The sequence below is a fragment of the Rhodamnia argentea genome, chromosome 7, assembly GCF_020921035.1.
Source record: "Rhodamnia argentea isolate NSW1041297 chromosome 7, ASM2092103v1, whole genome shotgun sequence".
Lineage (NCBI taxonomy): Eukaryota > Viridiplantae > Streptophyta > Magnoliopsida > Myrtales > Myrtaceae > Rhodamnia > Rhodamnia argentea.
Window position 1 is genome coordinate 21,998,425 of NC_063156.1, and position 101,031 is coordinate 22,099,455.

The 101,031-nt window shown below is 39.5% G+C and overlaps 9 protein-coding genes and 1 long non-coding RNA gene across 19 annotated transcripts; 5 read left to right on the top strand and 5 right to left on the bottom strand.

Moving 5' to 3' along the window:
- The first annotated feature begins 13,400 nt into the window (after nt 1-13,400).
- On the top strand, nt 13,401-16,291 carry LOC115734712 (serine carboxypeptidase-like 28). Its single transcript, XM_030665610.2, has 9 exons — nt 13,401-13,828; nt 13,930-14,019; nt 14,114-14,206; nt 14,283-14,368; nt 14,512-14,745; nt 14,845-14,945; nt 15,046-15,147; nt 15,935-16,040; nt 16,142-16,291. The coding sequence occupies exons 1-9, from the start codon at nt 13,486-13,488 to the stop codon at nt 16,289-16,291; spliced, it is 1,305 nt and encodes a 434-aa protein (XP_030521470.1). The 5' UTR covers nt 13,401-13,485.
- Nucleotides 16,292-29,732: 13,441 nt separating this feature from the next.
- Nucleotides 29,733-32,219, top strand: LOC115734675 (protein NUCLEAR FUSION DEFECTIVE 4-like). Its single transcript, XM_030665561.2, has 2 exons — nt 29,733-30,317; nt 31,003-32,219. Exons 1-2 carry the CDS (start codon nt 29,844-29,846, stop codon nt 32,119-32,121), a joined length of 1,593 nt encoding a protein of 530 aa, XP_030521421.1. The 5' UTR covers nt 29,733-29,843; the 3' UTR covers nt 32,122-32,219.
- A 383-nt stretch (nt 32,220-32,602) lies between these two features.
- Nucleotides 32,603-35,608, top strand: LOC115734674 (protein NUCLEAR FUSION DEFECTIVE 4-like). The gene is made up of 2 exons (XM_030665559.2): nt 32,603-33,240; nt 33,713-35,608. The coding sequence occupies exons 1-2, from the start codon at nt 32,767-32,769 to the stop codon at nt 34,919-34,921; spliced, it is 1,683 nt and encodes a 560-aa protein (XP_030521419.1). The 5' UTR covers nt 32,603-32,766; the 3' UTR covers nt 34,922-35,608.
- Nucleotides 35,609-35,663: 55 nt separating this feature from the next.
- Nucleotides 35,664-37,671, bottom strand: LOC115734672 (AAA-ATPase At3g28580-like). 3 transcript variants are annotated; one of them, XM_030665557.2, is made up of 2 exons: nt 36,078-37,671; nt 35,664-36,044 (listed from the first exon to the last, which is right to left on the bottom strand). In XM_030665557.2, the coding sequence occupies exons 1-2, from the start codon at nt 37,640-37,642 to the stop codon at nt 35,912-35,914; spliced, it is 1,698 nt and encodes a 565-aa protein (XP_030521417.1). In that variant the 5' UTR covers nt 37,643-37,671; the 3' UTR covers nt 35,664-35,911. The 3 variants fall into 3 exon arrangements, with proteins under 3 accessions (XP_030521417.1, XP_030521416.1, XP_030521415.1); XM_030665556.2 differs by having other exon boundaries at nt 35,664-36,037; nt 36,068-37,671; XM_030665555.2 differs by having other exon boundaries at nt 35,664-36,032; nt 36,063-37,671.
- A 10,486-nt stretch (nt 37,672-48,157) lies between these two features.
- On the bottom strand, nt 48,158-52,460 carry LOC115734717 (hydroxyproline O-galactosyltransferase GALT6-like). The gene is made up of 7 exons (XM_030665614.2): nt 51,438-52,460; nt 50,642-50,874; nt 50,265-50,555; nt 50,052-50,180; nt 49,785-49,958; nt 48,836-48,943; nt 48,158-48,748 (listed from the first exon to the last, which is right to left on the bottom strand). The coding sequence occupies exons 1-7, from the start codon at nt 52,279-52,281 to the stop codon at nt 48,539-48,541; spliced, it is 1,989 nt and encodes a 662-aa protein (XP_030521474.1). The 5' UTR covers nt 52,282-52,460; the 3' UTR covers nt 48,158-48,538.
- A 6,473-nt stretch (nt 52,461-58,933) lies between these two features.
- Nucleotides 58,934-61,074, top strand: LOC115734869 (transcription factor MYB35-like). The gene is made up of 3 exons (XM_030665843.2): nt 58,934-59,688; nt 59,818-59,947; nt 60,149-61,074. Exons 1-3 carry the CDS (start codon nt 59,571-59,573, stop codon nt 60,858-60,860), a joined length of 960 nt encoding a protein of 319 aa, XP_030521703.1. The 5' UTR covers nt 58,934-59,570; the 3' UTR covers nt 60,861-61,074.
- Nucleotides 61,075-65,653: 4,579 nt separating this feature from the next.
- Nucleotides 65,654-69,510, top strand: LOC115734909 (transcription factor bHLH79). 5 transcript variants are annotated; one of them, XM_048283108.1, is made up of 6 exons: nt 65,654-66,204; nt 66,913-67,116; nt 67,308-67,373; nt 67,501-67,569; nt 67,666-67,728; nt 69,003-69,510. In XM_048283108.1, the coding sequence occupies exons 1-6, from the start codon at nt 65,917-65,919 to the stop codon at nt 69,117-69,119; spliced, it is 807 nt and encodes a 268-aa protein (XP_048139065.1). In that variant the 5' UTR covers nt 65,654-65,916; the 3' UTR covers nt 69,120-69,510. The 5 variants fall into 5 exon arrangements, with proteins under 5 accessions (XP_048139065.1, XP_048139064.1, XP_030521768.1 ...); XM_048283107.1 differs by having other exon boundaries at nt 65,656-66,204; nt 68,991-69,510; XM_030665908.2 differs by having other exon boundaries at nt 65,657-66,204; nt 67,651-67,728.
- A 3,780-nt stretch (nt 69,511-73,290) lies between these two features.
- On the bottom strand, nt 73,291-74,135 carry LOC125316076. The gene is made up of 3 exons (XR_007199391.1): nt 73,986-74,135; nt 73,858-73,871; nt 73,291-73,794 (listed from the first exon to the last, which is right to left on the bottom strand). It is a non-coding gene; the product is annotated as an uncharacterized LOC125316076 (long non-coding RNA).
- A 4,851-nt stretch (nt 74,136-78,986) lies between these two features.
- LOC115734714 (cytochrome P450 CYP82D47-like) lies at nt 78,987-83,355 on the bottom strand. The gene is made up of 3 exons (XM_030665611.2): nt 82,812-83,355; nt 80,782-81,197; nt 78,987-79,616 (listed from the first exon to the last, which is right to left on the bottom strand). The coding sequence occupies exons 1-3, from the start codon at nt 83,353-83,355 to the stop codon at nt 78,987-78,989; spliced, it is 1,590 nt and encodes a 529-aa protein (XP_030521471.1).
- A 5,553-nt stretch (nt 83,356-88,908) lies between these two features.
- On the bottom strand, nt 88,909-93,491 carry LOC115734680 (pentatricopeptide repeat-containing protein At1g74750-like). 4 transcript variants are annotated; one of them, XM_030665570.2, is made up of 2 exons: nt 93,266-93,491; nt 88,909-91,751 (listed from the first exon to the last, which is right to left on the bottom strand). In XM_030665570.2, exon 2 carries the CDS (start codon nt 91,730-91,732, stop codon nt 89,099-89,101), a length of 2,634 nt encoding a protein of 877 aa, XP_030521430.1. In that variant the 5' UTR covers nt 91,733-91,751; nt 93,266-93,491; the 3' UTR covers nt 88,909-89,098. The 4 variants fall into 4 exon arrangements, with proteins under 4 accessions (XP_030521430.1, XP_030521427.1, XP_030521428.1 ...); XM_030665567.2 differs by having other exon boundaries at nt 88,909-91,869; XM_030665568.2 differs by lacking the exon at nt 93,266-93,491 and adding an exon at nt 92,379-92,446 and having other exon boundaries at nt 88,909-91,869.
- Nucleotides 93,492-101,031: the final 7,540 nt, after the last annotated feature.

A 101,031-nucleotide genomic window follows, 5' to 3' on the forward strand; every position in this document is an offset into this window, starting at 1 on the left:
GGTAATCAAAATAAGTGAAAGTAGAATGGGTGTTTAAAACTTCAGTCAATTTTGAAGAGAGTTTGACTGGAGTCCTGGGAGAGATGTCCCAATCTGATGGGTGCAAGACCCTCAAAATTTTGGTAGTGGAATAGTTAATTCCAGGATGCCGAGTATCTTGAAAATGTTTAAATTTGATAGATTTAGTTTGTACTAGAATTCGCTCATAATACTCGATTGTTTTCAAAAGGTCATGTGGGGGTACAAAATTGATTTTCCCCGAACATTTTTTGAGCAAAAACATAAGGGTTTTCATGATAAAAACCTTTTTCAACTGTAAATATTTTCTCAAAATTTTTTGGGAAAAGTTAAGATTTTGTTTTAGAAAGTTTGGAGGAGGTTGGCTAGGCCGCAAGAACCACCTCACTAGAAATATTTTTAGGAAGAGGAGATGAAACCGCTTCAGGGATCACAAGTGCTTGACCTAAAGATTTTTGTAGGTCTTTTAAAAGATGTTTTGGTATCATAGAAAGTGGTATTGAAGAAGGAGTTGGTGTTGGTGACTTACAAATATGAGGCTGTATAGTGATGCCTTTCGGAGTCTGGGTTGCCTCGAGCCAGCTTCAAATAGGTGACATAGTTCCAGGGACTATGGCTTTTTCTGGTTGGGCAACAATTTTGCCCTTGCCTTTGTCTTTATCCTTTTTTGGGGGCATGGTGGCGATGAAGGATGTTTTCCCTGTAAAAATTCTTGTGTGAGAAAATCTGGAAGAGAATTTTTATCACCATGTATAAATTCATTATCAAAATCAAAAACAGACAATATAGCTTGCCATCGTTCAAAAATTTATTTTGATGCAATGTTTAAAACATCTTTTTGCAAATTATTCTTAGCAGATTTGCAATCAATTCTGAGTAAGAATTTTTTATTAAGTAAACCGCCTTGGGATTTAGAAATAGAAAGAACTATTGCAAGAATCTCTTTTTTGACAGTAGAATAATTTGGTTGCGTATCATTCCAATATTTGGAGATGAACTGCACAATTTGTTCTTTACTGTCATTCTTTTGTTTTAAAATACCTCCATACCCTATTTCTGAAGCATCGGTTTCTACAATCTTGAAAGCAGATGGGTCAACAAGGTATAAGCAGGGTATTTCGTTAACAAGAGATTTTATCTTGCGAACAGTTTGAGTATGTAAAATAGTCCAAGGGACTGGATTTTTCCTCAACCTTTGATGTAAAGGTTTGCAGATGATATTCATATTTGGCATGAAATTAATCACATAATTGAGGCTTCCAAGCAATCTTTGCAATTGATTTTTGTCTTTCAATCCGTCTGGAAATTTATCAACAAATTGAATAGATCTTTCAATTGGAATAATTGTTCCTTGGTATATATGATGCCCCAAAAATCTGATTTTTGTTTGAAACAACAAAATCTTGGTTGGTGATAAGACCAATCCATTTTTCTTAGCAATATTGAAACAATGATTCACGTGTTTAAAATGAGAATGTATATTGGAAGAAAAAAACGAGAACATCATCAATGTACACAATTATAAAATCGGAATATGGATTAAAAATGTCATTCATAATTCTTTGGTACTCCGAGGGAGCATTTTTCAAACCAAAAGGCATAACGTTCCATTTGTATTGTTCGAAGGGAACTGTAAAAGCAGTTTTGTATCTGTCTTCTTAGGCAATTTGTATTTGCCAGAATCCAGATTTCATGTCAAACTTTGAAAATATTTTTGAATTATACAATCTATTCAAAAGGCCTTTTTTGTTTCGAATTGGATATCTTATCCACTTTAAAGCTTTATTTAAAGGTTCATAATTTACGACAAGTCTAGGACCTCCTCTTTCAATCTCAGCATTTTTATTTACATAAAAAGCTTAACAGCTCCATGGAGACTAACTTTTTCGTATTAAACCTTTGTCACAAAGATATTTGATTTCCTTTTTACAAAGGATCAAAAGTTCAGAATTCATCTGAGTAGGTCTGGCTTTTGTTGGAATATCTTTTTCTGAAAAGTCAGATTCATAAGGTAAATTCACAATATGTTTTTTCCTTGACCAGAAAGCATTTGGAAGTGAAGAGCAAATATTTTCTTTTATTTTGTCTTCTAAAAGAGAAATTTTCTTCTGAATATCCGGATGAACAAGATGTCGATTAATCCGTTTATATTCTAATTCCTCTTTTAAAAATAAAAGTTGAGATTCTTTATCTCTTATGAGACAGTTAATCTCTTTAATAGATTGCTCTTGAAGTAAGTGTATATTCTTGGTTCGGGTTTTGGTTATAAAATGGAAAATGATTTTGTTGCCAAAAATTTCTGTTCGAATTCCTTCCTGTGAAACAGTGAAGGGTTGAATCTGATTTATAAAAGGTGTTCCCAAAATGGCATTTTGTTTTAAATCTTTAACCAAAAGAAATGGAGTTTTTAATGAAATATTATCTTTTGTTATGAAAACTTCAGGTAATTTGTATTTAATTTTCAAACAGTCTAGAAGCTGATTTTAAAGCTTCGGTGGTTTTGTCAAAATATTTGGTAGGGACAAGACCTTCTCGAATGCAATTCAAGTCGGCACCTGTATCAAAAAGGGCCGTTGTATTCAAAATGTACTCATTATTGATTTTTAAAGAAATATTAATGACCCATTTTCTAGAAGTGACTTCAGAAAGTAAATAGAGAAAAGAAGAAGGAGAAGGATCTGGAGGATCGTCTGTATCTTCTTCATCTTTCTTTTTTCCTTTTAAAATTTGTTTCTTAAATTCCAAAAATTCTTTATGCTGGTGAATTTGATTTATTTTGAGAGGACGAATTTCTTTCTTCAACTCATTGATTTCAAATTGAATGTCATTAGAATTTGTTGGCCTCAAAACCTTTTTGTTTCTATTCAAAATTTCAGTTAAGTTGCATGCCTTATCAAAATGTGAGGGAACTTTTAAACTTGGTTTCTGAAAACTTTCAATGATTTTCTCAGAATCAGAAATTTCATCAATTTTATTCAAAAGATCTTTTTTTTCTTTTGTCAAAACGTTAACTTCTTTTTCAGGAAAAATTTCTTGTGAAATCTTGTCCTATTCTGATTTAGAAGAGTTTTCAATATCATTGATTTGAAGACCTTGGTTTTCTTGTTCTTCTTCATCAGAAAAATCAGAAGTTTCACTTTCAGAATCAATCATGAGTTGATTTAATTGATTGAGGGTATCTTCATCAATATCAAGCTCATTAATCTTTTTATTTATTTTGAAAAATTTTCGAGTGTGACCTTTTTTCCCACAATTATAACAAGTGAATTTACTGAAACCCTTTTTTGTTATTTGTTTGGAGGAATCAGGTCTTTTCTGAGAATTTTTTTGGAAATGCTTTTGAAAAGTTTTTTTCTTTTTCTTTTCAATTTTTTCAGGAGGGCATTTTCCAGAACATTTTTTGGAATTTGTTGAAAAAGAGTAAGAAGGATCATATTGGCGACAAAAATCTCCTAGACCTTTGTTGGTAAGAGATTTTTCTTTGTTAAGCTGTTTTTGCAGCTTAATATTGTTGCACAATTGAGTCCCTGTTTTATAAACATAAGCAATAATTTCTCCATAAGAGAGTGAATCAAAAGGAATATTTTCTCCGAATTGTTCTCGGATTTTATCACGAACTTGGTTTCCAATCAAAATAAGAAGTCCCGCAAGGAACCTCTCTTTCCAAAATGGTTGATTGCAGTTTTATCTGAGAAAGACCCGTTGGAGAAAAATGTCTTTGTATTGTCGGAATTCTCCAAGAGAACAGCATTTTAAATTTGGAAGGAGATCTTGATTTTGATCTCGAACAACAGAAGGGTCACCAATAAAATGTTGAGAAATGGAATATATAAGAGTACTGACAGCATCTTGGACCATTTGGCCATAATCATCAAATACGATTTGTCCATTTTCATCGACTTTGACCGCATTAATGATTTGGTCTCTTTGGTCTTGTGTGAGATAATTATCCCGCCAACCTTTCAGTCCACCAGAAAATCCGATGATTATCATAAAGGCTATCTGCTGGTCAGTTGTATCCGGAATGGTTTTGTAAGTCGTAGCTAATATCACCATTTGATTCAAAACTTGTATAAGATTTGTTCAGAAATACCATCAATATTCCATTCATATATGGCATCAATAGAATATTTGTTTTGAGCCCTTTGGAAGAATTCTTCAGAAAGGATATCAGGAGGAGTGGCACGAGTATAATGTAATTTTTGTGGTTCCTTCCAGGATATCCTATTTACTTCAGAAGTTTCTTCTTTTTCCAAAACATTAAGTTTATTGTCTGGAGGAGGAACTTGATCAAAATTTGGACTATTTATTCTTAAAGGTTTTTCGACCTTAGGGGTATTCAAAACAAGAGTAGGCTTCTTTTGGAGTTTTTCTCGTTGGAGTCTCTCTTTCTTTTCTTGAAGTGCTTCATAAAATTCTTTGCTGAATTGCTTTGACATTTCAAAAGTTTTAAATAAAGGAGTTTTTAAAGAAGGAGTAGAAATTGGTTGAATATGAGAAATGGAATGAGAAATCGAAGACAAACTTATGGAGGATTCTATCCTGTCCAGTTGAGCGCCTATCGTATGAATATGTTGATTAGCAAAATTATTTTGCTCAATGATTTTTTAAATTCCTTTAAAAGGAGAAGCAGGAATTACTTTTTCTCTGGAGCTATTGTTATTTTCTCAAAGGTGGATGATTAGACTCAATGATTTGTCCATCATCTCATTTCCATTTAAAAACTTATCTAAAACAGAAATCTCTTTTGGCTCTAGAAAATATTGTTCAAACCATTCAAAGAAAAACATATGAGTTCCAATTTGGTCTAGGAATTCATAAAACTGTTCTTTAATTTGTTTGGCTTGAGACTGGAAATTTTCAAAAAACCAATATCTGATTTCAGTATCCTCAAAAGAATTGAATTCTTTGTTTAAACAGATGCGATTTAGTACAAATTCTCTTTCGAGAGCATCGCACTCTGGATCATCATCTTCCATTTGGGATTGAGTGGGTTCAGGAGATTTTGGATCCAGTTGTTGATAAACAGGTCTAGAAATCCCAGAACTAGTGTCGAGACCACTCATATTTGAAAAGGGAGCACTAGGAGTTGTGTGTCCTTGTGCCGGAATATTGATACTACCTAAACTGCTTACTGGCAAAGTAATCACAGGAGGTAGATTTGGATGAAGATATACTGACCTTCGGGAAGAAGATCCATGAAAGGATGATCTTGTAGAAATAGAAGATATGTCAAAAGATCGCCTAGGGAATTGTATGGTTACTCTTCCTTCGGAATGTTGTGTTATGCTGGATGGTTGGTTATTTTGAACAACAGGTTGAGGAGTAGGGTTTTCTATTTCCCATTGTTCAGGGAGGACAATATCATTCCAACACACAGATTGAGGAACTATAGCATTCGATCTTTTAATATCAGTTTGCAAAAGAAGAGTTTCTCCTTTTGGAGCAGAATTTAAAGAATGAAGATCAAAAGCAGAAGACATCGCTTTATAATGAACTTTGTTGATGAGAGAAAGGGGTATTGATCCTTCATCTACACTATAATTATGAGTTTTTATTTACAAAACAAGAGATTTAAGGATATTTCTATCCTTTAGAGATATTGAAAATTTTGGATAGCAATAAAAATGGATAGGGCCATTACAGAGACTCGTCTCTACTATGGTTAAAACAGAATCTTCATAACGTAAAAGTCTGGCGTCTCTTAAAACCAAAAGAATAGAAGTATTTAAAACTTCTTTAAGGAGTGGTTTTATTCCAATTTGGACCATTCCAAAATGAAGATAATTATACTTCTGGCTGTGTTTCTTTACAGAGCTTTATTCAAAAGTGGTATTAAAGAATATGAAGAAGTGAGAGGAATGTCTCTTTCCTCTGTAGAAATAATATAATCACTTGATTTAAAAAAATTTCAGAACTTTGATTCCACATAAATTTGGTCATATTTAACTTTTGGAATTTTCCAGTTCTTGATTGACTTATTAAAATCCTCAATAATAATTTCTTCTCTATGCAAAATATCAGGAACCTGAGAAAACTCAAATACTGAGCTATTGGAAGAAGAATCAGTCCTACTTAAAAGATTCATAATGTATAAAATCCTTTTACTTGCACAATCGGTTCCTCTGGTTACCAGCCCCGCTGACCAACGGACTTACGCACCTCTGCCGGGACCACAGCGGTTAAAATGAGGTTACCCCTTTTGGGCAAGAAAAATAGAGTTTATACAAAATGTTTAAAACAAGAAAAACCAATCCTTTTCCCCATGGCTCTGATACCATAAGCCCAAGTGTATAGGCAGACTCGTGTATGTGAAATTGAATGATTAGCAACGGAAGAACAAACAAGAAAGTATGCATATTATTTATTTCATGTGCTTATATCAGAGTTATAAGCCTCGGGTTTCTTTAATTAGGATTGTCTAGACAAAGATCCACGATTCCGGATTGAACCAATTGTCAGCGCAATAGGCATTACAGGAGTCATAACACATCTTGTCATAATTTCGACTTTGCTTGCTTTCGTTACCACACTTGCTTAGATCATCACATGGATCTCGGCATTCACGTAGGTCATGACATAAATCTCGGCATTCACGTTTTAGTTCCTCAGCAATCGCCCTGAACTCACGCTTGAGACGACTAGAAATTGGAGTTACCCCCATAGTGAACTCAAACATCATGATGGCCACAGGAATTCCCGTAATCACTTGCTTCGTGGACATGGTTTTTTTTTTTTTTTCCTGTGGACTACCTGCAATCACAACCTAAATGTTTTTGAAATCACAGTTTTTGATTGATTTACTACAAGAAAGTTGCTAACAATGAGTTTTTATAGGAGTTAACGTCTGTGTTTATTGAGGAGTTATCATATTTTCTTTTAACCATCCTACGTGATATCAGTTTTCAATCCGATTGAATGTTGGTTAAGCCTCATTAAATATCATGTGCATGCAATTTTTATTTTTTTTACTATTTGAACTTTCTCATTTTTCTTTTAGTAATTTTTGCATTTATTCTATTTATGACTATATTTTCTGATAAGTTTATTATTTGGAGAAAAGAAGAGAAAATAACTAATCCCACATTGTTAAATGGAGGCCTCAGTAGCACTCCTTACATCCTCACTGTACGAAACACTAATCACTTTCCCTTCTCGACCTCCTCCATCTGGTTCTTCTTTTATCTTCCAATCCAAGCTCCCTCGACAAAGAAATAACTGTGAGCCGAGGGAGGGGTTCCATCTTCTCAACTCAAGTTGAGATCATTTCTCCCGATTTGATAAGAGATATTTATTTTTATGTATTTTTTTCTTCGGCTTAAGTATACTAAAAGTTCCAAAACTTGTGTACGATGCTTACTTCAGTATCAAAACTTTCAAAACGATCACTTAAGTACCAAATTTTTTGAAAAACGCTCACTTCAGCCATGTCAGCTCAAATATTAATAAAAACTAGGTCACATCGAATTTCTGGCGAGCCATGTCAACTCAAGTCAGAGTTGGCACTGAAGTGAGCGTTTTTTTTTTTATAAAAAAGGCAATTAAGTGATCTTTTTAAAAATTTTGGCACTAAAGTGACCGCTGTACACAAGTTTCGACACTTGTAGTGTACTTTAGCCTTTTTTCTTTGCTTCGTTCTGATACTCTTCTTCACTCGAGTTGAATGCATATTCGATACCCATGAGTATCTTTTTCAATCGAACGTGTTTCTTCATACTACAAGCTATTCATTGCTTCAGATTCATCTTCATTTACCATTCCTGTTTGTGTGGTTTCTTTGTATTTATTTATTTTTGTCGAATTTCTTTGTAGTTTTAGTCAATGGAAAAAAATGCTTTTTAATAAGCTTGTTACATGTCAGCGAAACGAAAGCGAAAATGCTTGTTGCGGGGTTCAGTTAGTAGCAGTAGCTCATTTCTAACTATGGCTGGGAAAAAATTTGTAGCTATATTGCCTGTGCCAACTCTGCTATTAGGTATAGGTTGCAAATTAATGTTTCGGCAAACATTCAACTTCTATTGCTTGTTAGCAGAAGAGTCTCTTTGTTATCTTTGCTGCTGTTGCTGCTCCTGCTTAATATGAACTTAGAAACAGCATCAGAGCCTCTTACGGGACGTACCACACAAAAGCAGTAGTACGTGATTAATCTTTTAACGTTTCGATTAAGCAAGGTAAAGCATTAAGCTTGGGTTATCCTGTTCTATGGTGTTTCAAGAAGATTTTCGTGAACACTCGGCGTCTTGTGAACTAATGTATTCAAAAGTCGTCGGTTTTTAATGTGAAGGGATATGCCGGCAAGGAGCGTGAGAACTGTTTGGATTAACTAGTTCAAGCAATATTAATTCTTTTCTAGAAAGAATCGATTTCAAAAGACTAAAGGCTCCTACTGAAGATTCAAAAGGCGAGCACCGAAATGAGAAAGGCTTGTAGATTCGTGAGGCTGGACGACATATTCTCAAAAAATGTTAGCACATGCTAAATTGGGAACTCCCTTTTTTTGGACGTAGCTAAATTGGAATTTAAAAGCGAGGCAAAACCCACTTTCCACCTAAAAGGGAAATTGTTCAAAAACTCTTGAATCTATTGGAACTTTGCCAATTCAATTATAAACATTTTTAATTGCACCAGTTGAATCCTAAAACATTTCTTGTTTCCTCATTTGAGTCCATCGGATCAATTTTAATAGGAAATCGCTGACATGGACATCGATCGTCCTACATGGCATGGCCACCGCCGACGTAGACAATTTTTAACACTATTCTATTTGTTTTATTTTTTGTTCTATTCTTCTCTTTTCTTTTCTTTATTATTTTCTCTTGTTGTGGCCGGTGAGGGTCCGGTGACCCTCGCTAGCCCCATTAAGAAAAAAAAAAGACAAAGAAAAGAGATGAAAAGAAAAAGAGCAAAAAAAAGAAATACTCATAAAAAATTTAATTTTTTTTTAAAAAAATTATCTATGCTAGCGCCGGTCGTGTCAAGTACAACAGAAGATGTCCATGTCAATGATTGTTTGCCAAAATTAGCATGATAAACTCAGTTGACAAAACGTGAAAAGGCTATGATTTAATTGGTAAAAGTAAAATGTTTAAGACTGAATTGGCAAAAATACAATAGGTTTAAGACTTATTTTACAATTTGCACTACAAATAGATAGATAGATAGATAGATAGATAGATAGTACACTTTATTTAGGCATTCACAATGAATTTTTGTAGATTAGTTTATGTCATCTTTTGCTAGAAATTTATACTCTATGAGTATGATGAGTTCTAGCTAGCTAGACACCATTTGTTTTACATCATTGAAACAATATGTATAGTTTGGTGACCATTGAAGACACCCCAAGGAATAATTATCCATTTCTCTAATTGAACCTACTAGCACACCCAGGGCGTTGTATGAGAATAAATTTTTCAGTCCATTGTATTCTATTTCACATGAATATCTCTGAACAAAATAAGGGTGGAATTCTTTGTTTATATTATATATTAACCTAACATATAAGGACTCAATAACAGTTACAAAGTTCCTAATGGTCGTTAGGGATATTTTATATATAATCAACAATAATATCTTCCAAGGAAATGCTTAATAGATAGGATTACAAAAGTCTTGGCATTTAGATAATTGTTCATTTGTAACATCAAAACTCACTGAAATTATTTTAATTTGTTGATTGAACAAAAGTCATGGTATTTAATGAAGTAAGTATATATCTAAGCAAAATAAGTGGTGACCACAAAAAAGCACTCATTGTAAGGAAAATGCTCAATTCCTCACAAGTTAGCACCTATGTCACTCGTAGGCTCTGTTTGTCCCACGAAAAATAAATGATTTGAAAAATATTTCTTAAAAACGATAGCTCAGGTGATAGAGCAGAAGACTGAAAATCCTCGTGTCACTAGTTCAAATCTGATTCCTGGCTCATTATTAATTTGTATAAGTAATACCAAGAAGTACTGTATTCTCTTTCAAATAGGCTCTGAAAGGATAAGGAAGGCTAGAATGCCAACGGTCGTCTAGTATTAAAAACATTTTTCATTGGCTAATATTTTAAGCAATACAAGCGATCTTTTTTGAATTTTTTTTTCCAAATTATTCAATTTTCACAAAACAAACAGAGCTAGAGGCATCCTTTAAAGAAGATTTGGTTACAAAATAAGTAGACAATATATGGTGACCATTTAAGCCGCCTCATGGAATAATTATTCATTTCACCAAATTCATCTCACTCTTGGAGGCATCCTTGAAGTTTCCTGCATCGCCCGAATAAGAAAAGTGACTTAAATTTACATGACAATATTGTCATCAACTGAAGCACAAGCATAAGTAATGTTGATTATTACTTTACGGAGCAACTTATTGCAAAATAAGTCTTATTTATTTGAATATTGTTAGCATAATTATTCACGAACATGCACACTAAATATTCACAATTGAGGTTATTTATTACCTAAACAACAAACATTAAGTAATGTTGCCTATCTCTTTACTAAGTATTCTTCATTAGTCGAAATGAATAAGATAGAGCAAATTATTAGATCAACGAGGATCTGTTTTTTCAGAATCGGTTTACGTAATTCATTCTAATTTTCAATTTGGTCCCTTCATGATATGGAATCACTATTTAGCTAACCTGCTCATTCTTTGCCTCATTAAATGTCATTTTGACATCTGACCAAAAACAAAATGCCATTTTGATATAACTATAGATGTATAAGCGGCACATGACCAACCATCCTCTTCTTCTGTTTTGGTGATCAATGCTGCCATCAGCATGTGCATTAAATAGCCCAATTTTAGGGAAAACGACACATAGTCTTTGAACTATTGGCCCAATATTTTATATGGTCTTTGAGCTTTTAATTTGTTTAATGCGATCCTTTAACGTTTGACTTGTTCAATGTAAACCCTTAACTTCTAGTATATGTTTAATTTAGTCCCTGGACCATATGAAAATATTCATTGTTGTCCCTCATTTTAAATTAGTGGAATGATTACCCAAGACATTTTTATATAGGTCGAGACTATATTGAACATATACGAAAGATCTAAGGATCGCATTGAACAAATTAAAAGTTCGTAGACCATAATGAACATCAGTTTAAAGTTCACGGACCACATTAGGGATCACAATGAATATTGAGCCAAAATTCAAAGACTATTTGTGTCATTATCCTCCAATTTTGTGGTAGCTCTAGTTTCATTAACTTAAACTTATGGTTTGTTAATGGTTGCTTTCAAGCATTGAATTTCTTCTCGAAAACTCTCTCACCGCAGCTTCTACTTTCCGAGGAGACTAGTAAAGTAACAAGGGGGAGGGAGAGAAAGCGAGGGTTTAATTCGACGCGTTAATATGCAAATATAGAAAGAAGCAATTGACAAGAGGACAAGAACTTGGACAAACTCGTCATCCACCGTTCGATTAGAGAGGGACTTCCATAAATCCTCCTTATCTATGCTTGTACACAACCAGCGTTCATTAACCACGTTCCAAATCACCCACAGCTTTAGCAAGATCTATAGACCTAACCCATTCCTAGGTTTTGACGTGCAATCATCCTATTAATTAAAGGACGTCGTTTTTGCACCTAATCAATTCCAACGTTGTTTAATGCCTCGTAGCCTAGGAAAAAGATGGACCCCCTATTCAACAAATCAGAATTTTAATGCCCTGAAGTAGTGAGTCCCTATGGTTGGTTGCCTCTATCTACTGCACCAATCTAGTTTTACAACGCCAATCCACCAAAATCAAACCCCAACCTCATGGAATCGAAAAAATTATCAAAGAAGTCATAAACCTGTTGCACTTTTACTAATTCAATCTTATTTCATAAAAAATGGTTGTCAACAAAATATCTTTTATCGAACATTATTTTTCAATTTTTCATTAAGAAGAGATGGGTTTTGTGGCAATTGCAGATAGGAAGCTCAATGGATCACAAGGAATGGATGTGCTTTGTCTAAATTAGTCGACAATGAAGTACAAAACACTTTGCTGGAATTTTTTTTTTTTTTTTGGTCCAAACTTTGCTGGAATTTAATCAACAAAAAAGTGAGATGATAGATAGATAGATAGATTGATTGATTGATTGATAGATAGATACAACGTCTGAATTTAATCGATGATGAAGTATCCAAAACTATGACTAAAGTACGAGAATTAAAAGATACGGGAATGTAAAGTTGCGGAAAGTAAAGATAAATGTAAAGAACATTGAGTTCTGCCATTCACAAAGATTACATTTGGTTTATCTATAATCCTTACAAACGGTGGTTATACATAGCGGTTATCAAATTATAAAGAACAAACAATTCCATTTCGGTGGTTACCAGAAGTTACTATACAAACAGATAAGACATAAGCAATCAACGAGTATCTTCAAACAACTCCCTTTCGGTGGTTACCGGAGTTACTTTACGAACTAATAAAACATAACCGACCAATGGTTATCTTTGTGCCGGTCGCTCATTGTCGATACCGATAACTTTACGAGAAATTTCAAGACTCTCATCGATAACTTCACGCTGCGTTGTCGAGGACTTCATTGGCGAGTTACCAATTCCCTTCAAGTTGTCGGTAACTCTGTTCATTATTGTTATCGTTTAAGTCCGATAATTGCCGATAACAACCAAAAGTTGGTCATTTTTTGGTGTCAACAAGTCCTAAACCTTTTTACTTTTTGTCAATTCAGTTCTTTGGCTGCAAATCGCTAATGTGGATGTCGGCCTTCCTACGTGGCACAATCGGCACCGATATGAATAATTTTTAATAATTATTTTCATTTTTTCTAATTTTGTTGATTTTTTTAGTTTTTATTTTGTTTTTCTTATTTTTCTTCTAGTTTTCTTCTTCAACAGCCAGCAAGGGCCACAACGCCCGGCCTATCGCTGTCGAGGCTTGCCTCGGTCGGATATGGACGACCGGCGAGGGCCACGACCCTCACTTGTGGTCGGCGAGGTGTCGGCCTCTAAAGAAGAAAACCAAACAAATAAAAATATTAAACAATGAATTCAAAAAATGTATTAAGATATAATAAAAAATTATCCGTGTCGCACCATGTCATGTCACGTAGGACAGCCATCATTCACGTTAGCGATTTTCAGCTAATAAGACTGAATTGGAAAAAAGTGAAAATGTTTATGACTCAATTAGCAAACTTAAAAGGTTTAGGACTGAATTAACAAAAAGCCAATAAATTTAGGCCTTTTTTGACAATTTTTGACCATGGAATCAATTAGTGAAATGTAAACCCATTTGCATCATAGAGAAGCAATGACGCTTATAAAATAGATGGTGCACTAAAAGACCTGCCCACACCATCTTTCCAGTCCAAAACCGCTCTAAGCCTCCCAGTTCAGTCGTTCTTTCCTTTCATCCCTTCCACCGCTCTCATCTCTCGGTCCCTTCGTGTCTCTTCAACTCTCATCTCCCTCAATCCCTCTCTCCGGGGTTCCTCTCTAGCCATGCATCGTCTTTTTTTCCTCTCGGTACTCGTCCTCGCGCTTTCAGCCACGGTGATAGCAATTGATGAGGAGGCTGCGAATGACCGGATCACCGAATTACCAGGCCAGCAGGAGTTGCACGTGGCCCAGTTCTCTGGCTACGTCTCCGTCAACTGGGAGGCCTCCCTCTTCTACTGGCTAGTAGAAGCTGCTGACCACCACGAGAATAAGCCACTCGTGCTGTGGCTTAATGGAGGACCTGGGTGCTCCTCCGTAGGCTATGGTGCGTTGCAGGAGCTTGGTCCGTTCCGAGTCTCGCCCAACGGAGAAACTCTGGTCACCAACCCCTATTCATGGAACCGAGGTATTCAATCAATCTAGTTCACAAATATTAACATAAACTTCCACATTCAAAATGCATGTAGCATTTTTGTTTTCATTCAAATTTCTGGTTTTTTCGTGCAGAAGCAAACTTCTTGTTCTTGGACTCACCTGCCGGAGTTGGTTTTTCTTTTTCAACTGTCAACTTCACTCGATACGGAGACCACTCCTCTGGTGTGGACTGAGATTTTCTTGTTTTACGAGTCTTTTTTTCACCAAAATATAAGAAGCTAAAGTTTTTCCTCGTCTACTATGAATGAAATTCTAGCCCTTGAAGCTTATACATTCCTGAAAAGATGGTTCAAGAGATTCCCAAGGTATAAAGGCCGAGCCTTCTACATCGCCGGACAAAGCTATGCTGGTAAGAATCATTCAATCGTCTTCTTTCCAAACCCCAGATTGAGTTGTTATACTCATGTTTTGATCTTCAATCTCAGGTCATTATATCCCATCATTAGCGGAGATCATTCTAAAGAAGAACTCCAGGAAAATGAACCCGGTGATGAATCTCCAAGGCATTTTGGTAAGAGATTAAAGATATATTCAAGAAATGAAAAAGAGGAGCGGATTAGAACTCAAAACAATTGTCTTTATGTAATTTTTCCGAAGGTGCATGTTTAGTGACCAGTAGCCCCACTAACTATGCTTCTTGAAAATGTCCTTCAGATAGGTAACCCTAACTTGGACCGGGAGTCCGAACTGAAAGGCAGAGCTCTATACTGGTGGAGCCACGGTCTCATCTCGGACGACACTTACCGAGGGATGTCGAGTACACTGTGCAGCTCTCCAAAGACATATAGAGCGGAGGCATGTGAGCCCTACTTCCACGCATATTTGCAAGAGGAAGCTGGAAATGTGAATCCATTTGATGTACTTCTAACGTACTGTGAACCTGAGGAGGTAATTTTTCACTATTTCCTCGTGTGTGAAAACCTAACAAATGATTAATATTCACCGTACTATGTCGAGTTTTCTAAGACTATGATTTATCCTCAACAGGTCTCTAAGTATTGTCTCGAACGGATTACCTCCAAGTACATGAACAGGAAGGATGTGCAGCAAGCCTTCCATGCAATCCCCACCGCATGGACACTTTGCAGGTTCATTCCGTTTATCGTCCATTATGTCCTTTTCATTTTCGATCAGTTTTAACTTTGAGTAGCCACTCAAGATTATCGAACTATTTCTTCTGCCTTGCAGTAAACCTATACAAAACAATTACAGCCTTCCTGCTAAAGACCAGTCGATGTTGCCCACTCTGAAGCTACTCATTCAGTCGGGCTTGCAAATTTGGATTTACAGGTAAGTAACTGATGGGATTATTAAATCAAGGGGAAGTGGATTCGACATTGTGCTAAAACGTACGACGAAAATCGAGTTGTGAGAAATTTAGTAATGTTTGAGTGTCTATTCAATAAATTTTTTTTGATGTGTGATATCCTGAATCCTTATTATACTAATGAAATCGAAATGATCTCATCAGAAGATCCTTTCAATTGGCTAGAATCCGTTACTCGAACGAAACTAGATCTTGTAAAATCATATTGAATATTTGACAATGTATTTTGTACCTTGCTAAAAGACCGAATTGGTTAGCAACCACACATCATCTAACCAAATCCAATTCTCTCTCGATATGTTCCTCAAAAAATTCGATTCAGGGGATTCTTCTCCCCAACTAATGAAGAGATCTTGGCGGAATTGCCACATATGCTAGGGTGAAATAGCCCACTTTTTTCTCGAGGAGAAAAAGCAAATATGTTGGTTGTACACGAAAACAAATGTGGCTGGGGCAATAACCCATGAAGCCCCATGCTTCAATGCGATCCTGGCCATCAACTTTTTCTTTTCATTTTTATGGCCGAGTCGTTTCCTTCTCTTCTCAGTCACTTATGAAGCAGCTGGAGCCTCCAGGGAAGTTGTGCTTTATGGCTTTGTTTCTATTTAAGACAGCGAATTATCTGGAAGCCTAGAAGGGAGTAAAAAAAAAAAAAAATTGAAAATCATGTTTTGCTACACAATGTTTTTGCAGTTAAAGCAGTTATTTATTCGACTTGAATATCTTTTTCTCTGTTTCTTTTTTAATCAGTGGAGATGCAGATTCAACAATTCCCTTCATAGCCACTCGGATCGCTATATCCAAGCTGCATCTCAAGAGGATTGCAAAATGGTATCCTTGGGGCCATAATAACAAGGTAATTTATTCACTGCTTTAATGTTCTCACTTATTAAATAAATCAGCTAGATTAACTATTTCCTTTGCTAACGATCTCGATGTGGATTGATATGATGTTAGATTAGTGGCTGGTCCGAGATATACGAAGAGATGACCTTCGCAACAATCAGAGGCTGTGGTCACGAAGTCCCTATGTACGCGCCAGCTCAAGCACTCGACATGTTCGAACACTTTTTAGCTCACAAGCCGTTGCCTAAGTATACAATGTGATACGAAATCTGTAGCATCGTGGGATTTTCGTTAACGTTGATCTAATATAGCTACCGTCGAATACCATGTGATATAAAGTGGTACCTCGTGTTGTTTCTAGTTACGCAATTCTGGAAGCATGTTCACTATTCAAATATGATGGATGTTTTCTTCGTTTATTGGTGTCATATCTTGAATGGTACCTCAAGAACATGCAATTTAATTAGGAAAGTATTTTGCTTTGGCTGGATTTTAGAAAAAATTCGTTTCAACTTGTCTTTTGATTGATGTGGACTAACTAGATGGATATAGCCCACATTTGAAACAGTAAAAGACGGCCATGTGATTTGTCTAAATTCATAGTGGATTAATGTGTTGTGTAGATGAGCTCAAAAGATCTGATGGGCATGTATCTTGCATAACAACACATTTGTGTAAATAAATTGAATATAACAAATGCATTGTTCAATTCTTTGGATCCGTTGTTTTTTCGCGATAGATCTTGATGATAGTCAACTGTAAAATTTTTGAAGCCATAGACATATTAAACAAGAAATCCCAGTTCAATAGTATTTGTCAAAAAGAGATCACGAGTTTTATAGGTGAATTCAATAGACCAAGTGTCTTTGCACCTTATGTGACGTTGCACCATGGATAGATTATACTCGGGTATACGTGTACCATATATCCTAGAAAATGTCGCAAAAGTTCAATTGAGTTATAAATCTTCATAAGATGTAATCGAATTATAAAACTTGTCAAATTCCAGAGAAGCGGCAGTGGTGAGATATTCAAGAAATTGGTCGCAAGCTGATGATGGGTCGAACTGTTTTGCTTGATGGTTGACACCTCCTTCCTCCGCCTCTCTCTCTCTCTCTCTCTCTCTCTCTCTCTCTCTCTCTCTCTCTCTCTCTCTCTCTCTCTGAAGGAGGAGAAAGCACAGCAAGGTAGAGGAAAATGCCGACCGAAGAGATAGAAAATAGCAAGTCTGCGAGTCGCTTTTTGTTGCTTTGTATGTGGATATTATGAGACATTGGATTAGTTTACCGGTTTCATTGGACCATCCGAAAACTGGACCGGACCGGTCGGTCCGATCCCCGATTCAAAAATTGGAGACCGGAAACCGATCACCCTTAATTATTATTATTTATGATGAGAGAGCCCACGTGTATAGGACATACAGCCCTAAATTCGTGGATCACTTAATGAGTGCATTTGGTTCAACTATTTCAAGGGGCTTTGGGCCTCTTTGGAAAAATGCTGGGATGTTTGGCAAGTCTTTTCAATGGCATTGGACTAAATGTCAACTTTGGGGAGGCTGAAAGTCCAATGTTTTCAACATTTTCGAAATGTTGAAGACCCCATTAAGAAAAAATAACTAGTTGCCTATTTTGCCCTCAAAATCTTACTAAAAATTTAATTTTACCCCTCTTAGAAAGTGAAACCCTAGATCTACTATTCATCTTCTTTCTTGAGCGAGGTCGGCGAGGGGAGGCAGGTAGGGACCAGCATTGTATTTATTTTTTGTTTTTTTTTGGCTAAATACTACTTATCCCAAAGTTGCATTTAAAGTATTTTTTATCAAATGCCATTAGCATTTCTCCAAAGCCACTTTGGCTAAAGACATTTGCATTTTCTCGAATCTCATTTCCAAAGCCAAACCAAACGTAGCCATAAGATGGAAGCCAAACCTTGATCGATAACTCAAACATGGAGTTTGTTCCCCCTTATTGGTATATGAAATTGGGTACGTGCATGCACTCGATACAAAACGATATTGTTATTTGGTTCGATTAACAACAGAAGAACAAACAAAAGAAAGTTTCCACAATGAAAAAGTATATAAGTGGACTGTATATATTGCATGTGTAACAGGTGGAACTGAGGTACAATAATTTCAAAGTTATGAGCCGCAGGTTTCTTTAATCAAGAATGTCTACAAAAGTATCAACCACGATTCCGGATTGTACCAATATAGAGCGCAAAAGGCATCACAAGTGTTGTAACACATCTTCCCATAATTTCTACTTCGCTTGTTTTTGTCACCGCACTTGCGTATGTCATGACATAAATCTAGGCAATCACGTTTTAGTTTATCAGCAAACGCCCTGAGCTCGCGCTTGAGAGGACTTGAATCTGGGGTTATCGCCATTGCGAACTCGAACAGCATGATGGCCACAAGCATTCGCATGACCACTTGCTTCATGGCCATATTTCTCTAGTGGGGTACCTGCAATCGCAACTCGAGATTTTCAAATTTTTCGTTAATTAAGGCTCCATTTGTTTCGCGAAAAATAAGCAATTTGAAAAATATTTTTCTAAAAATGATTACATATATCACTTGAAATAATTAATCAATGAAAAGTAATTTCATTACTAACAACAAATTGTGTCTAAAAATTTGCGAAAACGATGAGGATATTCTACGTTCATCCATTTTTGTAAGTGCATAAGCGATCATTAATTACAAAATATTTCCAAATCACTTTCGTTTTCGCAAAACAAACGAGCCTAAATTCGAAAAAGTTGCTTCGACGAGGGAAAGAATTAAGAGCCCTGAGGATAAGAAAAGAGAGTAGTCATTGATCCATTGCAATTGTGGCTCACCCACCGATACGATCTTGACCGAAAAGTGATTCTCTATCATTTTATCCGAAACAACCATTTCTATACGAGTAGAGCGACGAAAGTTTAACTTGTGTATTTATTGAGGAGTTATTAGATTGTCTTTCAACTGTCCAACATAACATCAGTTTTCAATCCGCACCGAACAATATTCTAGCAATTGAATGTTAACGCCCCTCATGCCATTGGTTAAGCCTCATTAAATATCACGTGCATCCAATTTTCACTATTTGAATTTAATTTTTTTCAGAATATTTCATGCATTCATTCTATTTATGACTGTATTTTCTAATAAGATTATTATTTTGGAGGAAAGAAGAGAAAATAACAACTACACTTTGTTAAATGGAGGCCTGAGTGGCACTCCTTACTTCCTTACTATGAGAAACCCTAGCCATTTTCTCTCCTCAACCTCCTCTCTCTGGTTAATTGCATTACTAGGCAGCTACGAATGGTTACTCACTAAAAAGATAGTTCCGTTGTCTAGCATGGACTCTCCTTAGCCCACACCAATTGCAATTTGGGGTTTTAATTAAATACCTTCAAACATGCAATTCATTCTATTTTGGAGCTGCCACTAATCTATTATGGGTTAATTAGATACCCAAGTAAAATGTGGGATAATATTTTACTTCTGCGAACAAGAGATGTAGAATTGGAGAACTAACGCCGATATTAACTTATCAACTACCTTTCAGTGTAAGCATGTTACTTAGAAATAGAACCAAGGAAAAGAACATTTCTCCCAATCACACATTCACCAACTAGACAAATGAGCAAAAGTTTGGGGTATTACACTCTTAATAGGATTCTAATGTTGGAAAATTTGTTGTTAAAAGAGCATGGAAAATAAGAGTAAGGCCCTGTTTGGTTCAGCATTTAACCAAGGGACTTTGAGAAAATGTAAATACCTTTAGGCTTAAAGCCTTTTTAAAATGCAAGTAGTGTTTAGTAAAGTGTATTTTAAAAACACATTTAGAAATCAACTTCGACGTAAATGTTGTTTGGTGAAAAATGAACTTTGTAAAATATTTTTTCTTTTTGAAAAAAAGGCGGCGGCGATGGTGGGAGGCGGCGGCAGCGACCGGTGGCTGGCGGCAAAGGGCGCACTGCGGCCGGCGGCGATTACCGGCGGCCAATGGGCGATGGCAGTGGGCAGCGGCGGCAACCGGCCGCCAATGGGCGATGGCGGCAGGCGTAGGCGGCGGCGGCGGCAAGAGAAGGTGATAAAATTAAAATAATAAAAAAATTAATTACATTTTGCAAAAGTGCTTTAGCCCAAAGTATCTCGGGTACTTTGAGCTAAATGACTTTAGAGAGCATTTAAGATGCAATTGCATCTCTCCAAAGTGAGCCAAAAAATGAACCAAACACCATTTAAATTTAGCCAAGGCAATTTAGAGCTTCAATGCTCATTTGGAATGCTGAACCAAACAGGGCATAAGTATATGAGGCGTGAAGTGTGAAACTTGACAAAATGACACTTTTGGTGCCAAAAGTGGTGTACGTAGATTATTTTGATGCCAAAAGTTTTATTCGGATTACTGAAGTGCCTCTTTTTTTGAAAAGCGATCGTTTTAGTGCCAACTCCGATTTGCTCCGCTAGAAATCTGATGTGGCATTATTTTACTAATATTTCAAGTTGACATAGCTCCGGCGAGGTCCAGTCAGCAATTAAAAAATGTAAAAATTTAAAAAGAATATTAAAAATAAAAATACAAGCTTAATTAGTTTACAAAAATCAATAAAAATCTAAAATTTGGAAAAAAAATACAAATTTTATTTAAAATAAACACAAAAATTCGGTAAAAAAAATTAACAAAATAATGTAAAAACCCAAAAAAAAAAAAGGTTGCAGAATAGGCGAGAAGGCTTGCACAGCCCTTGCCACCCGGTAACCAATCCTTCCTTTTTTTTAATTTTAATTTTTTTTGTTAAATTTTAAACTTATTTTAAATTTTATTTTAAATGCAATTTGTATTTTAAACAAATTTATTTTTAGGTAATTTTTAAATTTGAATTTGATTTATTTTAAAGTGTAGAAGTGCACGTAGCTACCCACGTGGGTTTATTATTCTTTTTAAATGTCATTTTACATTGAAAAATTAATTATTAATGACACGTGGCAGTTTTGGCTGAAAAATTTTACCGGAGGCACCAAAGCGATCATTTTGTCTCCGACTTGATATTGAAGTGATCCGACGGAAACCTTTAACACCAAAGTGACCTCCGTACACAACTTTTGACACCAAAAGCGTCCTTTTCCCTGTGAAACTTAGTGCGACTGGCTTTAGCGGCTATCCTCACAGGATATGATAAATCTTCCTCTTCACTCCACACAAAATAAATAGAGAAAATAAGAACAACAACTTTATATGTAAAACTCAGCTAATAAATGAAAGAAAAGAAAATTTCTTATTTTTGGTATGTTGCTATTGTGATTTGTAGATTTACTTTATAAGAAAATAAATGAGAGGGATTATAACAAAATAAATCATATCAAAGGCTACGGATCGGTTACAATTTGATTGTGGTCATAATTTCCATGAAATCCATTGCAAAACAATGGCTTTGGATATTTTAAAACCATTGAAATATTTAACAACCCCCCCCCCCTCCCATTTTAAGGTATTGAAAACAAGGAAAAATAAATGATGGGTTAAACTCAATTGAATGTAATGCAAGGAGAATGGTGTTTATCAGACTATGGACCAGATCTTGAAATAGTGATATAATTTACAAAATCATTGGTCAAGTTTGAAATTTCTATGAACCAAGAATTTCTTTTATGAGTTATAATTTTCGCCAATCACATTATACCCCCACAATTTATGTTATTCAAGGAGGTTTTGCGCTAATAAGCCATGCACGTGCCTTGTTTACACACAAGTACTCTAGAGATTTTCTCAAAAATTCTCATATGGGCGGCTTCACTGCACACTTATATTGGTAATTCCATCGAGTGTATTTTGTAATTTAATACACTAACAAAAATTAGCTTAATCTCTTTTTCATTGCACTCTTGCAATATTCTCATTTTAGCAAGGCCAACAATTTTTAATGGGTTAATACTACGAAAAACCTCTTAGTAGTACACATGTGATAAATTTACCCAAAATTAATTTTTTTTACCACAAAAAAATCCAAATTGGTACACGTGAAAAACTTACCCCAAATTAATTTTTGGACCACCAAAAACCTAAACTGATACACCTTAGATAATTTACCTCGTGTTAGTTTTTGTTTGGAGTTATACCACGAACAATTCCAAATTAGTACACATGTAACAAACGGAAGATAAAAACCCCAAACTAGTACATCCGTTAACCGTTACATGTTATCTAACTCAGTAATTCGATAGTAAAATTTAGCATGAAACTAACGGGGGGTTAAATTTGTTACAAGTACACCAGTTTGGATTTTTTGTAGTAAAAAAATTAGTTTGGGATAAATTTGTTACAAGTGTACCGGTTTGAAATTTTTTGTGGTATTAACCCATTTTTATTAGTGCATTACTAGATTTCGCCCAAAAAAAAATAGTGCATTACTAGATCAACAAATGACCTTTATTATCCATATGAACCTAATTCATGGGGTTGCCAATCACATAGGTTGGGTTACCATCATCGTTAATTTTCCTTAGCTAGCTTACGTCTCATTCCCCTCGATGTATCGTAAATTCTTCCCACAAGTTTAGTTAGAGGATTGGATAAATTCACTTCTAACTTTACATGTCGATGGACATAATTCCATCTTTAAGCATCCGTTTTACCACTTCATGCCTCAATTGGATGTGTCTATTTTTAGCATTGGAAGTTTTATTATTTGCAATGGCTATTGCCGCTCGGCAATCACAATGCATAGGCATGACATGTATCTATTTCATTTCCAAAGGAATATCTGCTAAGAAGTTTCTTAGGACTCGCATGAAAACACTTCTCCAACTGAAAATGGCTTCTAGTAAGAAGTTGGTATTTCTGCTTTTGCTTTTGAGCAGAAGTTGATTTTTTAATTTCTGCTTCAGAAGTTGATTTCTGATTGAGAAATGCATTTGATAACTGAAATAAATTTCAACCTCACGACAGAAGCCATTCTGGACCGAGAGAAATGAAAATTTTTTACTTCTCGGATGAGACTCAAAATCTGATCGGGCAAGATTTTTCACTACAAAATTGAAAAACACAACCAGAAGTCAAATTTTTTTATCAAACGGCTTTATACTTCAATTAGGTTTTTATCAAACGCATTTCTTTGCCGGATGGGTTTCTGGTAGAGAAATGAAAATTTTGAAGTGTTTTCATGCGGGCCCTTAATCGCTCAACCTCATTCCTAGCTAGTTCTAGAGCTTCAAGCTCTAACTCCATGTGAATTTGGCAAATATTTGCTTGGCTCATTTCCAAGCTATAGCACTTTCACGGGAAAAGTACACTAAAAGTGTCATAACTTATATACGGCGTTCACTTGAGTGCCATAACTTTCAAAACGTTAACTTAAGTACCATAACTTTAAAAAAGCGTTCACTTGAGTGCTACGTTGGAAAAAAAAAATCGTTCATTTGAGTGCTACAGTAACTTTTCCGGCGTGTCACCTCGGCTTTCCGGCGAGCTACGGTAACTTTCCACACGTGTCACGTCAACTTTCCGGCGAACTATAGTAACTTTTTAGCGTGTCACGTCAACTTTCCGGCTGCCACGTCAGTTTTTCCGGCTGCCACGTCAACTTGGCACTCAAGTGAACGATTTTTAAAAATTATGGCACTTGAGTAAACGTTTTGAAAGTTATGGCACTTAAATGAACGCCGTACAAAAGTTATGACATTTTTAGTGTACTTTTCCCCACTTTCACAGAGGGTGAACACATATCCACTAGTGGATTTAGTCTCATTCGAATCTAAAATCCAACTAGCATCATTGTATCCTTCTAGAACAGTTGAAAATCCACCATATAAAATGACATAGTTTATGGTGCATCTAAGATATTTCGTTACTCTGCTCAAGGCAATCCAATGATCACGGTAAAATGATACTTTTAGTGCCAAAAGTTGTGTACGGAGATCACTTTGGTACCAAAAGTTTCAATCGGATCATTTTAGTGCCAAATTGGAGACAAAATGATCATTTTGATGCCCCAGGCGAAATTTTTCGGCCAAAACTGCCGCATGTTATTAATAATTAATTTTTAATGTAAAATCTAATGTGGATTAAACGCACGAAACTTATAATAATCTAAGCATAATCAGACTGAGGCCACACTATCTCTTGTTTTCACTAATTGAGTATTGACATCAAGAGGAGTATTCATAGATGTGACGTCAAAGTGTCCACCACATAATGCTTGGGAGTGAGCATTAAGCCACTATCACTTATAATTTTAAGAGCCAAAATAACATTAGCATCTGTCGAGTCCTTCAAATAAATTTAGAAGTCAAGAAACATTTTCTTTCATTCACGACATCACTGCACGCATGCCATCAGCATATGAGCTAATAATTGTAGATTCACTACTAACGGTTTTTGTGTATACAGGTTTATCTACTCCAATAGAGGAAAATCCACCATTGACCAGAACTTGATCAAATTTCTCATGCTATTATTTTGCTAAATCAACATAGGTTAATTACAGCACGTACTTGCTCTGCTATATAATCACGAATGACTGAAATGACGTCTAAAGGATGCCAAACGAAGTCCTAAGTTACGACTCCTGCCTTACTCAAGGCTGGCATGTTCTGACCAGCAAAGAGCTGAGACCAAACGAGAGATTATTGGTGTGAAACGAATATCTAAACCACGTCATACAAAAGGAAAACATCGAGGACCATTCCTAGCATTAATTGGCACAATGACACCTCTCTTTCGCTAATTTTTTTTTTTTATTATTGTTTTGCCCTTATTTGCTCTCTCGCTTCATTGCTTTCGCCGGTTCCTTACGATTGGCAAGGGAACAAAACAGAGTAAGGAGCAAATGACAAATTCAGAACGAATCAAAATCAGTTCTGAAATTTTGTTGGAAGGGAAAGGCCCGGTAGGTGTGGCTCTTGGTTGACGGATCTCATTGGATGCCGCTTGACGGCGATTCTTATCCGGTCAAGCTTTACGATCTTCTTCTTCTCGGCCGCGACTTGTGCAGATCTCTCAGTGAGGAACTCCAAAAGGAGTTGCGCAGAGCAAGCGATCAGAAGTAACACTTCCGAGTTCACCTTGTTGATGTCCCTATCGAGCTTCACAATCCTCACTACGGCACTCACAATGAAAACGGCGCTTCCAATATTTTTTGTTTAATAGTCGAGACCAACAAAAAATGTACGTGATTCGATCTGAGCACATTGAATCTTTTAAAACAACTAAAAAATACTTTCAAAGTACGATCTTTTTGTAGCACGAGATAAAGTTATGAGATTGAGATCATTTTTCAAATTAAATTCAAACACGAGAAAACGTCTTCGATCACATGTCACCAAATATTGGAAAATTAACAATTTCTCCGGAATTTTTTTTTTCCTGAAAAGCATTTTCCTTTTTCATGAAGTTTCCTCCTGACCAAAGGCAACCTATGTCTGGGTCCCAACACAAACTATTTATGGGACTTTAGTGAGATTCTCGATTTTTTTTTTCAGATTTGAGAATAAATTTAAAAGATGAGAAAATAATAAATATCATAGTAGAGGTTGGTTATGTGGATGATTCACTCAAAGTAACATTTTCACATAAACTCAAGAAAGGAACAAAGGAATCTAACTGCAAATCAAGATAAATCCCAGACAACTTCAAAACAAAACAAACTCCATACAACAACATGGATAGTTAAAACAAGGTTAGGGATCATGTGCTCAAAAAGCAGATTTGTGACTTTTTCAAATCAAAGCGGGAGGCCTATCATCAAATCCATCTTCAATAACGAACACGCATTGATGTCTCCAATTGTTATTACAACGTTGTTTTTCGACGTTGCGCACCTAGATTCGGTGTCCTCAACACTATCATCCTTTAAAGTAACAAGTTTTTTTTTTTTTTTTGGGGGGGGGTCGAATGTAGAGTAACAAGGTTGAACGAACACAAATCTGATATTTGTGAGAGCGAAACCTTCAAGAAGCTTATCCGATCTACTTGAAAATTGACTGTACGTGATTCGATCGTAGAAACCTACATCCACGGGAAGAGCAGCAACGAATTCCACTATAGATCAAGTGATACACGGAGATTACAGATTAAACTCAAGTAACTCAAATACTCTCGGTGTTTCTCAGCCCCAATTACATCTAATAACACACAGTGTTTAGCTATCAATTTCTAGCGAAATAATCTCTCAATCTTATAAAAGAATAAAAACAAAACCTTAAATAGGATTTTCTATCAGCTATAAAGCACTTGTGATTCTTCCTTGGATGCAACTTCACGGACAATCCGAAGACCCACCGCCAAGCACCCAGCACCTATAGGTAAATACTCGCAAATTGAGCACTACGGCACTCACAATGAAAATGGCGCTTCCAATATATATATAGTCGGGACCAACTATATATATATATATGCAAGTATATCGCACAGAGGGACGAGCAGACCGACTTTCTCTTGGATCATGTGATTTGGTCAAACCTGCACGGAACTTCAAAAGAAATAGAAAAGCAAATCTTCTCTTATCTTTTCCTCTTGATTTCTTTCTTGTTGTTATCTTTTGTCCACCGTAAATAAATATCACATGGTCCAACTCAAATTCAAAGTCCCAGGTGGACTTTCCAATTCAGCCAATGACTCTGATGCATGTTCATATATATATATATGGATAATTCGAACGTCCGCAGAAATTCGGACTTTAAATATTTATTTCTGAAACTTATATTTTCGTTTCGGGCTCAAACTCGAGACATATTTTCAACATACTGTCCTGTAATACAATTTCGCTCTTCGAAATACGAAGCCGATAGCAACATGTTGTTGCAATTATCCTTTCAGGATACAATAGATTTTCTTATTTACTCCGCACAAAATAAATAGAAAGAACATGAACCATATTACTATATGTAAAACTCAGCTAATAAATGGAAATACAAAAGAGAATTTCTTTTTTTTTTATGTTTTTATTGTGATTTTGAGATGCTCTTTATAGGCATATAAATGAGAGGGTTAATAAAGAAATAAATCATGTCAAAAGGTTACAAAACCATAGACAAATTGATTGTGGTCATAATTTCCATTAAAGCCGTTAAAAAAAAAAAGACTTTCGATATTTTAAAACCGTTGAAATATCCATCGTCTAGTACTTAGAAAAGCAATAGATATTTGTACTCAAAGTGAGAAACTTCGTACTTGTGTTTAAACAAGCTCTTTGAGATATTTTTACAGGTTTAAAATATCGAACATTCGCCTGTAAGATCGACACGCCAATATGTGACCGTAAAAGTGAAAAATGAAGGTGGCCAGGCTCTTCCTAGTATACTTGGTCCTACACGGTAAAACAAAATGGCTTGTGCTTGTTATATATGCCTCGCCACCTACGGGACTAGAACTGGAGAAATGGATCCTGACAGATTAATTTGTTGATTCTCTGTTTCGACCTCGTGATCTGGAAATCAATTTCTTCTTGTAAATTCCTCGTGGATCACTTTTAGCAAGCAGCATTCACAGAGAGAGAGAGAGAGAGTGAGTGAGAGTGTGAATGAGAGTCATCTGAATTAAATATAGAGGTCTCAATTATGCGCCTACCATCGCTGACTCCCACGTGATTGGAGATTGGAAGACCCATTTCGTAATATACTCCAATCAACAAATGCGGAATAGACAACTTAGGCTGTTTTTGATCGTCACGAAGAAATTCAAGATATAATTTATCTTATTCTATTTTGTATTTAATAGTTATCCAGGACAAAATAAAAGAGATATAAATGAGATATATGGGGAAAAAATAATCCTAAGGATGAGGGATGGGATAAAGCCAGATATGATTTTTCTTATCCATCGCTCAAGCCACCTGTTCTCTCCGCCATGTCCTATGCACCTCTCTGTCAAGTCCAGCTCCAAATTCATGAAAAATGATAATCGTAGTTGTGGCAATGCAAATTTATCGAGGAGCAACCTTTTAAGAATAGTGCCAACTTATATAGGTGTTTTATCAAACGAGGGTCTAAAGTGAATATTGTCTCAAACACGCTCCGAAATGACAAATTCAATTTCAAATAAGGGCTTAAAGTGGTAAATTTAATTTCAAATAAGATCTCAAGATCACTAATGACGAGGGGCATTTTCTTCCAATAGCCTTTTTTTTTTTGTAATTTTTGTTTTTTGTAATTTCTTCTTCTTCTTCTCCTCTCTCTCTCTATCTCTCTCTCTCTCTTCCCTTTTCTTTTACCTTCTTGTTCAGTGTTGCGACATCAAGGCCAAAGCTGCTGATCACCATCATCTCGACAATGGGCAAGGCCTCGTTGAGGCGGACAAGACGACAAAAGCAAGTAATCGGTGCGTCGAACGCGCTCTTGTGGGGGGAAGCTACAGTCGAGGTTGGAGAGGGCGTAGAGGATGTCGTCCATGGCGAAGAGGGAGGTCTCCGAGGTGAGGATGTGGAAGGAAAAAGAAAATGAAAATGAAAATGAAAGAAAAGAAAACATTAATAAAAAGAGAGAGAAAAAAAGAAAAGAAGTGAAAGAGAAAAAAGAAAAAGAAAAGAAAAGGTTCTTGACAAAAATGCCCCTAATCAATCGAAGATTTTTTTTTATGACCAAAAAAAAAAAAAAAATCGAAGATTTTTTTGATCGGTGAGTTTAACCCTTATTTGAGACTAATTTGCCATTCCATGCCTTTCCTCTTTTGAGAAAACACCTTCACTTGTCCTTATTTAAAATTTTCTCACGTATGTTGCGAATTGGGAAGTCTAGAGGCTAGACTTTTTTGCCTTCGCTGCAGATTTAATCTCGTTTCATTTTCAAATTTCGTTTGCTCTCGTTAGACTCGAAAATATCTTCAGAACCCACCTTTGAACACTCGTTGCTTACCCAGTAGGTCTTGTCACTGCCATGAGCCTACTCCGAATAAATTTAAGTGCGCAACAAGAGAGATGACGACAAATTCTTCAGGGCTTGTAGCCAAACAGAAGGAATTCCCCATACTTTAGAGATGAACAAAATGCCTTGGAATTTGAATAGGGACAATGGTAATCCAAGCGGATAAAGACATGAACGACACCGACAGCTTCAATGGCGTTCTCCCTTTAATGGTCTTGTTTGGTTTATCATTTCGTCATGGGATTTTGAAAAAAATGCAAATACCTTTGGGTTAAAGGCTTTTTTCAAAATATAAGTAGTGTTTAGTAAAATGTATTTTTAAAACATATTTAGAAAGCAACTTTGACGTAAATGTTATTTGATGAAAAATTAATTTTGTAAAGTATTTTTACTTTTTGAAAAAAAAAAAAAAAAAAAAAAAAAAGCGGCGGCGGTGGCCAACGGCAGAGGGCGAGCGGCGGTCAGCCGGCAACCGAGGAGGGGGGGAGAGGGGGAGGCGGGGTCTAGCGGGCTGGCGACGGCGAGGAGGGAGGGTCGGCGGGTGGCGGTATCGGTGTTGGCGGGTACCTCTAGAGGTACTTTGATTTAAAAGATTTTGGAGAGCATCTCTTCAAAGTGAGTAAAAACATGAACCAAACACCATTTGTATTTGGCTAAGACACTTTAAAGCTTCAATGCTCATTTTCGATGCTAAATCAAACGGGCCAATAAATGGATGAACCAACACTTGCAAGAAGGTTGGTTACCGAGTCGAGTTAGGTTCACTGCACAACCGTCCCTCCCTCTCTCTCTCTCTCTCTCTCTCTCTCTCTCGCTTTTCTTCTTTCCCAGATTGTGGCCAGAACAAGACAACAACAAGAACGTCACTGCCGACCGCGACACATGAAACTTCCTAAGCGAAACCTTAACGAGAATTGATAAACACCCCGCACACCCACCCAGAGAGCGCCAAACATGGCGAGGAGGGTGGACAACAAGTGGGTGTCGACCATCGCGAGCATATGGATCCAGGCCAGCTGCGGCGCCTCCTACACCTTCGGCATCTACTCCTCCACCCTCAAGTCCTCCCAGTCCTACTCCCAATCCACCCTCGACACCGTCTCCGTCTTCAAGGACATCGGCGCTAACGCCGGCGTCATCTCCGGCCTCCTCTACTCCGCCGTCACCGAGAAGCGCGGCCGCTCCGGGCGGTCGGTGCTCTCTCCCGGGCCGTGGCTCGTCCTCCTCGCCGGGGCCGTGCAGTTCTTCGCCGGGTACTTCTTGATTTGGGCCTCCGTCGTCGGAGTGATAAACCGGCCGCCGGTCGCGGTGATGTGCCTGTTCATGTGGATGGCGGCTCACGCGCAGACTTTCTTTAACACCACCGATGTGGTCAGTGGCGTGCACAACTTCTCCGATTACAGTGGGACAATCGTCGGCATCATGAAGGTATGTGTGCGTGTGATTGTTGTGGACTGTTTTCAGAATTTCAATTTGTAGCTGGTGTTATTTGAAGAGAGAGAGAGAGAGAGAGAGAGCGTGTCCAAATCAGCCTTAAGAATTTTTCCATGTTGCCCGCTGATTGGTCTTCTTTTAGTGCTGGTTAGAATCCATAAACACCGCCCTGCCTTCTGAATCAACGTGGTGTAATTAGTCCATATGTATATTGGAGTGCCTCCACACGACATTGGAAGGATTGTTCCTGTGATATCTTGGTGAATCTGGGAAAGCATGTCTGAAGCGCCACGCATGTTCTTGGCAATGACATGCTTCATTCCCTCGCCTCCACAGACATGTCAAGATGAAGATAGGGTCCTGAATTGAAGTTTAAACTAAAGGAATCGGAGATTCTATTTCCAAGTTGATTTAGTGGTCGCAGTTGATCTGTTCTTGTATGTGACGACTGTTAATCTCTGTGCAAATCGTAGTGTGCTTATCATGAGGGAAGACAAATAAGCCTTGCTCTTTGATCCACTTAAGAATAGTCCTGAAAGGTGAAGTTCTGGGGAAGGTAGGGAAAATGCTTAAGAATCAATCTGATCATTAGGTCAATAGCGGGATTTCCTGTGCGAGTCTGCATAGTTTGTGCATAAAAATGTGTTCTTGAGTGCTAATCTACCTTGTTCTGGTGCAGGGCTTTCTTGGTCTAAGTGGAGCTATACTGATCCAAGTGTACTACACAATGCTTAAGGACCAGCCGAGTGCCTTCATTCTGATGCTAGCAATTTTGCCGACAACCGTGTCGCTCGTGCTCATGCTTTTGGTACGAATCTACGACACGAACGCGATGGGAGACAAGAAGCATTTGAATAGCTTCTCTGCAGTGGCTTTGATCATTGCCGGTTATCTCATGATCTTAATAGTACTGGAGAACATATTTACCATGCCATTATGGTCACGTATCCTGACGTTCATAGTTCTGCTATTTCTGCTTTTTTGGCCTCTCAAAACGGTACTCGTGGCAATGAGGGAGGAAAGGGAGGGATCGTCAGAGCCATCATCTTCTGAGCAGAGTCCATTGTTGGAAAATCCGCCGCAAGTAGTGCCCGAGAAAGTTTCTAAAGACATGAATCTTATCCAGGCGATGCGTACTGGGGACTTCTGGCTGTTGTTCATAGCCATGGTGTGCGGGCTTGGCTCTGGATTAGCCACCATAAACAACATCAGCCAAATCGGAGAATCCCTTGGATACTCCACCGTCGAGATCAATACTTTGGTCTCTCTACTGAGCATATGGAACTTTCTAGGTCGCTTCGGAGCCGGATATGTTTCCGATGTCTTGCTCTACAAGAGAGGTTTCACGAGGCCATTCTTGATGGCTTTTACCCTGCTCGTCATGACAGCCGGTCACATAATCATTGCTTCCGGCTTCTCTGGAAATCTTTACGTGGGCTCAGTCCTTGTGGGCGTCTGCTACGGTTGCCAGTGGTCGTTGATGCCCACGATCACCTCGGAGATATTCGGCATCGGACACATGGGCACCATATTCAACACCATAGCCATAGGTAGCCCTGTCGGATCATACATCCTGTCGGTGAGAGTGATTGGGTATATCTACGACGAGGAAGCGACGGGGGAGGACAACTCCTGTTACGGCACTCGTTGCTTCATGCTGTCGTTCTTCATACTGGCGTCCGTGGCCTTCTTCGGTTTCCTGGTCGATCTGGTGTTGTTCTTCCGCACGAGGAGTTTCTACAAGCTGGTTCTTCACAGGAGATCGCAGCACTCGCAGCTCACAGCAGCTGATGAGTGAATTCCCCTGAATTAGTTTCTTCCTTTCCATGCCATTCCCTTGTTGTATTTTCATTCCGGACCAAGTAAATGTCTGTGCGCTACAGTATACCCTCATTTTTCTCGCGTTTTTCTTAGCGGGTGAGAGAGAGATCTGATCATATTGCTTTCTACCTCGGCAAATTGTCAGCTTGAAATGCACCAATACAGAAGCAAAAGACAGTGAAATCTCCTGTGAGAGCAGAGTGTTTATCTAATTTTGAGCAGATGAATGTAAGATGCATAACCTGTTGGTTGGAATTTTGCCAAAGTACGAGTCTTTTTGAGTCGATCATCAATAGATGCGATCCAAATCGAGCTTTCAATTTGACGAAGCGCTGGTACTAGACATGTGCCATATTACTTGGTTTTAGTGTTCTTTGTCGTGTTGGAAATCATACCTCTCTGCTCTGTGCGGAGGTGGGAACTAGCCAGGTACGACCGAGGCCACGTTAAGGCCCAGGTGTCTCATAGCCGCCACGATCGTCATCAACGTCCCGCGAAGACGACGAGACAACATCAATCACCGCCCAGAGTCGAATCCCACCCGACAACCCGTTACGACATCGCCAAACCTCGAGAAGACGGCGGCGAGGACCATCCCCGCCACCGCCAAAGCCCGGGAAAGATGGAGACCCGCCAACGGCACGAGAAGAAGAAGCTGAGCAACAAGTGGGCGTCGACCGTGGCGAGCATCCTGATCCAGAGCACCAGCGGTAACCTTTACACCTTCTCCGTCTACTCCCCCGCCCTCAAGTCCACCCAGGGCTACTCTCAGTCCACCCTCGACACCATCTCCGTCTTCAAGGACTTCGGCGCCAACTGCGGCGTCCTCTCCGGCCTCCTCTACTCCTACGCCAACGATCCCCGCCGCCGTGGCGGGCCGTGGGTGGTCCACCTCGCCGGGGCGGCCCAGAACCTGCTGGGCTACTCCTTGATGTGGGCATGCGTCGCCGGGATCTTGCCCCGGCCTCCCGTGGCGGCAGTGTGCCTGTTCATGCTGGTTGCGGCGCATGCGCAGAGCTTCTTCAACACCGCCAATGTCGTCACGGCAGTCCGGAACTTCCCTGATTATAGCGGCACTGCTGTTGGGATCATGAAGGTTATTGGTTGAGTGTGAACATTTAACTTTGTGGATTGGTCATTGTTGTTTTGAATTTTACTTTCTTTTCACTTGTTTGAATGAAAGATTTTTACCTTGACCGATGTTCAAAGTTTGCTCTTTCGTTATGATTAATGATATACGAGGATTGGGGTTCTTGATGTTTTTCTTTTGGATGTCATCCCATAAATTGCATCATGTCGTCAGCTGGAACTGCAGTTTCTATTGATTCTTGATAAGCAAAAGTGGTGTTTGATCTTGATACGTGCGCAGCAGAAAGTTGACAAGCAGTTCTATTGAGTGCTTAAGAGGTATCTTATGTAAGTAACCTGTGGAAATTGGACAAATCATCGAGAACAAGGTCGTCTATAATTTTGAGAGGTGCTCTGCTCTAATGTTTCTTCCTTTGCTCTGCCGCATTTTATAGTTAATCACTTTGGTCGGATGGTTGTTGATTCCTTTCTTTTGTTAGGGTTTTATCGGTTTAAGTGGAGCTATACTGATCCAAATATATCAGACAGTATTCAACAAGAACCCTGCTGCGTTTCTCCTGATGCTTGCCCTATTACCCACGATTAATGCTCTGCTCCTCATGTGGTTTGTAAGAATATACAATGCGAGCGCAGCGGAAGAGAAGAAACGCCTGAATGCTTTGTCCTTGGTTGCTCTCGTCATTGCAGCTTATCTCATGGTCGTTATAATATTGGAAAACATCTTCAAGTGGACGTTCTTGTTGCATCTTTCGGCGTTAGTTTTGCTGCTTCTGTTGCTCTTTTCGCCTGTTTATGTTGCTGCAAGAGCCCTGCAAGGAGAATTCAGGAATGCTGAACAGACGCAATCGACTGAAGGCGTGGATCAGAATAGCGATCTCGACCGGCTAGAGTGCTACGAGAAGACATACTATGGAGAAGAAGATCCGACTGGTTCTGATTATCAGATTTTGCCTGGTGACATTAATGAAGAAATCAGTAAACATGAAGACAACGACCAGCAGCTCGAACGAGACCTACATTTGTCGCAAGCTATGTGCACTGTGGACTTCTGGATATTATTTCTTGCCATGGCATGTGGCATGGGCTCGGGACTAGCCACGGTTAACAACATTGGCCAGATAGGAGGATCTCTGGGTTACACCAGCGAAGAAGTGAACAGTATGATCTCCTTGTGGAGCATATGGAACTTCCTTGGTCGTTTCGGGGCCGGATTTGTATCAGACTTCTTCTTACACACCAAAGGGTCGGGTCGGCCATTGTTCATGGCCATAACTCTAGCTGCTCTCAGCGTTGGTCATGCAGTCATTGGTTCTGGCCTGCCTGGTGCTTTGTATGTGGGTTCGGTTTTGGTGGGCGTGTGCTACGGCTCACAGTGGTCGCTGATGCCAACAATCGCATCCGAGATATTCGGCGTGAATCATATGGGCACCATATTCAATACCATCACCATGGCGAACCCTGTTGGATCGTATATCTTGTCCATTAGAGTGATTGGGTATATCTACGACAAAGAAGCATCAGGGAAAGGGCACAAATGTGAAGGAACAAAATGCTTCATGTTGTCTTTCTTCATTATGGCAGGCGCTACTCTTTTGGGTTCTCTTGCAGCATTGCTATTATTCTTCAGGACGAGATACTTTTACAGTCAGGTTATACTCCGACGCATACAGCATTCCTCGAGGTTGTAAAATAGTAAGTTTATTGATGGGGTAGATTTCCTCCTGAAGGGATTTGCTCGAGTTTGATTGTGGCAGGTCTTTAAGGTGAGGGAGGCACCATATGTGGGATTAGTGAGAATAGTGACTTACTATCTTTCTGATGGAAGTTCGATTCTGGGTTCTTCAAGTGCATCAATTCCCCGAATTGACAAGATGCATGAATGTATTCAGATAAGCCATAAATACCAGAGAAGCTGATTCAAGCAATGGGCGAAGAAGAGTCTGGTCGATCAGCCTAGTGAAAATTGCCCAGCCTCTGGACCTTGATGGTTGTCTTGAGTCCATAAACACAGACAACTGAGGCACACTTCGGATGCCGGTGCACTTTTTCAAGGGAATTAGAGTGGGTATTGTTATCCTAGCAATGGAGTCCGACTTAGTACATGAGGAGTTTGGTTAGTGCGAGTGCCGGCCGACCGGCCATGCAAGTATCACATAAATACTGCTTGAGCCTAATCTTTCATTATGGCCTTGTTTCCTTTGTCATCTTTGGTGATCCTAATAATGGTAGTCTCCCTCTGGCATTTTGGGTTTTGGTTGGATGTTGTATAGAAACTCTTCTCTAGCTATTTTGGCTTGTTGTCTGTCATTTGTAGCTCTGTTTTTCAGTTTTGACTGGTCAAAAACCTGTTTGAAGTACTTGAATTCTCTTTCCAAGCGAAGCCATCTTGTTCCATATTCACTGGATAACATGATGGGGCCAAGTTCATAATGCCATAAAAAGGGTTTCTAGTAAACAGCATAAGCTTTCTAGAAAAAAAAAACCATAGACAAAAGGAAAAACATTTTATCTTCGATCCTCCTAAACATGTCGCCTGGACAAAAACTTGTTTTCTCAAGAACATAGAAAAAGTCATTTGATCAATTACTACACAAGACCACAAATGACCATGGCTTTTTGCTGCTGGGTAATCAGTATTACCAGAAAGACATGCTGCAAATGCTGGAGCTCGTTCCCGATCAGTCTTTGGTCCGAACAGCGTCTTCCTCGGCAGCCCCATCTTTTGATTCAGCAGCTCTTTTCACGCCTTCCTTGGCAGCCTCGTCTCTGGATTCGTTGCTTCTCTTTGCGGCGGCGGCGGCGGCAGTGGCTGCGGTGGCTGCGGTGGCTGCGGCGGCGGCAGCAGCTTCCTTTGCTTCCTCGAGGGCCTGAATCAACCTCGAAAGACATATCTCGGCATCATCAGTTGGGGATTTGGGCATGAGGTTCTCAGCAACATCAGCAGGAGTGACGTTCACTTCGCTCATCAAGCGGCGGACCATGTCGAACATCGGATGCGTTTCGAGACTGAGGTAATTCTTAGCCAGCACTTTGAACCCCTCGAAGCAGCAATACGAAAGCTCGATGTGCTTGTCCATCCTACCCCTCCTTATGAGCGCAGGATCCAACTTCTCCACATAATTGGTGGTGAAGACAATGAGCCTCTCTCCTCCACAAGCAGACCACAACCCATCAATGAAGTTCAAGAGCCCTGAAAGAGTGACCTTACTGGTGGTATCTTCATACGGGTCTCTCCTGGGAATATCCTTGTTGAGCTTGTCCATGCTCTCGTCCTCCAACGGCAGCTTCTCACCCTTCTTCTTCCTCTGCCCCGTGAGGTCCAGAGAGCAGTCGATGTCCTCGATCACGATGATCGATTTGCTTGTCGTCTCGATCAACAGCTTCCGGAGGTCGGTGTTGTCCTTGACCGCCGTGAGCTCGAGGTCGTACACGTCGTAGTGGAGGAAATTGGCCATGGCGGCGATCATGGTGGACTTGCCCGTGCCGGGAGGTCCATAGAGGAGGTAACCCCTCTTCCAAGCCTTCCCAATCCTGGCATAAAAATCCTTGCTTTTGCTGAAAGTCACCAAGTCCTCCATGATCTCCCTCTTCTTCTCGGGCTCCATGGCCATGGTGTCGAACGTGGCCGGGTGCTCGAAAGCGATGTGGCTCCACATTGTGGACTTCATGGACAGCCATTTGAAACCCGGCGAGTTCGTGAACAGCTTCCTCTGCCTGTTTCTTGATCTTATCTCCTTCCCTTCTTTGATCACATGCTTCAGGTAGGACTCGGCGATGACCTCCCTATGCTTCTTATGGAATGTCAGCCGGTAAAACCTCTTCTCCTGCTCCGGATAGTAAGTCATGGACCGCGGCGGCGGCGGCGACGTCATCTTGCTGGAGGCCCACCAGACCTTGATCCCCATGTACTTGTCGGTGACCCTCTCGGACTCCTCCATGGTCAGGACCAGGTTGTTGCTGTCCTTGCCCATCTCGGCCTTGAGCCGCTTGGCGCTCTTGGAGGTGTTCTTGCTCAGGTAGGCCTCCACGGCGGCGTAGGCCTCGCTCCGCCGGAGCCGGTCGCTGCTGTACTCGTGGATGGAGATCTTGATGTACGGGTAGAAGCAGGAGGTGAGCCGGCCGGTGTACTTCTCGAAGTAGCGGCGGAGCTCGTAGGGGCAGTACTGCCGGATCATGGCCCAGATGAACATGAAGCTGGCGAGGGCCGAGCCCATGGTCGCCCACATTTCCATCATCATCGGCGGCATCATCATCGCCATCAACATCCTCATGGTCGTCGTCGTCGGCCTCGGTAGCCTCCCTCTGTGCCAGCTGCTCCTTCCGAGAGACGATGGGTCTTGTGGGTCGGTCTGGTTCTCGTTCTCGTTCTCGTTCTCTAGGGTGAGGTTGGGCATGGGAGCAGTGGTCATGGACTTCTTTTCTCTTTTGGGTTTTCTCTCTCTAGGGAGTAGGAAGCAGCAGGGGAAGAAGAAGAAGGTGGCTTTTCATGGTGTGTCTCACTTTCCCCTGTGTAAAGTTAGGGAAAGGAAAAAGAAAGGAGACTAGATTGGAGACTAGATTAGAGACTAGAGAGAGTAGGTGGACAATGAGGAAAAGGCCCCGTATTTATCACCATTGCATCAACTGAGAAGACATGGAATTTTGCAATAATTACAGATATTGTGATTACTACCCCTTTTTTTTTTTTTTTTTTTTGGCCTTTTTGCTTTTGCTGATGTTATATACTACATGTAAATTTTACAGAAGGCAACTTCATAGCCATTTCTTTCTTTTTTTCGCATAATTTTCTCCGCTGCGGTTACGGACTTCAAAAGCGACATCGTAATTTCCCCGGAGTATTTCGCTACGCTACTCGTACGTATAAATTGAACCATGATTCGTAATAATATTCGGATACGCGCGGGCACAAAAAAAATAATTTTACATTATTATATGGGGATTAGTGGGATACTTGGTTTTTTTTTTTTTTTAATTCACTTGGGATGGAGATCCACATCATCAAAAGAATAATTCAACATTGTTAATCTAAAATTTTATAGTAATGAGTTGGCACTGACAAAGATACGTGCGGATATCCTTGTGTGCTTTCCTTTCTCTTCCGGTAAAGAAACAAACTTTGTGGGAATCAGCAACATCAATTTAATAAATAAATAAATAAAGAGAAAGGAAACAATTTGGGGATTTGTCATGTTACATTTTTTTTTTGTTCTTGTTAGAATTTGGGTCTATTCCAAATGTAACATTCATTACCTTTGCTTTTTTTCCTCCCTTGGTATCATGAGCAAAGCCCTCCCAATGTTGGGTGCTTAGTATGATTTTTTTTAGTAATTTGTGAAATGAAGTTGTTACAAACTTCTTTTTAATCTGTTACCCGCCTCGGGCGAAGATTCCTTGAAAATTGTTCGTCTTTCATCTCCGACTTGTTTTTACATCCATTATTAGCACGGAATATCGGCCGGACAAAAAAGGGGCAAAAAAAAAAGTAAATTTGACTGAGGGAAGTTGCAACCCGACACGAGCAATTCGCCGGAGAAGTTGCATTTCATTTCGAGAGTTACTTGTGGATTCTCATCGGTAGTTAAATAATGGCAAAAAAGATTTGATTATCATACGAAAGCGTATTATAAGAGATCATTATAAAATCAATTATGAGCTAAAATTAACTTTTTTGTGCACATTATTTAGAAAGCATTACGCGTTGATGCAAATATGGATTTTGGTTATTCACGGTCTGTACGTGTATAAGTCCCTCATACAATACTTTCTACACTAATTGGACGGAGATCATGGAAAAATAGTATCGGAAGCAAAGTTTCTCGAAAAGGTGGCACTTTAATGACTTGTGGTGCATTAACGTGATATCATTAATCATAATTGGATTTTTGTCACTCGTAATATTTCATATCATGCTCTACCTTTGCTATGATAATCATCCCATCGTCGCCCAATTTTATTGATTTGGCGGAAAATTTTAAATAAGGGCATAAAGTACTCTCATTTTTTTAAATAAGAGACTCGACGAGATATTATTTCAAATGAGGGCATGAAGTGATTATATCGGTCTCAAAGACAGGCTTGACCTTCAAGCTAGACAAAAACATTTTTTTTATTTTTTCTTTCCTTTTTGTCGAAGGCCAACCACTAGTGATGCCTGGGGAGAGCAGGGTTAGGGTTGTTGTAATGACTTAGGAACTATATCTCGTTATTCTACCTCTGTTAATTCATTTATTATTTTATGCCAATCTTTATTCTCTATTTGCAGAAACATTAATAGCCAACCTAATTTAACGGACATAGTAACTTTTAAGATATTTATGAACATACTTAGTTTTACACATTTGCCTCAAGTATATTTTACAATATACACTAATCTCCCTTGCTATGTACAATCAAAATTTGAAAGGTTATCATTGACTATGGCTACTCTGCTCCTCCATACTCTTATTAAACTATTAGGACCTCTTCCCCATCTTGACTTGGGTACTCTCCAAAGGCGTCACTCCATCTTGAAAATTTGACGGTCCATTGAAATTGCGCAGAGGACCCATGAGCATTCTTCCACCTACTTTTCGATACCAGTTTCTATATTCATGACTTCTTAGTGGGAATATTCCATGTGAGTCAGCAATCCAAATAGCGGGGATGCGGCGACGCCAACTCAATTCCCTAAAAAATAAAGGATAAGTGAACAGTCCAAGAAATGAAATTACTAGGCCTAAAACAGAAATGTCGACTTAAGACTCAACAAAGTCATCCTGTGATGCAATGTAAAAATGAGCGTGAATTCTTCATTTGCAAGTCATCAAATGCATGGAGTCCACCACGTAACTTTTGTTCAAATGCCATGAATCACATCAATTCATTCAATTCACGTCAAACGGCTACTCCTGGTTTGTCAATTTGTGCCTATCCGGACCATAAACATTTGCCAATCCATACCATAAGTATTTGCCAATCCATGCCATAAACATTTGCCAATCCGGGCCATAGTTAGTAGGTCAAATCCTGGGAACGCTCGCTCGTGGGTTCAATGTTACATAACGATATACGTTTCCCATAATCACCTTTATGAAAATGACGGCTTAATATATCCACAAAACAAACCCTTGAGGCTTTAAGGGAACAATTGCATATCCAAGCCATCAATAATTGCTATCCGGGCTATGCGCCGATCTTTGGATGATTTGCCCAAATACATTCTTGCAGGCACGTGATTCAAATCATTTTAATACAAGAAAATATCGTCATGGCTTAATGCAATAACACATGTATTGTACACAAAATGCACATAATTCATGTCAATCTAATGTAATACTTCCTTTAAGTAACAAACGAACGTTACCGCGTTAGATCTAGTAGTCTCATTTACCTGTTATCCTAGTAAAGGTGTTCTATCTTACGACATGCAAGATAACAAGGTGAGAAGACAGCACCGTATGGTGCGTCGGTGAGGCGGCGTGAGGCAATAGCGGTGGCTTGAGGCAACAGCGGCATGAGGTGGCGGGAGGAGAGAGAGAGAGAGAGAGAGAGAGAGATGGCATGAGAGAGAGTGAGAGAGAGATTGGTGTGAGAGAGAGTGAGGGAGTCGATGGATGTCGGAAATAAGGAAACCGTACCCCTATTTATAGTAGTTTTTTAGCTTCTCTCACGAGTTACTTCACATGTGAACTTATTTATATCATCTTGACTTTGTCAATCTTATTAATGTGAACTCATTTATGTTTATGTTTTATTAACTTTGTCAATCCTATTGGTGTGAACTCATTTATGTTTTCTTGACTTTCTTGATCCTATAGTGTGAACTCATTTATAGTTTGACTTTGATAGTGTGAACTCATTTATGTTTTCTTGACTTTGTTAATAAAAGCGATGTTGATCTCATCTTATTTATGAAAATGACTTTATTCGTATCCTTACCATATGCTTGAAAATGGTATTTCTATTTATCATTTACCTCTTGACTTTGTATTGACTTATTGAAAATGATATTTTTACACTTGCTGATTTCAGAACAAGAGAAGTAGAGTATCACAGTAATGGGACCGGGCGACGGTGGCAGTGATGTGGGAGCGGTTGCCCCGCACCTCGCAAGCCGGCAGGTACACCTCGGTCCATTTGTGAGCTGGCCTGACACGAGCCGACCAAGCATTGTCCATGTTGGTTGCCGGTCGGGCGCACCTCGCTCCCGATTCTTCACCGTTCATTGTCCGTCATTCGTCGATTAATCCGTCATCTTGCTCGTTCTGTATTTCTTGTTATTTGTTTTTAATATTTTCGTTCATTTTATTAAAGAAGGCTTTTAAGTCAATGGAAACTATTATAAAGACTTTCTAAGTCAACTCATTAATAAACCTCATTTCCAAGCTCTGAAAACGACATTGATTTCATCTTATCAATAATTACTTCAAAGTGACATTAATCATATCCTTGTTAATAACTTGAAAGCCACGGTGATCTTATCTTAACATTAATTACTTGAAAATGATATTGATCTTATCCGTTAGCAAATTGGCTTGCATTTGACTTATATGTTCTTAATTGACTTGACATTAACTTATATATTAATTCAAGAAATATTCTTGGGTCATATTTTTTAATATGAAATTTTCGGGAAAACTTCTTAAATAAGTCAAATAATAGTTTCCTTGAGAAGCTTCAAAATAGCTTCCTAGATAATTTACTAGATGACTTTCTCGAGAAGCTACGAGATAGCTTCCTCCGGAAGTTTTTTAAAGAACGAGTCAAGAAAAATTCTTTTATTTTCTAATTATTTCTAATGTGAAAAATTTCGGGATGTCACAATCGTCCTCACTCGATCTAGTGAGGAGCACCCTCACCGGCCACAGCCCAACCTTGGGCGAGGCCGACCTCGCATGGGCAAATGGTCGCCTCGCTTTATCCCATGACCGACAACGGTCACCATCCCCCAATTTGGCGAGGGCCGTCCTCGAAAACCACAGGTGGGGGTTGGCCTCTCTAAATTTGGACGAGGGTCGCCTGGCCCTAGTTGGTAACATAAAAAAGAAAAAATAAATAAAAAAATAAAATAAAAAGAGAAAATAATTCAGAATTAAAATTGTTTTTGGATAAAAATGCTCTTGATCCGTTAAAACGTTTAGCCAACTGGTGTCAAGTATTTATTTAAAGTAAAATCTAATTTAAAATTTTATTTGAAAATTAAGGATATTTTAAATTTTTATTTGAAATAATGCCTATTTCAAATTTTTATTCAAGAAATCGAGGTTACGTCATTATTTGATATTTTTTTCCCAAAAAGTCGGTCAAAGATACGTTGAACATTACGGTATTGGTAATAATGAACAGCCTCGGATGGTATCGCCTCGAATCGGGTGTGAGGCACTGTAATGATTATGCACAGGGGAACTAATGGTGATCGAGCACGTGGCGGAGCGTGAATGGCCGGAAGGGAGTCGAGGACAGAGTTCGGGTCGGACATTGGTCACTTTCAATCTGACAAAAGACGACAAACTCCGGACAATTCAGAAGTCACGTCGCTCGCGTGGCATCGATTGTCCTCAAGTCTCCTCACCCGATTCTCCCCCTGCAACCCCCCTCTCTTTGCAACCCCTCCACTCCCCAACTTTTAACCCCCCAAAAAACAAAAGCAAAAACAGACACAAGACATGACTAAATGAAATCGGAGATCCGAAATCGGTCAATTGATCGGACTCACGATTCTGACTAGAAACTGGTCTAGAATCGCCGATTCCGATCAGTTTTTTTTTTTTAAATAAAAGGGGGGCCAGGGGGGAAAAACCGTTGGGTTCGAGAACCGACGGTTCCGAACAGGAACCGGAACTTGCCTGAAACCGGCGATTTCACCTTTTGTAGGAATCGGAACCACCGGTTCCTAAATCGAAATCGGCGGTTCGGACAAACCGGCCACGTCTAGACACAACCTTAGTTAAAAGTGGCAAAATAGATATTGTGAAATATACTTTTAATGTCTCTAAAATGCTTTAATACCTTAAAAAAGAAAAAACGACGAGAATGCTTAATGCGAAGGTTAGACTTAATTTAGGGAAGAAGATTCGTGGTCGTCACTAATTATCTCCGAAACGGAGTGAACGGCTCCAATCTAATCTTCGAAAGATTTGCGACAGCAACAGCTTGGTCCGCCTGAGCTTGGCGACGGACGGTAAACCCTCGCTGGAGGCCCAACTCCCTTTCAGAGATGCCCCCACCCAGCAATCCTCGAAAACGTGCACGGGGACTAGCACGTGCAATCTTTTCGCCACGCGACGAACTTTGGGGGGGGCTACCGACACGATGGCCGTCGAAGTTGTTTTTAATCCGTTACACGCCTCGAGCCAAGATTCTGCAAAATTGTTTTTGTCTTTATCTGCCACGTGTTTTTACGTCCATTATCACCACGGAACACCGGCCGCAGGAAAAGGGGAAAAGAAGCAAATTTTTGCCGGGGGAAGTTTGGGTCCGGCGGCACAAGCGTTCGCGGAAGGCAATTTCTTCGAAGTTGCATTACGAGAGTATACCCGTAGATTCTCATCGCTAGTTAAATAAAGGCAAAATAAGATCGGATTATCGTAGAAAGAAGTGTTATAAGATGTCGTTACATAATCAATTATGAGCCAAAATGGACCTCTTGTTCGCATTATTTAGAATGTATTGTACGATCAACTCATGATGTTGGAAATATGAATTTTGGTTATCCACGGTATGTTCTCGTATAAGTCCCTCGTACAATACTTTCTACGCTAATTGGATGGAGATCGTGCAAGAACAAGATCGTAATCAAAGTTTCGAAAAGGCAACACTTCGATGTCTTGTGGTGCATTAACGTGATATCATCCAATGCTAATCGGATTTTCATTACTCGTAATATTTCATTTTATGTTCTACCCTAATTATGATAATCATCCTATCATCATCCGGTTTTATTAATTCGATGAAAGATATATTCTAATAAACATTTTCCGGATAGTATCGCGATGAATCGGGTGTGAGTAGGAGCGAGCATGGTTTGGGTTGGTTCGGTTCCCTCAAGAACCGTAGATTGGACCGGTGGTACCGGTTCTCAATTTTAGAAATCGTGGACCGGATCGAATGTCCCTAAAACCGTTGACCAACCGAACCACCGGTCCGGTCCGGTTCTCGGGACAGCCCAATGGAACCTTTAAAATTAAAATAAAAAGTAAAAGGAAACAAAAATAAGAAACCCAATTTGACAGGGCAATTCGGGCGTCCGAGGACACCACATACACCAAAATTGAAGGTCATCTACACACCAATTGCCCCCATAAAGCACTAAAATAGGCTCCCACAAACACCCCAACTAAAAAGTCATCATCTTTGTCATATGAAATCATCTTTTGGAATATTAGATTTTTTTTTTTTTAGAACTTCATAATTAAGTTATGTGTTTAAAACATAAAAAATATTTGGTTCCATCAATCCGATTCCCTTCTAGAATCAAGAAACGGACCACCAGGACACCGATTCCACTTTAAGGAGCTGGGAAACGGACTGATGACCTTAAGAATCGGACCAAACCTATCGGTCCAGGCAATTCCCGATCTGAGATGTCTATCTTGCTCACCCTCATGTGTGAGGCACATAAATGATTGTGCACAGTAGAACTAATGGCAATCGGGCTCGTGGCGGTGCGTGAGTGGTGGGAAGGAGTTGGAGCACAGCACAACGAAGGACGAATTCGGGACGGACTTCGCTCAATGGGAAAGTTAGGCTTAAGTTTCTTGTTCTTGGATAATTCACGATGATGTGATGGGAAGTTGGCAGGAACAGAACCCACCCCAACATTACACAATCAACAGGGAGTCCACTTTCAAATGGGCCACAAGTAGCCCTATGTACTAGTGGGTCAGGCCAAGTTTTGATCGAGTAAAAAATGATCCAACTCAAATTGACTCATTAACCTATTTATTCCTAATGCAATTTTTTTGACCGACACCCGATCCGATGCATACCCAACACATATCTGACCTGACTCATATTGCTAATATACTTTCATATTTATCTCAATTTAAGAAAAATCGTTTTATATGATTTGTTAAAATATTATTAGAACAATTCAATGCATGCCCTGTTTGATTCTACATTGGAAATGAGCATTGTGGCTCTAAAGTCCCTTTGCCAAATGCAAATGATGTTTGGCTATTTTTTTTAACTCACTTTGGGAAGATGCAATTGTATCTTAAATGCTATCCAAAGTCCTTTAATCCAAATTACCTTTAGAGGTACTTTTGGTTAAAAGACTTTTATGAAATGTAACTAATTTTTTTTTTTTTTAACTTTGTCATCTTCCCTTGTCGCCACCGGCTCGTCGGTAGCCGCTCTTGCTCGCCTTCCTCCGCCTTTGCCCGCCCACTACCACCCCCCAGGCCCTGTCGCTAGCTAGCCGGTCAGAGCCCCCTGCCGCTAGCTGCCGCCGCCACCAATCGCCGTTTTTTTTTTTTTTTCAAAAAGTAAAAATACTTTAGAAAGTTCATTTTTCACCAAACAACATTTATGTCAAAGTTGCTTTCCAAATGTGTTTTTAAAATACACTTTACCAAATACTACTTGCATTTTGAAAAAGGCCTTTAGTCCAAAGGTATTTGCATTTTCTCAAAGTCTTTTGGCCAAATGCTGAACCAAAAATGGACGCAATACAAATCTAGTGGACAACTTTATTTTTGTCCAATCTCATTCTTTCCTTTTCCTTTTTTATTTTTTTCTTTTTTCGAAGCTCGGTGAGAATTGCGAAGCCCTCTCCGATTGAGGGTGAGGGTCGCGACCCTTGCTCAGACTTGGTGAGGGCCACAACGCTCGTCCGCGACCAGCGAGAGCTTCAAGGGTCGATTGTCCCTTGCTTGTGCCCAACGATCCTCGCTGGACTTCGTCGAAAAAAAATAAAAATAAAAATTCATAAAGAAATTTAGAAACTTAATTTTTTTTATATAAAAATCATGTTAATTGTTGGGTCTCTTAAAAGAGTTAAGTCCACCAGATAGTGAAAGAGTAAAGATCTCTTAAATAGGTTAAGTCCACCTCATAGTGAAAGAATAGGGATCTCTATTTTTACTAGTTATCTCCAAAATAGAGCAGAAAGTTCGGATTCAATGTTAGAAAGGTTACGATGGCAACAACTTGGTTCGCATGAGCTTGGCGAGGGACACTAAACCCTCACTAGTGCCCAGCTCCCCCTCAAAGATGCTCCTAGTAATCCTGAGAAACATGCACGTCACTAGTACGTGCAAAGTAGAGTGAAAGGGCAATTATTAATTATTGCGGTTGTGTCAATTCGGTTATAAATATCTTTGTTTTGTTAATTGAATCATAAACCTTTTTCTTTTGTGCCAATTCGGTCTATCAAGCCATTTTTCGATGGAAAATGCTTACATGGACAATTTTAGTAATATTTTTTTTTTTTGAATTGGCTATTTGTTTATTTATTCTTTCGTCTCTGTCCTTATTTTCTTGTGTTTCTTTTTTTCCCTTAACTTCTTCCTCTACCGGTCATCGAACCTCAAAGATCGGCCAAAGCAAGGGCCAGTGAGTTCAAACGACGCGGTTTTTGGCGAGGTCGACCTCGCCGGTAGGGGCCGAGTGAGTACTAGGCTCAACCTTGCCCGGCGATGGCTTGGTCAAACTCGTCGCCCCTCGCCTTTGGCAGGTCGCCGAGGTCCGGCAAAAGGGATGGGAAAATAGAAGAAGAGAAATAAAATAAAAAATGGAAAAATAAAAAATTATTCACAACGGCATTTTATAGCCAAAATTTGTCGGATGGATTGGAATTGGTACAAAAGCTTAAAAGGTTTAATATTCAATTGATACTAAAAAAAAGATTTAAAATTGAATTGGTATAGTTGTAATAAATTTAGAATTTTTTTAAGTAATTATCTCACTCGAAGGGCTATTGACACGGATTTCTTAAAACTCATGGGGTACTTTGAGATCCGGCAATCATGTTTGGGAGCTTTCAGAAAATGCACTTTGAGACACTCTGGCCCCTCGACAAGCACATTTTTGTCATTTTCTCCATACTGTTACAATGCTAAACTATTTTCATGGGTTTTGCCAAGACAGATGGAATCCACCAGTCCAGAAAAGGAAAGAAAGTAACATGGACGCAACCCCGACAGAATTTGCTACTTACCTACTAGCCTGCTGCGACTGCTGCTGCTGCTGGGATAAGTGCGATAGAACTAGAAGTACTAAAAATTGTTGCGAAAATGGTGAAATCAAATCCTTTCGTTTATTACACTTTATGAAAGTTTCGGGACTCGATTGCATTTTCATGACAATTTTAAAGATTTGATCGCATCTTTTGAAAATTTCAGGACTCGATTAACTTTCATAATAAGTTTTAAAACTGGATTGCACTTTTTGAAATGGTTAAGATTTAATTGTACCGTAGTGATAAATTTTAAGACTTTGAGTAAACTTATTATTATTATTATTGTCATCCTTATTATTATTATTATGTTACGGCGGCCGAAGAATCGCCAGTTCATTACCAAGAAATAAACCATACGGCCATCACACATAGGGGGCTAAGTCAAAACAGGGTATTCAGTCCTCCGATAACAAAAGTCAACGACTCAAATATTTTGCAGACATCGTATGAGAATCGAGGCCCGAACAGAAGCTGCTCCGAAGAGGATGCGTGTCGGTGATCGGTGGTCTGGTTGGAAGGCGCTGAACAAGAACTATAATTGCTCATCCCATCCCCACTCCCACCCACCAGTTTTTTTGAATTGTACGTCTAACGACCATCTAAATCCCAACACCCCCGCGTTTCGCGACTTTTCAACGACTCCTCGACAAGGGCGGTTCTTGCTCGAGCGCTCGACGACGCAGTCAATTGAAAATTGACGCATGAAGGGATCTCCAGAACACTCCTAAACAGGAAGAAGATAAAAGCAAAAGGAAAGGGGATAATCTTTTCACCAAGGATCCGATACCATGTAACATTTCCAGCGACTAAAGCAAATTCCCGTCCTAACGAAGAAACTAGAGGAGCGGTCGGCACGACAAATGCACCAACCGATCCCCTTGATCATGCGCCGGCTCTAACCCGACCAATGCACCGTGGGACAAAAAAATGCTCCCAAATCGCAGAACCTATGTAGATAGGCTGAAGAGGAAACTGGATGGGTGAAATAATGAATGAATTTAAAGATTAATCCTCGAGCATCCTAGAACCTAGATACACCCGACTCTCACTGTACCATGGTCCGGAGTATATACAATGCGTCATGGCTATGCCTGCAAAACTTGTCTGCCTCTCTTCTATGGTTTCTCCTCCTCCGCGACGGAGCCTGTCATCTCATATTACAGCACAAAGGCCAGCCTAGTTCTTGCAACTTGTCCCACATGCAGATCATCTGCCTCGGAGACTGATAGTGCGCAGTGTAGTAATCCTTTATGCACCCGAATTGGCAGAACTTGTAGCTGTGCACGTACTCGACGGGTCTCGAGCTGTTGAACTGCTCCACCCACATCCCCACGCTCACGTCCTCCATCTTGAAAAGCTGCATGAGGATCATTCAGCCACCATAAGTCAATCGAATAAATGCAAACATAACAACTAAATCATAATTGTCTATTCGTATGTATACCCTTAATCTAAGCCTCTCAAACTCGGACACAATGAAGTGCGCAATGTCGGAGGACAAAACGTAGCCTGGTCCGTTTGCATAGGGCGGATACTCTTCCTCAGGCCATTCCTGGAATGAAATGTAAAGAGGTGTAAGAACACTGAGGCATGGAAAATGGAAGTATGTCTCATCGATCTGGAAAATCACTTCCATCCAATCAGGCAAGTATGGAACAAGAAAAACAGCAAAAGGAAAAAGATAAAACTTGTTAAAGATCCAGAGAGGTTATTCTCTCTTTCTTTTGGTTCTTTCTCAAGGTATTGATCTCTTCTAAAAATTAGATATACTCCTCAACAGCATCATTAATTGCTTAGATGTAACTTGTCATGTGCTTTTCAATGATGCCTCTACAACGACCACACGATACAGAGGGCTGGATATATATAAAAAAATTCTAGTAAGCAAGAAAGGTTACAAAAAGGTGGGATGATAAGGGCACAGTGCTTTGCAGGAAACTAAGGCATTAATCTGGGTGTAGGAAAAAGTAAATAGTGGAAGGTAGAAACAACAAATTGGAAGGGGTCTAGTCAATCTGGATGCTTAAAAGGGTTGAGTTGCAAAGTAACCACATCTTACACCTATGCAATATTGTGCAGCAATACAACCGAAAGCTCATAGAGTTTTCAAGCCAAACCACCCAATCACCAGACAACCAAAGAAGGGGAAATTATTATTATTTTTTATTTTTGGAGTCGAAAAAGAGAAGGGGAATTGAAGAGTAACAAAGAGAGAAGATTCCGCCTTTCCTTGAATATTTAAGGAGATAAAATCCTAGAATCAAACTGCTTTCACTTTTAAAGGACCTCTTCACAAGTTTTTGAGAGACAATCAGGTTTGTAGAAAGGCATCGGAAGAAGATCAACCCAAACAGCCTAATGACGACATAACCGAACCATGGCGCACTCCGTACCTCAAATGTGACTGCCCATTTGCCGTATCGAAGGGGCTTATGGTAGTAGTTGATGTTCCCAATATACAAGCTCTTTCCTTCCGGTACCTTCTTGACTTCATCCATAACTGCATCCAACCTCACAAATGTATCGTCATCACATTTCATCACGTACTTGGCCGACATTTTGCGAACCTGAAAACAGCCAATTCAAGAAAGACTCGCAAGTAAGTCACCTCTGAGAAAAAGAATATTGATTTTTCTGTTGTAGAAAAATCCTCAGCTCACCCCATATTCGCAGATGGCCACTGTTTTGAGTACAACGAGGTCATAATTATCCATGTAAGGGACAATAACAATGTCACCGAAAAACTCTGCCTCTTTCTTCAATTCCGCATTCACTTCCTTCCGAGGATGCTGCCCATATATGAAGTGAAAACATTACTATGACCTCTCGGGAATAAACAACAATTATGACCAACTCTAGGCATCTCCTCTTACCAATGCTACAAAAAAGCGAGCTACCACATTTGAAGATTTGATAAGCTTATGCTGCATCCAGGACTTCCTCACAGCCATTCGCTCTGCGAAATGGTTACCTGCTGAAAGGATGCCGACGAACATTTCTACAGGAGTTTTGGGAAAAGCCGGGGCTTGCCATTTTCTTGACATCTCAAGATGTCTCTGTGGAGCATAATTAGGATGTAAAGTTGGTAGAGAAGCGGCGAATAGGGAATGCACATCGATATCACCATTTAAAGTTAGGCCAGTCGCATCTTCAAGAGCAAAACCCTGTTGAAATTATAGGAAACATAAACCAACAGCGCAAGATAAGGAACCTTCACAATGAGGTGGTGATGACGGATATCGTTACTCACAGTGCGATAAGGAAAGGATGTGATGTGCCTTCCATCGACACTAAGATGATAACCCTCCAATCCAGCACTAAGAGTTAGAACAAAGAGCTTGCCTTCAGCAAATGGATATGGCCAATCAACCGACACCTTCTTTGTCCGTCCTATGAGTCGGTTCAACCACCATGACGTCTTGGACTCCTCAGAGCGATCATCATCATCACGGATCCACTTCTCACACTTCAGCTGGCCGTCAACTGCAATGAAGCGCACAACAAACCAATCAAACATCTCTTGAAGTGTGCCAATGCAACCCAGGCAATTCTTTTTTTTTTGTGAAATCATAATCAGCACAATCTGAAGCTCACGCAGGAAAAATTCAGGTGTTAAACATATTTTCTACCATTAATAAGTTCTCTAAACTACACCCTAACTAAACTAAACAGAACTCGCACAGTCCACAATGACACCCATACCAAGATCCATGAAGTCCCTATTTTCGCAGATTACCGTTTCATGTATACCTCAATATCGTGAACAACTGAAGAAAGCTAAGCACAAACGTGGGTAAAAATCACTCTTTTACTGTGATCACCCACACAAATGAGAAACTGAGAGAAAAAACTCTCCATTCTCTTCATCAACGATTGGAGTTCATATTTTTTCTCGTAATAAGAACACTTGATATTGAAGCCCCTATTTCTTTCCAGAATAACCTTTATTCTTGTTATGTCTCATCAGCAATTATAGAAACACGGGTAACAAATCATTCTTTTCACAATGATCACCCATATAAGAGGAACCAAATCAGAAAACTCACCAGTCTCTTCATCAGCCTTAGATTTCCACCCTTCGCACCGCTGCGCCGTCCCCCATTGCATCCTATAGCAAGTGTTCTGCTCGATCACCGGCTTCCCGCTCCAATCACCCTTCAACCTGGGATTCAAATGCAAAATCCGGGGCGGGTCCTCGCCCTCCACAATCCTCAACCCCTGCAACTCCATGTGAAACTGCGAGACCATCACCGGCTCGTCCCCTTCCTTCAAAAGAGCTATCTTCGGATCGTTCTCCGCATGCGCCGACCTAGGTTTCCCGACAACCGTTATGTGCGACCCCAGCGTGAGCCCGCACGGCAACACCATCAACCTCTTCCGGTTCAAGAAATCCGACCCAGATAGAGACACCGAATGCGGGCACGATTCCGACCCATCCTGGGGCTTTTGGATGATGATATTCACCTTCCCAGATTGCAATTCATCCCAAAACTTGCGACCCACGTCCCAAGCGACCTTTGCCGACTTGTCGAGCTCCGAGAACCCGCCGGTGACGCCGGTCTTCCACGTCTTCTCGAAGTTCAAGCCCGAGACGATGTTCCTGGGCTCGGCGAGCCGACTCGGGGCCAACTCGTCGGAGTCCTGAGAAACGGTGATGTGAGGCCGAGTCGGGGCGTATTTCTCTTGCAAGTCGCGTCCGGTTTGGAGTTGGGCCTGGGGGCGAGAGAGGGTCTCTTGGGAGAGCGAATTGAACCCGGATATGAAGACGAAGGGAATTTCTACAGTTACTAAAACTATGTACAGGAGGCCAACGCAGATCAAGACTTGGAGGGATCTTTGCCTCGTCAGCGCCAAGACCATGTCTAGTTTGTCCGATTTGGCTTTCTTCATCGATCAAAGAAGGGATTTTTAACACCAGACTCCGGCCTTCCAAAGCGAAAGAGAAGGTGGTGGGGGATGATCGAGGAAGAAACCCTAACTCTCAAACTCTGAAATAGACGAAACTCAGAGAGAGAGAGAGAGAGAGTTAGGTCATCGACGCAGGCGGAACCTGAACGCGCAAGGCAAACAGGAGGAGGAGAGAGAGAGAGAGAGAGAGAGAGGATTAAAGGGAGAGACGGGGAAGAGAGAGAGAGAGAGTGATACCGTCGGTCGTGTGGGGCTTTTCTTTCTGGTAACAGAGAATATTTTCCCTTTTTAAAAAAATTTCAAATCCGCGTATTAATAACTACAAATATAATAATGGGACCCCTTTTGAAACGGTCGGAGCTGAATTTAATTCAACTGAACACACACACACAAAATAAAAAAAGATAATTATTCACGTAATAAAATGGACGTTAATGGTGCGAATATCATTAAATATTCGAGAATTTCTCCCGGTTCGGAATAATTTACCGCATTTTAAAGGCGCACGTGACAACTCTCTTCTCTTCAGAAGTGCTTATAAAGTAGAAATACGTTCGATTACGTAATTTCATTTTTCTACTTACGAAGTAAATTTTTTTTTTCTTCTACCTGGAAAGGTGAAAAACAAATTCATTACTTCATTCCATGCGCTTAACTTGAGAATCACGTATGGTGGTGTGATTACTGCAGTCTTAATTATGGTGTTGTTTTTGGTAAAGAAGAAAAATTAAGTTGGGTCCCACTTCCCAGTCACTTCATTATCTCTTCCTTTATGTGGCCACGGCCTATTTAAAGAATCGGTCAGTTTTTCTTTGCTCTCTTTATTTTGTGTTTGGGTTCTAAATAAAAATTTGGTGATGACACATGCTATAGATAATAATCCGGAAAACGCCTTACCTTTCAGGATTAAGTTTCTTCGCATGTACGATGTGTCTTATAGATCATAAGATGAAATGAAACAGGAAACAGGAACAGTGTAGTGGAATGTGGGGCTAACTCATCCCACTTGAAGAATGAAGCATTAGGATTAAATTTTTCATTTTCAATTCTTCTCGGGTCAAGATTTCCAATTATGAATTTGCCGTGTTTAATTGAAAGAAGGGCTTCATTCAAAAGTGCACACTAAACTAATTTCACCCTTTTTTTCTTTCCTTTCGAAAACAACAATGGTCATCCTAGCCAATGAGGCGTTGGCCGAGTTGGTGAGATCCCCGAGCCCGAGATAGTTAAACCGATGAGGTCCTAAGTTCGAATCTCCCCGATCACGTCTTAGAGGACTTAACCGACAGCATTGATGCTCATATGCTCACCATCCTGAAGAATAGTCTATTGCATGTAGGAAATCTCGATTACCACAAAAAAAAAAAAAAAACAATGGTCATCCTAAAATTGCTAGAACCAGATAAATTGCTCGTAGCTTGCATGTACAAAATTCCAATTTTTTTAACGAAGTGGTATACTGAGAAACCCCGCCACAAGTTTTTCGTGCTTTAAATTTGAAAATCGAGGGCACTTTTAACAAATAGGTCTATTATTATCCCCGTCGGCTTTCTGCCTTCGCGGGGCGCAGCTTCTCATCCATCTTACGTATTCAATTCACTGTTATTATTCTCATGTAAAAATTCAAGAATTGCAAACACAAAAAAAAGAAAAAAAAAAGAATGGTAATTGTTGGAAACGCTTGGTCAAAGTTAGAGTTACTACATCAGAGTGGGTGGACACGAGATGAGACGAGGCCGGTTTCGAAACGGGAGCAAACTCCTAAGTTGCATTAAAACTCCAGTTGTCGCCGCGCGAAACTAGTTCCTCCCCCTCCCCATGCCATGCATGCCCTAGAGCAAGTCCACGTGGCCAGTCTTTTGGCACATTGCAATTGCTCTTTTTATTTCTTCTTCTTCTTTTAAAAAAAAAATCGATATTGTGAATTTTTTTTTATCTTATCTTGTGGAATCGACTAATGCATGACATGCACATAAAATTTTCGGTTTACAGCATGGCATTGAAAACCCCCCAGAGCTGTTCCATAAAGAGAAAGATATGGTTTAAATATGGAAAAATTACAAGAAAAAGAGTCATAAATTTATTATAATTAGGTCAATTCAGTCATAAAATCTTTTTCTTTTGTGCCAATTGAGTTATAAATCTTTTACATTTGTGTCAATTCAGTCCATCGCCGGCGAGATCGGTTGCCTAGATCCGGCAACCGATTGGAAGAAAAAAGGAAGGAAAGAAAAAACAAGAAAGACGAAGAAAATAAATAAATAATTCAAAAAAAATATTATCTACGCCAGTGTCCATTGCGTCACGTTGGCGATTTTCAGTCATAATTGATTGGATGGACTGAATCGTCACAAATGCAAAATATTTACGACTCAATTGGCAAAAAAAAAAAAAATTAAGATTGAATTAACATAAATTTAAAATTATTCTGGTAAATCTGCCGTTTAAATGTACACGCTCTCATCACTCAAATAAAACATTGAATCATTCAATCAATTTGCGTGTTTAACGTCACAAAGGAAGGGAGATAAAGTTGGGCAGTTAGGCCGACGTCTCTTTTTTAGTTGAATTCAGGAAGGAAGTGAGATCGTCCCCTAGACAGAGACGAGCATCTTACAGAATTCTCAGTATGCGTGGGTCGAAAGTCCATAGATTCACTGAAGGAGAGGAGCACAATCGTGCGAGATTTCAGGGGTTTTTCCATTTGCCGATGCACAATCGATAGGTGTCTTCCCCATGCGACACCACGAAGACACGTGTTCCACATTGTCGGTTGCTCGTCCCTTTAATGAACTTTCGAAGTCATCCGGTCTCAAATCACGGTTCCAATTTTTTGATGTAACGATAATGTTTAGTTTTGAAGTTTCAAAGTTAAACGTACCATTTTTTTTTCTTTTCACAATATTGTTACTTTTAGTGTGAGATAAGTTAAAGCGGACAATATTTCGAGCGAATTAATTTAAATATATCACACTTGAAATATGATGCAGTGAAATGGTACCATTAAGATCATGATCTTAGATCATGCTCAAGGAGTGATCTTCAGGATCTAGGATTTGGACAAAGGGTGATTCTTGATAAGCTTTTAAAATGGCGAAAAGAGATAAGAATGAATCGAATTATACGCCGAACATTGGGGAGAGCGCGTTTGGGATTAGGGGTGTCAACGGGCCGGGTCTTGGCTCGGCTTGAGCTAGCCCGAAACTTAACGGTACCAAGCTCGGCCTGCCCCGAGCCCAAATTACATGTGTCCCATCGAATGAAAGAATATAAAAAGAAAACATGGGTGTTAAAAAAAGCTGGAGCAACCTGGCTCGGGCCGGCCCGAGTACTAAGCCCGGTAGGAAAAAGGCTCGAAAATTAGGTGAATTTTTTGGTCGGATTGGGCCGACGCGGGCTTTTTTGACACCCCTATCTATGATGTGTATGTGAATACTAAAATTAACTCGCGTAAGTGCCTTTTGATGTAACGATATTATTTACCTTTGGAACTCCAGAAGCAAGCGTGATTTTTTCGCAAATATAACGATTGTTAGTACGAAACATGCTAAAACGGACAATTATCTCAAATGAGCTATTCGAAAGAGCAGAGAGTAGACAAGCCGAGCACGGGAATCCAGAGTAGAAAAGTATGAAATCCAGGAAAAAATTCGGAAAATTGAGTTAAAAACGGAATTATAAATCGAGGGTGGGCAATGATATTCAAGGGAATCGGCTGCTGAATAGTACCTTTTTTTTTTGGGTCAAGTCAAACTTTTGAATAGTATTTAATAGGTGGGAATTGAAATAAAAAAGTCTTTGAGAAGGTCCATTAAAACGTTCCACGCGCTAATTAGGGAAATCGTTTCAACACTACATTATGTAAAATCGGCTCTATTATAGATTACAAACCATCACACATTGCAATTTTCAATTCCAATCTCGATCATTCATTCAGTCATGCGTCCGTGTCTAATTCCTCTTCCTTTTCTTTTCTTTTTTTTCATTTTTTTTTTTATGTTTTTGTCTTTGGGGGGTCAAACATTCAACGGCTATTTCCGTTTGACTTTGCCACCATCCACGGTTGATAGATAAAGGAGTTCGACCGACCTTTTCCAATGTGAAAACAATTTGACCTGTTCCGACATTGTTAGGCCGGAGTTTGGCAAAATTTAGGGGATGGCCTTCTCGTAAAATTCTCGTTCCGGTATAAAATTCTCTTCGACTTGTATCGGAGCGACGGTCCGCGACGTGATATATCCGAAACAACCGGCAACCCCCTCGAGCATCATGTAAGGGCGCGCATAATAACACTTCAGAAGCGGAATTTCTACTTCATAAGTGCTTCTAAAGCTGAAATCTGTTTGATAAAGACACTTCAAAAGTGCTTCTGAAATTGAAATCCGTTTGGTAAAAATATTGACTTTCGGTAGGAATTTCTACTTCTGAAAGAGATTTCTACTTCTGATTGGATTTTTGGCCAACTTTGAGAATTAAAAAAATTTTACTTCTCGGCTCCAGAAATCACTTCTTCGACTCTGTCGACCAACGCCCGCTCGACGGTCATTGACCAATGCCCGCCCGCCGGCCACCGGCCGCCTCCGACCGCCTGCCACCACTCGTCGGTCGCCGGCCGCCTCCGCCGCCACCGGTATTTGATTAAAAGTAGAAATTTCATAAGTAGAAATTTTATCAAACGTCTTTTTTTTTTTTTATCAGAAATCAACTTATGAAACAAAAATAGAAAAATCAACTTTTGCTTTTGATGGAGAAGTTGAAAAATCAACTTCTGCTTCTGATGGTGTTTCAGAAGCAAAAGTGTTGCCAAGCGCGCCCTAAATTTACGAGGTGCTGCTTTACATGGGTGGCGGTAAAATCTGTAAGATCAGTATCGCAAAGGGAAATTGATTATAATAATTTCTCAACCCATGGACTGACGGTGACGGACCAAAAAAAAAAAAAAAAAAAAAAAGAGAGGGGAAAAAAAAGGGAAAATGCCCTTTAAATCCGTGGGACCCATCGAAGGACAACAGACATAGCCGTAGCATCTCCAACAGAACATCTGGGACCCATCATTAGTCAGTTAACCGATCGCCAAGGGTTCAATAATTTAATCGAATCTTAGGGACCCACCATAAACTTTAAAATAGTTTTTTTTTTTAATAATCATTTGTAGTAATAAAATAATGATAATAATAATGATTACGATAATTGGAAATGTCTCTGGTTGGGATGGAGCCATGTGGCCAGGAGGATTGTAGTTCGGTTGGACATGCCTGTCGCATGGTCTGGAAATGTCCGAGAATTTTCCATTAATTCCGAAGTGGTGTGTTCCCACATGCCGATTGCCGTGTGAATTCTGCACGCCAACAAGAACGCGCATTCTGAAAAAACGACATTGGTCTTTGGATTACATCTCTAAATCCACTTTGTAATTATGCTCTAATTGTGAAGCTAAGCTTCAATTTCGTCCGCACCCGTCAATAGGCGCGGCCCGCGCACCTCTTCTTGATCCGTGGGCAAAAGGGCGCTGGAACAATAATGCTAGAAATCCTGAGGAGAAATAATTCGTTAAACGACCCGGCAATCGTCCCATTGGAACGTGTGTTTTATATAAAAACTCAAAGTATTTCGATTCGTCGCTATTGGGTATTGGTACGTACTCGCAAGAGGCCACGTCGAACGCGCTCTGCAACCGATTATGATGCCGAGAAGAAGGAATTTAACATCAATCTTCGCGCTTCTTGAGATGCAAGATCCCCGATTGTTCTATCGTCTGGCCAACTTGACGGTTTCAAGCACTTATGCAAAAATGATGTTGGAATTGAGGAGAGACCTCGCGATCCTCGAAAACTTGTGGGCTTTATTCTCTTTTTAAGAGCACCACCCCACCAACCTTTTTTTTCGGTCCAAATACCCCACCCACCCACCTGGATGGCTTAAGAGCCCGCAAAAGCAATTGTACTTCGTATCATTTCTTTAGCTGGGCAAATCAATAGACAGTTTTTTTTTTTTTTTTTTTTTTTTGGGTGTGTGTGTGTGATAAATCGATTGGCAGTTCTCCAATTAATGATTCTGATCTGATTAAACTCATGTACTGTTCAGAGCTTTATCATTTGCGCCTGCTGCTCTAATGGTTTCAATTTTACCAAAAAAAAAAAAAATCCTAAATCTATTATAATTTATGCCAATTCTGCTTCCAATTCTTTTGTTTTATATGTCAATTCGTTCATAAATCTTCTTTACGTTTATGCCAATTTAGTTCATCCAGTCAACTTTACCTAGCCGGTGCCGACGTGGACAACTTTTGATAATACTTTAATTTTCAATTTTTTTTTATTTTTTTTTATAAAAAAGAGAAAGAGAAAGAAAAGACAAGAAAAAGGAAAAATATAAATATAAAGTAATTCGAAAAAATTAAAAATACTATCAAAAGTTGTTCACTTGAGTGCCGGTGTCCATGTTAGCGCCGACCTGTCAAAATTGACCGGATTGATTGAATTGGAACAAATGTGAAATATTTAGGATCGAATTGTTACAATTATAATGGGTTCATGAACTTTCTAGTAATTTTCCCCGTATCAATCACAAAATTCGTGCATGAATCAACGAGAATGTTTGATCCTCTTGTTTAAGCATTCGAGTCGCCCCAAGGATGTGCATGATGCTTCCACTAGTTCATGCGTTCCCTCTCTTTCTGCACGAGAATGGAGTCCTGGTCTGGTAGTCGACGGTTCAACTGCGGCTTACCATGTCGGATTCGGAGAGGTATCAGCAAGATCATGCATGATGCGAAGTAAGGTAGATGTAACTTCCGATCAAGTCCACCGGCCGGGAGCGCAATAAGCATTTCTTCGGCGTCTCCGATTAGTTAACTATTCTTGTCTAAAATAGGTTGCTGTCATCAAAATTGTGATTCATCAGCAGTTTAACTCGAAAGAAAGTCACTCGCTTTGGGCGACAAGAACACTTAAATCCAATCTAATGTCCAACCACAGACATTCCACCCGCTTCGAACCTGATCCAATGTTTCTTGGAAAAACCATGCACCAGCACCAGCACAAGCACAAGCAAGAGAAGAAGGCCACACTCACACTTTTCGTGCCCCCTCCCCTTTGCTCTTAATCACAGGCCAAACTTCCTCTGAAAAGGGCAAAAAAGAAGATTTGTAGCTTGCATCAACATGCCCTCTGTTCCTTGTCTATTGATGATTTCATGATACTGTTTGTCATTTTCATTCTGCTTTCTCCTCCCCTTTTCATCATCAGCATATGTTTTTTTGGATCTAGCAGATGAGACCCCCTTGCGCCGACAAGACAAACAATGGGCGGGGTCCTTGGGCCACTGAAGAAGACCCAAGGATGATCGTTCAAGGCAACGGAAATTGGAGCCTTGCCCCCAGACGAGCAGGTAACGTCATCGGCGGAGTGTTTCGTGTCGTTGATCAAAAGTTGGATCTACGAATTGCGGACCCAATTGGGAGACCGCTTTCCACACATCTCGCAATGTCCAATTGCTGTGCCTGACTAAACTGTGCAGGTCTTCGAAGGTGTGGGAAAAGTTGCAAGCCCAGATGGAGCAGTTACCATCAACCGGATTCCAAGCATGAGATCTTCACACCACAGGAGGAGGAGCTCATAATCAGGCTCCATGTAATCATAGGCAGCAGGTGCATCGCCGAGAATCGGAACATGTGTACTTTGCGAAATTCTCATCGATCTTTTTTACTCCTAATTGAAAATGTTCCAACTATTTGCCAACTAACTCGATTTATAGATGATTTAATAAGATAAAGTTTACTTGAGAATGATTTGAAAGCAGTAAGATTTTCTCTACTTCACATATATACACACAATGGTTTTGGCTGTAGGTGGTCCATCATCGCCCAGCAACTTCCAGGGAGGACTGACAATGATGTGAAGAACCACTGGAATACTAAGCTCCGGAAGAAGCTGAAAGAGATGGGGATCGACCCGGTCACGCACAAGCCCTTCTCTCAAGTCCTGAGAGACTACGGAAACATCGGCGGCACCCCGAGAGAAAGCCGAATCGGGTCCTCGGATCAACCCCAAGCGTTTTCGGACCTAAACACCCGCCAAATGCCACCAAAAGTAGCAAGCAGAACTGAAACAGACACTGCCCGAGACAATCACTCCCTAGATCTTCTTGCCCAGCTTCATACCATAAAGTTGGTCACAGAAGCCTCAACTTGCTCTGCACATGGCGAAAGGACATTCATGCCTTCGGATACCTCGTCCTCGCCTCCCACTTCTTCCTCTTCCGCCGGGTCCGCAGCGCCGCAGAGCTTCTTCAGTTGGAGCGACTTCCTTATCGAAGACGCAGCCTTGCCAGCTGAACTTTCAAACGAAGGGATCAGGATGAGACCACAGGATGGCGAGGTCGATCGTGAGGCCGGAGAGGAAAGTAACGGGACAGGAGGTTTCCATAAGAATGGCACGAGCAATGGCCTTAAAGGGTCATCAATTCCATCCTCGGATGGTTCGTTCGTGGAGTCCATTTTGAGCCAGAACGAGGAGATGTTCATGGAGTTTCCTGAACTTTGGGAGGAACCACACTACTAATCAACTAAAGGCACACTGAACTGTAAAATTTCCTAACTGGGATTGGGAAGGGATTTATGCTAAAGAAGTACAAAATAATGGAGTTCCGGAGCGTTGACTTCCTGCTAAACATCTTCTTATAGGTATTGGGTCAGATTTATGTTGTACTTTTGTTTTGGGTTCGTACTTATGTCTTAGACGGGACGGCATGCACTCATAATGTACTACAGTTCATAAAGTTTTCACATCAAAACGGAAGGAATCTGTCTCTACGCTTGTACAGCCAAGAGCAGGCTCAAGCCCAAGCCCAATTCTGCTGCAACATGGAGGCCCAGTTTTAATTTATTCATCGGCCCTGTCGGTACTACGCTGCGGTGGCCCAAAAGCTCATCAAGATGGGCCTCTAGCTCATGGTTTTCACTCCAAAATAGTGGGTAAGCAACAAATGCTCTTCTTCCAAAATTGGAAATTCCCAAAAGAACAAGTAATTTTGGCTTCGCAAAAAATCAATTGTCTCCGGAAAATATTTCCGGGAAGTCAATTTCCAAGAAAATGACTATATTTTCCTGTATTTAGTTGAAATATCAAAAAGTCTCGGAAAAATATTTTCCATTGTTTGGTATGAAAATTAGATTTGATTTTCCTCCATGCACTTCATTCAATAATTTTTGGCTTTTCTATTTCTTCTTTTCATTTTTTTTTATTTTTTTAAATTCAACTGTTAATTTTTTAATTATTTGTCGTTTTCTCACGGTCACCGGCCACGGTGATCGCCGACGATCGGCCGCAAGCAAGCTCGAGCCTTGCCACGGGCCGACAAGGCCTAGCCTCGATCGAGAGTGGTGGCGGCTCGGCCGGCCTTACTCAAGGTTGGAGATGCCTAGCCGAGCCTCGCTCGAGGCTAGCGATGGTTTGCCTGGCCTTGCTCGAGGCCCACAACAGGCCAAAGGAGAAGAAGGGAAAAGAAAAAAAGAGAAAAAGAAAGAGAGAAAAATTTATTTATTTTTTTAATTTTAAAAAATAAATAAAAATGAAAAAGAAAGTAAAAAAATAACTAAAAAGAAAGAAGATGTGAAAGAGAGGAGAAAATAAAGATGAGGAAAATGTTTTCCTCTCCTCAAAAGAAAAAAAAAAACACTTTCTTTACTTTTTAAAGGGTTTTTTTTTTATGGGAGGAAAACATTGTTTCTGATTAGCTTATTTTTCGCGAATAAAATGTTGAAAAATTTAAAAATTATTTTTGAAAAAATAAAGGAAGTCTTAAAGATAACAATACGGCATTCTTCTTGGGGCTAATGAAAATTGGGTAGGCGTGCGAGAGGAGAGCGGTGAGCCATTGCAACACACCGCGGAAAGCAATTGCCCAAATTGGCAATCTTATCCCGGAGGAACCTTAGTTGTCCTTCCTCGAATTGAAAAAAAGATGCTCTCGGCTCGGCCTTTCGATAAAAAAAGCTTTTTGGGAGGGTAAAATTGACAATTTCGTGCGCACACTTGTCGATCTAGGAAATGGTCAACTTCCCTTTCAGATGACTCGACACCTTGGCCTTTACAGTGACGAGATTGTTGGTTATTTCCTTTCGAATCACATGTAAACATCAACTCCACACATCATATCGAATCAACATCGATGAAGTTTAGTTTTCAGACATTTCTGAGCTTTGATAACGAGGAATTAGAAAAATACTAAAGCAGTATCCTTTTTTTAACCTTTCTGAAACCTCTTTGCTTGGAGTGAATAATCATGCTTATTGCTTCCTGCTTGACATTAGATTCTAGTTTAGTAGAAAGAAGGGAATTCGGTTCTTGATTAGGATCCAAGTTACTTCCACAGGAGAAAATTTTAGTGGGTTATATAATAATTAATGTGTATAATGAATGAAACTAGTCCATTCTCAAACAGGGCCAATACCCTAAAATAAAAACTCCCAACTTTTTAGGTCAAGCCCCAATTTTGTTCCGGACCGGTTTTCTTTTTCTTTTTCTTTTTTTATGGTCTCGGAAAAAACCATAAGGTTTGGGTCTAATCCTAATATTTGCCCCAAACTTTATTTCATCTATGGAAAAACCTCCAAAACTTTAGGTCCGGTTCTGAATCTGTTCCTTATTTTGTTTTGTCTTAAAAAAATCACCAACGTTTAATCTACTCACATGTTCCGATCCTCACTTGGCATTTTCACATCGATAATAGATCATCATTAGCAAGGTGACACGGAAAATTATCTCCAAAGTGAAATCGTTTTCGAATATCAAAATTAGGGATGACTAAATCGGCGATTTTTGGATAGAGGGTCAATGGGGCAAATCTGGGACTAGACTAAAAATCGATAATTTTCCTCTTAGACAAAGAAAGAGTTCGGGATAGATTTAAGTCTAAATCTAAAGTTGGGAGTTTTTTTTTCTCTTAGACAAAGAAAAGTTTGAGGCAGATTTGGAGTGGACATAAAGTTTGAAATTTATTTAGACAAAAAAAAGTTCAGGAAAGAATTTGTACTAAACCTAAAATTGGGTGTTTTTTTTTTTCTTTTAAGGGAAATAGACCTTCTCGAACAATGAAGTGGGTGTAAAATATCTTTGCATGAAGCCTTTGATACGTGATCTTCAAGATACTTGGGGCTTGGACACATCTTCAATTCCACTTCAGCTCCATAACACGTAACAGACACCTTGGTCGACTCGACTTATGTTCTTTCCTTTCATCAGCTACCACCTTCTTTTTCTGGCAACGCAAATGCCTTTAAACATCACATGCGTTTTGCCCAACAAACCAATAGTACCATCTCCTCTCTTCTCTCTCTCTCTCTCTTTTTTGGCTGGGGTGTGTGACAGTGAAGTGTCATATTAACATGAGGAAATCGCTTCATATTCTTATGTAGCATGTGCAGATTTCAGATGATGTAGGAATTGGACACTTGTTAGAGAGAGAGAGAGAGAGAGAGAGAGAGAGAGAGAGGCACATGAAGAGAGCAGCCATTTTTGGGATTGTCCAAAGAGACTTTAAGGGGGGTTTATGATGGCTGCTGATATACAGAGCAGATTTCTGCTAAGCAAGTTAGGCAAGAGCTTGTGGAGGGAGGCCAATGCCAACATCGACAATAATTCCACCAAACCAACCGAGAAAGAATTGACGAATAACGAATAGGGATCTATAAATCTAAGAAAGCGATCGCGACCTTTTTTTAATGGCGAAGAACGAGCTAGTAGTACTTGCATTTCTCATCGAGTTCTTGCCACTGGACTGTTGAAGCGCGGAAAATATCTGTCTGCACTACTCATATGCTCGATACACATGCCGCTTTGAGCATTTGTGTAGAGAAATCGGATTTTCCCTACCGATTAAATTGGGTTGCCGATTATTCTTTAACAGCAGAGTAAATTTTCATGGGTGTCCAAGCACAGTATCTCGGCACAAATTTTGCATAGATGGCCCTTTTGCTGCATCCCTAGTAAATCATCCACACATTATACTGCAAAAGAGAGAGAAAAAGACTGATAACATCCACCCACTTCTCTCTTCCGCAGTCCAAGAAGTGCAAGAGCACGAAGACTAGTTTGACAAAATTTTAAGTCTGGGAATAGTTAAAACTTGGGAGCAACATCACAGCTGTATTGGATCTTCTTTGACTCTCCTCCTGTAGTCTTTATCTTTCCTCTTTTGTTCGAACTCCTCCCGTAGCCTGTACGCTACAACTTGTGTGGCTCGTGATTCCATGGCTCTCTCACACAAACTGAAAAGTGGTCAGAAGTACCCACTTACACTTCTCAGAAATTTTACATTTTCTTGGCGTTTACAAGTTTTTATTTTTTATTTTTTTATGTACTCACCCCACACGCACGGTGTTTTAGTGAACGTGATTCATTTCTATGTATGTGATCCCCGGAAAAAATAACGAAGGTTGAATGATATCTTCCAACTGCAAGAATAAGGCTCTCCTGCAGAGTGAGGAGATGGCTGCACAATGAAGTTTCTCTTCACTTTTGACTTCAACAGGACACAACCAGATTTTAGTTGTCTCGTGTCTCCGTTGCGTTTTGCTAAACAAGAGATGACACATCTTATTTCAACCTTGATCGACTGACCGGATGCAAATGCAATTCCCAGGTTCTATCAATAGAAATCTACATAAAAGTAAAAAAAATGTTCAGAATTATCTTATGTTGCATACAAAACAGACCAAATCATGAGGATCGGATCTTTACCGGTTTCCTCTAATGTTACGAAAGAAATGTCATGTCAACAGGGTCAAAACACAGTTGTTGCTTCAACAGACCTACCTAGTTCACCCCAAAGTTAGTCCATTTATTTACCTGGGGAAACAAATTCATGTTGCGATGGCTTGACATTTGTGTTGTTTGGGCAGAAAAAAGATTAATCAGCTGAAAAGTGACAATGGGTGGGTCAGAGTCAGAGGGAAGAAGGAACCCCAGTAGAGCTCAGAGAAATCTCATGCTCAGCCTTTACCTGCTCTGCTTCTGCATCTCCTTCTTCCAGAGGAAATTTCTGTTCCTCCCATCAAGTGAACGGTAAAAACTACTGAAAAAAGCTTGCAGCTTTCACTGCATGCGTAACATCACAAACATGGGACGCAGTTTCACCAGCTCTCTCGGTCCCCCACTCTCTCTCTCTCTCTGCCTTTCACAGTTTGTTCTCAATGGTAGAAAAGGCAACGTGCACAGTGCTCACCACTTTCCTCAACCTGCAGGCAGAAACAAAATCATCTCTCTCTCTCTCTCTCTAACACCCATGACCCACCCCCACACACATGATGATCAACCATTAATGTCCCTCTCTCAATCTCTAGTGCCACACTTTCTCTCTCTCTCTCTCTCTCCTAAACACTACATAAGCAGCCCCATCAACCCGCAAAGCTAGACCTCCCCAGCCTGCATTACTCACTTGACTCGTTTCACTCCTTCAAAAGCTCCAAAACAACTCTCGTCAGTCATGAACCAGAGAGAAGATTACAAGCTGTAAAAGAAAAAAAGAACGAGAAAAGAAAAGTTTCCACCTTTCTGTTAGCCGAGCTCTCGGACCAGATTCCTGTACAGTTGTTGATTCTGGGTCCGTTTTTAAAAGATGGATCCTCCAATTGTCAACGAATCTTCCTTCTCCGCTGCGAACCCATCTTCCTACAGCTTAGCTGAGATTTGGCCGTTCAATGGGGAGCCGGGTAATGGCGGGTTGGGGCTCCGAATGGGAAATTTGAGCGGGTTCTTGGATAGTCAAATGAACCGGGACGGGTCGGCGGAGGTATCCACCGTGACGGAGCAGAGCGGTGGTGGAGGAATTGGGAGGAAGAGGAAGGATGTGAGTTCCGAGGACGAGTCTTCCAAAATGGTGTCCACTAGTAGTGCCGGCGATTTGGTTCGTTTCTCTGTTTTCCTTTTGCTTCTTGTATAATGGTTCTGGCTTTTGTGCGTGTCTTTTCTCTTCCTTCTTTGAAACTGGGACTTCTCTGTTTCGTTGGTGAGAGAATGGCAGGCAGAGAAAAGGGAACATTCTGTCTAGAGTTTGTTTTTACTTAAATTTGGACGTATGACCTTCTGGGCTGCCACTTTGCTCATCCGGGCAAAAGAACTGGAGATTCCACAGTCTGGGTGTTATTTTCTTCACCGGTTTAGTGGCTGGAAATGGAGAGCTCTGTTAGCTTTGAATTGTGATCTTTTTGGTTCCATGAATTGGCGGTTAAAAGCTATCCTAGATATTAGGTTGCTTAAAGCTAGCAAATTATAAAATCAACCTTGTGGCCACTTCATGGAGATTCGGCTGCTGCGAAAGCACAAATAGTCTTAATCTTGTGATCTTGGAAGTAAATTTAAAATTCAGTGTTGCTGATCAGTAACATAGTCTTCTTTGCCGAGAATTTCAAGTTGTGACACCGCACTATCACTGTCAAATTTCATATTTTTCAGCCAGTTAGAAAACATTGAAGAGGATCAATTTATAGACCTAACTGTTCAGGGCCCCATTTCCATCCAAAGTGTCTAAAGAATTATGGAGTTAATTAACATGTCGCAGTTCATCTTTGGGTTGTATTGCTTGGAATGACGGTTTGTGCTTTATTTGGTATAGAACATATCAAACGGAAAACGCATGAAGTCACTGGTTTCAAGGCATGACAATGGTGGATGGAGAGCTGAAGGAGAGTCGAGTTCTCCTGCTGGTCATAAGCAGGCTGAACAGATTGCAAAACCCTCTGAGCCACCAAAGAAGGATTATATTCATGTCAGAGCACGACGAGGCCAAGCTACGGATAGTCATAGCCTAGCTGAGAGAGTGAGTCAAACTCTTTGATTTACTAGAATACTCTCAGAGTTTCAGAGTAGTCAACAGTACTGTCTCCTCTGTGCTCTGTAATTCATTTTCCAATTTCATTTCACATGGTCTATTTGGCTGAGCATAAGGCACGAGTGATTCAGTTTAAGTCCTTTTCAGAAGCTCTTGCAATATCCTATGTTCTTTGGCAGGCAAGGAGAGAAAAGATCAGTGAGCGGATGAAGATTCTTCAAGACTTAGTCCCTGGATGCAACAAGGTATCTCATGTTTTTCAAACCTTATAATGATGTCTTAGTATATAGATGTTTTGTGATGATCAGTTGCAAGATTTCCAGCTTTTGATGGGGTCATCTGAGTTTTTTCGTAATATTTCCTTTTGGTCAGGTTATTGGAAAAGCACTTGTCCTTGATGAGATTATCAACTACATTCAGTCACTGCAGAATCAGGTCGAGGTAATTTCCCATCTTAAGCATTTCATCTACACTCAATGACTTTGGATTTGTTGTGCTAATGAAACGATATGATTGCTGTAGTTCTTATCCATGAAGCTTGAAGCAGTCAATTCAAGGATGAACATCAATCCTACTATTGATGGATTTCCAGCAAAAGATGTGAGTTTTAGTCAAGCTACTTTTGAAATGTTCAGATAGCCTTTGAACATAAAAGTATGAAGTACCTTCTGGGATTTGATAACGAAGACTGGTGTCATCGTATGTTGTTTTCATTGTGCTCTGGTGTGCCTGATCATTTTAAACACTGAATTGGCCAGACAAGGAAAATTTTTTGGATGATGCGACTTTTGGCTGCCATTACAACTTTGTAGGGTTCTTTTCTAGTCTATCAAGTGGAACCAATGGCACCATGCAGGGTGCCTGTGAGAGGGCAAGCCCTCTCAGAGTAGAGTATATAGGATGCATGTCCTTCAGAATGGAGGACTATTGTAGCTCAGATCTTGGAAAGTACGCATCACATTCAGGAATGAGAAGCAACTATCTTTAATGAAGAATCATTTAAGCTTTGTTACTTGTTTAGAGGAATTATGGTGTGATAGAGAAATGTGGTGCCTTGAAATACAAAACCATTAGGTATAAGGTTGAGGCCAAGAAGGATCTTCCAACCTCGTCTTAGAACAGCTAACAGCAAGCATTAGAATGATCATATTAGCTTTTCTAATGGAACTACCATGGCGATAAGTTGCATTTTTGATCGAATAGAAAAAGCTGTATTTAATATTCGATGAGTTGGCCGCCTTATGAAGGAGTTACATTGTGGTATGTGAGTCAGATATGAAGAAAGTTCATGCATGATCTTTGTATCCTTAATATGGTTGGCACTTTAAAGCTTTGCCCACAATACCTGAAGGTCGATAGGAAGGTCTTGAAGCTTGCTCTCCTTTTGGACACGCGTAACAACCTAGGCTGAACCCCATGCATTAAGCCCAGATGGAGTAACTCCAAGTTACAGATGAGGCAGTCTCCAACTCCGTCACAGTGCAAGCTCCTTCCCCACAAAAATGGAACTTGGGTTTCTGTTTGTTGGTTTGGTCAGATGTTCTCTTTTTGGATCTGCTCATTACAAAGTCGAGGCGTGTTTCATTAGTGGGTCTTATACATCAATATATGGGCCCAGTCAGTGATCTTAAGTGATTTTCATCTTACACCCACCGACTTTTCCCTCCTGCTAGTATTAACATTCTGTAATTTGGCATCACTTTTTACTCATCGTTTGCATCTACTGCTTCATACTGCCTCTCACTTTCGTGCCATGCACGGTCGATCTGTGAAAATAGATCAAAATCTCTTGTAAGCTGTGCATTGTTTTCAGTAGCGGCTTCCTTGTGTTCTTCTGAATCAAGTGGCCTTTTGGGTCTCAGCTAGGTGCGCAGCCATTTGATGCGACTGGGATGATGTATGCCTCGCAAGCAGCAAGACAGTATGGTCAAGGATCGCAAACAGAATGGTTGCATATGCAGTTGCGTGGGGGTTTCGAGAGGCCGATGTGAGCTCAAGAAGCACAGCACATTGGCTCTAAATGCACTGTGGAATAAGATGCCTCTGAGAGATCAGTGACCGGGCACCGGAGAGAAATTACATCCTGTGGACGAATTAGCACACACGCCCCATCGATTCGTAAAGTTGTAGATCCTTCTCTTTGTAGAAAGCGCAGCTAGATCCATATTACGTCTTAGTCGATTTAATGTGATTACTTCCGATTTCTTTCCGCACTTGGAAGGCAAATTTGTTAGGGGGAAATTCTGAATCATCATTAGTTAGATGATCAAAGGGTCGTGCTTTGTGAGATCAGTAGTGAAATACAGTTCTGTTGACTTTTCTTCAGTCACTGGTACCAATAGATGACTTGGAATGATATATACATCGCATATTCTAGATCAAGTAATGACTTTCCAGCAAGCTACTGCTACATCCATCCATTTCATTAGGAATTGATGATCTTCAACGACATCTTCTATAGGGTGGTCAATACAAGATGCGAAAAAACAATATAAATTTTGGAAGAACATCATAATTACAATGAACAATGCACAGATATTAGCAGCTAAAGTCACCTCAAACAATTTTCTCATTTTGGCAGAAAAAGTCAAATGGAACTTACTAGGACTCATACCAACCAAGCAGGAAGGTGCTCTTACCTCAAGAGGGATAAGCAGAGATGGACATCTTGGGCAGAAGCATGTAAAACAAGATAGAGATGGCTTAAGCTCACCACAGCTACTGAAAAAAAACACATGATTGAACCCCGACAGGAGACCTGCGCGTAAGAACAACATCGTCCTCTGAACTTCGACCCAGTCCTCCTCGATCCTATCCGGCTTGTTCAATGCCACATACCTTTCCAAATGCTCTCGCGGGACGTGCCGTCTTAGAGGCTCCGATAGGGGAAGAAGTACCAGGGGTGATTGACCCAGGGACAGTCTCTTAAATCATCGGTAAATGCTGCTTTTGGATCAATTTCACCGAGGCCAGTTAGGGTCTGTTTGGTAATGTTTCTGATCCTTTAATTCTATTTTTAAGAATAAAAAAGATTCAGGAACATGTTTGGTAACGTAAATGATTTTGATTCTTATTCTGCTCTCGGGAACACTTAAGTTGGTTCTCTAAAAAAACGAACACTTTAGAGAATAAAAAAGGTAAAGATAGTCTTCTCTCACTTTTATCGGATGCCCGCAAGGCGGGATAATTTTTTTAAACAAAAATTTCGGAAATTAATAAAAAAATAAAAAATAGAAAAATGATTAAAAAATCCAAAAAATGGAAAATTCAAGAAAAAATCAAAGAAATTCCAAAAATTCCAAAAAAATCTCAAAAATTAGAGGATGTGTCATTTCAATTGGGAAATCCTATTTTTTTTTATGATTTTTCCTTCCGATTTCTCTCAAATGATGATTTTGCCCCTCATGGGCAAATCATTCAAAAAAATCCCAAAAAATCCCAAAAAATCTCAAAAAATAGGAAATCGGTCCATTTAACTGGCCAATCTTGTTTTTGATGATTTTGCCTCTTAATTTTACCTATGCCCTTCCTGATTTATTGCTAGAGTACCAAGCTACATCGGTGACCAGCCGTATGGTATTCAAGGGTAAAACCGAGCCACCTATCCGGCAAAGATGGAATTTATTCATTCTGAGTAATAAAAGATAATTAGAGTCACCTTTTTATCCTTGGCATATGGATAGCCTCAAGAGAAGCATGGGAAACAATAATTTTAACGTATTATTCTTCCAAAAAACAAATCTGAAGCATCCCTATTTTGGCCAAAAAGATGTCATGGTGCAAGAGGATCGCAATTGTGGAGTCTGAGGAAAGTCATCAAGTGCGATTATGTAATTATTTGACTTAAATGACAAATTGGGAAGAGAAATTATTTTTCGGAACAAAAATTTTGTGCAGTTACCAAACACGTTTCTGTTCCGGGAACAAAAGTTTTATGCAGTTATCAAACACGCTCCGATTTTCTAAAACTCATCTAGGGAACAGAATCAAAAAAATTTCGGGGACAGAAACGTTACCAAATAGGCCCTTAATATACATAAGACGATCCTGAAAATCAAATTACGAGTTGAAAACCAAGTTGTTAATAGTCTAAATTCCCTTTTGTGAATGACTCTCTGGTAAAGATTCGGTTGTTGTATGTTCTGATTGACATTTAAACTGGGCTCTTTAATGCATTAGATAAACTAATGGGGCTATTGTAAAGGAGTAGATTATCCAATTATAATCCAAATAGGTTCATGAGAGATGTGAAGGCGAAGAGAAGTTCTGGGTTTGATTTGCAAGGCCTTAGTCTCGTTGGCGATGGCGGTAACGTTAATTTCGAAAGGTTATGTTAGTGGCTCCCATCACTTCTGTATCTCAGGACGGATGAGGAGCACCGGCCATCCCTTTGATGGAAAACTAATAACAAGTCACAATGTGATGGCAGCAATGAGTTTACCCTACAGTTATGCATTAGATCAGATCAAAAGAAGTAATCACCAAGTATATCAACAGCCGAGCGGATGAGCAGTAACAGTTCAATTCTCTAATCCTCGGATCGCACCGTCAATATTTCTATAGACACCAACACTAAAGTGATCGTTATGCGCACTGTACATATAAAAGCGAAACTTGGATGAATCTGAATATAAACTGTCTATTTCACCAAAACCCCAACATGAAGCCATAGTCACAAGGACACTACAGCCAGCAATATCTACTAGTTTCTAGTTGCCAAGATTTGAATAAGTTCGCGCATTCAACAAAAGGTCCAGCTTCCGTAGGGAAAAGAAACTGTCGCATAAGAAAATCGGCTGCTTTTGTCAACGTTGTGTTTGGCTGCTTACATCCATATCTTGCTGACAAACTTTCACTTCGAAATTTGTATAAAAGTCTCCTGGCTGGGCTCAACAGATTTTCCAGCACAACTCGGCCAATGAAAAATCAAAACCAAACCATAGCATGTGGAGATAACCTTCAGGTTGTTGGCTTTCCTACGTCTTTGGTCCTTTTCCTGCTCTCTGCTTCTTCTGCTTCCGCTTGTTCTTTTCTTTCGATTGCTCCTTCGCCCTTCAGATTTCTCAGCAGAAATGTTCTCGCTCAACCTCTCAAAGCGCGCCTAGAATAAGAGGCATTGTGAGAAGAGTATTTGGTCCAAAGAGAGGGAAAAAAGGATGCAGCAAAAGATCTTTGCACTTACCCTTAGAAATGACTTTACAAGAGGCAGCAATGTACAGAGACACCCTGCAGCTTATCCTCCATCTGCTGCACCATGGAAACTTCTCTCGGTATTCTGGAATCAATTTTGACTATCCGCACGAGCGAGCGATGCTAATTACTAACTCAAATATCTAACTTTCAATAGGAAAAAGTAGAACACAATCCTAACCTCGTGAGAAACTTCGTTTTTCTGGCTACACGTCGCAAGTTTTATGCAAGTATCTTCTGCACTAGTTGCTAAACCACATGGCCTCCAAGTCAGGCTACCACGAGCAGCTACCTTATTATCCAGATAAGCATTCAGAGTTTCAGCTTCTTCTAAGACACTGGATATAATCCATTTCTCACCTATTCTTGAGGTTCATGTTTTTGTATATTTTCTTAAGCTCACTCAATCGCTCCCTCAAGACTAGCATGTTGCTCTGATTTGCACATCCGGGGCTGCTCGATTTTGCCCCGCCTTCTTCATGAACCAGATGCTCAAGTCCAATTAATGCCGCTTCAGAGTTTAAAAGCTAAAATCTTCGGTCATAAAGGCGGCGGAGGTCATTGTATTGCTCATGGAGCATCTTGAGTACTTCCTCACGTTTACGTACTTCCTCTTTGATACTATTCTTCCAAGATTTCAATGCTTGCCTTGTGGAGGATTCTGTGAATATCCAGGAGAGGATAGCAGCATTAGGTGTGTCCTCTTTAAACAGACATTGAGGGAAGTCCCTCCACTAAGAACAACAACATTTTTCTCATCGTCCACGCCCTCAGTGATCAAGGAGATTGCATGGATATTTGTATGTAAGGGGTTCTCCTCTCCTCTTTGTATCATCTCATCTTAATATACAGAGCTTCTCCCTAGAGATCCTTGTGAGTTGAGAGGGGAAGGCTGACTTGGGAAGAAGTTCCTGAGGCCGCATGAGTGGTCGAGAGATTGAGTCTTGAATTGATCGGCCCGTGACAACTATCAGCAAGAAATTACGCCTTATCAACTCCTCAAACCTTTGTTGAATTTTCTTCAGGAGCTCTATATGCTCAGGGTCCTCAGATGTCAACCAGTTAATAGTTGAAGAGTATGGCACAGGGCTGTTGTCTCAAACATCCTGATATTGTGATTGATTCTCAGGCATGTTGAATGCTGCGGAAACATGTTTCCAAGAGTGGCTATAAATCATCTTATCCAAAGCATCAGCAATGCTTTCCGGCAAACCAGCCTGCATTTCTTTCGAGTGGTTATCCAAATGCTCTGTTAGAGCATGTTGCTTATGAGAGTCCGAATCCCCAAACTTCTCTTGGCATTTGCAACAAACAAATGAAATCCACGTTCCAAGAGTCCCCGTAAACACCAAAGACACTGTTATAAACTCGTCAATAAAATCAACTTTTGAAGACCCAAAAAGATCCTCGAAGTCAGTAAACCTTGACTGTAAGCAACTCTTTCTTTTCATCCGTGCTCATAGCATTCCAATACAACTTTAACTTGCCCGTACTATCTGTCCGCCACTTCTCTTCCCTTCTTATTTTTGGGTCAGATACCCAAAGAGCATCACCTTAGAAAAAAAGCAGATAAACGAAAAGGAGAACAAAACAACTGGCTGCAACACATTTTCATTGTTTAAAAGAAAGGGAACCTAATTCAGAAGACATATCATTTAACCAGCTACCTTGTTGCTTTTAAACAGGAGTAGAGGAAGAATCAACTGGAACGGCAGAAGCAAATCCAGCATCCACTGGAGTTCCTCTGATACTGCCTACCAGCTTATTCTTGCTGTCCATCTATTCAAAAGTGTACGATTAAACAAATGTTACTTGTAATATGATCTATCTAGGAATTTCAATTTTCCATATGATGAAAGACTGTTGTAGGACTATTTCGCCGGACTTTTTCGGCAGCAAAATATCTTTGATGGAAATTTTTGTTCTTCGGCTTTTAAATGTGATAAAAGGGTCATGTGGCAATTCCAGACAAGAGAGATCCAGATAGTCAAAAAATCAACACATGAATTATGTGAGGATTCCGATGCAATCACACAAACGTGAACCCAAATGGAATTTGACTCAACGAGAAGGCTCAGAAAGTACAATTCTAAAGAAATCAATACATAAAAGCTTGGAAGAAATTACACAAAGGTATACCAGCCTGGAATTTGACTCGACGGAGTGGCTTAGAAAGTATAACTCCCACCAAAGGAACGAACCGACGCACCCACTCTCTACAGCAGTTTCACTCGATGACAAAGCCTGAACACATTTTGATACCACAGCGGAGTTTGATTTGACGACAAAATATCAAGGATAAAGATAAATGCCGGAGTTTGACTTGACGACAATAATCTGAAAGCTATCGAGAGGGTTTATAGATGCTTAGTGGCATTTATAATGGTTGAGTAGACACCACATCCATCATCTCCCACGAGCTCATTTGACTAGGTCTTCAGGCAGCTGTTTTGGCATGTGTGAAGCTCATATAATTGTTGGCAGTTTTTAAATCCTTTGTATTGGTTCAGTCTTCTCTTATTTTCCTCGGATGAATCATACCCGCGTTCTCTACTCTTTCAGAATCCTCGAATTGAGTCTTCAAGAGGTTATTTTAATACTCAAATAACTATTCATAATTGTTCTCCCGTTGAGTATTCAAAGGGAAAAATATTCATTTCTTCTGGCACACCTTTGGAGAATATTTGAGTAACTGTCGGTAACTGCTCTCCTGCCGATATTCAAAGGGAAAATACATATCTCTTTTGGTGCGCCTTTGGAAAATATTCGAAACTCTTAGCGGCATTATCCATCATTGGCACCAATTTTCTGGGCTGCATTAGTCTCTTTAAACATATGTTGTTAATTTAGACATGCGGCATCAATCTATGCCGGTGTCGATAAACTTCTTATTGATTGATACCTATAGGAATTTTCACTAGCCATGCACCTGACCTTCTTGTATCTTGATGTCATGCTTCAAATTTTCTCACGTTTATGGCATGTGCGTCGACTATTTTGGGTGTCAACACCTTCTTATATCCTGGTACTATGCTTAAATGTCATCCTCTCACGTGTATGTCATGTGTGTCGATAAGTAGGTCACTTTGGGTGCCAATATATATCCCATTTTAAAAGAATTAAAATTCTTTTAGACCATACCTTGACTCCACGCGGCTTTCTTCGCAGCCAAGCTTTGCGTGTTATCTTCATTCTAACGCTTCGTACTCCATGCTTAGCCGTCCTGGCTATCAAGTCTCTCGATCTCTCTCATTTTGAAGGCAAATGGCCAATAAATATGTGGCCCTGCTAATAAAGGGATTGGATAAGAAATTTATTGCCACAATCCCTGCCTAAAAACGCCGATTCCATCAACTAAGGGTACGCATGACAACACTTCTGGAGCATAAATCCATTTGGTAACGTATCTTTTGGAGTAGAAATCTATTTGGTTATGCAACTTCATTTTTCTATTTCTGGAGCATTTTTTTTTTTTTGTGCTCCAGAAGTAGTTTTGGAGCCACTAAGTAAAAAAAAAAATATTTTTCTTCAGAATTAGAAAAATTAGGGCGAGCATGACAATGCTTCTGCACTAAAAATCAACTTCTGGCCAAAAGTTGATTTATCTAATTATGCAGAGAAATAATTTTTTTTACTTTTTCGCACCAAAACTACTTCTAGAGAAAAAGAGCTATAAAAGCAGAAAAATGAAGTTGCATGACCAAACAAATTTTTATTCAAAAGTTGTGTTACCAAACGGATTTCTACTTCAAAAGTGTTGTCATGCGCGCCCTCATCTTATGCTTGAAAGCAGAAGTAAAAAAATCAACTTTCGGCCGGAAGTTGACTTTTAGAGTAGAAGTGTTGCCATGCATGCCCTAAACGCCCTTGCCATACGATCTGTGCAATCCACAAGATATAAAATTCATTCGAATAAAATCAAAACCCCGGTCGAACCGATTATTATTATTATTATTATTATTATCAATTTAAGTTCAGAGAGAGAAGTTGTTTATGTTTTGTTTATTTATTTCATTTAAATTGCCACGTGGCTCAATTATCCCGTAGGCCGAGCTTGAAGAGTTGGTACCCATCGAGGCCATAGATGGAGGTGATCGAAAAGTTGGGGCGGGGACAAATTGCAGCTAACCCCCTTAAGCTCTATCACCAGACCTATTGGAGAATATGGTTAGCTTGAAACACACACCTGTGCACTTCATCAGGAAATTACTTTACAATTGGTCTTCCATGCTTGATTATAACGAGAGATATCTGACTTTACGGTCGGTTAACTTGTCTTCGATTTTGGAGGTTACCCTAACCCAATTTCGATCGGAAAGCAACTTGCGCAGCCCGCGCCGCTTGTGGCCGATTAGAATTTGGAGTCTCAAAATAACCCGACCGAGATTTCTGTTCTTAAACATTTGTAACGCGTTTAACACTTCGCTGCGAAATAATTAAAAAATTTTTTTTTTTTGCTTTTCGTATCAAAATCTATGACATGTCGTATAAAATACTTAGCGTAAGCGCGAACTTAAATGATCCTGGGAGTTGTAGGTGTAGCTAATGATTATTTCAGACTGCGCTTTGCTTCAAGCTAAACCAACTTAGTAAGAACAAATAATGCATGAAAGATTCGGTTTGATTAGAACAAAAAAAAAACAAGGGAAAATTACAATTAAGGGCTCGAAGTGTCCTCATTTTCTCAAATAAGTGCCCGAAATGGACATTGTTTCAAATAATGGCATGGAATGGATATTATTTTAAATAAGAGTCTGAAACGGCTATATCGGTCTCAAAAAAGAGCATCTCACCAATTAATTAGGGCCATTTTCGTCATTTATTTTTTTTGAATTTTTGAATTTTTTTTCTTTGTTTATTCCTCTTATCTTTTTCCAAAAATTAAAAAAAGAAAAAAAAAAAAAAAAAGCACACAGGCGAGAGGCAGCCCCTCCCACCTGTGGACACCGACGACCCCGCTAATCACTTGGCCCTTGCCGGAGTAGGGAGAGGGCCTATGGGCCCTCGCTACGGGTCGGTGGGGTCACCGGCCCCCGCCGAGGAGCCGACGACCTCGATGGCAACCACCGGAGGCTATGTGTGTGTGTGTGTGTGTGTGTGTGTGTGTGTGTTTGTTTTTTTTTTTTTTTTTTTTTTGTATTTTAACTTTTAGTTTTTATTTTAAATTTAATTTAGCTAAAAAATTGAATTAAAATTATATATTGACCAATATGCCCCCGATCGGTCAAAATTTTTAATCGGGATGAGGCCCTTATTTGAAGTATGCATAATCACTTCAGGCCCTTGTTCGAAACAAGGAGGACACTTCAAGTCCGTATTTGAAACGGAGATCACTTCAAGCTTTTATTTGAGAAAATGAGAGCACTTTGGGCCCTTCGTTGAAATTTTCAAAAAAAACAAATAGACAGAGAGAGTAAGGCCGTTTCTCGCTGGGATGGGCCTACCGCCTTTGCCATCGTGGAGTTGATTTTGCACTCTTAATAAAAAATAATCGAACCATGTGGCAAATGTATGGGCCCGTTAATTAACATTAAACAGTAAATTTGTCACTTATGCCAACACATGAGCTTAGGTACTTTTAGATCAACTCATTTGATTTTAATTTTGCATAATCCAAGAAAATTCTCATGAGAATGGTACCGAAAGGGCATTAATTGAAAAGTTAACGTAATCAAGTTCCCGAACCAAGATCTCAAGTTTGCAAAATATAAAGTATTCTCCCATACTTTATTTAGGTATTCTAATCTACCTAGCAAAAAAGATTAGTGGCGGCTCCGAAATTAATTTTTTTTAATTAAAATCAAGTGAATCTAAGTTGCAAATTGGTAGAGCTTGGGAGAGCTTGGACTATGTTAGTTAATTCATTTAATTAATCTGGTAATCCATTAACCTGGAATTTCCTAATTTTAGATCGCGGCAATGAGTGATCGGCTAAAAATCGAGTGTCAACAATATTTGCAATCAATATGTTATCAAAATGCTTTAGGAATATCCCACGTTCCTGCGGGTACTATAGTAAATACGTGAACTAATAAGAACAAATATATCGGCTCAGCAAAAAGACAAGCGAACTAGAGATCCGCCTGTTGGGTGATCTGTTCTTTGGTACTAAAAATAAAATTAAAAATTTTGAAAAATATTGAAATATTATTAAAAATTTGCCAAGTTAGTCCCGAGCCGATCGGCCAAATGGACTGAATTGACACTGCAAAAGGTTTAGAACTCAATGGCAAAAGCAAAAAAATTTAAGATTGAATTGGCATAATTGCAACACATTTAACCCTTTTTTTGGGGGTAATTCTCCCTTGTTGAAATGGACACGTGAAGAAATATTATATTCATGGCATCTTTTGTAATCCTCGTTCATACGAACGACTTGACATGACACTTCATATTCAGAAGCACTGTTTACTATTTCAAAGCAAAAGCCAAAATATCCAGTGATTCATCTTGATTAGGGCAGCTAAGTTCGCTCGACATCTTTATAAGTTTCTCTCATTAGTAAAGAACCAATGGAGTTCCTATTTATTCACGAAAGACATACTGAAACGAAATCATCGATTGTCTGAATGTGCGACTGAAAATGACTAGATCAAAAGCTAGACATGGAGAGCCAATTTATTTAGAGGTAACTTGCCCATTAACTTGCCTCTCATTCCTCTAGTGCTTCATGTAAATTCGTAGACCTCGTTAGGCAATCTCGGTGCGAGCATTACTTCGAGCGGAGTCGCCTTCTCGACCGTTATTCCGAGACCTTCCGACATGTCAACTGGCAAGTTGTTGGGAGTCGACACCTCGAATGCATGCAGAAACCTAGCGAGCATAGAATGCGTCGATTGAAGGGCAAAGGACATTCCGGGGCAAGCTCTTCTCCCACCTCCAAATGGCAAGTACTCAAAATTCAGGCCCTTCACGTCAACATCCTTTTGACTATTCAAGAACCTCTCCGGCCTAAACTTCATTGGTTCAGGCCATGATCTTGAGTCGGTATGAATTTTCCATATGTTGAAGATCAACCTTGTGCCTTTGGGCACATAGTGCCCGTTGATGATGCAATCTTCAGTTGATATGTGTGGGCCGCCTAGTGGTCCAGGCGGGTGTAATCGGAGTGTCTCCTTCACTATGGCATGTAGGTAAGTTAGGTTGGAAATGTCCGACTCTTTCACATGTCTTTGTTTACCAATTTGGGCTTCTAGTATTTCTTGAGTCTTCTTTAGAACATGAAGGTTGTTTAGCAACAAAGAGACTGCCCATGTTAGGGTAGTCATGGTAGTATCCACACCACCCGCTATCAATGCCTTCGAAGAAGAAATACATATTATTTGTAGGAGCGATATGCGAAGGCTAAACAGACCAAATCACCATACAGTCAAAACAAAAGTTCATACCAACTCGTTGGCACAGTAGAAACGAATGACAAACATAGATAAATCAATCCACAACAAGCACGAAGTTGCAACGCCCTCGGAGGCAAAAATTCAAACAAATCTCTTTCATAATTATGTCATTTATAATAACGATAGGCGCTGCTACATTATAAGGAAGCATGAAAACATATTTATATCCAGAAAAACCTAAATAAATTACAATGATAAGCTAAGAACAAATTCTATCCGATATATGGTAAATCCAAGTGATAATTACTACAAATCACCTAATATCCTAACATAATTTCTAAGTTAAAGAAGAACAAGGAAATAGGAAAAATATACGTGTTAACTTTGAAAACATACGTCCGCGTCACTCAGCTATAAATCAGATTTCCTTTGGCCCATAACTTGTCCAGTTTAGGAGGGACTCGGACATTGTTTTATAAAAATAGAAGTTCAAAAATATAGTTAAACTAAAACAGCAACATATATCAATTGCACATTCATTAGAGAACTTGCTAGCTGATGTAAAAGGTCCGTCAGTGTGGTGTGTGTTAAACATCACCTTGCAATCTTGATCATTACAGTAATAGGTGTTGTAGAAATCCGATACTCAATCTTAAAAAATTTCTAAGATGCAGCATCAGCGTGTAAGTTCAAATTAAAAAAAAAAATTAATAGGACCAATCTTCACTCAAAAACTCATCTTCTTAACGAGTCATTTACTAAGTAAATATAAATACATTAACCGCTACACCTCATATTATTTCTTTAATGTAAAACTCTTCCACTTGGGGAAATATAATTTATGGTTGTTCCGCTAAGTGCACTATGTTTGGATTTGATGAACCACTGAATCCGACAGGACCCATTGGACTCGGGAGTGCAACCCTTCTTTTCTCTACCCTCCATAATTAATTTCTACCACAAACAAAAAGTGGTCATACAGATCAAAGTTGAGCATATTCAACGACTGTTCACTAGTACATGCGGGTGGTCCTACTGCAAAATGAGTAAGCATGAGTAATGCATACACTAGGAATTTGGAGTAGAAAGTGCCAATTCCAACCAAGAGTGGTAAAACAACGCGTACCAAGCATGTTGCTTTGATGACTGTATCAGCATCGAAACCGCCGATTTCCATGCCATTAAGGGTCGAAAGCATGACGTCCATGAAATCTCGATCACCCTTATCCTCCCTCAAATATTTGCCATTCCTTTTATGCTCCTCTAACCAACCAGTTAGGAGTTTGTCCAATTCTTTGAAGGTCCTCTTCATGGATTTCTCATGGCCACCCAAGTCTAACCATCTCAAGAAAGGAAGAGCATCCGCCATCGGAAAAACCCCTAGGTGTTGCAAGAATTCCCTCAAGGCATGGTGGCACCTCCGCTTCTCTTCCTCGTCAACCGTGGCAATGCCACTGTAGTAGCCCTTACCGGCTATAGCTTTAAGGATAATGTTCATAGACAACCTTGCAAACCACAGCTTCAAGTCAACTAAAATATGGCCTGTGGTAAAGACGGGCATAGTGTTAGATTTTCAAATCCAAGACACATTTCTGTGTTAAACGTAACACGTAATCGCTAAACTGAAATTGCTTGCCTTAGGCTCTGTTTGGCAGTGATTCTGTTCCCAAAAAATGATTCTGATTAAAATCAATTTTTTTGATTACGTTCCCTGGATGATTTTTTGAGAATCAGAACGCGTTTGGTAATCGTTTAAAATTTTTGTTCCTGGAACAAAAACACGTTTGGTAGCTGCACAAAATTTCCATTTCCAATTTGTCTTTTAAATCAAATAATTATATAATCACATTTGATGACAAAGAATAGAGAAAATAATCAAATAGTGATTATGGAGCAAAAAAAAAAAAAAAAAGAAAAGAAAAAGCAACAAAATTTCCGTTCCCAATTTGTTTGTCGATTTGTCATGAGTATGCAATCGTTTATATTGTTTGAAAAGTAATTCGTATTACATCTATAGAATTTGTCTAAATCATTTGTTTGTTATTATTTCTTGTGACTTTTAGATTGATTACCCAAAAAAAAAAAATGAAAGAAAAGCTCCTCATTGTGCAACCGCCTATAGTTTTGCACTCTTGTAATTACATATCATACAAGCTTATAAGAACTGTAACTTAACTACATTGATTTTTTTTTCACCCGACTCGACAAATTTTTTGTGCGGCTCGAAAAATGGATATTTAGTTCGCAACGCGGAGGGTTGGGTCCAGTCTTTAATATAAAAAAAAGGATAAAAGTTGAAAAAACATAATAGGAAATAAAAAATACAAACTTAGTTAGAATAAAAATAAAATAGCTAAAAATTCGAAAAAAAAAAAAACATGCGTATTAGAGGTCCCTTAATATAAAAAAATAAATTAGATTTAAAATTTTTCTAAAAACTAATTTTTTAAATATAAAATGAATTTAAAAATAGGCTTAAAATTTTACAAAAAAAAAAACTAATTTTCTTTAAAAAAAAAAGGGGGGGGGAGGGGAAGAATCTGGTAACGAGAATTTTTTTTCAAAATTTAACTTTTTTCAATCTTAATTTTTTTTATTTTTAAATCATTAAATTAAAAATATAAATATTTTTTATTTCCCCCATTTCTTAAATTTTTATTAAATTTACCTTAAATAAAATTTTTAATTTAAGAAAATTAGTTTTTAGCAATTTTTTTAAATTGAATTTTAATTTATTTTAATTTATGTAAAGTTGAAAATCCACGTGGAATTTTTTTTAAATAATATCATTTTATATTAAAATTTTAATTATAAGTATAAGGGATAAGTCATAAGTATATTGTGCAAAAAAGTGATCCCCAAAAGTGTTCCAAAACACCAGAATCATCTTTTTTTTTGCTTCTGAAAAGTGGTTCAAAAGTGTTCCTGGGACCAAAATCAAAATCATTTTTTTTTTCATTACCAAACATGTTTCTGATCCTTTTTGTTTTTAGGGAACAGAAACAGAGGATCAGAATCACTGTCAAACAGAGCCTAAGCTTTTAGTAAAAATATTTTTCCTCCAATTTGAGCAGATGACTATGATATGATAGATTGCACCACCATATAAAAGGAAGGATAAAGCTTTCTAAACTTACGCTATAAACATGGGAGTACCTGAATCATTCTTCTTCTCAGTCCAAAGCTTGTGCAACTCTTTAATGGCGATATCCGTAGCTGAGGCCACTATGGGGGTGAGCAATGACTCGATCCTTCGGCCAGAGAGCAGTTCCAAGGTGGTGATTTTCCTCACTTCACGCCAATATGGACCGTAAGGAGCCAACCCCACAAAGGCATAGTTGTAACCCATAACTTCAGAGGCTAATAGCTGAGGACGAGACGCGAGGGCGAGGTCGTGCCTGGTGAAACATTCTTTGGCTATCTCAGAACTGCTAACCACTACGGCCGGGAACAACCCGAGCTTGATGGTGAAGATTGATCCGTACTTGTCTGCCATGGACGCGAAGGTCTTGTGAAGAAGATGGGATTTTGCTAGTATGGGCAAGTGCCCTACGACGGGCCATGCGCCTGCGGCTTCTGGTGGTGTTTTGAGCTTGCGAGATGATCTCGATTTGAAAAGCACATAGATTGATAGGATGAGGATGGCTAGGATCCCTCCATACCAGTGGCTGAAGTTCCGGTCTTGAAGCAGAGAGCCCATGCGCCTGCGACTTAAGTGTTAGTATTTTTGAAAGAAGAGCATATGATTTATACATCTTCCCCTCCAAGGATTATTGATTACTCCCATGAAGTACGGTTAATTTCTCAATTTTAATGAACTGGACCGGCGTTCAAGAGAGCTCGAAGACCAATAAAAGATGCTTCCTGATTCATCGGGGAAAGGAAAAGATGCTGGACTAGACCCTTGATCTGCAGGCCACTTGCCGGAAAAAGATGAGAGTCCGTTCGCAGTGGAGACAGAGAGAATAATGTTAACATGGAGTGGAAGACGTAAACCAATCAAAAGAGCACATGGGGACTGAGTCAAATATGGCGGGCTAAATTATAAACAAGAGAAGATGGTAATGTTCGTAGAAATTGCTATACTGATACATAGCTCTTTGATAATTTGCGAGCTTTGTATTATACAGTTTAAAACTTTATACATAGCAAGCATCCATGGAACTCAAGGAAACTTACCTAAGGTCCCAATCGATCTGTGGATTGCCAGTTTTGGCTCGTGAATCGCGACAGGTTCGCGACTAGTTGGAGGTTCAACTCGAAGAATTATGCAAAATCAAAGCAACCAAAGTGCAGGAACGTGCTCAACAATGCATAAGGAGTAAGACGCCTAAAAAAATTAACGAAATGGAGGTCGAAGTCGAGATCCACCATTATTGCAAAGCTCGAAGCTCAAAGATCGGACTCACTATTTTAGAGATCTGTAGGCCTCGCAAGCTAGTGCGATCGCTTCCTTAGGTCTAGACGAAGCTTTTGGGAGTGGTCTCGGGGCTTTGATTTGATCTACAATGTCGTGGCGAAGTACGTGAAGCTTCTGCTCAAAGCTTTGGCTATGGCAGTTGTAGAGAGCTCGAGAGCGTTTTCTCTCTCGTCCTCTCACTCTTTATCTAGTCTGTTATGTTTGTGCAAACAAAATGAGACCTCTCGCTGACAAAACGCGTGAGAATTGAACTTATCCATTCAAATTGAATTTCGCGAGCTCGTGGAGGGGGGAGAGGGGAGAGGGTGATTGCCGACCTAGTTTCGCACGTGATTGCACGTGCAAAATGGTCCAAACGGTGATGGAGAGAGTAGGCAATTCCGTCTCATCCCGTTTGGTCCTCTAGCGTGCACAGATTGGCTCGAATTTGGGCTAAATTGTGCTCGGTTTTGCTCAAGTGTGGTAGTGGCAGAGAATGGTCCAGCTGTTCCTCGTCTGGTGGTCTCAGGCAACGAGAGTTAGTGTGATGGGTTCGGACTGTCGAGGGCTTCAATGCCCAGCTACTGGCATCTCCAATTATGGCCGATTGAGCCTCCAATTTTGGTGTTGAATCCTGGGTCCCCCAAGAGTTTAAACTGAACGGGAAATGCTTTGGGAAAGAAGATGGTCAACTAGGTCGCTGGGTCGAATTCGGTCTGACTCCACAGACCCGGTCGTTCAAATTTCCTCAAATTGATGTAGAAAAAATTCAGAATTCGTAAAATTAAATCTCAAAATAGGATTACGGGGCATGGATTTCATTTGGAAAAGACAAAATTGGGCAGAATTGGTGTTGATTTATGGAAAACCCCCCCCAAATTTTTAGTTTGACCCGAGAACAAATATTGAGAAATCCAAACCCCCAATGGAAAAATTGAACCAATTCAACCCCACCAATGGATTTAGAATGATGAAATCTAAAGGTTAGTGGAGCCGGATTTGCATGATCATCCGTAATTTTTTATTAATTGCACTTAGAGTGATACCATGGACTAAATTGAAAAAATAAAAGTTTAATTAAGTCCTTTTTGCCTAAATTGTGCAATTCCTCAAAAAATTGGACTAAAATACAATATGAGATATTAAAGGCAAATGTCATGACTTAGAAAAGGTAAAACTTGAAAATAAAATGACTCCAAATGTAATTTTTGGCTCAATTCGGGATTATGCTCAATGGAAAGACTTGTAATCCCGAATTAAAAATTTCCAATTTTAAGTGGCAAAAATGAAAAGGCAATTAAAATAAAAATATTCACTATTTTTGTGAATTTTTTTGGCCACGAAAGCTATTTTCCCGAGTTTCAAGTATTTTCCTAATATTGTAAAATATCAAAAAATGCGAAAAATACAAAAAAAAAAAAATTGTTCGGAATTGGTTCCTTAGGCTTGGCCAAGGCTCCAAAGTTTATTTTTTAATTTTGTAAATTTTTATGGATTTTCTATTATTTCTTGAAAATAAAGTGGCTAAAAATTAGGTGTTAACATTTGCCTCCTTTGAGAGGGGTCTCGATAGAGGTCACTATCAAAGATAAGATGACACCTGAGCTTTAATCGACTCTACTAGGAGAAACTAATAAGTTCATGACATTTGGCTCAAATACCTTCCGTGTAGGCCCACATCCTAATGAGATCACATTCTGTTTCTTTTTAACTGAGAGAGAGATAGAAAGATAGAGAAATTTACCTGAAGCTTACCTGCATGTTGTTTGATTATTGTCAATTTGTTGGTATTGGATGAAAATCTAAGGATTCGTTATAAGAATACCTCGGATGAATTAAAATGGGTTGAACCATAGATTTGACTCATCCTAAAAAGGATTTGTTAGAAGAATACCTTGTAGGAAAGGATTTTTGGATTAAAATATCTTGTATGATGGGATAGACCAAAGGAAGACCCTAATGATAGGATTTTAAGGATTAGAAGAATCCGTATGGTAGGTTAAACCATAAGATGACTCCTCCTGAAACGGATTTGTCGGAAGAATACCTCGTAGGAAAGGAATTTGGATTAAAATATCCCATATGGTGGGATAGACCATAGGAATTGCCTCCTTCACAATATGTAAATCCCACGTTGTCGTAGATGCACGGCATGTGTATCACAACCAAGTGTGAAACAATTTTAACCTAGAATTGATTAAACATCACATGTCGTGCTATGCAAAACCCCGAATTATGTGATGGGTGGAGATTACGGCTCGAACACCAGTATTTCTCTTCCCCGTGAAAATTTGATGGGTCGGTGCAGGCCGATGAAGCGATCGAGGCATTAGATGCATGCACTGAGCGTGTTTCGATGAAAAAACCCTAGAAGTCCACAACACATAGAGGAGAGAAATATCACCATTATAAGCTCGAGCTTCTAGCGGTCAATTTTTAAAAGTTCAATATGTTAAATAATGTTATGGATTATATTCTAAGCCTTCTTGATACACAACACGAATTTAGATTTAGACATGTTTCATGTTTGCATCATGACTTTGAATATCACAAATATGCACGCAATCTCTAGAGTTAAATCAAGTGTATTCAAATTGTCTCTAAAAGCATTAAAAAGGCAGCTTTAATTCCGTGATAACTTGTATTGCAATATCCCACATCGCTCTTTATGTACATGCGGCATCCTTTCGCCTGTAAGTTTCCGAGGTACACATTCTATCGACTTGGAAAAAGGCAAGTGCGCGTTAACCGCGGACGTGTCGCTTTATCCGAACCATCTAAACTAGGAAGTCGAATTTCGTGGGGGGAAAAATGTGAACTATGGAATGCGCAATTCTTCTGATCAAACGTTGGACTTGCCTCCTCGGCGAGTATTCATAAACAAATGAAGCAGTCATACACGTTTTAAAGAGAGCCTCTTTGTTTTGCCCTTGACCAAACTCGTTGACCTTTCTTGCATGTAAATACGCATCACGTTGCTGGAAAAATATAATAAAATTCTTAATGTAATTCCACGTGCTTTCGGTTAATTGGAAGCTCGTGCTGTATCCTTTCGTCTCTTCGAATTGCCATTGTCGGCGATAGTGGGCGGCAGCGGTGAGGGCTTCCAAGCCCTAGTTGCTGCAACACATAGTTTTTCTTTCTTTTTTTTTTTTTTTGGTTTTTAAATTTTTTTTAACTTTTGACTTTTTTTATTACTGACTTGAAAGCTCCAACAAACCATGTAGATGCCACTTCAGATTTCCGACGAAAATCACCATAGTTGGCACTTAAATAATTGTTTTTAAAAAAAAATTAACAATTAAGTAATCCAAAGAAAAATTGATACTAAAATTAGCACCGCACACAAATATTGACACTCTTAATATCCTGCTGACCTTTTTAAATGTTTTAGAACTCGATTACACTTTTTTACGAGTTATAATATTTAATCGCACTTTTCGAAAGTCTTACTGGTCGGTCGCACTCTCTCGACAAGGTTTATGACCTTTATCATCCTGGGGGGGTCTTTTTGATCAGGGTCATCTCCCACATTGTTCAGTGTGCAGATAATCAGAGCTGTGCATCATCTTGGATTAAAATATCGCGGCATTGATTTTGCACTCTTAATAAAAAGTAATCGAATCATGTCCAGTTGGCACTCATTTTGTGGCAAATGTATGGGCTCGTTAATTAACGTTAAACAACACATGAGGTAGGTACTTTGAGAGATCAACTCATTTAATTTTAATTTTGCATAACCAAGTCTTTAATTATCAGTTGCAAATCCGGGATGGGAAATCTCGAAAATTAAAGCCCCGCTCGAGTTTTCTATATTAGATCCTTGTCAGCTCCAACAGGTCTGCTTCAATTAATGTTTGATTTTTTTTTCTTTTTTCCGTACTATTAATTTGATCGAGTGTCGGGAGATACTAGGCCCAAAAAAAAAAAAAAAACAATGCAAATTTAAAAAGCTAATTAGACAGGTAAAAAAAAATTCTTATTTGAAGACAAATAGCACGCCGATTCTATGAAGGTTTTGATCCTGATCAAGATTTGCATGCGGCTCCTCCATCATGACTCATGAACACATTATAGATGAAGGGGGAATTATCAAAAAAAGTCTTAGATCTATTATAGTTATGCCAATTAAGTCCATTATCTTTTTTTTTTCTTTTTTACTGATTGCGTCCTTAATTTTTTACGTTTGTACCAATTTGTTCCATCCGGCCAATTTTGGCCGGTTAGCGCCGACATGGACGCCAATAAGCATTGAAGTATCGATTTTTATTTTATTATTTATTTATTTTCTAGGCTGGTTGGGATCAAATTACGGGAGTATTTATGGTATGATCTTTCTTTTTATTATAAGAACTCTTTTTGTAAATTTTCCATTTTATAAAAAAAATTATAGAAATAATAATATATCATATATATATATATATATATATTTAATATACGACGTGTTCCCAACGTGTCGGAAATCCCTATTTTTTAAAAATAACTTGTCGTGTCATATGTCGGTGCTATGTGAGCAGGAACACCTACGCATCCGATGGTATCGAACGAGTTCTTGTCCTGATCCAGTTACTTCTTCGTGGGCTTGAAGGACAAGACTCACTGGCTCTGCACCATCTTGACATGCCGTTCAAATTTTCTTTTTCAATAGTTTCAGACATTCAGTTGTCATCATTCGCTGCAAATCCATAATTCACGTGGCTGTTTTGCAAGTGGCTCCTCTCCTGTGCTTGCAGGGCTCTGCTTAAAGCAATGTAACTTCACCTCTCTAAAAGAGGCCATCCACATTTCACGTGTCAATAGGGACCGATTATCTACCAGTCATTGCAACTCGTGCGAAGGCCAAGAGGAGTAGAGTACGTAAAAATCTCAAATGCACCTAATTAAAATACCCGATACATAATGCATTAGAATATGTAAATTAGCAGCATCAGAATGCTAAGATACAAGGGAAGCCTAAGGCGCACGCGTCAGCCTGACATCGGCAACAAAATTTTCGGGACTTTTGAGTTTCTGATGAAGAATAAATATAGTGAAAGCCGGTCTACTATAGTAGATGCATGCGCTCCACATAAGACTGAAGCAACCATCGATTGAGTGGCTCACCGCACCCGATGAAGCAGCCAGAGTTGCCATTCTCGGTGAAAAAGGGGAAGCTGAATATGTGCAGCAGCTCCTGCACGGCATTCCTCACCAGAGAAGTCCCCGTCACCCGGCTGCGCCGACCCCACCCAGTAACTATGTCGATCCGGTTTGGGCTCATGCCTGAAAAAAGCATCTGCCGACGAAACCAAGCAAGGGTTCTTGAAAGTGCCGTCACAGCGGTGCCATCTGACATTACATGCAAGTTTATAAGCCAATAACATGAGCCCTTCTCTCTAACGACATCCGGATACACGTTATTCTCAGCAGCCACTTCCCAAACAGAGCCAGCCTCTTCTTTGAGCCCCGACTTGTGTAGGAAGTCCACGACTGCATCCACAAGTCCCCTTTTGCTCTCTCTATCCTCGCTATGCATCAGTTCCAAGAAACTGCTCATGTGATCCCTCACATTTTGCCCATCTGGTCCAGCTGCTGGCATGGACAGCAAGAACATGTGGGCCGGGTGGCCTGTTATTGCCATGAGCTGGCAACAGAACCCCATGTCAAATGGCTTTTCAGCTTCAGTACAGCAACTGAGAAGCAAAGTATAAGTTTGGAGAGAAGGGTGTAGACCTAAACCCAGCATGCTCTGCAGGAGGTCAAAAGCATCTGATAGCCTGTGAAGCCTAAGGAAGGTCCCAAGCAATGAATTGCAAGTGGGTACATTCGGCCGCAGGCCCGCATCCAGCATGCTCTGATACCACTCCCAGGCCTTGTCAATGTTACCAGCCTTCCCCCACAAATCCACCAAGAGACCGTACACTGGCTCATCCGGCACCCAATTCTTCTGCCTCATCTCAACAAAAACTGCTTCTGCTTCCTCAAGATATCCACAATGGCCAAGCACTTCCATAACAATGCTGTAAGTCACTTTGTCAGGTTCATATCCAGCATTTTGCATCTCCCGATAGAGCTGTAAAGAATTCTCATAGTTCCTTGCCTTTGCCTGCAAAGCAATCAAGATGTTATAGGTAACTAGGTTAGGAGCACAGCCATGATCAACCATCTCATGGAACAAACGGTTGGCATCAGCCAAATGGCCAGCTTTTCCGAGGCAGTTAATCATGACACTGTAGGTGAATGTGTCGGGAGAAAGACCAGCCAGCTGCATTCTTCGATACATATCCATCGCAATATCAAGAAACCCAGCTTTTGCATGAATGTCAATGAGCGTGCTGTAAGTGACACGATCTGGTTCACAACCCGCTGCTTGCATTCGGTTAAAGACGTTCATTGCATCATTCAGGTAGTTTGCTCGGCCATAACTATGAATAAGCCGATTATAAGTCACCACATTCGGCTGGCATCCATCCCTCACCATTTGTTCAAGCAATTTGTTTATTGCACCAAACTGCTTGGCACGACCAAGGATGCCAATCATGGTGGTATAAGTATGCCCATCATGCTTGTACCCGGGCTGCCGTTTCAACCAGTTAAAGAAGCCAAGGGCAACTTTATGGTCTTGAAGTTTCTTTAGTACTTGGTTTGCTTGATATGCATCCACTGCATAATTTAGCTGTTGAAGAGCCTCTTCTGTGGCAGAACCCCACTCTTTCTGCTGCAATATGCGGAAAACACTTTCCACGAGATGAGCGGTATTGGAAAAATGCCTTGGAGTCGGAGCGATTCCTGACAGCACTCTGGTATCTCTTGTTGGTCTATTGAATCCTTCTACAGAGTATTCCACAACCTTCCTTTCAGAAGAATGGACAGAAATAGTAGTTGATGCAAGCCTATCTGGATATGCTTTTGCTTTCTGAGAATAATGGGTGTTTCTTCTCTTATTCGGAGTACCCGAATATACATTTCTTGTATTTTCAACATGATTTCTAGTCCCAGCATCATGAACACCTCTAAAACCTTCAAAATTAGATCTCCCACCTTTGTCCCCTCTATCACGGGCATGGTTATAATTAGAAGTATCAGAAGCAGCTACTGTGTTGGCTGATGATTTTGGATGAACCTTTGACAAGTTCTCTCTCTTGACGGACTTCACATTGGATGATTTTACGTTTGCTACCGGTCTGTTCGGATCAACCATACAGCTTTTGGGCAAGTTCGATATGCCACTATCTGAGCTCGGAATCTTATAATTAACCAGATCAGATAGGAAATTTACTGCCGCAATGCCTGCCCTAAAAACCTGATCAGCCATGAGTGGCGCCGAGTGCCCTGCATCACTGTGGGAAAGGTTTGAGTCCCTTGCATAATTGACGGACTCAGACTTCTGTAAGATTGGAACAGATACAGCATTTGGCAAGAGATTGGAGTGCTTAATCCTCTCAGCTTTACGAGTGCCCGTGTATTTGACAGGATCTCTTGAAGTCAAGGCTCCCACTCTTGCTGAAGTTTTGGACACCAAGGTGGCTGGTTCTTGTGGAAAAGGATCATCAGTAGTTGTCCGTTGTCTTCTCGGGATACAGGTTTCATCTTCCGAGCCTGAGCAGGAACTTCCATCTGCAGTGCCACAGCGTGAACCACTGACAAAAAAGGACCTTGCACTACTGGAGAGGTTAGATATCTGCTTTGCCCGTAACATAGCTGTGAATCTTGTGATCCTTCAGAAGAAAATTTTCTGGTAATGCAAGTCAGTCACAACTAACAAAAAAGGATCTTGCACTATTGGAGAGGTTAGAGATCTGCTCTGCCCGTAACATAGCTGTGAATCTTGTGATCCTTCAGAAGAAAATTTTAAGATCACGCAAGTCAGCCGTGACTTTCCATAAAACATGATTTGATCATCAGCTTTATTGAGCAATACAGGATGAATTTATCAACTTGGATGCCCAGTAAACAGCGTTTCTTGTTTAGAGTTTACAAGTCTAACAGTGTGAAGGAACTCCCACAGGGAAGCATCACCAAATTCACAAAACGGAAAGTTAAGAATCTAATATACTGTAAGAAGTTTGTCAATATATGCACGCAGGGAAGGTTTTGAGACCAGAATCCAGATCCGAAAAGAACGTTGATAACTATGAGGTAAATGTCCATTGAGAAAATTCAAAACTGAGGCAATATCAGAATCTAATGCTCTCAATATCGTATCTCTCCCTCTATTTCAAAACAACTAGCAATTGACAACCATGTAGAGCATACTTCACTCATAACATAACAAAAGAGCAGCAATCAAATTCATGGAAGCAATCAGCAAGCATGCTAGAGCAGAATGGTGGTTGACAAGTTACCCCTTGGATGCGGGATCAATTTACTGCCATATGGTCCTCCCTTTTGACACCGTGGATAACCCTCATTATAAGCATGCAAAAGATGCAAAGTTAACTTCATAGTCCACACAGAACATCTCTCGGTTCAATGCTGGAAGCGAACAATTACTAGGTAAGGGAAGCTTGTTCACGGAGTGCAGCAGATTTGGCATATGGTTGATTACACCTACCTAGACTTTCTTACATCCTTGAGATTCACCTAAAAGCAAGTAGTAACTAAAGTCTTCCGCGCTGACCCAAGCATTAGCCCCAAAAGGGCAGCCTCCACGGCTACTATTTCACTTCCCAATCATCCACAGCCATGGACATCCAATAGGTGAATTCGAAAATCATTTCACCAATTTCCAAAATCGACCTCCACTTCAACAATAGTCAAGTTTGAACCCAAAGGAACCACCTTTAGCAGGGCAAAGCAAGAATGACCGGATATCATCCGAACTGCTCTTGCAATTACAGGTTCTTTACATTTTTCTGGAACTCGGACCATCAGCACACCCAATTTACATTCCAAGAACCATTCAGGTACTTTTCAGAAAACATACCCAAAGAACTACGTAAAACAGAAAAAGAAAAAAAAAGCGCCAATGAATCACTCATCTCCCATCGAATCTGCAACCTCATTCTCCAGACTTCAACAAGCGCCACTTCAACAAGCGCCACTCACCAAGAAGCACAAAAGACTCATTTCTAAACCGGCACTCACTGACTAAAAGCACCAAAGAACCATAACGCCAACCCAAGACAACAAGAGTTCGCCGATCAACGGAGAAATCGCTCGCGCCGACAAAGCGAAACGGGCAAAATCAACGGCACGGAGTTCAGCACAGAGAGGAGAACAGAGAGCCCACCTGAAAACGCGCGACTTCCTTCAGTCAACACACGGCAAACAAGAGTCCCACAGAGAAGGCTTCCCCTCTCTCCGCCGTCAGCTGGTAAAAAGCTCTGCTCTCCTTCTTCTCTCCGAGCAAGTTGGGACCAAGAAGGAGGAGAAGAGACGAGAGAAAGAAGAGAGGCTGCGACGTCCAAAGTTTGACGCGCAGCAACACCAGAAGTTTGGGCTCTTCTTTTTTTTTAACCTTTTTGTTTGCGCGTTTTTATACCGGCGGTGGGCTTAAAGTTTAACCCTACTTTTTGGTGCACAGGCTCACACGACCAACTGCGGCGAGCGAGCGACACGTGGCGCGGCGGTCATGGTTCGCACGTGACTGGCGGGTGCTTTTAGCTTGGTCTCCCCCCCTCATCGGAGCGATCATCCGGTGTGCCAGAGCGTACGAGTACCCCCTGATAGAGCAGCTTGTACGGTAGGTCCTTCGCCGGAGGATCTTTGATTGTCCGCAAGGTTGGCGCGAAGCCAACTCTATCAGTTATTTACTAGATTTTCTCGGGATTTCTCCTTTTGGAAAACAGAAAATATAGAGAAATCCTTAAACTTATCACTAAAGTGCATTTGAGTCCTAAAAGTTTAAAAAAGTACAATTAAATCCTAAAACTTATCACGATAGTGCATTCGACTCCTAAACTTTTCAAAAGTTATAATCACATTCTAAAACTTGTCATATTAGTTCAATCAAGCCATTTCATTGATTGTACTTTTTGAAAATTTTACGACTCGATTGCACTTTCATGACTAGTTTTGGGATTTTACCGCACTTTTTGAAAGATTTAAGACTCGAATGCATTTTCGTGATAAGTTTCATAACTTGATTAAACTTTTTGAAAGTTTTAAGACTTCTAATGCATTTATCCCGAAAATATATGCATACGTGTGTGCTTACACACACACACACACACACACACACACACACACACACACACATATATATATATATAACAAAGAGCAATTACCTTAACAAGAGTTCCCAGCAATTATCACAAAAATTTCTCCCGTAATAAATTTATTCAAAATTTATTTTTTTATTATAAAAAAATCTCAAATTAGTACACTCATGACAAATTTACTTCAAGATTAATTTAATCCAAATTGAAATTTACTCTTCGTTAGTTTCTGTTAAATTTTATTAATATTACAAAAAAAATCTTTAACTAGTGCAACTATCATAAACGAAGGGTATCATCGAACTTAGCAATTTAACGACAAAATTTAACGGAAATTGATGGAGGAAAAATTTATTGCAAGTGTGTCGATTTCGAATTTTTGTGACGTGAACTCTCAATTTTAATATATTTTCCGGACACTCTTTTTATTCAATCGTAACACGGTATGATTAAGTTAATCAATTCAATATTCAAGTGTCAAAGAGCTTCTAAAAGCTCCCCTGGTCCTTCACGCGTTTCCAGACAACGAAGCCAATCGATCAAAAGCGTGATCAGACTTTTACCTAATCGCACAGCCGTTGACCGTTTCAGCATCCAACGGTTGCGATGTGACGAGCCTGAAGAAGGATTCAGAAGGACGCCGCACCAGAGAGTTGCTGCCCGGGGAGCAGCAGCCGACGTGGACCTAGTGACGGCCTCAAAATAAGAGAACTTTGAATCTTGCTCTCCAAGCAAAAGATCTTTGTGGCTCTCCGCTAAAAGGAAATGAATTCTCGGAAACAAAAGAGCTGCCGGGGATGTAAGCGGTGCTGCTGCCTTAAAGGAAGAGCCACGTGTCCAGCTCATCTGCCGCACCTCTGGCCCATGTGGGGCCCAGTTAGACCATGACCCATGGTTCTGTTTGGGCCTCAAATTATCAAAATGGTCAGCATCCGGCCCGATGCAACTGTCGGATCAATAAAATAGTAATCTTTCCTTCTTGTTTTTTTTTGTTGTTGATGATTACCTGAAAAATTAGGGGGCTGGGCCGCTGGGGCTTTGATCTGAGGCACGTTTATGGAGGAACTGAAGTCGCATTTACGGTGACCTATCTCACACAGTTGAGCTTAGATTTTCTGGCATCATTTGCTTTCCCATTCGTTGCTCCACCGTGGATCCTGCTTTGTGCTGTTTCGGTTAGAGAAATTGGAAAGTTAAGATTTCGTCGGAAGCCCTCGCTGGCCACCACCCTCGCCTGTGATCGAAGAGGGCTGTCCAGTGGCCTACAAGGGCTACTGGCCAACCCTTGCCAGACTTGGAAGGAAAAAAAAACGAAAAAGAAAGAAACAAAAATATAAAATATAAAAAAATCCGTGTTTCCAATATATATAATGTCCACGTCAGCGCCGATTGTTGTACATAACACCATCAGCCTCCATATATTTTCGTCTAAAATTGGTCAGACGGACTTAATTGGTAAAATGTGAATAGGTTTAAGACTAAATTGGCAAAATTAAAAGAATTGAATTTATTAATGCAATGGATTTAACACTTTTTGGATAATTTGCTCAACCTCAATATCTTACATAAAGGGCAAGTCTAATCTTTATGATTCTTTTTAGGCTACATTCACTTGTCCGGATTTCTTGCCAAGATATGATATGATATGATATGAAATTTAGGGATTTTGTCATATTTTATTCATTATTTGGTGAATCGTAGTAATAAAGTTGAATATGTTCATATCCTATCATGTTCGTTGTTTGATATTTACGATATATCGACGTAAATGAATATGAAAATGCACAAATGGAGACTATAATTATCTCTCACAATTTACTGCCAAATCTAGTAAGAGTGAGAAAATATAATCACTCACCTTTGCGACTATGAAAAGTTTTGCCTCTCTCGCTACTTTCGTTAAATTTCAACATGAACCACAAAGTTACGGAGGCGAAGAAGTTTCCATTCTTTTTCTGCTTTCATAGACTTTTGACGTGAACCTAAATAAGGAGGAGAAAAAGTTTCGACTTTTTCGCCGTTTTCGTAGAGTTTTGTCGTGAACTTAAAAATTATGAAGAAGTCGTGAAACTTCAACATGAACTTGAGAGAATTAGAAAGATCATTTTCAAGTTTGAACATGTTCAATTAAAATTTGGGTTCTTCTACTTCATTTTTTGTACTTTTTTTTTAAATATTAAATCTGTTTTTATGATAATTTTAATATCATTCCATCATTTCTAATAAAATTTTATTAAATAATAAACTGTACTAAAAGAAAAATTAGAATACATGTGTGGACTAAGTAAATCAATAAATAACTAGGAGTTTTTTTTTTAAAATTTTTTTTAACATTAGTATTCAAATATAATTTAAACTTAATTATTATTTAAATTTCATTATTTACGAAGTTTGTTATCCATAAAAATAGTTTAAATACCATAAACAGAAGAAATCCTATTCACCTTTATCACATCTCCTCCCATGGGATAATTTTATCCAGGCTTTATCCTTAGTATATCTCAATTTATCCTGTCCTAAGCGGGAACCAAATACATAATATGATAAATTTTGTCCTATCATCACTTTTATCATACTAACCAGCCAACCTAGCCTTAGAGGATTCTTAAATAGGTCGTCCTATAGAAAAAATTCGATTTGCATGGGACGTATCCAAATAACACATATGATATCACGTAGGGAAATTTATGCTATATTAATGACTAGATTTGTAACGCGCGCAAAATTGTTGCAGTACGAGGTCGTGAAGGTAAATGAGCTAACCAGGATGTAGGAAAATAGTAGTTCAGTATCTCTGTTAGCACAGGCATGTCGATGATTTTTTTTTTTTCCTTTTTCAAAATCAAAATCAAGCTGGGAAGCATCTAGTTGTGTGCTTGCATGCAAAATGGATCGTAATTAGGGGTGATCGGCCCCTGGTCCTATCTAATCATGACCCCGGAAATCGGGAATGGGATCGAAAGGACCGGTTCCCAGGCGGTTCAACGTAACCCGAGGATTATGAGTAGGGGTGAGCAACACGAATTTTAATTTTAATATATTATAAAAATAGGTTTACATTTAGGAAAAAATAACCAGTGAATATTAGGTTTAAATTTAAGAAAAAAAATTGTCCAGTTTGAGCAATCCGGTTCCTCATGAAATTGGGAATCAGACCGAAAATTACTAATTTCAATTTTATGGAATCGGGAATCGGACTAGTGCCTCCGAACACCGAACTAAACCGGCTGATATGGTTCGGTCCGGGTGGTTTCCGATCGGTCAGTCCATCTGTTGTTTTGTTAAAAAATCGATAGCCAAGCGCACGCATTAAAAAGTTTGAGTGGCGAAGCAAAAAAAAAAAAAAAAAAAAACAACAACAACAACAACTTCATTTGCTTGTTTTTGATCATGTCGTGGCGACTTAATGATCATTTGACCTTTGGGCTTGTTGGGCTCAAAGCTTCTTCTAGCCCAATGATGATGTCTTCCATGAAGCTACATGCATTCGCTTGTCATCGGAGAATACAAAGTTGCATAAATTACCAATATAATGAAGAAAATTAAAGCTTGCTTCATTTTTTTTCCTGGTATATAAAGAAGAATTGTCGGTCAATACACTTCCCTTTCACATGCCCCCATTAAGTACTTGCATTTCGATCATGCACAAACAATAGCCCAATAATTGTACAGTCCTAAAGACCATCACGAGATTGTAGTAGATTTGTTCCCAAATTCGATTTACATGATTAGATAGGCCGATTTCTTTTCATTGTCACTAAATTACAATGACATACACAGCTCGTTTTCACCAACAAACCTTTTTGAAAAACCTCCTGTGGCAAAGCAATTGACAGCCAAGCACACACATTAAAAAAGTGTATACTGATAGTTCCACTACCCATCTACACGTCTAGGCCATATTTACAAGCTATCCTAAAATACATATGCTTTCGCGAAATCAATCACCCCAGCATGTTCATGCCCAAAGATGCTAATCGCGATGAGGATTTGACTGATGTTCTTAGGTGATGAAGCAAACAGGGCAATGGATGGGAAAAAGTGAATGAAAAAGGCTATGAACTGTCGTTGCTAGGGGTGAGCTAGGCTAGGGTTTGTAGAAATAACATGCGCTTTTCGGATTTGAAATGAAACCAGAAAGAACGAGAAAAAAAGGTTTGGAAATGCTGCTTTTGATGCAAGGGGAAGGAGAAGATGGAAGGAGAAGGAGGGCACATGGTCTCTGGCCACGCATCAATCAAGAGAAAAACACAATGATGGTGTCAAGTTGGCGAAGGCTTTTTCTCTTTTTCGGCTGAAATGATAATGATTGCATGCATGCATTGCCAGGGCATAAAGTCCTCCACGTAAAAGGTGGCCATGTATTATTTCTCATCATCTCATTTCCCAAGAATCTCTCTCTCTCTCTCTCTCTCTCTCTCTCTCTCTCTCTCTCTCTCCTCCTTTTTATCATTATTATTATGGATAACGCTAGGTATCATCATATATTAAGATTGTGTTACGATACAAATAGAACCTATGTACATCGCAAATGGCAAATGGTTATCTAAACAAGTGGACAACATTAATGATCATCAAGAAGAGTGTTGGCATACTGAGATCGTGTTGGTAACATTAATGATTATAAGTTCTTTCATCAAGTTTTAGTTTCTTATGCCGCAATTCAGAACTAACCATTCTAAAAACAGTGGATGAGTTAGCACGGTTTTGGATCGCGCACCCATGGCCATGGTTGCCCTCTCCCATCAGCGAAAAGAAAAGGTGCCGTTGCTCCATAATAATTCGACTACCTCTATATTACAACTGAAGTTTGGTTTGATGCAATGTAATAATGCCGGTATGATCATTTCAGATGGCGTAAAAAATGAGAAAAGGCATCTGAAATTTGAGTGCTTAGCTTATTATGGTATGTCACCTAGAGGGACAAGAAAGAAAGAGCTCGTGTTTATGTACGTGGATGAAATCTCATAATTCAATAGCATAATGAATGTGGAGAAAATTGTCCAAAAAAATCATACCTATTGTGTTTTTGCCAATTCAGTCTTTTTTCAATTTTGTCAATTGATTCATAAACATTTTTATATTTTTTCAGTTGAGTCTACCCGATTAGTTTTGGCCGGAATTCGCCGACGTGGAGGCCGCTTATCCAATGTGGAACCGTCGGCGCCGACGTGGACAAAATATTTTTGTGATTTTTTCCTTTTTTTCTTCCTTTTACCGGTGGCCGGCCATTGGCAATGGCGAGATGAGCTACCCTGGCCCAAGTGAGGCCTACCACCGGCAAAAGGAAGAAGAAAAGGAAAAAGAAGGAACGAAAAAAAGAAAAAAATAACAAAAAAAATCAAAAAGATATTAAAATATTATTAAAAATTATCCACGTTAACGTAGTTATATTGCGTAAGAGGACTAGCGTCCATATTAGCCAATTCCAATCAAAATCGGCCGGAGGAACTCAAATGGCAAAATGTAAAAAGGTTTAAGACTCAATTGACACAATTATTTCGACAAAACAAAAAAAAAATTGATACAATTAAAAGGTTTAGAACCGAACCGGCAAAATTGAAAGCTCGTGTTTACGTGAGTGGACGAAATCTCAAAGCTCAATGGCATAATGAATGTATATCTCTATCATTTGATTTGTGTTTCTCATGTTGGAAGATAGTTTGGTCGTCCGTGGATGACCCCAATCGAGTGGTCAATGTTGATATGCTTTGGGACGAAGGGATAGAGGTGAGAACTCGATGAAGAATGATGAAAGACTTGGCTTACAGAAACAACAATATGGTCAATTCTTTCCGGTAAAGAAAGCAATCATTCGTGTTGACTTCGACAAAGGGAAAGTTTCACGGGGCTGAGTTCTTGGACATTTGTGGCATCTGCCTCTCGACCAAGTCCTCGCCTATTCATTCGCGAGTTATAACCGTTCGATTAAGAAAGCAAGGATTGATCGATGCCATCTAAACGCACACAAACACATAACATTTTACATTTGTGTTAATTTAGTTTTAAACATTTTGATAATTTAACTCATTTAATCATTCCGGCCAATTTATGCCCGAAATTACTAATGTGGACGCCAACGCGAAACTTTTTTTTAATAAATTTTTTTTTATTTTTGTTTAACATTTTCCTTTACTTTTTGTTTCAGGGCCTCCGAGAACTCAACCAGCAGGTGAGGGCCCTGAAGCAACGCTCACGGACCGGCGCGAGGGCTCGCCTACCCTCGTCCACTTCCGCCGAGGGGTCACTACCCTTGCTAGTGGCCGACCATTAACAATAAATAAAAGATCAAAGGAAAGAAACAAAAATAATAACAAAACAAAAAATTTCAAAAAAATTTACCACATTATGGCCGGCCATGCTACGTAACAAAAGTGCGATATATTTAGGATTTTTTTCGATAAACTTTTGTTGATGTAGTCTCACATGTATTTTTTCCCTCAATTGGATCGATGGAAGACTAACAATATTTTTTTTGAAATGCTGTATTCCAAATGGGTACGTTTCACCAAAAAAAAAAAAAAAAATGGTTGGCTTTTGGGCGGACAATAACAATTGACCGATCTCTCTATTCTTGAAGTAGATATCTTACTTGTATCGTAAATGAGCTTTTATTCATGAATTCCCACTAGTTCTTCGCTTATATGAACGATGGAGATCGTCAGGATGTGGGAAGTTAAAAGTGATTAGGACAGATTAACATTCCTCGAAACTGAATAGTTAGGAAGAAAGCAATTGCGACAAGCAACATTGGCGAGGATCAGGAAAACGTCAATTGTAGAGGAGGCCTGCCATGTTGACACCTGGTCGAGCAACTAAATGTCAACATCGAGTTGAC

Coding starts and splice junctions, on each gene's coding strand:
- LOC115734680 (XM_030665570.2), bottom strand. CDS start 91,732: ATGTTACGGGCAAAGCAGATATCTAACCTCTCCAGTAGTGCAAGGTCC.
- LOC115734909 (XM_030665907.2), top strand. CDS start 65,917: ATGGATCCTCCAATTGTCAACGAATCTTCCTTCTCCGCTGCGAACCCA. Junction 67,374..67,500: donor TAGTCCCTGGATGCAACAAG/GTATCTCATGTT, acceptor CCTTTTGGTCAG/GTTATTGGAAAAGCACTTGT. Junction 67,729..68,990: donor ATGGATTTCCAGCAAAAGAT/GTGAGTTTTAGT, acceptor TTTGGGTCTCAG/CTAGGTGCGCAGCCATTTGA.
- LOC115734712 (XM_030665610.2), top strand. CDS start 13,486: ATGCATCGTCTTTTTTTCCTCTCGGTACTCGTCCTCGCGCTTTCAGCC. Junction 13,829..13,929: donor CCCCTATTCATGGAACCGAG/GTATTCAATCAA, acceptor TTTTTCGTGCAG/AAGCAAACTTCTTGTTCTTG. Junction 14,946..15,045: donor ACCGCATGGACACTTTGCAG/GTTCATTCCGTT, acceptor TCTGCCTTGCAG/TAAACCTATACAAAACAATT.
- LOC115734869 (XM_030665843.2), top strand. CDS start 59,571: ATGAGACCCCCTTGCGCCGACAAGACAAACAATGGGCGGGGTCCTTGG. Junction 59,689..59,817: donor CCTTGCCCCCAGACGAGCAG/GTAACGTCATCG, acceptor TAAACTGTGCAG/GTCTTCGAAGGTGTGGGAAA. Junction 59,948..60,148: donor CATGTAATCATAGGCAGCAG/GTGCATCGCCGA, acceptor TTTTGGCTGTAG/GTGGTCCATCATCGCCCAGC.
- LOC115734674 (XM_030665559.2), top strand. CDS start 32,767: ATGGAGACCCGCCAACGGCACGAGAAGAAGAAGCTGAGCAACAAGTGG. Junction 33,241..33,712: donor CTGCTGTTGGGATCATGAAG/GTTATTGGTTGA, acceptor TTCTTTTGTTAG/GGTTTTATCGGTTTAAGTGG.
- LOC115734717 (XM_030665614.2), bottom strand. CDS start 52,281: ATGAAGAAAGCCAAATCGGACAAACTAGACATGGTCTTGGCGCTGACG. Junction 50,556..50,641: donor CATCCTTTCCTTATCGCACT/GTGAGTAACGAT, acceptor TAATTTCAACAG/GGTTTTGCTCTTGAAGATGC. Junction 49,959..50,051: donor TGGCCATCTGCGAATATGGG/GTGAGCTGAGGA, acceptor GGCTGTTTTCAG/GTTCGCAAAATGTCGGCCAA.
- LOC115734672 (XM_030665556.2), bottom strand. CDS start 37,642: ATGACCACTGCTCCCATGCCCAACCTCACCCTAGAGAACGAGAACGAG. Junction 36,038..36,067: donor CAAAGGAAGCTGCTGCCGCC/GCCGCAGCCACC, acceptor ACCGCAGCCACT/GCCGCCGCCGCCGCCGCAAA.
- LOC115734675 (XM_030665561.2), top strand. CDS start 29,844: ATGGCGAGGAGGGTGGACAACAAGTGGGTGTCGACCATCGCGAGCATA. Junction 30,318..31,002: donor CAATCGTCGGCATCATGAAG/GTATGTGTGCGT, acceptor GTTCTGGTGCAG/GGCTTTCTTGGTCTAAGTGG.
- LOC115734714 (XM_030665611.2), bottom strand. CDS start 83,355: ATGGGCTCTCTGCTTCAAGACCGGAACTTCAGCCACTGGTATGGAGGG. Junction 81,198..82,811: donor TGAGAAGAAGAATGATTCAG/GTACTCCCATGT, acceptor TCTTTACCACAG/GCCATATTTTAGTTGACTTG. Junction 79,617..80,781: donor TCATCAAAGCAACATGCTTG/GTACGCGTTGTT, acceptor TCTTCTTCGAAG/GCATTGATAGCGGGTGGTGT.